The 121,896-nt window shown below is 32.6% G+C and overlaps 3 protein-coding genes, 1 long non-coding RNA gene and 1 other non-coding gene across 5 annotated transcripts; 2 read left to right on the plus strand and 3 right to left on the minus strand.

The window, feature by feature from the left end:
• The first annotated feature begins 74,326 nt into the window (after nt 1–74,326).
• LOC105055056 (probable magnesium transporter NIPA6) lies at nt 74,327–85,846 on the plus strand. Its single transcript, XM_010936755.4, has 9 exons — nt 74,327–74,862; nt 77,511–77,567; nt 77,681–77,771; nt 77,862–78,022; nt 78,130–78,257; nt 78,396–78,533; nt 83,183–83,275; nt 83,354–83,471; nt 85,160–85,846. Exons 1-9 carry the CDS (start codon nt 74,727–74,729, stop codon nt 85,267–85,269), a joined length of 1,032 nt encoding a protein of 343 aa, XP_010935057.1. The 5' UTR covers nt 74,327–74,726; the 3' UTR covers nt 85,270–85,846.
• Nucleotides 85,847–95,181: 9,335 nt separating this feature from the next.
• Nucleotides 95,182–96,519, minus strand: LOC105055055 (uncharacterized). The gene is made up of 2 exons (XR_833660.4): nt 96,201–96,519; nt 95,182–95,311 (listed from the first exon to the last, which is right to left on the minus strand). It is a non-coding gene; the product is annotated as an uncharacterized lncRNA (long non-coding RNA).
• LOC114914719 (small nucleolar RNA snoR111) lies at nt 95,573–95,697 on the minus strand. Its single transcript, XR_003802332.1, has one exon. It is a non-coding gene; the product is annotated as a small nucleolar RNA snoR111 (small nucleolar RNA).
• A 7,736-nt stretch (nt 96,520–104,255) lies between the features above and the next one.
• On the plus strand, nt 104,256–105,943 carry LOC105055053 (uncharacterized). The gene is made up of 4 exons (XM_010936753.4): nt 104,256–104,823; nt 104,946–105,008; nt 105,110–105,184; nt 105,325–105,943. Exons 1-4 carry the CDS (start codon nt 104,428–104,430, stop codon nt 105,724–105,726), a joined length of 936 nt encoding a protein of 311 aa, XP_010935055.1. The 5' UTR covers nt 104,256–104,427; the 3' UTR covers nt 105,727–105,943.
• Nucleotides 105,944–107,450: 1,507 nt separating this feature from the next.
• Nucleotides 107,451–119,575, minus strand: LOC105055052 (translocon-associated protein subunit alpha). The gene is made up of 8 exons (XM_010936752.2): nt 119,388–119,575; nt 115,734–115,895; nt 115,511–115,561; nt 113,537–113,625; nt 109,994–110,071; nt 109,604–109,807; nt 108,035–108,106; nt 107,451–107,791 (listed from the first exon to the last, which is right to left on the minus strand). Exons 1-8 carry the CDS (start codon nt 119,449–119,451, stop codon nt 107,741–107,743), a joined length of 771 nt encoding a protein of 256 aa, XP_010935054.1. The 5' UTR covers nt 119,452–119,575; the 3' UTR covers nt 107,451–107,740.
• Between the last annotated feature and the right edge of the window lie 2,321 nt (nt 119,576–121,896).

The following is a 121,896-nucleotide window of genomic DNA, read 5'->3' on the forward strand; positions in this document are numbered from 1 at the left end:
CGTCCAATACAAGATCCGACATAGAATCAATCTACATAATAAAAAAAAATTTAGTAATATATCATAAAATATAAACAAAAATATAACACAAACAAGATAAACTAATTTTCAATCTTAATTATTAGAAGTAAGACATTGATAAAATTAATTTTCGTAGTCTTACCAAAAGACGCACAGCCGAACTCTCGCCTCGTATCAGAAAACTGTATACCGAGGCTGTCCAATGACTTGCACTGTAATGCTAAAAAATCAAGCCATGTAGTCCTCGGTATATGAATGGCCTCTCAAAATGAGATCATCATGAACAATGTGATCTGACGTGCATCCCATTTATCGATGTACTTTGCATGTCGATACGTCAGTCAATACGAGCTCTCTCTCGTCGATCAATGAATGAAGTCTCTGACTGGTATCAAACTGCTTTGGGATGCTCTGAATCTGACCAAACTGCGCAGGACACGATCGAAAAGATGCCACTCTACCACATCAAAACAAATAAGTGGCACCCTAGCAGTCCATATGTTATATCCAACTGTACATATTGCGGTAATATAGCCAATATCTCATGTGTATATGACTCCCACAAAAGAGGAAGCGGGAGAGAAGAGGGGGAGAGAGGAAGAGGAAAAGAGAAGAGGGAGCTCACCACCGTCGGAGCTCGCCGTCGTGTCGCCGTGCCATCGAAGACGAGAAGGACGATGTGGAGAAGGAAGACAACGGAGAAGAGGGAGTTTTTTTTTGGGGGGGTCTTAAGCAACAAAAATACCAAAGGAATAGCATTTTTGAAAACACCATTCCAAATGACATTTTCAAAAATACTTTTTTATTTCAAATTTTATTATTTTTTTTATTTTTAGTATTTTTTAATTTTTTTAGTTATTTTTATGAGATTTTTTAATAAAAAATTAATTTAAAATGGGGATAGTAATTTGAAATGATAATTTTTATTTGAATTAAAGTTAAAATTTTTATTTTTTTAAAATTTAAATTTATAATTTTTAGTTTTTTCTCATTTTTTACTTTTTTATGCTATTTTTTATCATTTTATTTTAATTTAAATTTAAATTTTTATTTTTTTATAATTTAAAATTTTAATTTTAATTTTTTCCCATTTTTACCCTTTTTCTGCTTTTATGGCATTTTTTTAGGTATTTTTTCCTTTATTTGAAATATTTTTTAAAAAAATTAATTTGAAATGGGGAAAGTAATTTAAAATGATGTTTTTTATTTGAACTAAAATTAAAATTTTTATTTTTTTTAATTTAAAATTTAATTTTATTTTTTTTCTATTTCTTTCATTTTTTCCTTTTTATGGTATTTTTTCTCATTTTTTATGGTATTTTTTATTTTTTTATTTTTTAAGATATTTTTTGGATATTTTTTTAAAAAATTAATTTTAAAAGGGGATTGTAATTTGAAATGATGATTTTTATTTAAATTAAATAAATTAAAATTTTATTTCTTAAAATTTAGAATTATAATTTTTTATTTTTTTATTTTTTTATGTTATTTTTTATTTTTTTAAACCAATTTTTTTTTTTTTAGATATTTTTTTGAAAAATAATTTAAAATGAGGATACTAATTTGAAATGATGATTTTTATTTGATGTCAATTTTTTTTCATATGAATCCTGTTCACATGTCAACATTGTTCAACTCCCATCCCTTTTGTAGTGGCTCTTCCATGTCCAAAACAATACGGGTGTGGAAGAATCTTATCTTTGAGCATGCGCCAATTGCCGGTGTTACATGCCTTCAAGCCATAGAAGCAGCTATTCGAAAAAAATAGCCGTCATGATGGTGCGGATGGAAACTAAAGTGTTAGACCCAACATTTGAAATGGTTGAGCATGGAATGGAAATGAGTGACCAGTTGATACAGGATATACAAATAAACTATCAAAAGGTGAAGGGGTATTTTTTACTATTATATGTTCTTGGTTGCTTGTAAATAGTAGTTATGAAAAGTCAGTTGCGTGGTATCACCATGCATAAAAGGTTGTACACAAATGGAGTATTTATTGTTATAACATATACTTTTTGTTCCTATTGGTTAGGATTTTCTACTTCTATCAGTTAAAATGGTTATTTCTTTTATTTGTGGTTGTTTGGATGCTCTCCAATTTGTCCTTGAAGGGGAGAAGCCAGTCTAGCGCACATAGACTTTCATGTAGGAGCTAAGTGGAGGCTATTTGTATTAATATTAGTTGTTGCACCTAGTCGATTCACGCTAGTAATAAGACTCCGATTGCTTAATTTATTTAATAAGACATTGAGTACATGTAGGAAGAGTGTAAAGAAGAAATTAAGAGAGAGCAAATCCTCTTACCTACCATGTCTTCAACAATTGCTCTTATTTCCAGCTTTTCCATTAATGAAAACAACAAATTCATTGGAAAAATGATATAGAGCTTCAATCGACTCTATCCATTTCATCAGAAAGCCTCTTGTCTTTATAATGAAGAGGAGGAAGTCCCAATTCAAGTTGTCTAGTGTTTTTTGAAGTCTAGCTTGCACACGTTAATTCTATTTCTCTTACAATAATGCGGGATTTCAGGAGCACAAAGAAGATTATCAGCAATCATTCTCCCTTGGATGAAACCAATTGGAGCCTTATCAACCATATTATCCAAAAATGGAGCAAGTCTTATTGTAAGAGACTCAAAGACGGTTTTATCTAAACTAGAATTATGCTTATTGTCTAATAGTCGATTCTCAAACATATTACAAAATAATGACTGCCAAGTCATTTAATCCACTCGTATTAATTAAGATGCCTGGAAGAAACGGAACAAAATAAAATGTTACCAGCTATTAATTAGATATTAGAAACTCTTATGAAAATGATACAATAAGCAACGGCCAATAGCAATTAAAGAAAACAAAACCCCCTTGGGACAACCATAATGCTGCATAAAAAAAAACATGTTGGACCAGTATAAATTTGAACCCATGGTGCATACTCTCAAATTAGATCCTAAGAAGTTCGACATGGCTTCATCTTCCTCTTCCACTATCCATAAACTTTTAATGGCCGTCATAGTTCTTTTTATATTCTTCGCTTATGGTACATATCTTCTTCTATTTTAGTAGAGAAAATAGGAAAAACATATAGACATGAAGGCCTCGAAACACATTGTTCTTTTATATTTAACATGCATGTAGCACACCTTAGATGTGCTTAAATTCTAGCTAAATATTTATGCGTGAAGGCTAAATGTGTATTCTAATTCAAAAATTATTTTGTTGTTGCAGCAAAAGCAGCCTATGATTGTATTGGAATATGTGAAGATTTTCCATTCTGCAACACGACATGCCATCACCTTGGATTCAAATTAGGAGGAGAATGTGTGCCACCAATTAGAGAAATCTGTTGCTGTAATAGAGATCCTTCTTTCTATTGAAAAAAGCATGCAACACCTGTATTTTCCTCTTAATTTCTTGCCTAATGGTGTGCTATAAACAATAATTAATGTATTACAAAATATCATGAGGACATATATGAAACATCTTTATAGATTTCAAAATAAGAAAAAAATTGAAAAAAATTATAATTATAATTTTTTAATTTAAAAAAATAAAAATTTTAATTCTGAGACACATAAGACTCTGTGTATCCATGTCCACAAAGCATAATATCCGATCACTTGAAATTTTATAATTCTAAAATAAAAAATAAAAAAAATAAAAATTATAATTTAAATTTTATAAAATAAAAATTTTAAATTTAATTAAAATAAATTTTAATTAAAAAAAATGAAAATAAAAATTTTAATTTTAATTCAAATAAATTTTAAAAAAAAAAAAAAAAAAACAATCCGTATCATCCCGTAATGACTTATAGCAGCCCAAACCGCATCGCATCGAGCGGTTGGTGCTTACCGACCTATACCGGACCGTACGTGACTGTTCGTGCCCGTACCAGATCGAGATGTACCAGTCCGATTCATCATCATTTATCGAAAAAATCAGCTTGAACTTTGATGGTTTCCCACAAACTTGTCTGATTTAACTTATTTTTAGATATTTTAAAAAATATATAATTAAATTATTCGATATATTATTATTATTTATGTTATAATTTTTGTAGCCCTTTTAGCATAACTTTTTCTCTCTTAATGTTCTGAGACACATGAGAGTATGTGTATCCATGTCCACAAAGCATAATATCCAATAATTTAAAATTAAATAATATAAAATAAAATCAATAATTAATAATAAAATAGAATAAAAATATCAAGTGTATAAAAAATAGTATAATAAAAGTTTTAAAAATATTAAGTACAAATCTAAAAAATACTAAGTCCCACAAAATATCGTGGTGCCCGTGGTCGCTTGGACCTTCTCAGGAAGGTCCTCAACGGCTGCTTCTGCTTCTGTATCTGCTGTGATAGCTCCTCCCCTATATCAGTGGAGACTTGCTGGTCATGCTGCTCAGGAATAACTGATGCTGTCGGATCATCTACGGACTGAGCGACCCCTTCAACCCTCTCATCTGGATACACGGATGGGCCTGAAAAGAAAGTATCATCTCATGTGGCCAACTGGTACCCAGTGATGTCATCTGTGGGATGTAAGAAGAAGAAAGTGCTGCCATCTGTAGATCAAAAGGTGGTGGCATCTGTGCAGCGTCTAGTGATGACATCTGCGGAATAGCGGTGATGGCATATGTGGAACATATGGTGACGGCATATATCTCATCTGGTGCATCGGCTGCTCCGTACCAAGACGCACAGCTATATAGATCAACATCAATCGCCACCAATATTTCGGAACTTATTCTCTCTATCTCACGCAGTATCTGAATCCGTTCGTCCTCATCAGTCGAGTAAAGCACGACGAGCGTCCAATACAAGATCCGACATAGAATCAATCTACATAATAAAAATAAAATTAGTAATATATCATAAAATATAAAACAAAAATATAACACAAACAAGATAAACTAATTTTCAATCTTAATTATAGAAGTAAAGACATTGATATAAAATATAATTTTCGTAGTCTTACCAAAAGACGCACAGCCGAACTCTCGCCTTCGTATCAGAAAACTGTATACCGAGGCTGTCCAATGACTTGCACTGTAATGCTAAAAAATCAAGCCATGTAGTCCTCGGTATATGAATGGCCTCTCAAAATGAGATCATCATGAACAATGTGATCTTGACGTGCATCCCATTTATCGATGTACTTTGCATGTCGATACGTCAGTCAATACGAGCTCTCTCTCGTCGATCAATAGGATGAAGTCTCTGACTGGTATCAAACTGCTTTGGGATGCTCTGAATCTGACCAAACTGCCGCAGGACACGATCGAAAAGATGCCACTCTACCACATCAAAAAAAATAAGTGGCACCCTAGCAGTCCATATGTTATATCCAACTGTACATATCTGCGGTAATATAGCCAATATCTCATGTGTATATGACTCCCACAAAAGAGGAAGCGGGAGAGAAGAGGGGAGAGAGGAAGAGGAAAGAGAGAAGAGGGAGCTCACCACCGTCGGAGCTCGCCGTCGTGTCGCCGTGCCATCGAAGACGACGAGAGGACGATGTGGAGAAGGAAGACAACGGAGAAGAGGGAGTTTTTTTTTGGGGGGGGTCTTAAGCAACAAAAATACCAAAAGGAATAGCATTTTTTAAAACACCATTCCAAATGACATTTTCAAAAAACTTTTTTATTTCAAATTTTATTTTTTTTTATTTTTTATAGTATTTTTAATTTTTTAGTTATTTTTATGAGATTTTTTAATAAAAAAATTAATTAATTTAAAATGGGGATAGTAATTTGAAATGATAATTTTTATTTGAATTAAAGTTAAAATTTTTATTTTTTTAAAATTTAAATTTATAATTTTTAGTTTTTTCTCATTTTTTTCTTTTTTATGCTATTTTTATCATTTTATTTTTTTTGAATTTAAATTAAATTTAAATTTTTTTATAATTTAAAATTTTAATTTTAATTTTTTCCCATTTTTACCCTTTTTCTGCTTTTATGGCATTTTTTTAGGTATTTTTTTCCTTTATTTGAAATATTTTTTAAAAAAATTAATTTGAAATGGGGAAAGTAATTTAAAATGATGTTTTTTTTTGAACTAAAATTAAAATTTTTATTTTTTTTAAATTTAAAATTATAATTTTTATTTTTTTCTATTTCTTTTTTTTTCCTTTTTATGGTATTTTTTTCATTTTTTATGGTATTTTTTATTTTTTTATTTTTTAAGATATTTTTTTGGGATATTTTTTTAAAAAAATTAATTTTAAAAGGGGATTGTAATTGAAATGATGATTTTTATTTAAATTAAAATTTTTTATTTTCTTAAAATTTAGAATTATAATTTTTTATTTTTTTTATTTTTTCTTTTTTATGGTATTTTTATTTTTTTAAACCAATTTTTTTTCTTTTTTTAGATATTTTTTTAGAAAAATAATTTAAAATGAGGATACTAATTTGAAATGATGATTTTTATTTGATGTCAATTTTTTTTATATGAATCCTGTTCACATGTCAACATTGTTCAACTCCCATCCCTTTTGTAGTGGCTCTTCCATGTCCAAAACAATACGGGTGTGGAAGAATCTTATCTTTGAGCATGCGCCAATTGCCGGTGTTACATGCCTTCAAGCCATAGAAGCAGCTATTCGAAAAAAAAGCCGTCATGATGGTGCGGATGGAAACTAAAGTGTTAGACCCAACATTTGAAATGGTTGAGCATGGAATGGAAATGAGTGACCAGTTGATACAGGATATACAAATAAACTATCAAAAGGTGAAGGGTATTTTTTACTATTATATGTCTTGGTTGCTTGTAAAATAGTAGTTATGAAAAGTCAGTGCGTGGTATCACCATGCATAAAAGGTTGTACACAAATGGAGTATTTATTGTTATAACATATACTTTTTGTTCCTATTGGTTAGGATTTTCTACTTCTATCAGTTAAAATGGTTATTTCTTTTATTTGTGGTTGTTTGGATGCTCTCCAATTTGTCCTTGAAGGGGAGAAGCCAGTCTAGCGCACATAGACTTTCATGTAGGAGCTAAGTGGAGGCTATTTGTATTAATATTAGTTGTTGCACCTAGTCGATTCACGCTAGTAATAAGACTCCGATTGCTTAATTTATTTAATAAGACATTGAGTACATGTAGGAAGAGTGTAAAGAAGAAATTAAGAGAGAGCAAATCCTCTTACCTACCATGTCTTCAACAATTGCTCTTATTTCCAGCTTTTCCATTAATGAAAACAACAAATTCATTGGAAAAATGATATAGAGCTTCAATCGACTCTATCCATTTCATCAGAAAGCCTCGTCTTTATAAATGAAGAGGAGGAAGTCCCAATTCAAGTTGTCTAGTATTTTTTTGAAGTCTAGCTTGCACACGTTAATTCTATTTCTCTTACAATAATGCGGGATTTCAGGAGCACAAAGAAATTATCAGCAATCATTCTCCCTTGATGAAACCAATTGGAGCCTTATCAACCATATTATCCAAAAATGGAGCAAGTCTTATTGTAAGAGACTCAAAGACGGTTTTATCTAAACTAGAATTATGCTTATTGTCTAATAGTCGATTCTCAATATTACAAAATAATGACTGCCAAGTCATTAATCCACTCGTATTAATTAAGATGCCTGGAAGAAACGGAACAAAATAAAATGTTACCAGCTATTAATTAGATATTAGAAACTCTTATGAAAATGATACAATAAGCAACGGCCAATAGCAATTAAAGAAAACAAAACCCCCTTGGGACAACCATAATGCTGCAATAAAAAAAACATGTTGGACCAGTATAAATTTGAACCCATGGTGCATACTCTCAACATTAGATCCTAAGAAGTTCGACATGGCTTCATCTTCCTCTTCCACTATCCATAAACTTTAATGGCCGTCTAGTTCTTTTTATGTTCGCTTATGGTACATATCTCTTTCTATTTAGTAGAGAAATAGGAAAAACATATAGACATGAAGGCCTCGAAACACATTGTTCTTTTATATTTAACATGCATGTAGCACACCTTAGATGTGCTTAAATTCTAGCTAAATATTTATGCGTGAAGGCTAAATGTGTATTCTAATTCAAAAATTATTTTGTTGTTGCAGCAAAAGCAGCCTATGATTGTATTGGAATATGTGAAGATTTTCCATTCTGCAACACGACATGCCATCACCTTGGATTCAAATTAGGAGGAGAATGTGTGCCACCAATTAGAGAAATCTGTTGCTGTAATAGAGATCCTTCTTTCTATTGAAAAAAGCATGCAACACCTGTATTTTCCTCTTAATTTCTTGCCTAATGGTGTGCTATAAACAATAATTAATGTATTACAAAATATCATGAGGACATATATGAAACATCTTTATAGATTTCAAAATAAGAAAAAAATTAAAAAAATTATAATTATAATTTTTTAATTTAAAAAAATAAAAATTTTAATTCTGAGACACATAAGACTCTGTGTATCATGTCACAAGCATAATATCCGATCACTTAAATTTTATAATTCTAAAATAAAAGATAAAAAAATAAAAAAATTTAAATTTTAAATTTTTATAAATAAAATTTTTAAATAATTAAATAATTTTAATTAAAAATAAATAAAAATTTAATTTAATTTATAATTTTAAAATATCTAAAAATAAGTTAAATCAGACAAGTTTGTGGGAAACCATCAAAGTTCAAGCTGATTTTTCGATAAATGAGATGAATCGGACCGTACTGGTACATCTCGATCTGGTACGGCACGAACAGTCACGTACGGTCCGGTATAGGTCGGTAAGCACCAACCGCTCGATGCGATACGGTTTGGGCTGCTATAAGTCATTACGGGGATGATACGGATTGATTTTTTATTTTTTTTTTTTTAAAATTTATTTGAATTAAAATTAAAATTTTTATTTCATTTTTTTTAATTAAAATTTATTTTAATTAAATTTAAAATTTTTATTTTATAAAATAAAATTTAAATTATAATTTTTATTTTTTTATTTTTTTATTTTAGAATTATAAAATTTCAAGTGATCGGATATTATGCTTTGTGGACATGGATACACAGAGTCTTATGTGTCTCAGAATTAAAATTTTTATTTTTTTAAATTAAAAAATTATAATTATAATTTTTTTAATTTTTTTCTTATTTTGAAATCTATAAAGATGTTTCATATATGTCCTCATGATATTTTGTAATACATTAATTATTGTTTATAGCACACCATTAGGCAAGAAATTAAGAGGAAAATACAGGTGTTGCATGCTTTTTTCAATAGAAAGAAGGATCTCTATTACAGCAACAGATTTCTCTAATTGGTGGCACACATTCTCCTCCTAATTTGAATCCAAGGTGATGGCATGTCGTGTTGCAGAATGGAAAATCTTCACATATTCCAATACAATCATAGGCTGCTTTTGCTGCAACAACAAAATAATTTTTGAATTAGAATACACATTTAGCCTTCACGCATAAATATTTAGCTAGAATTTAAGCACATCTAAGGTGTGCTACATGCATGTTAAATATAAAAGAACAATGTGTTTCGAGGCCTTCATGTCTATATGTTTTTCCTATTTTCTCTACTAAAATAGAAGAAGATATGTACCATAAGCGAAGAATATAAAAAGAACTATGACGGCCATTAAAAGTTTATGGATAGTGGAAGAGGAAGATGAAGCCATGTCGAACTTCTTAGGATCTAATTTGAGAGTATGCACCATGGGTTCAAATTTATACTGGTCCAACATTGGTTTTTTTTTTATGCAGCATTATGGTTGTCCCAAGGGGGTTTTTGTTTTCTTTAATTGCTATTGGCCGTTGCTTATTGTATCATTTTCATAAGAGTTTCTAATATCTAATTAATAGCTGGTAACATTTTATTTTGTTCCGTTTCTTCCAGGCATCTTAATTAATACGAGTGGATTAAATGACTTGGCAGTCATTATTTTGTAATATGTTTGAGAATCGACTATTAGACAATAAGCATAATTCTAGTTTAGATAAAACCGTCTTTGAGTCTCTTACAATAAGACTTGCTCCATTTTTGGATAATATGGTTGATAAGGCTCCAATTGGTTTCATCCAAGGAGAATGATTGCTGATAATCTTCTTTGTGCTCCTGAAATCCCGCATTATTGTAAGAGAAATAGAATTAACGTGTGCAAGCTAGACTTCAAAAAAACACTAGACAACTTGAATTGGGACTTCCTCCTCTTCATTATAAAGACAAGAGGCTTTCTGATGAAATGGATAGAGTCGATTGAAGCTCTATATCATTTTTCCAATGAATTTGTTGTTTTCATTAATGGAAAAGCTGGAAATAAGAGCAATTGTGTGAAGACATGGTAGGTAAGAGGATTTGCTCTCTCTTTAATTTCTTCTTTACACTCTTCCTACATGTACTCAATGTCTTATTAAATAAATTAAGCAATCGGAGTCTTATTACTAGCGTGAATCGACTAGGTGCAACAACTAATATTAATACAAATAGCCTCCACTTAGCTCCTACATGAAAGTCTATGTGCGCTAGACTGGCTTCTCCCCTTCAAGGACAAATTGGAGAGCATCCAAACAACCACAAATAAAAGAAATAACCATTTTAACTGATAGAATAGAAAATCCTAACCAATAGGAACAAAAAGTATATGTTATAACAATAAATACTCCATTTGTGTACAACCTTTTATGCATGTGATACCACGCACTGACTTTTCATAACTACTATTTTACAAGCAACCAAGAACATATAATAGTAAAAAATACCCCTTCACCTTTTGATAGTTTATTTGTATATCCTGTATCAACTGGTCACTCATTTCCATTCCATGCTCAACCATTTCAAATGTTGGGTCTAACACTTTAGTTTCCATCCGCACCATCATGACGGCTATTTTTTCGAATAGCTGCTTCTATGGCTGAAGGCATGTAACACCGGCAATTGGCGCATGCTCAAAGATAAGATTCTTCCACACCCGTATTGTTTTGGACATGGAAGAGCCACTACAAAAGGGATGGGAGTTGAACAATGTTGACATGTGAACAGGATTCATATGAAAAAAAATTGACATCAAATAAAAATCATCATTTCAAATTAGTATCCTCATTTTAAATTATTTTTCTAAAAAAATATCTAAAAAAAAGAAAAAAATTGGTTTAAAAAAATAAAAAATACCATAAAAAAAGAAAAAAATAAAAAAAATAAAAAATTATAATTCTAAATTTTAAGAAAATAAAAATTTTAATTTTAATTTAAATTTAAATAAAAATCATCATTTCAAATTACAATCCCCTTTTAAAATTAATTTTTTTAAAAAATATCCCAAAAAAATATCTTAAAAAATTAAAAAAATAAAAAAATACCATAAAAAATGAGAAAAAAATACCATAAAAAGAAAAAAAATGAAAGAAATAGAAAAAATAAAAATTATAATTTTAAATTTAAAAAAAATAAAAATTTTAATTTTAGTTCAAATAAAAAACATCATTTTAAATTACTTTCCCCATTTCAAATTAATTTTTTTAAAAAATATTTCAAATAAAGGAAAAAAATACCTAAAAAATGCCATAAAAGCAGAAAAAGGGTAAAAATGGGAAAAAATTAAAATTAAAATTTTAAATTATAAAAAAATAAAAATTTAAATTTAAATTCAAAAAAATAAAATGATAAAAAATAGCATAAAAAAGTAAAAAAATGAGAAAAAACTAAAAATTATAAATTTAAATTTTAAAAAAATAAAAATTTTAACTTTAATTCAAATAAAAATTATCATTTCAAATTACTATCCCCATTTTAAATTAATTTTTTTATTAAAAAATCTCATAAAAATAACTAAAAAAATTAAAAATACTATAAAAAAATAAAAAAATAATAAAATTTGAAATAAAAAAGTATTTTTGAAAATGTCATTTGGAATGGTGTTTTCAAAAATGCTATTCCTTTTGGTATTTTTGTTGCTTAAGACCCCCCCAAAAAAAAACTCCCTCTTCTCCGTTGTCTTCCTTCTCCACATCGTCCTTCTCGTCTTCGATGGCACGGCGACACGACGGCGAGCTCCGACGGTGGTGAGCTCCCTCTTCTCTCTTTCCTCTTCCTCTCTCCCCCTCTTCTCTCCCGCTTCCTCTTTTGTGGGAGTCATATACACATGAGATATTGGCTATATTACCGCAGATATGTACAGTTGGATATAACATATGGACTGCTAGGGTGCCACTTATTTGTTTTGATGTGGTAGAGTGGCATCTTTTCGATCGTGTCCTGCGGCAGTTTGGTCAGATTCAGAGCATCCCAAAGCAGTTTGATACCAGTCAGAGACTTCATCCTATTGATCGACGAGAGAGAGCTCGTATTGACTGACGTATCGACATGCAAAGTACATCGATAAATGGGATGCACGTCAAGATCACATTGTTCATGATGATCTCATTTTGAGAGGCCATTCATATACCGAGGACTACATGGCTTGATTTTTTAGCATTACAGTGCAAGTCATTGGACAGCCTCGGTATACAGTTTTCTGATACGAAGGCGAGAGTTCGGCTGTGCGTCTTTTGGTAAGACTACGAAAATTATATTTTATATCAATGTCTTTACTTCTAATAATTAAGATTGAAAATTAGTTTATCTTGTTTGTGTTATATTTTTGTTTTATATTTATGATATATTACTAATTTTATTTTTATTATGTAGATTGATTCTATGTCGGATCTTGTATTGGACGCTCGTCGTGCTTTATCTACGACTGATGAGGACGAACGGATTCAGATACTGCGTGAGATAGAGAGAATAAGTTCCGAAATATTGGTGGCGATTGATGTTGATCTATATAGCTGTGCGTCTTGGTACGGAGCAGCCGATGCACCAGATATGAGATATATGCCTCACCATATGTTCCACATATGCCATCACCGCTATTCCGCAGATGTCATCACTAGACGCTGCACAGATGCCACCACCTTTTGATCTACAGATGGCAGCACTTTCTTCTTCTTACATCCCACAGATGACATCACTGGGTACCAGTTGGCCACATGAGATGATACTTTCTTTTCAGGCCCATCCGTGTATCCAGATGAGAGGGTTGAAGGGGTCGCTCAGTCCGTAGATGATCCGACAGCATCAGTTATTCCTGAGCAGCATGACCAGCAAGTCTCCACTGATATAGGGGAGGAGCTATCACAGCAGATACAGAAGCAGAAGCAGCCGTTGAGGACCTTCCTGAGAAGGTCCAAGCGACCACGGGCACCACGATATTTTTGTGGGACTTAGTATTTTTTAGATTTGTACTTAATATTTTTAAAACTTTTTATTATACTATTTTTTATACACTTGATATTTTTATTCTATTTTATATTATTAATTATTGATTTTATTTTATATTATTTAATTTAAATTATTGGATATTATGCTTTGTGGACATGGATACACATACTCTCATGTGTCTCAGAACATTAAGAGAGAAAAAGTTATGCTAAAAGGGCTACAAAAATTATAACATAAATAATAATAATATATCGAATAATTTAATTATATTTTTTAAAATATCTAAAAATAAGTTAAATCAGACAAGTTTGTGGGAAACCATCAAAGTTCAAGCTGATTTTTCGATAAATGAGATGAATCGGACCGTACTGGTACATCTCGATCTGGTACGGGCACGAACAGTCACGTACGGTCCGGTATAGGTCGGTAAGCACCAACCGCTCGATGCGATACGGTTTGGGCTGCTATAAGTCATTACGGGGATGATACGGATTGATTTTTTATTTTTTTTCTTTTTTTAAAATTTATTTGAATTAAAATTAAAATTTTTATTTCATTTCTTTTTTTAATTAAAATTTATTTTAATTTAATTTAAAATTTTATTTTATAAAATTTAAATTATAATTTTATTTTTTTATTTTTTTATTTTAGAATTATAAAATTTCAAGTGATCGGATATTATGCTTTGTGGACATGGATACACAGAGTCTTATGTGTCTCAGAATTAAAATTTTTATTTTTTAAATTAAAAAATTATAATTATAATTTTTTCAATTTTTTTCTTATTTTGAAATCTATAAAGATGTTTCATATATGTCCTCATGATATTTTGTAATACATTAATTATTGTTTATAGCACACCATTAGGCAAGAAATTAAGAGGAAAATACAGGTGTTGCATGCTTTTTTCAATAGAAAGAAGGATCTCTATTACAGCAACAGATTTCTCTAATTGGTGGCACACATTCTCCTCCTAATTTGAATCCAAGGTGATGGCATGTCGTGTTGCAGAATGGAAAATCTTCACATATTCCAATACAATCATAGGCTGCTTTTGCTGCAACAACAAAATAATTTTTGAATTAGAATACACATTTAGCCTTCACGCATAAATATTTAGCTAGAATTTAAGCACATCTAAGGTGTGCTACATGCATGTTAAATATAAAAGAACAATGTGTTTCGAGGCCTTCATGTCTATATGTTTTTCCTATTTTCTCTACTAAAATAGAAGAAGATATGTACCATAAGCGAAGAATATAAAAAGAACTATGACGGCCATTAAAAGTTTATGGATAGTGGAAGAGGAAGATGAAGCCATGTCGAACTTCTTAGGATCTAATTTGAGAGTATGCACCATGGGTTCAAATTATACTGGTCCAACATGTTTTTTTTTATGCAGCATTATGGTTGTCCCAAGGGGTTTTGTTTTCTTTAATTGCTATTGGCCGTTGCTTATTGTATCATTTTCATAAGAGTTTCTAATATCTAATTAATAGCTGGTAACATTTTATTTTGTTCCGTTTCTTCCAGGCATCTTAATTAATACGAGTGGATTAAATGACTTGGCAGTCATTATTTTGTAATATGTTTGAGAATCGACTATTAGACAATAAGCATAATTCTAGTTTAGATAAAACCGTCTTTGAGTCTCTTACAATAAGACTTGCTCCATTTTTGGATAATATGGTTGATAAGGCTCCAATTGGTTTCATCCAAGGGAGAATGATTGCTGATAATCTTCTTTGTGCTCCTGAAATCCCGCATTATTGTAAGAGAAATAGAATTAACGTGTGCAAGCTAGACTTCAAAAAACACTAGACAACTTGAATTGGGACTTCCTCCTCTTCATTATAAAGACAAGAGGCTTTCTGATGAAATGGATAGAGTCGATTGAAGCTCTATATCATTTTTCCAATGAATTTGTTTTTTCATTAATGGAAAAGCTGGAAATAAGAGCAATTGTTGAAGACATGGTAGGTAAGAGGATTTGCTCTCTCTTAATTTCTTCTTTACACTCTTCCTACATGTACTCAATGTCTTATTAAATAAATTAAGCAATCGGAGTCTTATTACTAGCGTGAATCGACTAGGTGCAACAACTAATATTAATACAAATAGCCTCCACTTAGCTCCTACATGAAAGTCTATGTGCGCTAGACTGGCTTCTCCCCTTCAAGGACAAATTGGAGAGCATCCAAACAACCACAAATAAAAGAAATAACCATTTTAACTGATAGAAGTAGAAAATCCTAACCAATAGAACAAAAAGTATATGTTATAACAATAAATACTCCATTTGTGTACAACCTTTTATGCATGGTGATACCACGCACTGACTTTTCATAACTACTATTTTACAAGCAACCAAGAACATATAATAGTAAAAAATACCCCTTCACCTTTTGATAGTTTATTTGTATATCCTGTATCAACTGGTCACTCATTTCCATTCCATGCTCAACCATTTCAAATGTTGGGTCTAACACTTTAGTTTCCATCCGCACCATCATGACGGCTATTTTTTTCGAATAGCTGCTTCTATGGCTTGAAGGCATGTAACACCGGCAATTGGCGCATGCTCAAAGATAAGATTCTTCCACACCCGTATTGTTTTGGACATGGAAGAGCCACTACAAAAGGGATGGGAGTTGAACAATGTTGACATGTGAACAGATTCATATGAAAAAAAATTGACATCAAATAAAAATCATCATTTCAAATTAGTATCCTCATTTTAAATTATTTTTCTAAAAAATATCTAAAAAAAAAAAAATTGGTTTAAAAAATAAAAATACCATAAAAAAAAAAAAAAAAAAAATAAAAAATTATAATTCTAAATTTAAGAAAATAAAAATTTTAATTTTAATTTAATTTAAATAAAAATCATCATTTCAAATTACAATCCCCTTTTAAAATTAATTTTTTTAAAAAATATCCCAAAAAAATATCTTAAAAAATTAAAAAATAAAAAATACCATAAAAAATGAGAAAAAAAATACCATAAAAAGGAAAAAAATGAAAGAAATAGAAAAAAATAAAATTATAATTTTAAATTTAAAAAAAATAAAAATTTTAATTTTAGTTCAAATAAAAAACATCATTTTAAATTACTTTCCCCATTTCAAATTAATTTTTTTAAAAAATATTTCAAATAAAGGAAAAAATACCTAAAAAAATGCCATAAAAGCAGAAAAAGGTAAAAATGGAAAAAAATTAAAATTAAATTTTAATTATAAAAAAATAAAAATTTAAATTTAAATTCAAAAAAATAAAATGATAAAAAATAGCATAAAAAAGTAAAAAATGAGAAAAAACTAAAAATTATAAATTTAAATTTTAAAAAAATAAAAATTTAACTTTAATTCAAATAAAAATTATCATTTCAAATTACTATCCCCATTTTAAATTAATTTTTTATTAAAAAATCTCATAAAAATAACTAAAAAAATTAAAAATACTATAAAAAAATAAAAAAAATAATAAAATTTGAAATAAAAAAGTATTTTTGAAAATGTCATTTGGAATGGTGTTTTCAAAAATGCTATTCCTTTTGGTATTTTTGTTGCTTAAGACCCCCCCCCAAAAAAAAACTCCCTCTTCTCCGTTGTCTTCCTTCTCCACATCGTCCTTCTCGTCTTCGATGGCACGGCGACACGACGGCGAGCTCCGACGGTGGTGAGCTCCTCTTCTCTCTTTCCTCTTCCTCTCTCCCCCTCTTCTCCCGCTTCCTCTTTTGGGGAGTCATATACACATGAGATATTGGCTATATTACCGCAAATATGTACAGTTGGATATAACATATGGACTGCTAGGGTGCCACTTATTTGTTTTGATGTGGTAGAGTGGCATCTTTCGATCGTGTCCTGCGGCAGTTTGGTCAGATTCAGAGCATCCCAAAGCAGTTTGATACCAGTCAGAGACTTCATCCTATTGATCGACGAGAGAGAGCTCGTATGACTGACGTATCGACATGCAAGTACATCGATAAATGGGATGCACGTCAGATCACATTGTTCATGATGATCTCATTTTGAAGAGGCCATTCATATACGAGGACTACATGGCTTGATTTTTTAGCATTACAGTGCAAGTCATTGGACAGCCCGGTATACAGTTTTCTGATACGAAGGCGAGAGTTCGGCTGTGCGTCTTTTGGTAAGACTACGAAAATTATATTTTATATCAATGTCTTTACTTCTAATAATTAAGATTGAAAATTAGTTTATCTTGTTTGTGTTATATTTTTGTTTTATATTTTATGATATATTACTAATTTTATTTTTATTATGAGATTGATTCTATGTCGGATCTTGTATTGGACGCTCGTCGTGCTTTATCTACGACTGATGAGGACGAACGATTCAGATACTGCGTGAGATAGAGAGAATAAGTTTCGAAATATTGGTGGCGATTGATGTTGATCTATATAGCTGTGCGTCTTGGTACGGAGCAGCCGATGCACCAGATATGAGATATATCCGTCACCATATGTTCCACATATGCCATCACCGCTATTCCGCAGATGTCATCACTAGACGCTGCACAGATGCCACCACCTTTTGATCTACAGATGGCAGCACTTTCTTCTTCTTACATCCCACAGATGACATCACTGGGTACCAGTTGGCCAATGAGATGATACTTTCTTTTCAGGCCCATCCGTGTATCCAGATGAGAGGGTTGAAGGGGTCGCTCAGTCCGTAGATGATCCGACAGCATCAGTTATTCCTGACAGCATGACCAGCAAGTCTCCACTGATATAGGGGAGGAGCTATCACAGCAGATACAGAAGCAGAAGCAGCCGTTGAGGACCTTCCTGAGAAGGTCCAAGCGACCACGGGCACCACGATATTTTTGTGGGACTTAGTATTTTTTAGATTTGTACTTAATATTTTTAAAACTTTATTATACTATTTTTTATACACTTGATATTTTTATTCTATTTTATATTATTAATTATTGATTTTATTTTATATTATTTAATTTTAAATTATTGGATATTATGCTTTGTGGACATGGATACACATACTCTCATGTGTCTCAGAACATTAAGAGAGAAAAAAGTTATGCTAAAAGGGCTACAAAAATTATAACATAAATAATAATAATATATCGAATAATTTAATTATATTTTTTAAAATATCTAAAAATAAGTTAAATCAGACAAGTTTGTGGGAAACCATCAAAGTTCAAGCTGATTTTTCGATAAATGAGATGAATCGGACCGTACTGGTACATCTCGATCTGGTACGGGCACGAACAGTCACGTACGGTCCGGTATAGGTCGGTAAGCACAACCGCTCGATGCGATACGGTTTGGGCTGCTATAAGTCATTACGGGGATGATACGATTGATTTTTTATTTTTTTTCTTTTTTAAAATTTATTTGAATTAAAATTAAAATTTTTATTTATTTTTTTAATTAAAATTTATTTTAATTAAATTTAAAATTTTTATTTATATAAATTTAAATTATAATTTTATTTTTTTATTTTTTTATTTTAGAATTATAAATTTCAAGTGATCGGATATTATGCTTTGTGGACATGATACACAGAGTCTTATGTGTCTCAGAATTAAAATTTTTATTTTTTTAAATTAAAAAATTATAATTATAATTTTTTTTAATTTTTTTCTTATTTTGAAATCTATAAAGATGTTTCATATATGTCCTCATGATATTTTGTAATACATTAATTATTGTTTATAGCACACCATTAGGCAAGAAATTAAAAGGAAAATACAGGTGTGGCATGCTTTTTTCAATAGAAAGAAGGATCTCTATTACAGCAACAGATTTCTCTAATTGGTGGCACACATTCTCCTCCTAATTTGAATCCAAGGTGATGGCATGTCGTGTGCAGATGGAAAATCTTCACATATTCCAATACAATCATAGGCTGCTTTTGCTGCAACAACAAAATAATTTTTGAATTAGAATACACATTTAGCCTTCACGCATAAATATTTAGCTAGAATTTAAGCACATCTAAGGTGTGCTACATGCATGTTAAATATAAAAGAACAATGTGTTTCGAGGCCTTCATGTCTATATGTTTTTCCTATTTTCTCTACTAAAATAGAAGAAGATATGTACCATAAGCGAAGAATATAAAAAGAACTATGACGGCCATTAAAAGTTTATGGATAGTGGAAGAGGAAGATGAAGCCATGTCGAACTTCTTAGGATCTAATTTGAGAGTATGCACCATGGGTTCAAATTTATACTGGTCCAACATGTTTTTTTTTATGCGCATTATGGTTGTCCCAAGGGGGTTTTGTTTTCTTTAATTGCTATTGGCCGTTGCTTATTGTATCATTTTCATAAGAGTTTCTAATATCTAATTAATAGCTGGTAACATTTTATTTTGTTCCGTTTCTTCCAGGCATCTTAATTAATACGAGTGGATTAAATGACTTGGCAGTCATTATTTTGTAATATGTTTGAGAATCGACTATTAGACAATAAGCATAATTCTAGTTTAGATAAAACGTCTTTGAGTCTCTTACAATAAGACTTGCTCCATTTTTGGATAATATGGTTGATAAGGCTCCAATTGGTTTCATCCAAGGGAGAATGATTGCTGATAATCTTCTTTGTGCTCCTGAAATCCCGCATTATTGTAAGAGAAATAGAATTAACGTGTGCAAGCTAGACTTCAAAAAAACACTAGACAACTTGAATTGGGACTTCCTCCTCTTCATTATAAAGACAGAGGCTTTCTGATGAAATGGATAGAGTCGATTGAAGCTCTATATCATTTTTCCAATGAATTTGTTGTTTTCATAATGGAAAAGCTGGAAATAAGAGCAATTGTTGAAGACATGGTAGGTAAGAGGATTTGCTCTCTCTTAATTTCTTCTTTACACTCTTCCTACATGTACTCAATGTCTTATTAAATAAATTAAGCAATCGGAGTCTTATTACTAGCGTGAATCGACTAGGTGCAACAACTAATATTAATACAAATAGCCTCCACTTAGCTCCTACATGAAAGTCTATGTGCGCTAGACTGGCTTCTCCCCTTCAAGGACAAATTGGAGGAGCATCCAAACAACCACAAATAAAAGAAATAACCATTTTAACTGATAGAAGTTAGAAAATCCTAACCAATAGGAACAAAAGTATATGTTATAACAATAAATACTCCATTTGTGTACAACCTTTTATGCATGGTGATACCACGCACTGACTTTTCATAACTACTATTTACAAGCAACCAAGAACATATAATAGTAAAAAATACCCCTTCACCTTTTGATAGTTTATTTGTATATCCTGTATCAACTGGTCACTCATTTCCATTCCATGCTCAACCATTTCAAATGTTGGGTCTAACACTTTAGTTTCCATCCGCACCATCATGACGGCTATTTTTTTCGAATAGCTGCTTCTATGGCTTGAAGGCATGTAACACCGGCAATTGGCGCATGCTCAAAGATAAGATTCTTCCACACCCGTATTGTTTTGGACATGGAAGAGCCACTACAAAAGGGATGGGAGTTGAACAATGTTGACATGTGAACAGGATTCATATGAAAAAAAATTGACATCAAATAAAAATCATCATTTCAAATTAGTATCCTCATTTTAAATTATTTTTCTAAAAAAATATCTAAAAAAAAGAAAAAAATTGGTCTAAAAAAATAAAAAATAACATAAAAAAATAAAAAAATAAAAAAATTATAATTCTAAATTTTAAGAAAATAAAAATTTTAATTTTAATTTTAGTTTAAATAAAAATCATCATTTCAAATTACAATCCCTTTTTAAATTAATTTTTTTAAAAAAATATCCAAAAAAATATCTTAAAAAATTAAAAAAATAAAAAAATACCATAAAAAATGAGAAAAAATAACATAAAAAGAAGAAAATGAAAATAAAAAATTTTAATTTTAGTTCAAATAAAAAATATCATTTTAAATTACTTTCCCCATTTCAAATTAATTTTTTTAAAAAATTTTCAAATAAAGAAAAAAATACCTAAAAAAATGCCATAAAAGCAGAAAAAGGGTAAAAATGGGAAAAAATTAAAATTAAAATTTTAAATTATAAAAAAATAAAAATTTAAATTTAAATTCAAAAAAATAAAATGATAAAAAATAGCATAAAAAAGTGAAAAAATGAGAAAAAACTAAAATTATAAATTTAAATTTTAAAAAAATAAAAATTTTAACTTTAATTCAAATAAAAATTATCATTTCAAATTACTATCCCCATTTTAAATTAATTCTTTTATTAAAAAATCTATAAAAATAACTAAAAAAATTAAAAATACTATAAAAAAATAAAAAAATAATAAAATTTGAAATAAAAAAGTATTTTTGAAAATGTCATTTGGAATGGTGTTTTCAAAAATGCTATTCCTTTTGGTATTTTTGTTGCTTAAGACCCCCCCCAAAAAAAAACTCCCTCTTCTCCGTTGTCTTCCTTCTCCACATCGTCCTTCTCGTCTCCGATGGCACGGCGACACGACGGCGAGCTCCGACGGTGGTGAGCTTCCCTCTTCTCTCTTTCCTCTTCCTCTCTCCCCTCTTCTCTCCCGCTTCCTCTTTTGTGGGAGTCATATACACATGAGATATTGGCTATATTACCGCAGATATGTACAGTTGGATATAACATATGGACTGCTAGGGTGCCACTTATTTATTTTGATGTGGAAGAGTGGCATCTTTTCGATCGTGTCCTGCGGAGTTTGGTCAGATTCAGAGCATCCCAAAGCAGTTTGATACCAGTCAGAGACTTCATCCTATTGATCGACGAGAGAGAGCTCGTATTGACTGACGTATTGACATGCAGGGTACATCGATAAATGGGATGCACGTCGAGATCACATTGTTCATGATGATCTCATTTTGAGAGGCCATTCATATACGAGGACTACATGGCTTAATTTTTAGCATTACAGTGCAAGTCATTGGACAGCCTCGGTATACAGTTTTCTGATACGAGGCGAGAGTTCGACTGTGCGTCTTTTGGTAAGACTACGAAAATTATATTTATATCAATGTCTTTACTTCTAATAATTAAGATTGAAAATTAGTTTATCTTGTTTGTGTTATATTTTTGTTTTATATTTTATGATATATTACTAATTTTATTTTTATTATGTAGATTGATTCTATGTCGGATCTTGTATTGGACGCTCGTCGTGCTTTATCTACGACTGATGAGGACGAACGGATTCAGATACTGCGTGAGATAGAGAGAATAAGTTCGAAATATTGGTGGCGATTGATGTTGATCTATATAGCTGTGCGTCTTGGTACGGAGCAGTCGATGCACCAGATATGAGATATATGCCGTCACCATATGTTCCACATATGCCATCACCGCTATTCCGCAGATGTCATCACTAGACGCTGCACAGATGCCACCACCTTTTGATCTACAGATGGCAGCACTTTCTTCTTCTTACATCCCACAGATGACATCACTGGGTACCAGTTGGCCACATGAGATGATACTTTCTTTTCAGGCCCATCGTGTATCCAGATGAGAGGGTTGAAGGGGTCGCTCAGTCCGTAGATGATCCGACAGCATCAGTTATTCCTGAGCAGCATGACCAGCAAGTCTCCACTGATATAGAGGAGGAGCTATCACAGCAGATACAGAAGCAGAAGCAGCCGTTGAGGACCTTCCTGAGAAGGTCCAAGCGACCACGGGCACCACGATATTTTTGTGGGACTTAGTATTTTTTAGATTTATACTTAATATTTTTAAAACTTTTATTATACTATTTTTTATACACTTGATATTTTTATTCTATTTTATATTATTAATTATTGATTTTATTTTATATTATTTAATTTTAAATTATTGGATATTATGCTTTGTGGACATGGATACACATACTCTCATGTGTCTCAGAACATTAAGAGAGAAAAAGTTATGCTAAAAGGGCTCCAAAAATTATAACATAAATAATAATAATATATCAAATAATTTAATTATATTTTTAAAATATCTAAAAATAAGTTAAATCAGACAAGTTTGTGGGAACCATCAAAGTTCAAGCTGATTTTTGATAAATGAGATGAATCGGACCGGACTGGTACATTTCGATCTGGTACGGGCACGAACAGTCACGTACGGTCCGTATAGGTCGGTAAGCACCAACCGCTCGATGCGATGCGGTTTGGGCTGCTATAAGTCATTACGGGGATGATCCAGATTGATTTTTTATTTTTTTTCTTTTTTTAAAATTTATTTGAATTAAAATTAAAATTTTTATTATTTTTTTAATTAAAATTTATTTTAATTAAATTTAAAATTTTTATTTTATAAAATTTAAATTATAATTTTTATTTTTTTTATTTTTTATTTTAGAATTGTAAAATTTCAAGTGATCGGATATTATGCTTTGTGGACATGGATACACAGAGTCTTATGTGTCTCAGAATTAAAATTTTTATTTTTTTAAATTAAAAAATTATAATTATAATTTTTTTCAATTTTTTTCTTATTTTGAAATCTATAAAGTGTTTCATATATGTCCTCATGATATTTTGTAATACATTAATTATTGTTTATAGCACACCATTAGGCAAGAAATTAAAGGAAAATACAGGTGTGGCATGCTTTTTTCAATAGAAAGAAGGATCTCTATTACAGCAACAGATTTCTCTAATTGGTGGCACACATTCTCCTCCTAATTTGAATCCAAGGTGATGGCATGTCGTGTTGCACATGGAAAATCTTCACATATTCCAATACAATCATAGGCTGCTTTTGCTGCAACAACAAAATAATTTTTGAATTAGAATACACATTTAGCCTTCACGCATAAATATTTAGCTAGAATTTAAGCACATCTAAGGTGTGCTACATGCATGTTAAATATAAAAGAACAATGTGTTTCGAGGCCTTCATGTCTATATGTTTTTCTATTTTCTCTACTAAAATAGAAGAAGATATGTACCATAAGCGAAGAATATAAAAAGAACTATGACGGCCATTAAAAGTTTATGGATAGTGGAAGAGGAAGATGAAGCCATGTCGAACTTCTTAGGATCTAATTTGAGAGTATGCACCATGGGTTCAAATTTATACTGGTCCAACATGTTTTTTTTATGCAGCATTATGGTTGTCCCAAGGGGGTTTTGTTTTCTTTAATTGCTATTGGCCGTTGCTTATTGTATCATTTTCATAAGAGTTTCTAATATCTAATTAATAGCTGGTAACATTTTATTTTGTTCCGTTTCTTCCAGGCATCTTAATTAATACGAGTGGATTAAATGACTTGGCAGTCATTATTTTGTAATATGTTTGAGAATCGACTATTAGACAATAAGCATAATTCTAGTTTAGATAAAACCGTCTTTGAGTCTCTTACAATAAGACTTGCTCCATTTTTGGATAATATGGTTGATAAGGCTCCAATTGGTTTCATCCAAGGGAGAATGATTGCTGATAATCTTCTTTGTGCTCCTGAAATCCCGCATTATTGTAAGAGAAATAGAATTAACGTGTGCAAGCTAGACTTCAAAAAAACACTAGACAACTTGAATTGGGACTTCCTCCTCTTCATTATAAAGACAAGAGGCTTTCTGATGAAATGGATAGAGTCGATTGAAGCTCTATATCATTTTTCCAATGAATTTGTTGTTTTCATTAATGGAAAAGCTGGAAATAAGAGCAATTGTTGAAGACATGGTAGGTAAGAGGATTTGCTCTCTCTTAATTTCTTCTTTACACTCTTCCTACATGTACTCAATGTCTTATTAAATAAATTAAGCAATCGGAGTCTTATTACTAGCGTGAATCGACTAGGTGCAACAACTAATATTAATACAAATAGCCTCCACTTAGCTCCTACATGAAAGTCTATGTGCGCTAGACTGGCTTCTCCCCTTCAAGGACAAATTGGAGAGCATCCAAACAACCACAAATAAAAGAAATAACCATTTTAACTGATAGAAGTAGAAAATCCTAACCAATAGGAACAAAAAGTATATGTTATAACAATAAATACTCCATTTGTGTACAACCTTTTATGCATGGTGATACCACGCACTGACTTTTCATAACTACTATTTTACAAGCAACCAAGAACATATAATAGTAAAAAATACCCCTTCACCTTTTGATAGTTTATTTGTATATCCTGTATCAACTGGTCACTCATTTCCATTCCATGCTCAACCATTTCAAATGTTGGGTCTAACACTTTAGTTTCCATCCGCACCATCATGACGGCTATTTTTTTCGAATAGCTGCTTCTATGGCTTGAAGGCATGTAACACCGGCAATTGGCGCATGCTCAAAGATAAGATTCTTCCACACCCGTATTGTTTTGGACATGGAAGAGCCACTACAAAAGGGATGGGAGTTGAACAATGTTGACATGTGAACAGGATTCATATGAAAAAAATTGACATCAAATAAAAATCATCATTTCAAATTAGTATCCTCATTTTAAATTATTTTTCTAAAAAAATATCTAAAAAAAAGAAAAAATTGGTTTAAAAAAATAAAAAATAACATAAAAAAATAAAAAAATAAAAAATTATAATTCTAAATTTTAAGAAATAAAAATTTTAATTTTAATTTTAATTTAAATAAAAATCATCATTTCAAATTACAATCCCCTTTTAAAATTAATTTTTTTAAAAAAATATCCAAAAAAATATCTTAAAAAATTAAAAAAATAAAAAATACCATAAAAAATGAGAAAAAAATACATAAAAAGGAAAAAATGAAAGAAATGAAAAAAAATAAAAATTATAATTTTAAATTTAAAAAAAATAAAAATTTTAATTTTAGTTCAAATAAAAAACATCATTTTAAATTACTTTCCCCATTTCAAATTAATTTTTTTAAAAAATATTTCAAATAAAGGAAAAAATACCTAAAAAAATGCCATAAAAGCAGAAAAAGGGTAAAAATGGGAAAAAATTAAAATTAAAATTTTAAATTATAAAAAAATAAAAATTTAAATTTAAATTCAAAAAAATAAAATGATAAAAATAGCATAAAAAAGTGAAAAAATGAGAAAAAACTAAAAATTATAAATTTAAATTTTAAAAAAATAAAAATTTTAACTTTAATTCAAATAAAAATTATCATTTCAAATTACTATCCCCATTTTAAATTAATTTTTTATTAAAAAATCTCATAAAAATAACTAAAAAAATTAAAAATACTATAAAAAATAAAAAAAATAATAAAATTTGAAATAAAAAAGTATTTTTGAAAATTCATTTGGAATGGTGTTTTCAAAAATGCTATTCCTTTTGGTATTTTTGTTGCTTAAGACCCCCCCCAAAAAAAAACTCCCTCTTCTCCGTTGTCTTCCTTCTCCACATCGTCCTTCTCGTCTCCGATGGCACGGCGACACGACGGCGAGCTCCGACGGTGGTGAGCTTCCTCTTCTCTCTTTCCTCTTCCTCTCTCCCCCTCTTCTCTCCCGCTTCCTCTTTTGTGGGAGTCATATACACATGAGATATTGGCTATATTACCGCAGATATGTAAGTTGGATATAACATATGGACTGCTAGGGTGCCACTTATTTGTTTTGATGTGGTAGAGTGGCATCTTTTCGATCGTGTCCTGCGGCAGTTTGGTCAGATTCAGAGCATCCCAAAGCAGTTTGATACCAGTCAGAGACTTCATCCTATTGATCGACGAGAGAGAGCTCGTATTGACTGACGTATCGACATGCAGAGTACATCGATAAATGGGATGCACGTCGAGATCACATTGTTCATGATGATCTCATTTTGAGAGGCCATTCATATACCGAGGACTACATGGCTTGATTTTTTAGCATTACAGTGCAAGTCATTGGACAGCCTCGGTATACAGTTTTCTGATACGAAGGCGAGAGTTCGGCTGTGCGTCTTTTGGTAAGACTACGAAAATTATATTTTATATCAATGTCTTTACTTCTAATAATTAAGATTGAAAATTAGTTTATCTTGTTTGTGTTATATTTTTGTTTTATATTTTATGATATATTACTAATTTTATTTTTATTATGTAGATTGATTCTATGTCGGATCTTGTATTGGACGCTCGTCGTGCTTTATCTACGACTGATGAGGACGAACGGATTCAGATACTGCGTGAGATAGAGAGAATAAGTTCCGAAATATTGGTGGCGATTGATGTTGATCTATATAGCTGTGCGTCTTGGTACGGAGCAGCCGATGCACCAGATATGAGATATATGCCGTCACCATATGTTCCACATATGCCATCACCGCTATTCCGCAGATGTCATCACTAGACGCTGCACAGATGCCACCACCTTTTGATCTACAGATGGCAGCACTTTCTTCTTCTTACATCCCACAGATGACATCACTGGGTACCAGTTGGCCACATGAGATGATACTTTCTTTTCAGGCCCATCCGTGTATCCAGATGAGAGGGTTGAAGGGGTCGCTCAGTCCGTAGATGATCCGACAGCATCAGTTATTCCTGAGCAGCATGACCAGCAAGTCTCCACTGATATAGGGGAGGAGCTATCACAGCAGATACAGAAGCAGAAGCAGCCGTTGAGGACCTTCCTGAGAAGGTCCAAGCGACCACGGGCACCACGATATTTTTGTGGGACTTAGTATTTTTTAGATTTGTACTTAATATTTTTAAAACTTTTATTATACTATTTTTTATACACTTGATATTTTTATTCTATTTTATATTATTAATTATTGATTTTATTTTATATTATTTAATTTTAAATTATTGGATATTATGCTTTGTGGACATGGATACACATACTCTCATGTGTCTCAGAACATTAAGAGAGAAAAAGTTATGCTAAAAGGGCTACAAAAATTATAACATAAATAATAATAATATATCGAATAATTTAATTATATTTTTTAAAATATCTAAAAATAAGTTAAATCAGACAAGTTTGTGGGAAACCATCAAAGTTCAAGCTGATTTTTCGATAAATGAGATGAATCGGACCGTACTGGTACATCTCGATCTGGTACGGGCACGAACAGTCACGTACGGTCCGGTATAGGTCGGTAAGCACCAACCGCTCGATGCGATACGGTTTGGGCTGCTATAAGTCATTACGGGGATGATACGGATTGATTTTTTATTTTTTTTTCTTTTTTTAAATTTATTTGAATTAAAATTAAAATTTTTATTTCATTTCTTTTTTAATTAAAATTTATTTTAATTAATTTAAAATTTTTATTTTATAAAATTTAAATTATAATTTTTATTTTTTTTATTTTTTTATTTTAGAATTATAAAATTTCAAGTGATCGGATATTATGCTTTGTGGACATGGATACACAGAGTCTTATGTGTCTCAGAATTAAAATTTTTATTTTTTTAAATTAAAAAATTATAATTATAATTTTTTTCAATTTTTTTCTTATTTTGAAATCTATAAAGATGTTTCATATATGTCCTCATGATATTTTGTAATACATTAATTATTGTTTATAGCACACCATTAGGCAAGAAATTAAGAGGAAAATACAGGTGTGGCATGCTTTTTTCAATAGAAAGAAGGATCTCTATTACAGCAACAGATTTCTCTAATTGGTGGCACACATTCTCCTCCTAATTTGAATCCAAGGTGATGGCATGTCGTGTTGCAGAATGGAAAATCTTCACATATTCCAATACAATCATAGGCTGCTTTTGCTGCAACAACAAAATAATTTTTGAATTAGAATACACATTTAGCCTTCACGCATAAATATTTAGCTAGAATTTAAGCACATCTAAGGTGTGCTACATGCATGTTAAATATAAAAGAACAATGTGTTTCGAGGCCTTCATGTCTATATGTTTTTCCTATTTTCTCTACTAAAATAGAAGAAGATATGTACCATAAGCGAAGAATATAAAAAGAACTATGACGGCCATTAAAAGTTTATGGATAGTGGAAGAGGAAGATGAAGCCATGTCGAACTTCTTAGGATCTAATTTGAGAGTATGCACCATGGGTTCAAATTTATACTGGTCCAACATGTTTTTTTTTATGCAGCATTATGGTTGTCCCAAGGGGGTTTTGTTTTCTTTAATTGCTATTGGCCGTTGCTTATTGTATCATTTTCATAAGAGTTTCTAATATCTAATTAATAGCTGGTAACATTTTATTTTGTTCCGTTTCTTCCAGGCATCTTAATTAATACGAGTGGATTAAATGACTTGGCAGTCATTATTTTGTAATATGTTTGAGAATCGACTATTAGACAATAAGCATAATTCTAGTTTAGATAAAACCGTCTTTGAGTCTCTTACAATAAGACTTGCTCCATTTTTGGATAATATGGTTGATAAGGCTCCAATTGGTTTCATCCAAGGGAGAATGATTGCTGATAATCTTCTTTGTGCTCCTGAAATCCCGCATTATTGTAAGAGAAATAGAATTAACGTGTGCAAGCTAGACTTCAAAAAACACTAGACAACTTGAATTGGGACTTCCTCCTCTTCATTATAAAGACAAGAGGCTTTCTGATGAAATGGATAGAGTCGATTGAAGCTCTATATCATTTTTCCAATGAATTTGTTGTTTTCATTAATGGAAAAGCTGGAAATAAGAGCAATTGTTGAAGACATGGTAGGTAAGAGGATTTGCTCTCTCTTAATTTCTTCTTTACACTCTTCCTACATGTACTCAATGTCTTATTAAATAAATTAAGCAATCGGAGTCTTATTACTAGCGTGAATCGACTAGGTGCAACAACTAATATTAATACAAATAGCCTCCACTTAGCTCCTACATGAAAGTCTATGTGCGCTAGACTGGCTTCTCCCCTTCAAGGACAAATTGGAGAGCATCCAAACAACCACAAATAAAAGAAATAACCATTTTAACTGATAGAAGTAGAAAATCCTAACCAATAGGAACAAAAAGTATATGTTATAACAATAAATACTCCATTTGTGTACAACCTTTTATGCATGGTGATACCACGCACTGACTTTTCATAACTACTATTTTACAAGCAACCAAGAACATATAATAGTAAAAAATACCCCTTCACCTTTTGATAGTTTATTTGTATATCCTGTATCAACTGGTCACTCATTTCCATTCCATGCTCAACCATTTCAAATGTTGGGTCTAACACTTTAGTTTCCATCCGCACCATCATGACGGCTATTTTTTTCGAATAGCTGCTTCTATGGCTTGAAGGCATGTAACACCGGCAATTGGCGCATGCTCAAAGATAAGATTCTTCCACACCCGTATTGTTTTGGACATGGAAGAGCCACTACAAAAGGGATGGGAGTTGAACAATGTTGACATGTGAACAGGATTCATATGAAAAAAAATTGACATCAAATAAAAATCATCATTTCAAATTAGTATCCTCATTTTAAATTATTTTTCTAAAAAATATCTAAAAAAAAGAAAAAAATTGGTTTAAAAAAATAAAAAATACCATAAAAAAGAAAAAAATAAAAAAATAAAAAATTATAATTCTAAATTTTAAGAAAATAAAAATTTTAATTTTAATTTAAATTTAAATAAAAATCATCATTTCAAATTACAATCCCCTTTTAAAATTAATTTTTTTAAAAAAATATCCCAAAAAAATATCTTAAAAAATAAAAAAATAAAAAATACCATAAAAAATGAGAAAAAAATACCATAAAAAGGAAAAAAAATGAAAGAAATAGAAAAAAATAAAAATTATAATTTTAAATTTAAAAAAAATAAAAATTTTAATTTTAGTTCAAATAAAAAACATCATTTTAAATTACTTTCCCCATTTCAAATTAATTTTTTTAAAAAATATTTCAAATAAAGGAAAAAAATACCTAAAAAAATGCCATAAAAGCAGAAAAAGGGTAAAAATGGGAAAAAATTAAAATTAAAATTTTAAATTATAAAAAAATAAAAATTTAAATTTAAATTCAAAAAAATAAAATGATAAAAATAGCATAAAAAAGTAAAAAAATGAGAAAAAACTAAAAATTATAAATTTAAATTTTAAAAAAATAAAAATTTTAACTTTAATTCAAATAAAAATTATCATTTCAAATTACTATCCCCATTTTAAATTAATTTTTTTATTAAAAATCTCATAAAAATAACTAAAAAAATTAAAAATACTATAAAAAATAAAAAAAATAATAAAATTTGAAATAAAAAAGTATTTTTGAAAATGTCATTTGGAATGGTGTTTTCAAAAATGCTATTCCTTTTGGTATTTTTGTTGCTTAAGACCCCCCCCAAAAAAAAACTCCCTCTTCTCCGTTGTCTTCCTTCTCCACATCGTCCTTCTCGTCTTCGATGGCACGGCGACACGACGGCGAGCTCCGACGGTGGTGAGCTCCCTCTTCTCTCTTTCCTCTTCCTCTCTCCCCCTCTTCTCTCCCGCTTCCTCTTTTGTGGGAGTCATATACACATGAGATATTGGCTATATTACCGCAGATATGTACAGTTGGATATAACATATGGACTGCTAGGGTGCCACTTATTTGTTTTGATGTGGTAGAGTGGCATCTTTTCGATCGTGTCCTGCGGCAGTTTGGTCAGATTCAGAGCATCCCAAAGCAGTTTGATACCAGTCAGAGACTTCATCCTATTGATCGACGAGAGAGAGCTCGTATTGACTGACGTATCGACATGCAAAGTACATCGATAAATGGGATGCACGTCAAGATCACATTGTTCATGATGATCTCATTTTGAGAGGCCATTCATATACCGAGGACTACATGGCTTGATTTTTTAGCATTACAGTGCAAGTCATTGGACAGCCTCGGTATACAGTTTTCTGATACGAAGGCGAGAGTTCGGCTGTGCGTCTTTTGGTAAGACTACGAAAATTATATTTTATATCAATGTCTTTACTTCTAATAATTAAGATTGAAAATTAGTTTATCTTGTTTGTGTTATATTTTTGTTTTATATTTATGATATATTACTAATTTTATTTTTATTATGTAGATTGATTCTATGTCGGATCTTGTATTGGACGCTCGTCGTGCTTTATCTACGACTGATGAGGACGAACGGATTCAGATACTGCGTGAGATAGAGAGAATAAGTTCCGAAATATTGGTGGCGATTGATGTTGATCTATATAGCTGTGCGTCTTGGTACGGAGCAGCCGATGCACCAGATATGAGATATATGCCGTCACCATATGTTCCACATATGCCATCACCGCTATTCCGCAGATGTCATCACTAGACGCTGCACAGATGCCACCACCTTTTGATCTACAGATGGCAGCACTTTCTTCTTCTTACATCCCACAGATGACATCACTGGGTACCAGTTGGCCACATGAGATGATACTTTCTTTTCAGGCCCATCCGTGTATCCAGATGAGAGGGTTGAAGGGGTCGCTCAGTCCGTAGATGATCCGACAGCATCAGTTATTCCTGAGCAGCATGACCAGCAAGTCTCCACTGATATAGGGGAGGAGCTATCACAGCAGATACAGAAGCAGAAGCAGCCGTTGAGGACCTTCCTGAGAAGGTCCAAGCGACCACGGGCACCACGATATTTTTGTGGGACTTAGTATTTTTTAGATTTGTACTTAATATTTTTAAAACTTTTATTATACTATTTTTTATACACTTGATATTTTTATTCTATTTTATATTATTAATTATTGATTTTATTTTATATTATTTAATTTTAAATTATTGGATATTATGCTTTGTGGACATGGATACACATACTCTCATGTGTCTCAGAACATTAAGAGAGAAAAAGTTATGCTAAAAGGGCTACAAAAATTATAACATAAATAATAATAATATATCGAATAATTTAATTATATTTTTTAAAATATCTAAAAATAAGTTAAATCAGACAAGTTTGTGGGAAACCATCAAAGTTCAAGCTGATTTTTCGATAAATGAGATGAATCGGACCGTACTGGTACATCTCGATCTGGTACGGGCACGAACAGTCACGTACGGTCCGGTATAGGTCGGTAAGCACCAACCGCTCGATGCGATACGGTTTGGGCTGCTATAAGTCATTACGGGGATGATACGGATTGATTTTTTATTTTTTTTCTTTTTTTAAAATTTATTTGAATTAAAATTAAAATTTTTATTTCATTTTTTTTTAATTAAAATTTATTTTAATTAAATTTAAAATTTTTATTTTATAAAATTTAAATTATAATTTTTATTTTTTTTATTTTTTTATTTTAGAATTATAAAATTTCAAGTGATCGGATATTATGCTTTGTGGACATGGATACACAGAGTCTTATGTGTCTCAGAATTAAAATTTTTATTTTTTTAAATTAAAAATTATAATTATAATTTTTTTAATTTTTTTCTTATTTTGAAATCTATAAAGATGTTTCATATATGTCCTCATGATATTTTGTAATACATTAATTATTGTTTATAGCACACCATTAGGCAAGAAATTAAGAGGAAAATACAGGTGTGCATGCTTTTTTCAATAGAAAGAAGGATCTCTATTACAGCAACAGATTTCTCTAATTGGTGGCACACATTCTCCTCCTAATTTGAATCCAAGGTGATGGCATGTCGTGTTGCAGAATGGAAAATCTTCACATATTCCAATACAATCATAGGCTGCTTTTGCTGCAACAACAAAATAATTTTTGAATTAGAATACACATTTAGCCTTCACGCATAAATATTTAGCTAGAATTTAAGCACATCTAAGGTGTGCTACATGCATGTTAAATATAAAAGAACAATGTGTTTCGAGGCCTTCATGTCTATATGTTTTTCCTATTTTCTCTACTAAAATAGAAGAAGATATGTACCATAAGCGAAGAATATAAAAAGAACTATGACGGCCATTAAAAGTTTATGGATAGTGGAAGAGGAAGATGAAGCCATGTCGAACTTCTTAGGATCTAATTTGAGAGTATGCACCATGGGTTCAAATTTATACTGGTCCAACATGTTTTTTTTTATGCAGCATTATGGTTGTCCCAAGGGGGTTTTGTTTTCTTTAATTGCTATTGGCCGTTGCTTATTGTATCATTTTCATAAGAGTTTCTAATATCTAATTAATAGCTGGTAACATTTTATTTTGTTCCGTTTCTTCCAGGCATCTTAATTAATACGAGTGGATTAAATGACTTGGCAGTCATTATTTTGTAATATGTTTGAGAATCGACTATTAGACAATAAGCATAATTCTAGTTTAGATAAAACCGTCTTTGAGTCTCTTACAATAAGACTTGCTCCATTTTTGGATAATATGGTTGATAAGGCTCCAATTGGTTTCATCCAAGGGAGAATGATTGCTGATAATCTTCTTTGTGCTCCTGAAATCCCGCATTATTGTAAGAGAAATAGAATTAACGTGTGCAAGCTAGACTTCAAAAAACACTAGACAACTTGAATTGGGACTTCCTCCTCTTCATTATAAAGACAAGAGGCTTTCTGATGAAATGGATAGAGTCGATTGAAGCTCTATATCATTTTTCCAATGAATTTGTTGTTTTCATTAATGGAAAAGCTGGAAATAAGAGCAATTGTTGAAGACATGGTAGGTAAGAGGATTTGCTCTCTCTTAATTTCTTCTTTACACTCTTCCTACATGTACTCAATGTCTTATTAAATAAATTAAGCAATCGGAGTCTTATTACTAGCGTGAATCGACTAGGTGCAACAACTAATATTAATACAAATAGCCTCCACTTAGCTCCTACATGAAAGTCTATGTGCGCTAGACTGGCTTCTCCCCTTCAAGGACAAATTGGAGAGCATCCAAACAACCACAAATAAAAGAAATAACCATTTTAACTGATAGAAGTAGAAAATCCTAACCAATAGGAACAAAAAGTATATGTTATAACAATAAATACTCCATTTGTGTACAACCTTTTATGCATGGTGATACCACGCACTGACTTTTCATAACTACTATTTTACAAGCAACCAAGAACATATAATAGTAAAAAATACCCCTTCACCTTTTGATAGTTTATTTGTATATCCTGTATCAACTGGTCACTCATTTCCATTCCATGCTCAACCATTTCAAATGTTGGGTCTAACACTTTAGTTTCCATCCGCACCATCATGACGGCTATTTTTTTCGAATAGCTGCTTCTATGGCTTGAAGGCATGTAACACCGGCAATTGGCGCATGCTCAAAGATAAGATTCTTCCACACCCGTATTGTTTTGGACATGGAAGAGCCACTACAAAAGGGATGGGAGTTGAACAATGTTGACATGTGAACAGGATTCATATGAAAAAAAATTGACATCAAATAAAAATCATCATTTCAAATTAGTATCCTCATTTTAAATTATTTTTCTAAAAAAATATCTAAAAAAAAGAAAAAAATTGGTTTAAAAAAATAAAAAATACCATAAAAAAAGAAAAAAATAAAAAAATAAAAAATTATAATTCTAAATTTTAAGAAAATAAAAATTTTAATTTTAATTTAAATTTAAATAAAAATCATCATTTCAAATTACAATCCCCTTTTAAAATTAATTTTTTTAAAAAAATATCCCAAAAAAATATCTTAAAAAATTAAAAAAATAAAAAATACCATAAAAAATGAGAAAAAAATACCATAAAAAGGAAAAAAATGAAAGAAATAGAAAAAAATAAAAATTATAATTTTAAATTTAAAAAAAATAAAAATTTTAATTTTAGTTCAAATAAAAAACATCATTTTAAATTACTTTCCCCATTTCAAATTAATTTTTTTAAAAAATATTTCAAATAAAGGAAAAAAATACCTAAAAAAATGCCATAAAAGCAGAAAAAGGGTAAAAATGGGAAAAAATTAAAATTAAAATTTTAAATTATAAAAAAATAAAAATTTAAATTTAAATTCAAAAAAATAAAATGATAAAAAATAGCATAAAAAAGTAAAAAAATGAGAAAAAACTAAAAATTATAAATTTAAATTTTAAAAAAATAAAAATTTTAACTTTAATTCAAATAAAAATTATCATTTCAAATTACTATCCCCATTTTAAATTAATTTTTTTATTAAAAAATCTCATAAAAATAACTAAAAAAATTAAAAATACTATAAAAAATAAAAAAAATAATAAAATTTGAAATAAAAAAGTATTTTTGAAAATGTCATTTGGAATGGTGTTTTCAAAAATGCTATTCCTTTTGGTATTTTTGTTGCTTAAGACCCCCCCCAAAAAAAAACTCCCTCTTCTCCGTTGTCTTCCTTCTCCACATCGTCCTTCTCGTCTTCGATGGCACGGCGACACGACGGCGAGCTCCGACGGTGGTGAGCTCCCTCTTCTCTCTTTCCTCTTCCTCTCTCCCCCTCTTCTCTCCCGCTTCCTCTTTTGTGGGAGTCATATACACATGAGATATTGGCTATATTACCGCAAATATGTACAGTTGGATATAACATATGGACTGCTAGGGTGCCACTTATTTGTTTTGATGTGGTAGAGTGGCATCTTTTCGATCGTGTCCTGCGGCAGTTTGGTCAGATTCAGAGCATCCCAAAGCAGTTTGATACCAGTCAGAGACTTCATCCTATTGATCGACGAGAGAGAGCTCGTATTGACTGACGTATCGACATGCAAAGTACATCGATAAATGGGATGCACGTCAAGATCACATTGTTCATGATGATCTCATTTTGAGAGGCCATTCATATACCGAGGACTACATGGCTTGATTTTTTAGCATTACAGTGCAAGTCATTGGACAGCCTCGGTATACAGTTTTCTGATACGAAGGCGAGAGTTCGGCTGTGCGTCTTTTGGTAAGACTACGAAAATTATATTTTATATCAATGTCTTTACTTCTAATAATTAAGATTGAAAATTAGTTTATCTTGTTTGTGTTATATTTTTGTTTTATATTTTATGATATATTACTAATTTTATTTTTATTATGTAGATTGATTCTATGTCGGATCTTGTATTGGACGCTCGTCGTGCTTTATCTACGACTGATGAGGACGAACGGATTCAGATACTGCGTGAGATAGAGAGAATAAGTTCCGAAATATTGGTGGCGATTGATGTTGATCTATATAGCTGTGCGTCTTGGTACGGAGCAGCCGATGCACCAGATATGAGATATATGCCGTCACCATATGTTCCACATATGCCATCACCGCTATTCCGCAGATGTCATCACTAGACGCTGCACAGATGCCACCACCTTTTGATCTACAGATGGCAGCACTTTCTTCTTCTTACATCCCACAGATGACATCACTGGGTACCAGTTGGCCACATGAGATGATACTTTCTTTTCAGGCCCATCCGTGTATCCAGATGAGAGGGTTGAAGGGGTCGCTCAGTCCGTAGATGATCCGACAGCATCAGTTATTCCTGAGCAGCATGACCAGCAAGTCTCCACTGATATAGGGGAGGAGCTATCACAGCAGATACAGAAGCAGAAGCAGCCGTTGAGGACCTTCCTGAGAAGGTCCAAGCGACCACGGGCACCACGATATTTTTGTGGGACTTAGTATTTTTTAGATTTGTACTTAATATTTTTAAAACTTTTATTATACTATTTTTTATACACTTGATATTTTTATTCTATTTTATATTATTAATTATTGATTTTATTTTATATTATTTAATTTTAAATTATTGGATATTATGCTTTGTGGACATGGATACACATACTCTCATGTGTCTCAGAACATTAAGAGAGAAAAAGTTATGCTAAAAGGGCTACAAAAATTATAACATAAATAATAATAATATATCGAATAATTTAATTATATTTTTTAAAATATCTAAAAATAAGTTAAATCAGACAAGTTTGTGGGAAACCATCAAAGTTCAAGCTGATTTTTCGATAAATGAGATGAATCGGACCGTACTGGTACATCTCGATCTGGTACGAGCACGAACAGTCACGTACGGTCCGGTATAGGTCGGTAAGCACCAACCGCTCGATGCGATACGGTTTGGGCTGCTATAAGTCATTACGGGGATGATACGGATTGATTTTTTATTTTTTTTTTTTTTTAAAATTTATTTGAATTAAAATTAAAATTTTTATTTCATTTTTTTAATTAAAATTTATTTTAATTAAATTTAAAATTTTTATTTTATAAAATTTAAATTATAATTTTTATTTTTTTATTTTTTATTTTAGAATTATAAAATTTCAAGTGATCGGATATTATGCTTTGTGGACATGGATACACAGAGTCTTATGTGTCTCAGAATTAAAATTTTTATTTTTTTAAATTAAAAAATTATAATTATAATTTTTTTAATTTTTTTTTATTTTGAAATCTATAAAGATGTTTCATATATGTCCTCATGATATTTTGTAATACATTAATTATTGTTTATAGCACACCATTAGGCAAGAAATTAAGAGGAAAATACAGGTGTTGCATGCTTTTTTCAATAGAAAGAAGGATCTCTATTACAGCAACAGATTTCTCTAATTGGTGGCACACATTCTCCTCCTAATTTGAATCCAAGGTGATGGCATGTCGTGTTGCAGAATGGAAAATCTTCACATATTCCAATACAATCATAGGCTGCTTTTGCTGCAACAACAAAATAATTTTTGAATTAGAATACACATTTAGCCTTCACGCATAAATATTTAGCTCAAATTTAAGCACATCTAAGGTGTGCTACATGCATGTTAAATATAAAAGAACAATGTGTTTCGAGGCCTTCATGTCTATATGTTTTTCCTATTTTCTCTACTAAAATAGAAGAAGATATGTACCATAAGCGAAGAATATAAAAAGAACTATGACGGCCATTAAAAGTTTATGGATAGTGGAAGAGGAAGATGAAGCCATGTCGAACTTCTTAGGATCTAATTTGAGAGTATGCACCATGGGTTCAAATTTATACTGGTCCAACATGTTTTTTTTTATGCAGCATTATGGTTGTCCCAAGGGGGTTTTGTTTTCTTTAATTGCTATTGGCCGTTGCTTATTGTATCATTTTCATAAGAGTTTCTAATATCTAATTAATAGCTGGTAACATTTTATTTTGTTCCGTTTCTTCCAGGCATCTTAATTAATACGAGTGGATTAAATGACTTGGCAGTCATTATTTTGTAATATGTTTGAGAATCGACTATTAGACAATAAGCATAATTCTAGTTTAGATAAAACCGTCTTTGAGTCTCTTACAATAAGACTTGCTCCATTTTTGGATAATATGGTTGATAAGGCTCCAATTGGTTTCATCCAAGGGAGAATGATTGCTGATAATCTTCTTTGTGCTCCTGAAATCCCGCATTATTGTAAGAGAAATAGAATTAACGTGTGCAAGCTAGACTTCAAAAAAACACTAGACAACTTGAATTGGGACTTCCTCCTCTTCATTATAAAGACAAGAGGCTTTCTGATGAAATGGATAGAGTCGATTGAAGCTCTATATCATTTTTCCAATGAATTTGTTGTTTTCATTAATGGAAAAGCTGGAAATAAGAGCAATTGTTGAAGACATGGTAGGTAAGAGGATTTGCTCTCTCTTAATTTCTTCTTTACACTCTTCCTACATGTACTCAATGTCTTATTAAATAAATTAAGCAATCGGAGTCTTATTACTAGCGTGAATCGACTAGGTGCAACAACTAATATTAATACAAATAGCCTCCACTTAGCTCCTACATGAAAGTCTATGTGCGCTAGACTGGCTTCTCCCCTTCAAGGACAAATTGGAGAGCATCCAAACAACCACAAATAAAAGAAATAACCATTTTAACTGATAGAAGTAGAAAATCCTAACCAATAGGAACAAAAAGTATATGTTATAACAATAAATACTCCATTTGTGTACAACCTTTTATGCATGGTGATACCACGCACTGACTTTTCATAACTACTATTTTACAAGCAACCAAGAACATATAATAGTAAAAAATACCCCTTCACCTTTTGATAGTTTATTTGTATATCCTGTATCAACTGGTCACTCATTTCCATTCCATGCTCAACCATTTCAAATGTTGGGTCTAACACTTTAGTTTCCATCCGCACCATCATGACGGCTATTTTTTTCGAATAGCTGCTTCTATGGCTTGAAGGCATGTAACACCGGCAATTGGCGCATGCTCAAAGATAAGATTCTTCCACACCCGTATTGTTTTGGACATGGAAGAGCCACTACAAAAGGGATGGGAGTTGAACAATGTTGACATGTGAACAGGATTCATATGAAAAAAAATTGACATCAAATAAAAATCATCATTTCAAATTAGTATCCTCATTTTAAATTATTTTTCTAAAAAAATATCTAAAAAAAAGAAAAAAATTGGTTTAAAAAAATAAAAAATACCATAAAAAAAGAAAAAAATAAAAAAAATAAAAAATTATAATTCTAAATTTTAAGAAAATAAAAATTTTAATTTTAATTTAAATTTAAATAAAAATCATCATTTCAAATTACAATCCCCTTTTAAAATTAATTTTTTTAAAAAATATCCCAAAAAAATATCTTAAAAAATTAAAAAAATAAAAAATACCATAAAAAATGAGAAAAAAATACCATAAAAAGAAAAAAAATGAAAGAAATAGAAAAAAATAAAAATTATAATTTTAAATTTAAAAAAAATAAAAATTTTAATTTTAGTTCAAATAAAAAACATCATTTTAAATTACTTTCCCCATTTCAAATTAATTTTTTTAAAAAATATTTCAAATAAAGGAAAAAAATACCTAAAAAATGCCATAAAAGCAGAAAAAGGGTAAAAATGGGAAAAAATTAAAATTAAAATTTTAAATTATAAAAAAATAAAAATTTAAATTTAAATTCAAAAAAATAAAATGATAAAAAATAGCATAAAAAAGTAAAAAAATGAGAAAAAACTAAAAATTATAAATTTAAATTTTAAAAAAATAAAAATTTTAACTTTAATTCAAATAAAAATTATCATTTCAAATTACTATCCCCATTTTAAATTAATTTTTTTATTAAAAAATCTCATAAAAATAACTAAAAAAATTAAAAATACTATAAAAAATAAAAAAAATAATAAAATTTGAAATAAAAAAGTATTTTTGAAAATGTCATTTGGAATGGTGTTTTCAAAAATGCTATTCCTTTTGGTATTTTTGTTGCTTAAGACCCCCCCAAAAAAAAACTCCCTCTTCTCCGTTGTCTTCCTTCTCCACATCGTCCTTCTCGTCTTCGATGGCACGGCGACACGACGGCGAGCTCCGACGGTGGTGAGCTCCCTCTTCTCTCTTTCCTCTTCCTCTCTCCCCCTCTTCTCTCCCGCTTCCTCTTTTGTGGGAGTCATATACACATGAGATATTGGCTATATTACCGCAGATATGTACAGTTGGATATAACATATGGACTGCTAGGGTGCCACTTATTTGTTTTGATGTGGTAGAGTGGCATCTTTTCGATCGTGTCCTGCGGCAGTTTGGTCAGATTCAGAGCATCCCAAAGCAGTTTGATACCAGTCAGAGACTTCATCCTATTGATCGACGAGAGAGAGCTCGTATTGACTGACGTATCGACATGCAAAGTACATCGATAAATGGGATGCACGTCAAGATCACATTGTTCATGATGATCTCATTTTGAGAGGCCATTCATATACCGAGGACTACATGGCTTGATTTTTTAGCATTACAGTGCAAGTCATTGGACAGCCTCGGTATACAGTTTTCTGATACGAAGGCGAGAGTTCGGCTGTGCGTCTTTTGGTAAGACTACGAAAATTATATTTTATATCAATGTCTTTACTTCTAATAATTAAGATTGAAAATTAGTTTATCTTGTTTGTGTTATATTTTTATTTTATATTTTATGATATATTACTAATTTTATTTTTATTATGTAGATTGATTCTATGTCGGATCTTGTATTGGACGCTCGTCGTGCTTTATCTACGACTGATGAGGACGAACGGATTCAGATACTGCGTGAGATAGAGAGAATAAGTTCCGAAATATTGGTGGCGATTGATGTTGATCTATATAGCTGTGCGTCTTGGTACGGAGCAGCCGATGCACCAGATATGAGATATATGCCGTCACCATATGTTCCACATATGCCATCACCGCTATTCCGCAGATGTCATCACTAGACGCTGCACAGATGCCACCACCTTTTGATCTACAGATGGCAGCACTTTCTTCTTCTTACATCCCACAGATGACATCACTGGGTACCAGTTGGCCACATGAGATGATACTTTCTTTTCAGGCCCATCCGTGTATCCAGATGAGAGGGTTGAAGGGGTCGCTCAGTCCGTAGATGATCCGACAGCATCAGTTATTCCTGAGCAGCATGACCAGCAAGTCTCCACTGATATAGGGGAGGAGCTATCACAGCAGATACAGAAGCAGAAGCAGCCGTTGAGGACCTTCCTGAGAAGGTCCAAGCGACCACGGGCACCACGATATTTTTGTGGGACTTAGTATTTTTTAGATTTGTACTTAATATTTTTAAAACTTTTATTATACTATTTTTTATACACTTGATATTTTTATTCTATTTTATATTATTAATTATTGATTTTATTTTATATTATTTAATTTTAAATTATTGGATATTATGCTTTGTGGACATGGATACACATACTCTCATGTGTCTCAGAACATTAAGAGAGAAAAAGTTATGCTAAAAGGGCTACAAAAATTATAACATAAATAATAATAATATATCGAATAATTTAATTATATTTTTTAAAATATCTAAAAATAAGTTAAATCAGACAAGTTTGTGGGAAACCATCAAAGTTCAAGCTGATTTTTCGATAAATGAGATGAATCGGACCGTACTGGTACATCTCGATCTGGTACGGGCACGAACAGTCACGTACGGTCCGGTATAGGTCGGTAAGCACCAACCGCTCGATGCGATACGGTTTGGGCTGCTATAAGTCATTACGGGGATGATACGGATTGATTTTTTATTTTTTTTTCTTTTTTTTAAATTTATTTGAATTAAAATTAAAATTTTTATTTCATTTCTTTTTTTAATTAAAATTTATTTTAATTTAATTTAAAATTTTTATTTTATAAAATTTAAATTATAATTTTTATTTTTTTTATTTTTTTATTTTAGAATTATAAAATTTCAAGTGATCGGATATTATGCTTTGTGGACATGGATACACAGAGTCTTATGTGTCTCAGAATTAAAATTTTTATTTTTTTAAATTAAAAAATTATAATTATAATTTTTTTCAATTTTTTTCTTATTTTGAAATCTATAAAGATGTTTCATATATGTCCTCATGATATTTTGTAATACATTAATTATTGTTTATAGCACACCATTAGGCAAGAAATTAAGAGGAAAATACAGGTGTTGCATGCTTTTTTCAATAGAAAGAAGGATCTCTATTACAGCAACAGATTTCTCTAATTGGTGGCACACATTCTCCTCCTAATTTGAATCCAAGGTGATGGCATGTCGTGTTGCAGAATGGAAAATCTTCACATATTCCAATACAATCATAGGCTGCTTTTGCTGCAACAACAAAATAATTTTTGAATTAGAATACACATTTAGCCTTCACGCATAAATATTTAGCTAGAATTTAAGCACATCTAAGGTGTGCTACATGCATGTTAAATATAAAAGAACAATGTGTTTCGAGGCCTTCATGTCTATATGTTTTTCCTATTTTCTCTACTAAAATAGAAGAAGATATGTACCATAAGCGAAGAATATAAAAAGAACTATGACGGCCATTAAAAGTTTATGGATAGTGGAAGAGGAAGATGAAGCCATGTCGAACTTCTTAGGATCTAATTTGAGAGTATGCACCATGGGTTCAAATTTATACTGGTCCAACATGTTTTTTTTTATGCAGCATTATGGTTGTCCCAAGGGGGTTTTGTTTTCTTTAATTGCTATTGGCCGTTGCTTATTGTATCATTTTCATAAGAGTTTCTAATATCTAATTAATAGCTGGTAACATTTTATTTTGTTCCGTTTCTTCCAGGCATCTTAATTAATACGAGTGGATTAAATGACTTGGCAGTCATTATTTTGTAATATGTTTGAGAATCGACTATTAGACAATAAGCATAATTCTAGTTTAGATAAAACCGTCTTTGAGTCTCTTACAATAAGACTTGCTCCATTTTTGGATAATATGGTTGATAAGGCTCCAATTGGTTTCATCCAAGGGAGAATGATTGCTGATAATCTTCTTTGTGCTCCTGAAATCCCGCATTATTGTAAGAGAAATAGAATTAACGTGTGCAAGCTAGACTTCAAAAAAACACTAGACAACTTGAATTGGGACTTCCTCCTCTTCATTATAAAGACAAGAGGCTTTCTGATGAAATGGATAGAGTCGATTGAAGCTCTATATCATTTTTCCAATGAATTTGTTGTTTTCATTAATGGAAAAGCTGGAAATAAGAGCAATTGTTGAAGACATGGTAGGTAAGAGGATTTGCTCTCTCTTAATTTCTTCTTTACACTCTTCCTACATGTACTCAATGTCTTATTAAATAAATTAAGCAATCGGAGTCTTATTACTAGCGTGAATCGACTAGGTGCAACAACTAATATTAATACAAATAGCCTCCACTTAGCTCCTACATGAAAGTCTATGTGCGCTAGACTGGCTTCTCCCCTTCAAGGACAAATTGGAGAGCATCCAAACAACCACAAATAAAAGAAATAACCATTTTAACTGATAGAAGTAGAAAATCCTAACCAATAGGAACAAAAAGTATATGTTATAACAATAAATACTCCATTTGTGTACAACCTTTTATGCATGGTGATACCACGCACTGACTTTTCATAACTATATTTTACAAGCAACCAAGAACATATAATAGTAAAAAATACCCCTTCACCTTTTGATAGTTTATTTGTATATCCTGTATCAACTGGTCACTCATTTCCATTCCATGCTCAACCATTTCAAATGTTGGGTCTAACACTTTAGTTTCCATCCGCACCATCATGACGGCTATTTTTTTCGAATAGCTGCTTCTATGGCTTGAAGGCATGTAACACCGGCAATTGGCGCATGCTCAAAGATAAGATTCTTCCACACCCGTATTGTTTTGGACATGGAAGAGCCACTACAAAAGGGATGGGAGTTGAACAATGTTGACATGTGAACAGGATTCATATGAAAAAAAATTGACATCAAATAAAAATCATCATTTCAAATTAGTATCCTCATTTTAAATTATTTTTCTAAAAAAATATCTAAAAAAAAAAAAATTGATTTAAAAAAATAAAAAATAACATAAAAAAATAAAAAAATAAAAAATTATAATTCTAAATTTTAATAAAATAAAAATTTTAATTTTAATTTAATTTAAATAAAAATCATCATTTCAAATTACAATCCCCTTTTAAAATTAATTTTTTTAAAAAAATATCCAAAAAAAATATCTTAAAAAATTAAAAAAATAAAAAATACCATAAAAAATGAGAAAAAAATACCATAAAAAGGAAAAAAATGAAAGAAATAGAAAAAAATAAAAATTATAATTTTAAATTTAAAAAAAATAAAAATTTTAATTTTAGTTCAAATAAAAAACATCATTTTAAATTACTTTCCCCATTTCAAATTAATTTTTTTAAAAAATATTTCAAATAAAGGAAAAAATACCTAAAAAAATGCCATAAAAGCAGAAAAAGGGTAAAAATGGGAAAAAATTAAAATTAAAATTTTAAATTATAAAAAAATAAAAATTTAAATTTAAATTCAAAAAAATAAAATGATAAAAAATAGCATAAAAAAGTAAAAAAATGAGAAAAAACTAAAAATTATAAATTTAAATTTTAAAAAAATAAAAATTTTAACTTTAATTCAAATAAAAATTATCATTTCAAATTACTATCCCCATTTTAAATTAATTTTTTTATTAAAAAATCTCATAAAAATAACTAAAAAAATTAAAAATACTATAAAAAAATAAAAAAAATAATAAAATTTGAAATAAAAAAGTATTTTTGAAAATGTCATTTGGAATGGTGTTTTCAAAAATGCTATTCCTTTTGGTATTTTTGTTGCTTAAGACCCCCCCAAAAAAAAACTCCCTCTTCTCCGTTGTCTTCCTTCTCCACATCGTCCTTCTCGTCTTCGATGGCACGGCGACACGACGGCGAGCTCCGACGGTGGTGAGCTCCCTCTTCTCTCTTTCCTCTTCCTCTCTCCCCCTCTTCTCTCCCGCTTCCTCTTTTGTGGGAGTCATATACACATGAGATATTGGCTATATTACCGCAGATATGTACAGTTGGATATAACATATGGACTGCTAGGGTGCCACTTATTTGTTTTGATGTGGTAGAGTGGCATCTTTTCGATCGTGTCCTGCGGCAGTTTGGTCAGATTCAGAGCATCCCAAAGCAGTTTGATACCAGTCAGAGACTTCATCCTATTGATCGACGAGAGAGAGCTCGTATTGACTGACGTATCGACATGCAAAGTACATCGATAAATGGGATGCACGTCAAGATCACATTGTTCATGATGATCTCATTTTGAGAGGCCATTCATATACCGAGGACTACATGGCTTGATTTTTTAGCATTACAGTGCAAGTCATTGGACAGCCTCGGTATACAGTTTTCTGATACGAAGGCGAGAGTTCGGCTGTGCGTCTTTTGGTAAGACTACGAAAATTATATTTTATATCAATGTCTTTACTTCTAATAATTAAGATTGAAAATTAGTTTATCTTGTTTGTGTTATATTTTTGTTTTATATTTTATGATATATTACTAATTTTATTTTTATTATGCAGATTGATTCTATGTCGGATCTTGTATTGGACGCTCGTCGTGCTTTATCTACGACTAATGAGGAGAACGAATTCAGATACTGCGTGAGATAGAGAGAATAAGTTCGAAATATTGGTGGCGATTGATGTTGATCTATATAGCTGTGCGTCTTGGTACGGAGCAGCCGATGCACCAGATATGAGATATATACCGTCACCATATGTTCCACATATGCCATCACCGCTATTCCGCAGATTTCATCACTAGACGCTGCACAGATGCCACCACCTTTTGATCTACAGATGGCAGCACTTTCTTCTTCTTACATCCCACAGATGACATCACTGGGTACCAGTTGGCCATATGAGATGATACTTTCTTTTCAGGCCCATCCGTGTATCCAGATGAGAGGGTTGAAGGGGTCGCTCAGTCCGTAGATGATCCGACAGCATCAGTTATTCCTGAACAGCATGACCAGCAAGTCTCCACTGATATAGGGGAGGAGCTATCACAGCAGATACAGAAGCAGAAGCAGCCGTTGAGGACCTTCCTGAGAAGGTCCAAGCGACCACGGGCACCACGATATTTTTGTGGGACTTAGTATTTTTTAGATTTGTACTTAATATTTTTAAAACTTTTATTATACTATTTTTTATACACTTGATATTTTTATTCTATTTTATATTATTAATTTTGATTTTATTTTATATTATTTAATTTTAAATTATTGGATATTATGCTTTGTGGACATGGATACACATACTCTCATGTCTCTCAGAACATTAAGAGAGAAAAAGTTATGCTAAAAGGGCTACAAAAATTATAACATAAATAATAATAATATATCGAATAATTTAATTATATTTTTTAAAATATCTAAAAATAAGTTAAATCAGACAAGTTTGTGGGAAACCATCAAAGTTCTAGCTGATTTTTCGATAAATGAGATGAATCGGACCGTACTGGTACATCTCGATCTGGTACGGGCACGAACAGTCACGTACGGTCCGGTATAGGTCGGTAAGCACCAACCGCTCGATGCGATACGGTTTGGGCTGCTATAAGTCATTACGGGGATGATACGGATTGATTTTTTATTTTTTTTCTTTTTTAAAATTTATTTGAATTAAAATTAAAATTTTTATTTCATTTTTTTTTAATTAAAATTTATTTTAATTAAATTTAAAATTTTATTTTATAAAATTTAAATTATAATTTTTATTTTTTTTATTTTTTATTTTAGAATTATAAAATTTCAAGTGATCGGATATTATGCTTTGTGGACATAGATACACAGAGTCTTATGTGTCTCAGAATTAAAATTTTTATTTTTTTAAATTAAAAAATTATAATTATAATTTTTTTCAATTTTTTTATTATTTTGAAATCTATAAAGATGTTTCATATATGTCCTCATGATATTTTGTAATACATTAATTATTGTTTATAGCACACCATTAGGCAAGAAATTAAGAGGAAAATACAGGTGTGGCATGCTTTTTTCAATAGAAAGAAGGATCTCTATTACAGCAACAGATTTCTCTAATTGGTGGCACACATTCTCCTCCTAATTTGAATCCAAGGTGATGGCATGTCGTGTTGCAGAATGGAAAATCTTCACATATTCCAATACAATCATAGGCTGCTTTTGCTGCAACAACAAAATAATTTTTGAATTAGAATACACATTTAGCCTTCACGCATAAATATTTAGCTAGAATTTAAGCACATCTAAGGTGTGCTACATGCATGTTAAATATAAAAGAACAATGTGTTTCGAGGCCTTCATGTCTATATGTTTTTCCTATTTTCTCTACTAAAATAGAAGAAGATATGTACCATAAGCGAAGAATATAAAAAGAACTATGACGGCCATTAAAAGTTTATGGATAGTGGAAGAGGAAGATGAAGCCATGTCGAACTTCTTAGGATCTAATTTGAGAGTATGCACCATGGGTTCAAATTTATACTGGTCCAACATGTTTTTTTTTATGCAGCATTATGGTTGTCCCAAGGGGGTTTTGTTTTCTTTAATTGCTATTGGCCGTTGCTTATTGTATCATTTTCATAAGAGTTTCTAATATCTAATTAATAGCTGGTAACATTTTATTTTGTTCCGTTTCTTCCAGGCATCTTAATTAATACGAGTGGATTAAATGACTTGGCAGTCATTATTTTGTAATATGTTTGAGAATCGACTATTAGATAATAAGCATAATTCTAGTTTAGATAAAACCGTCTTTGAGTCTCTTACAATAAGACTTGCTCCATTTTTGGATAATATGGTTGATAAGGCTCCAATTGGTTTCATCCAAGGGAGAATGATTGCTGATAATCTTCTTTGTGCTCCTGAAATCCCGCATTATTGTAAGAGAAATAGAATTAACGTGTGCAAGCTAGACTTCAAAAAAACACTAGACAACTTGAATTGGGACTTCCTCCTCTTCATTATAAAGACAAGAGGCTTTCTGATGAAATGGATAGAGTCGATTGAAGCTCTATATCATTTTTCCAATGAATTTGTTGTTTTCATTAATGAAAAAGCTGGAAATAAGAGCAATTGTTGAAGACATGGTAGGTAAGAGGATTTGCTCTCTCTTAATTTCTTCTTTACACTCTTCCTACATGTACTCTATGTCTTATTAAATAAATTAAGCAATCGGAGTCTTATTACTAGCGTGAATCGACTAGGTGCAACAACTAATATTAATACAAATAGCCTCCACTTAGCTCCTACATGAAAGTCTATGTGCGCTAGACTGGCTTCTCCCCTTCAAGGACAAATTGGAGAGCATCCAAACAACCACAAATAAAAGAAATAACCATTTTAACTGATAGAAGTAGAAAATCCTAACCAATAGGAACAAAAAGTATATGTTATAACAATAAATACTCCATTTGTGTACAACCTTTTATGCATGGTGATACCACGCACTGACTTTTCATAACTATTATTTTACAAGCAACCAAGAACATATAATAGTAAAAAATACCCCTTCACCTTTTGATAGTTTATTTGTATATCCTGTATCAACTGGTCACTCATTTCCATTCCATGCTCAACCATTTCAAATGTTGGGTCTAACACTTTAGTTTCCATCAGCACCATCATGATGGCTATTTTTTTCGAATAGCTGCTTCTATGGCTTGAAGGCATGTAACACCGGCAATTGGCGCATGCTCAAAGATAAGATTCTTCCACACCCGTATTGTTTTGGACATGGAAGAGCCACTACAAAAGCGATGGGAGTTGAACAATGTTGACATGTGAACAAGATTCATATGAAAAAAAATTGACATCAAATAAAAATCATCATTTCAAATTAGTATCCTCATTTTAAATTATTTTTCTAAAAAAATATCTAAAAAAAAGAAAAAAATTGGTTTAAAAAAATAAAAAATACCATAAAAAAAGAAAAAAATAAAAAATAAAAAATTATAATTCTAAATTTTAAGAAAATAAAAATTTTAATTTTAATTTAATTTAAATAAAAATCATCTTTTGAAATTACAATCCCCTTTTAAAATTAATTTTTTTTAAAAAAATATCCCAAAAAAATATCTTAAAAAATTAAAAAAGTAAAAAATACAATAAAAAATGAGAAAAAAATACCATAAAAAGGAAAAAAATGAAAGAAATAGAAAAAAATAAAAATTTTAATTTTAAATTTAAAAAAAATAAAAATTTTAATTTTAGTTCAAATAAAAAATATCATTTTAAATTACTTTCCCCATTTCAAATTAATTTTTTTAAAAAATATTTCAAATAAAGGAAAAAAATACCTAAAAAAATGCCATAAAAGCAAAAAAGGGTAAAAATGGGAAAAATTAAAATTAAAATTTTAAATTATAAAAAAATAAAAATTTAAATTTAAATTCAAAAAAATAAAATGATAAAAAATTGCATAAAAAAGTGAAAAAATGAGAAAATACTAAAAATTATAAATTTAAATTTTAAAAAATTAAAAATTTTAACTTTAATTCAAATAAAAATTATCATTTCAAATTACTATCCCCATTTTAAATTAATTTTTTTATTAAAAAATCTCATAAAAATAACTAAAAAAATTAAAAATACTATTAAAAATAAAAAATAATAATAAAATTTGAAATAAAAAAGTATTTTTGAAAATGTCATTTGGAATGGTGTTTTCAAAAATGCTATTCCTTTTGGTATTTTTGTTGCTTAAGACCCCCCCCAAAAAAAACTCCCTCTTCTCCATTGTCTTCCTTCTCCACATCGTCCTTCTCGTCTCCGATGTCACGGCGACACGACGGCGATCTCCGACGGTGGTGAGCTCCCTCTTCTCTCTTTCCTCTTCCTCTCTCTCCCTCTTCTCTCCCTCTTCCTCTTTTGTGGGAGTCATATACACATGAGATATTGGCTATATTACCGCAGATATGTACAGTTGGATATAACATATGGACTGCTAGGGTGCCACTTATTTGTTTTGATGTGGTAGAGTGGCATCTTTTCGATCATGTCCTGCGGCAGTTTGGTCAGATTCAGAGCATCCCAAAGCAGTTTGATACCGGTCAGAGACTTCATCCTATTGATCGACGAGAGAGAGCTCGTATTGACTGACGTATCGACATGCAGAGTACATCGATAAATGGGATGCACGTCGAGATCACATTATTCATGATGATCTCATTTTGAGAGGCCATTCATATACCGAGGACTACATGGCTTGATTTTTTAGCATTACAGTGCAAGTCATTGGACAGCCTCGGTATACAGTTTTCTGATACGAAGGCGAGAGTTCGGCTGTGCGTCTTTTGGTAAGACTATGAAAATTATATTTTATATCAATGTCTTTACTTCTAATAATTAAGATTAAAATTAGTTTATCTTGTTTGTGTTATATTTTTGTTTTATATTTTATGATATGTTACTAATTTTATTTTTATTATATAGATTGATTCTATGTCGGATCTTGTATTGGACGCTCGTCGTGCTTTATCTACGACTGATGAGGACGAACGGATTCAGATACTACGTGAGATAGAGAGAATAAGTTCCGAAATATTGGTGGCGATTGATGTTGATCTATATAGCTGTGCGTCTTGGTACGGAGCAGCCGATGCACCAGATATGAGATATATGCCGTCACCATATGTTCCACATATGCCATCACCGCTATTCCGCAGATGTCATCACTAGACGCTGCACAGATGCCACCACCTTTTGATCTACAGATGGCAGCACTTTCTTCTTCTTACATCCCACAGATGACATCACTTGGTACCAGTTGGCCACATGAGATGATACTTTCTTTTCAGGCCCATCCGTGTATCCAGATGAGAGGGTTGAAGGGGTCGCTCAGTCCGTAGATGATCCGACAGCATCAGTTATTCCTGAGCAGCATGACCAGCAAGTCTCCACTGATATAGGGGAGGAGCTATCACAGCAGATACAGAAGCAGAAGCAGCCGTTGAGGACCTTCCTGAGAAGGTCCAAGCGACCACGGGCACCACGATATTTTTGTGGGACTTAGTATTTTTTAGATTTGTACTTAATATTTTTAAAACTTTTATTATACTATTTTTTATACACTTGATATTTTTATTTTATTTTATATTATTAATTATTGATTTTATTTTATATTATTTAATTTTAAATTATTGGATATTATGCTTTGTGGACATGGATACACATACTCTCATGTGTCTCAGAACATTAAGAGAGAAAAAGTTATGCTAAAAGGGCTACAAAAATTATAACATAAATAATAATAATATATCGAATAATTTAATTATATTTTTTAAAATATCTAAAAATAAGTTAAATCAGACAAGTCTGTGGGGGAACCATCAAAGTTCAAGCTGATTTTTCGATAAATGAGATGAATCGGACCGCACTGGTACATCTCGATCTGGTACGAGCACGAACAGTCACGTACGGTCCGGTATAGGTCGGTAAGCACCGACCGCTCGATGCGATGCGGTTTGGGCTGCTATAAGTCATTATGGGGATGATACGGATTGATTTTTTATTTTTTTATTTTTTTAAAATTTATTTGAATTAAAATTAAAATTTTTATTTCATTTTTTAATTAAAATTTATTTTAATTAAATTTAAAATTTTTATTTTATAAAATTTAAAATTTAAAATTATAATTTTTATTTTTTTATCTTTTTATTTTAGAATTATAAAATTTCAAGTGATCGCATATTATGCTTTGTGGACATAGATACACAGAGTCTTATGTGTCTCAGAATTAAAATTTTTATTTTTTTAAATTAAAAAATTATAATTATAATTTTTTAAATTTTTTTTTATTTTGAAATCTATAAAGATGTTTCATATATGTCCTCATGATATTTTGTAATACATTAATTATTGTTTATAGCACACCATTAGGCAAGAAATTAAGAGGAAAATACAGGTGTTGCATGCTTTTTTCAATAGAAAGAAGGATCTCTATTACAGCAACAGATTTCTCTAATTGGTGGCACACATTCTCCTCCTAATTTGAATCCAAGGTGATGGCATGTCGTGTTGCAGAATGGAAAATCTTCACATATTCCAATACAATCATAGGCTGCTTTTGCTGCAACAACAAAATAATTTTTGAATTAGAATACACATTTAGCCTTCACGCATAAATATTTAGCTCAAATTTAAGCACATCTAAGGTGTGCTACATGCATGTTAAATATAAAAGAACAATGTGTTTCGAGGCCTTCATGTCTATATGTTTTTCCTATTTTCTCTACTAAAATAGAAGAAGATATGTACCATAAGCGAAGAATATAAAAAGAACTATGACGGCCATTAAAAGTTTATGGATAGTGGAAGAGGAAGATGAAGCCATGTCGAACTTCTTAGGATCTAATTTGAGAGTATGCACCATGGGTTCAAATTTATACTGGTCCAACATGTTTTTTTTTATGCAGCATTATGGTTGTCCCAAGGGGGTTTTGTTTTCTTTAATTGCTATTGGCCGTTGCTTATTGTATCATTTTCATAAGAGTTTCTAATATCTAATTAATAGCTGGTAACATTTTATTTTGTTCCATTTCTTCCAGGCATCTTAATTAATACGAGTGGATTAAATGACTTGGCAGTCATTATTTTGTAATATGTTTGAGAATCGACTATTAGACAATAAGCATAATTCTAGTTTAGATAAAACCGTCTTTGAGTCTCTTACAATAAGACTTGCTCCATTTTTGGATAATATGGTTGATAAGGCTCCAATTGGTTTCATCCAAGGGAGAATGATTGCTGATAATCTTCTTTGTGCTCCTGAAATCCCGCATTATTGTAAGAGAAATAGAATTAACGTGTGCAAGCTAGACTTCAAAAAAACACTAGACAACTTGAATTGGGACTTCCTCCTCTTCATTATAAAGACAAGAGGCTTTCTGATGAAATGGATAGAGTCGATTGAAGCTCTATATCATTTTTCCAATGAATTTGTTGTTTTCATTAATGGAAAAGCTGGAAATAAGAGCAATTGTTGAAGACATGGTAGGTAAGAGGATTTGCTCTCTCTTAATTTCTTCTTTACACTCTTCCTACATGTACTCAATGTCTTATTAAATAAATTAAGCAATCGGAGTCTTATTACTAGCGTGAATCGACTAGGTGCAACAACTAATATTAATACAAATAGCCTCCACTTAGCTCCTACATGAAAGTCTATGTGCGCTAGACTGGCTTCTCCCCTTCAAGGACAAATTGGAGAGCATCCAAACAACCACAAATAAAAGAAATAACCATTTTACCTGATAGAAGTAGAAAATCCTAACCAATAGGAACAAAAAGTATATGTTATAACAATAAATACTTCATTTGTGTACAACCTTTTATGCATGGTGATACCACGCACTGACTTTTCATAACTACTATTTTACAAGCAACCAAGAACATATAATAGTAAAAAATACCCCTTCACCTTTTGATAGTTTATTTGTATATCCTCTATCAACTGGTCACTCATTTCTATTCCATGCTCAACCATTTCAAATGTTGGGTCTAACACCTTAGTTTCCATCAGCACCATCATGACGGCTATTTTTTTCGAATAGCTGCTTCTATGGCTTGAAGGCATGTAACACTGGCAATTGGCACATGCTCAAAGATAAGATTCTTCCACACCCGTATTGTTTTAGACATGGAAGAGCCACTACAAAAGGGATGGGAGTTGAATAATGTTGACATGTGAACTGGATTCATATGAAAAAGTATGAAATCAAACTTTTACAGGTGCCGGAACTGTTTATGCTATAGAATTGCACATGTAATAAGATATTCTTGTCCCGTATTTCGAAGAGGAGTCACATTTGGAATCAAATCTTGAGCGCATTTCGGTGAATAGTTGGGGTCACATGAACCACCAGAATCTTGAACTCGAAAAAATGTATCTCAGGGAGTAGGCAAACTTAAGGTGGTGTTGAACGCTTGAGCGTCGCGATAACAATAGTAGGAATTTTCATTAAAAAAAAAACAAAGTAATATTTGCTTGAAACGGGTGTATAATCACCAATATTATATCCTCATGCAAGTTTGGAGGTTGTCCAATCGAACTGGATGAGGGCATTTTTTTTTTCCAGCATACAAAGAAAATAGATTATTCCCATTACTTTGCTGGATATACATGTGCTTTCTAACATGCACGCGCACCTACATACATACATACGTACAAGCATATATATATATATATATATGTGTGTGTGTGTGTGTGTGTGTGTGTGTGTGTTGGGGTATGACTCATTTTTCGTTAATTGAGATACTTTGACTTCAACATCGAGATAACCTAAATAACGTCATAAGTCCAATCCACGGAAAAATAATAAAAACCAACGATCCTAGATGATAGCCGATCTCATCACTAATTGAACATTGATTTGGCCAATACTGATGCCAACTCAATGGAAGCCAACCCGAAGATTGAACAACACTGTCCTAAGGATTATAATCTCTTATGCATTCAACTAATCTCGGATCCAAATCTAAAGTGCATTCCAGTGCCATGTCGACATCGAGCCCACGGCCATCTTAATGGTAGAGTTAGGTCATCATAATCTCTCAATAATTTTCGGACTGTGGACAACTGACACCCATAACTAATGACCATAATTTGTAGGGGGCTTTGCTATGGTGCTCCTAAGGATATTTTGATCTTTTTATTTTTTTATATTTCCAATCATTGGATTAAATATGGATTACTTAGATTTCAGTTCGGTGGAGTATCCATATGCATGGCTGGTATGGTAAATATTTCAAAGATTAGGATTATTTTATGCTATAATTAAATTAATTTTTTTAAAATAATCTTTTCTTTATCCGTAGGCCATCGGAGGTGGGTGAATGCGGAGGAGCCATGAGAATCGGAGGTTGGAGGGCAGCGGCGATGGCACAGAGAAGCCACAGAGGGTTGGGAGGGCACGGATGCTGAAGGGGGGGCACGAAATCGAGAGCGAAGGATGCACAGGCTGCTGGGGGTGGGAGTTTGGGGGGGCACAGAACGGCGATGGATGCTAGAGGGGGGGCATGGAACCAAGACTGGATGAGGCATGGGCCGTTGAAGGTGGGCGATTGGGTGGAGAATGGCGACGGATGCTGAAAGAGGGGCATGGAACCGAGAGCAGAGGAGGTTAGTAGCATGAGACGCTGAGGGGGTTGGTGGTGCAGAGGAGGCGTAGGCCGTGGGGGGTGCACACAGAGGAGCAGAGAAGACTCAACGGGTCGAGTGGTGGCATGGAGGAGGTGCGGGGGGCCAGGTGGGGGGGAGTGTGGAGGAGCCACAGGTGGCATCGGGGGCTGGAGAGGTGGGGGCTTGGGCACGGTGAGCCATGGGCAGAGGAAGAAAAAAAATATATTTTTTAAAAAATAATAAAATATATCAAAAAATTAATGTATAGTACCTCAAATGCCCTTTATAATAAAATATTATGAAAGAGCATAGTAGCAAAACCCAATTTGCAGGTTATTTGGTAGACTTTCTATCCTAATAGCCTATCCTATTAAGGCCAACAACTAACAATATTAAGGCCTAACAATCTATCGGATTTAAGCATAACAATTTACAGCTCCTTTTATATAAATAGAGATAATTAGAAAAACTTAAAGTAAGAAAACACACCCATAGAGAACAGTATCTGTTGGGTTTTGGTGGCGTAGCGAAAGGATTAAGTATTTAAAATTTTCATTAAAAATATCCGATGCACCGAAAATTTTAATTTTCAGAAGCTCTTGACTATATCAATCAAAGTATAATAAAATAAATTTGGATCAGAAGAATACCTATAATGCTGATTTAATTTCTATGATGCATCCAAGTGTCTACCCTCCAACGATGATCCACACGAAAATTGAATCAAGAACAGCGCTCTTTCTTCACCTTGCTTCAAGAGTTCTAGCCCCTAGACTCAACCAGCCACCAATCAATTAGATCTTCCTCCAAACCTGAGTCTGAACCTTTTTGAACCATCCACTGGATTTGACCATCTTTTTTTAGACCTCTTAAATCCTTAGAGCTATTAGGATTAGCTTTATCTTAAAAGAACAAGCCTTGTCCAAAAACCTAGAGTTGTAAGAGAGGGATAGAGGGAGTGGATAGGGGATGTAAGAATTTAATAATCACCCCATCTGTTGTCCCCTATTTATAGCACCAGATGGGGCACTAATAGAGAAGGAATGCCTCATCTGGAAAGGTATATCAAGTCCTCGTATTACTTATCTGAGAGTCCCTAAACAGAAGGACTCTTCAGAGGGTGATACATCGATTCCTGCTTTCTCATGCGTGCACACCCAGAACGAGATGCTTTTCGCATCACTTCACAAATCAGATTAGCTGAAATTTTGCCACATAAATCTTTGTTCAAATAGAAAGGCCATCATCAAATGACACATTATTTGGATAAGAGTTCATATGTGAGAAGGATTCTTCACCGAAGAGATGTGCGAACACCTTCTCCTTATCGCGCGCGCGGACACCCAGAAAAGGGTGTGAAAAATAACCTTTCTTAATCTGATAATTTTTATATTTTTACCATGTGATCAACACTTAAAACTGATTCTTATCACAAAAATTATCAGATAAAAAGTCACTTAAGACTCCTTAAACAGGAGGAGTCTTCTCATCCCTTCGTGCATCCAGAAAAACCTGTCATGCACATAGTAATGTTTCGAGCAATTTTTTTCACGCTCAATCTGGTAGATTTTTCATACTTCAAAAAGTATTCTAAGTGGGTCATCATCTGATCTACTTTTCATAAAAATAGAGGCCCAAAACAGAAGGATTCTCAGTCCTTCTCGATGCCACAAATAAAGTGCACATGCATTCTGCATATTAGCGCCAAGAGTCCTTCTTAAGTTGGACTCTTAGTTATTTGGCATGTACACCAGATATGGTGCCTTTTTTTGGCTGCTTCTAAGTGGCTTGACCCAACCCAAATGCCCACCAAATTAGGCTAGCAAATGAGCAAGGCATGAGACCAAATTGATCTTTAAAAGAGCTAGGGATTCCACACATGCTAGCATGCTTACTGGAACCCTAATTGAATCTAAAATTTCAATCAACCTTTTTAAAAAGGATCCTTGGCCAATTTTTATACGTGTGTGACCCATTGGGTTCCACATCTAGCTAGTAGTAGTTCTAGGTGCAAGTTGACTTAATTTGACTGAAATTTAATCTAACCAATTTAGGTCCAATCGAGCTAACCCGATTTCAGTAATTAGAACTCTTTCTAATTGACGTTCGAATTAAACTCTTTAATTCGATCAAAGATCTACAAGTCAAGATTGACGTCTAGCAACGTATCATGACTCTCTAAAAGATATAAAAATTTGATAAAAATATCAAATATGTCCTTCAGTGGTAAGTTATTATGCAATACAATCCTTCGATCATCCTAGCACTCTGACTATATTCATGAGTATGGAATCATGTCAAACTCAAACACATATTCATATCGATTCTCAATTAACCAATAATGGCTTCAATGAAGAAATATTAGAAACTCTTTCTAATCTCCTTCTTACTTTTGGCCAAAAGTTTTTTTCTGAGTCATCTACGAATGAGAATACACAGGATGCGATCTCCTCTTACTAGAAGCAATCGATTCCATGTTGACCTAGTCACAACCTTTGTTCACACTCCTACCATATCCAGAATACTCCGTACATGTCTTAAAGTCATGCTTGAGTATGAACCAAAATATAAATTTATATGCACAAGATTTCATGATGATCTTAGGTCTAAGGATCACTTGCGTAACTCTCACTTAGAGAACTATCTTTGACTTACAAGTAAGACTTCTGTAAGATATTTTCTTTCATCAAGTCAATTCAGTGGACTCATTTCTCAAATGAGCATCCACATCCTTGTATTAGTATCCCACACAAGTGGCTAGTGAGTTCTGCCATCCTCTCCATCGAGCATACATAGGATATGCCAGTCTATCCGGAACATAGATCCCTGACTTAATGTTCCTACGATCAAGAATATTTAAGATTAGGGTTTTAGAATTTTAGGTCTCACCAGCATGACCCATTCATATCTTCCAAAATCATTGCTCTAATCTTTGAGGTTCATCATAATCTTAGTCATAATAAGAAGCAGCTAATATGATGAATCAATGTCTTATTTTATTATCAAATAATAAATATCATTACATGAGTTAAAAAATTACAAAAAAAAGTTCCATCATAACACACTTGCAATTGACTTATAGGGCACTCATCTTTCAGTATCCACACTCTCCCTATTTTTCTCTCTTTTTTCTTCTTTGTTCTTATGTTCTGGCTGAGTTAAACATCGAAGAGTCCCCCACTAGAGCATCTCTAGCACAAATGGACTTCCATCTAGATTTCCTCAAAAGGAAGTGTCCCATCAATCAAACCTAAGTTTCACATCGATAGATGATTGATATAAATTCATTCTTCCATCCATTATTGATATAAATTCCACAGCTGTCACCATTGATAATAACCGTGGAGACATAATCTACATATCAACATCATCATTCCTACACATTCTCTCTCCTTCATCTGGCTAGGCAGAGACCTTTACCAAAATAATTTAAAAAAATTATTTATAAAAATAATATAAATTTTAACTTATTTATCAAACTAATACAAATCTTATAAAACATCGTTCCAAATGGCATTTCATAGTGTCCACTTCACCACCCCTTTTTCACGTGGACGATGAACAAAAAAAAAAATAGCCATTTGAAATGACATTTTTGAAAATACCATTTGAAATGGTGTTTTCAAAAATACCAATTCAAATAGCGAGTTTAATTATTTATTTCTCAAAAAAAAATAAAAAGAAAAAAAATAAAAATTATAATTTTAAATTTTTTAAAAAATAAAAATTTTGATTTTGATTCAAATAAAAATTATTATTTTAATTTAGTATCCCCATTTTAAATTATTTTTTAAAAAAATATCTGAAAAAAATTGGTGTAAAAAAAATAAAAAATACCATAAAAAAGGGAAAAGAATTGAAAAAAAATAAAAATTGTAATTCTTAATTTTAAGAAAATGAAAATTTTAATTTTAATTCAAATAAAATCATCATTTCAAATTACAACACCCTTTTAAAATTAATTGTTTTAAAAAATATCCCAAAAAATATCTTAAAAAATAAAAAAATAAAAAATACCATAAAAAAGAAAAAAATAAAAATTATAATTTTGAATTAAAAAAATAAAAAATTTTAATTTTAATTCAAATAAAAAATATCATTTCAAATTACTTTCCCAATTTCAAATTATTTTTTTTAAAAAAATATCCCAAAAAAATATCTTAAAAAATTAAAAATGCCATAAAAAATAAAAAAATAGAAAAAAAAATAAAAATTATAAATTTAAATTTAAAAAAATAAAAATTTTAATTTTAATTCAAATAAAAAACATTATTTCAAATTACTTTCCTCATTTCAAATTAATCTTTTTAAAAAAATATCTCAAAAAAAATATCTTAAAAAATAAAAAAATAAAAAATACCATAAAAAAGGGAAAAAATGATAAAAAATGGAAAAAAATAAAAATTATAATTTTAAATTTTAAAAAAATAAAAATTTTAATTTTAATTCAAATAAAAATATCATTTTAAATTACTTTTCCCATTTCAAATTAATTTTTTTTAAAAATATTCCAAACAAAAGAAAAAAATATCTAAAACATAATACCATAAAAATAGAAAAAAAAGTATAAAAATGAGAAAAAAATTATAATTATAATTTTAAATTATGAAAAAAATAAAACTTTATTTTGAATTTAAAAAAATAAAAAATACCATTAAAAAGTGAAAAAATGGGAAAAAATGGAAAAAAAATAAAAAATTTAAATTTAAATTTTTTTAAAAAATAAAATTTTTTACTTTAATTCAAATAAAAATTATCATTTCAAATTACTATTCTCATTTTAAATTAAATTTTTTATTAAAAAATCCAATAAAAATAACTCAAAAAATTAAAAATATCATAAAAAATAATAAATAAAAAAAATAAAATTTGAAATGAAAAAGCATTTTTGAAAATATAATTTCTTTTGGCATTTTTGTTGCTTAAGACCCAAAAAAAAACTCCCTCTTCTCTGGCATCTTCCTTCTCCTCTCCGGCGGCACGGTGACACGACGGCGAGCTCTGACGACGATGAGCTCCCTCTTCTCTCTTTCCTCTTCCTCTCTCTCTCCTCTTCTCTCCCTCTTTTTCATTTTGGAGAGCTATATACACATAAGATATTGGTTATATTACCACAGATATGTACAGTTGGACATAACATATTGACTGCTAGGGTGCCACTTATTTGTTTTGATATGGTAGAGTGGCATCTTTCCGATCGTGTACTGCGGCAGTTTGGTCAGATTCAGAGTATCCCAGAGCAGTTTGATACCAGCCAGAAATTTTATCGTATTGATCGACGAGGAAGAGCTCATATTGACTGGCGTATCAGACATGCAGAGTACATCGATATTTGGGATGCACGTCGAGATCACATTGTTCATGGTGATCCCATTTTGAGAGGCCGTTCATATACCAAGGACTACATGGCTTGATTTTTTAGCAATACAGTGCGAGTCATTGGACAACCTCGGTATGCAGTTTTCGGATACGAGGATGAGAGTTCTACTGTGCGTCTTTTGATAAGACTACGAAAATTATATTTTATATCAATATCTTTACTTCTAATAATTAAGATTAAAAATTAGTTTATGTTGTTTGTGTTATATTTTTATTTTATATTTTACAGTATATTACTAATTTTATTTTTATTATGTAGACTGATTCTATATCAGGTCTTGTGTTGGACGCTCGTCGTGCTTTATCTATAACCGATGAGGACGAACGGATTTGAATACTGCGTGAGATATAGAGAACAAGTTTCGAAATATTGGTGGCAATTGATGTTGATCCATATAGCTGTGCGCCTTGGTATGGAGCAGCCGATGCACTAGATATGAGATATACGCCGTCACCATATGTTCTACATATGCCATCACCGCATATTCCACAGATATCATCACTAGACGCTGCACCGATGCCACCACCTTTTGATCCACAGATGGCAGCCTTCTTCTTCCTACATCTCCCAGATGACATCATCGGGTACCAGTTGGCCACATGAGTATGATGCTTTCTTTTCAGGCCCATCTGTGTATTCAGATGAGAGGATTGAGGAGGTCGCTCAGTCCGTAGATGATCCGACAGCATCAGTTATTCCTGAGCAGCATGACCAGCAGACCTCCACTGATATATGGGAGGAGCCATCACAGCAGATACAGGAGTAGGAGCAGCCGTTGAGGACCTTCCTGAGAAGGTTCAAGCGATCACGAGCACCATGACGTCCTTGTGGGACTTAGTATTTTTTAGATTTGTACTTAATATTTTTGAAAATTTATTGTACTATTTTTTGTATACTTAAAATTTTTATTCTATTTTATATTATTAATATTAATTTTATTTTATATTATTTAATTTCAAGTGATCGGATATTATGCTTTGTGGATATGGATACACATACTCTCATGTGTCTCAGAACATTAGGGGAGAAAAAGTTATGCTAAAAGGACTATAGAAATTAAAATATAAATAATAATAATACTTCAAATAATTTAATTATATTTTTTAAAATATCTAAAAATAAGCTAAATCAGACAAGTCAGTGGGAAACCATCAAAGTTCAAGCCAATTTTTTGATAAATGAGATGAATCAGACCGCATTGATATATCTCGATCTGGTATGGACACAAACAGCTACATACGGTGCGGTATAGGTCGGTAAGCACCAACCGCTCGGTGCGATGCGGTTTGGGCTACTATAAGTTGGTACGGGGATGATATGGATTGTTTTTTTATTTTTTTAAATTTATTTAAATTAAAATTAGAATTTTTATTTTATTTCCTATTTTTTAATTAAAATTTATTTTAATTAAATTTAAAATTTTTATTTTTTAAAAATTTAGAATTATAATTATAATTTTTTTTATTTTTTATTTTAAATTATAAAATTTTAAGTGATTGGATATTATGCTTTGTGGATATTGATACACAGAGTCTCATGTGTCTCATCTGTCTCAGAATTAAAATTTTTATTTTTTTAAATTAAAAATTATAATTATATTTTTTTAATTTTTTTTATAAATTTTTTTATTTTTTTAAATTTTTTGAGGTACTTTTTCTCTTTTTTGGGATATTTTATTAACAAAATTAATTTGAAATGGAGAAAGTAATTTAAAATGATATTTTTTATTTGAATTAAAATTAAAATTTTTATTTTTTAATTCAAAATCATAATTTTTATTTTTTTATCATTTTTTTTATTTTTTTTTCCTTTTTTGTGCCTTTTTTAATTTTTTAAGTTATTTTTATCAAGATATTTTTTTAAAAAATTAATTTGAAATGGAGAAAGTAATTTGAAATGATGTTTTTATTTGAATTAAAATTAAAATTTTTATTTTTTTAAATTCAAAATTATAATTTTATTTTTTTCTCATTTTTTCATTTTTTATAGTATTTTTAATTTTTTTAATATTTTAAGATTTTTTGGGATATTTTTTTAAAAAATTAATTTGAAATGAGGAAAGTAATTTGAAATGATGTTTTTTATTTAAATTAAAATTAAAATTTTTATTTTTTTTTAAATTCAAAATTATAATTTTTATTTTTTTCTCATTTTTCTTTTTTATGGTATTTTTTATTTTTTAAAATTTTAAGGTATTTTTTGGGATATTTTTTTTAAAAAAAAAATAATTTTAAAAGGAAATTATAATTTGAAATGATGATTTTTATTTGAATTAAAATTAAAATTTTTATTTTCTTAAAATTTAGAATTATAATTTTTATTTTTTCAATTCTTTTCCCTTTTTTCTTTTTTTTTATGGTGTTTTTTATTTTTATTTACACCAATTTTTTTTTTAGATTTTTTTAAAAAAATAATTTGAAATGGAGATACTAATTTGAAATGATAATTTTTATTTAAATTAAAATTAAAATTTTATTTTTTTAAAAAAATTTAAAATTAAAATTTTTATTTTTTCTTATTATTTTTTTATTTTTTCTCTTTTTTTGAGAAATAAATACTTAAACTCGTCCTTTGAAATGGCATTTTCCATTAAAAACCCCATTTCAGATGGCCATTTTAATTTTTTTTTGTTCGTCATCCACGTGGAAAAGGAGTGGTGACATGGACACTATGAAACGTCATTTAGAACGGTATTTTATAGAATTTGTATTAGTTTGGTAAATAAGTTAAAAATTATATTATTTTTATAAATAATTTTTTTAAAAAATTATTTTGGTAAAGGACTCTGTCTAGCCAGATGAAGGAGAGAGAATGTATAGGAATGATGATGTTGATATGTTGAAATGTAGATTATGTCTCCATGGTTATTATCAATGGTGACAGATGTGAAATTTATATCAATAATGGTTGGGAGAACGAATTTGAACCTTATGTGGCTAGACCTTGGAGAAATTAGATTCTGATAAAAGAACGGACAAAAATGTCGATTTGTAGGCAATGGTCTTGATGGGTTCTCTGGTCATCCACATGACTACAGAAAGTGTTGAAGCCTATATGGTGCAGAAGGGTTCCAAGCTATGGCATAGAAGATTGGTTACCATAGGGTCATGGTACTTTGATCTTGATCGTGAGATTAAACAAAATTGGTATGTAAAAGACTTCTCTGGACCAAATACCTAGTTCCCTTCTTTGCTTAGATGGTAAGTTCACACTCTTCTACCACATGGAGGGGTGAAGAGACAAAGACTTTATTTATGCTTCCTCCCATTAAAGCAAGTGGAAATGGATTGGATTATGTGGTAAATAGCATAGTAATAAGTTGGATATTTGGAAGCAGGATAAGTGATTTTAAGTTTGAAAAAATAAAAAGCTCTTCCAAAGTTTGGACAACTAGAAATAAAAATAAAAAAAATTAAAAATATGATTTTTTTTATAAAAATATTTTAAATTTATTTATTAGAAAATAAATATAAGAGAAAAAAAAATAATGAATGATAGTGAAAAAATTTTGTTGCTTGCAATGATATATGTTATTATTAATTTGCAACACGTAAATTGTCTTATAAATGTGTTGTGAAAAATTCATGAAAGGATCATAAAATTCATGTATAATTAAAGAATAGATATGGATTAAGCAATGGTTCAAAAATTGCTCACTCAAGAGAAAAATTGAAAATAATTTAGAAATTTTCTGTAACTATTTGGAAAATATCGCAGCTACAGTAACTAAATGCTATATTTTCTTTCATAGCCACATACAAAGTTGTAGAGATAAGTGAAATGCAAACCATGTATTTGGAAACTAAAAGCATGAGTCTGGTCAAGCGCCTCATATGTGAATAGGCTGTGAAATTTAAGAGCCAAAACCAAACAAATTAATATTTTTCACTATCAGAAATCAGTCTTTTACCAAGAGATATCACCAAGGAATCTGTTCCTCAGAAAATCATTGAAGAATTAGAAAAGAATTTCAAGAAATATTAAGTTGCATTCAAAATCTAATTTTACAGAAGAATCTTTAGGCAATTTGTGAGGAATTTACAGTCCTCGATAAATCCTTTGGAAATCCCTTAGTAATCTGCAAGGGATCAATGAATGATTACCTGATTTTTTCTTAGAAATCCCTTAGTAATGTTAAAATCTAGTATCAAGCAGATGTCCCTTCATTCTCTCCCCCCTTCTTTCTTTATTTTTTATTTTTCTAAAATAATAAATTTATCATTATCAAAATATCATATTATTCATTAAAATTATGAAATAATTTGTATCAAGAAAAGATAATATATCTTTGCGTGTTTTTGGAACAGTAGGAGAGCGATAACAGCATTGACTATTTCCTACACAAATTTACTGTAAGTTGGCATGACTTACATGGTTTAGGGAATATTGGCTGCCCTTTAGCTAGTCTAAGGTTATTTATTTATTTATTTATTGAACTAAGAAATCATCCTATTTATAGATAACTAGAATCACAAGGACATACATCTATTAATGTATGGTAGAACTGATAAGAGGTCAATTTGCCTGACAAGTTGAGATGAAAAATTGGTTGTCCATAAATTACAATACCTACTAATACTAGTTTTTGTTCTATTATTTTTTTGTTCTTTCATGTGACATCTATCTTAATAAATATACTGGACTAAGCAACAGTTAAGTTGCATGTTCAAAAATATTTCAAAAATGATATTGGCAAATCAATTTTGGCCAACTTGTTATTATAAGAAATACATCATTTCTGTTATCTTGGTTTTTGTCATATTTGAAGCTTATTATTTTGTAAATCGGCTCGCAGTGGGTCATCCGAAGAGATGAAGGCTTGTTACTTGGATGTATTTTAGCTATGATTTTAAAAAATTGGATGTCTAAAAATTTATATTCACCTTGGCCTCCTAACATAACAATGATAAATCAGACTCCTTTTAACGTATGTACTATCTGTTTTCATATTTTGCTGTTCAAAATTAATTGCATATGTTTCTGGTCGTATGTGTATACTCAAGCATCCGAATGAAATATTTGAGTACATATCTTCTCTCTCTATCCCTCTCCCTCTCTCTCTTTCTCTCTCCGAATGAAATATCCGAGTATATACCTTCTCTTTCTCTCTCTCCACAAGAAATATTGGGGCAAGACTGTAGTGACATGCATAATGGTAATTTTGCAAGTACAATAATAGTTTTCTTTTCTTATTTTTTCTTCTTATTTTTATAGACTTATATCTTAGATTGTTTTCAATAGTTTTGATCTTTTGCATTATAAATCCAAACTATTAGCCTGTGTCATCAAATAAAAGACTATATAATTATATACTTATATTTCTTAAATCAAGATAAATGAAATACTATTCTTTCTAATTATATATCCAAACTGGATACGAAATCGATGAAGCCAAATCTCATCACACCATTTGGCCTTTGATATTCCTATTAGTTATCGACATACAATCACAAAATACATACCTTCTTAAAGATAAAATCATATAATATGCTTGCATTTCTTAAATTAATATAAATGAAAAACTATCTTCTCTAATTATATGTCCAAACTGGATACAATATCAATGAAACCAAATCTCATCGTACCTTTTAGCCATTGATAAATTTTCTTAGTAAAATAATAATAAAAGTTAAAAATAATTATAATATGTCAATTATTTTGAAATCTATAAAGATGTTTCATATATGTCCTCATGATATTTTGTAATACATTAATTATTGTTTATAGCTCACCATTAAGCAAGAAATTAAGAGGAAAATACAGGTGTGGCATGCTTTTTTCAATAGAAAGAAGGATCTCTATTACAGCAACAGATTTCTCTAATTGGTGGCACACATTCTCCTCCTAATTTGAATCCAAGGTTATGGCATGTCGTGTTGCACCATGGAAAATCTTCACATATTCCGATACAATCATAGGCTGCTTTTGCTGCAACAACAAAATAATTTTTGAATTAGAATACACATTTAGCCTTCATGCATAAATATTTAGCAAGAATTTAAGCACAACTAAGGTGTGCTACATGCATGTTAAATATAAAAGAACAATGTGTTTCGAGGCCTTCATGTCTATATGTTTTTCCTATTTTCTCTACTAAAATAAAAAAAGATATGTACCATAAGCAAAGAATATAGAAAGAACTATGACGGCCATTAAAAGTTTATAGATAGTGAAAGAGGAAGATGAAGCCATGTCGAACTTCTTAGGATCTAATTTGAGAGTATGCACCATGGGTTCAAATTTATACTGGTCCAACATGTTTTTTTTTATGCAGCAATTATGGTTGTCCCAAGGGGGTTTTATTTCCTTTAATTGCTATTGGCCGTTGCTTATTATATCATTTTCATAAGAGTTTCTAATATCTAATTAATAGCTGGTAACATTTTATTTTGTTCCATTTCTTCCGGGCATCTTAATTAATACGAGTGGATTAAATGACTTGACAGTTATTATTTTGTTAATATGTTTGAGAATCGACTATTAGACAATAAACATAATTCTAGTTTAGATAAAACCATCTTTGAGTCTCTTACAATAAGACTTGCTCCATTTTTGGATAATATGGTTGATAAGGCTCCAATTGATTTCATCCAAGGGAGAATAATTGCTGATAATCTTCTTTGTGCTCCTGAAATCCCGCATTATTGTAAGAGAAATAGAATTAACGTGTGCAAGCTAAACTTCAAAAAAACACTAGACAACTTGAATTGGACTTCCTCCTCTTCATTATAAAGACAAGAGGCTTTCTGATGAAATGGATAGAGTCGATTGAAGCTCTATATCATTTTTCCAATGAATTTGTTGTTTTCATTAATGGAAAAGCTGGAAATAAGAGCAATTGTTGAAGATATGGTAGGTAAGAGGATTTGCTCTCTCTTAATTTCTTCTTTACACTCTTCCTACATGTACTCTATGTCTTATTAAATAAATTAAGCAATCGGAGTCTTATTACTAGCGTGAATCGACTACGTGCAACAACTAATATTAATACAAATAGCCTCCACTTAGCTCCTACATGAAAGTCTATGTGCGCTAGACTGGCTTCTCCCCTTCAAGGACAAATTGGAGAGCATCCAAACAACCACAAATAAAAGAAATAACCATTTTAACTGATAGAAGTAGAAAATCCTAACCAATAGGAACAAAAAGTATATGTTACAATAATAAATACTCCATTTGTGTGCAACCTTTTATGCATGGTGATACCACGCACTGACTTTTCATAACTACTATTTTACAAGCAACCAAGAACATATAATAGTAAAAAATACCCCTTCACCTTTTGATAGTTTATTTGTATATCCTCTATCAACTGGTCACTCATTTCCATTCCATGCTCAACCATTTCAAATGTTGGGTCTAACACTTTAGTTTCCATCAGCACCATCATGATGGCTATTTTTTTCGAATAGCTGCTTCTATGGCTTGAAGGCATGTAACACTGGCAATTGGCACATGCTCAAAGATAAGATCCTTCCACACCCGCATTGTTTTGGACATGGAAGAGCCACTACAAAAGGGATGGGAGTTGAATAATGTTGACATGTGAACTGGATTCATATGAAAAAAAGTTGACATCAAACTTTTATGGGTATTTCACCAAAAGAAAATACTTTTACAGGTGCTACTACCAAAAAAAAAAAAAAAAAAGATTACAGGTGCTGGAACTGTTTATGCTATAGAATTGCACATGCAATTATAAGATATTCTTCTCCAGTATTTCGAAGAGGAGTCACATTTGGAATCAAATCTTGAGTGCATTTCGGTGAATAGGTGGGGTCACATGAACCACCAGAATCTTGAACTCGAAAAAATGTATCTTAGGGAAAAGGCAAACTTAAGATGGTGTTGAACGCTTGAGAGTCGCGATAACAATAGTAGGAATTTTCATTAAAGAAAAACAAAGTAATATTTGCTTGAAATGGGTGTATAATCACCAATGTTATATCCTTATGCAAGATTGGACTTTGTCCAATCGAACTGGAGGAGGGCTTTTTTTTTTTCCCAGCGTACGTACAAAGAAAATCCATTATTCCCGTTACTTTGCTGGATATATATGTGCTCTCTCTCACACACACATACATATGTACATACATACAAGCACATATACATGTGTTGGGGTATGAGTCATTTTTCGTCAACCGAGATACTTCAACTTTTACATCAAGATAACCTAAATCACGACATAACTCCAACCCGCAGAAAGATAATACAGGCCAACAATCCTAGATGATAGCCGACCTCATCACCAATTGAACATTGATTTGGCCAATACCAACGCCGGCTCAACGAAAACCAACCCGAACATTGAACAACACTATCCTAAGGATTATAATCTCTTATGCATTCAACTAACCTCGGATCCAAGCCTAGAGTGCATTCTGGTGTCATATTGACATCAAGCCCCTAGCCATCTTAATTGTAGAGTTAGATCATCATAATCTCTCAATAATATTCGAAATGTGGACAATTGGTACCCAGGACTAATGACCATAATTTGCAGGGGACTTTGCTACGGTGCTCCAAAGGACATTTTGATCTTTTTATTTTTTATTTATTTTTGACTATTGGATTAAATATGGATTACTTAGATTTCAGTTCGGTGGAGTATCCATAGGTATAACTGGTGTTATAAATATTTCAAAGATTAAGACTATTTTATGTTATAATTAAATTAATTTTTTTTCTAACAATCTTCTCTTTATCCGTCGGCCATCGGAGGGGGGTGAATGCGGAGGAGCCGCGAGCGTTGAAGGTTGGGGGGTGGTGGCGATGGCACGAAGAAGCCATAGAGGGTTGGGGGGCGGCATAGAGAAGGGGGTGGGGGGAGGGGGTTGGTGGGGGCACAGAGCGGCAACAAATGCTGGAGGGGGGTGGGGCCGTAGAATCGAGAGTAAAGGAGGTGCTGGCCATGAGGGGGCTCGCTCAGAGGAGCGGAGGAGGCTCAAGAGGGGGCGCGCAGAGCAGCAGCGGACACTAGAGGGGGGGCACGGAATCAAGAGCGAAGGATGCATGGGCCATCAAGGGTGGGGGGTTGGGTGCAGAGCGACGGCGGATGCCAAAAGGGGGGGCATGGAACCGAGAGCAGAGGAGGTTGGTGGCACCAGTTGTCGGGAGGGCTGGTGGTGCGAAGGAGGCGCAAGCCGTTGGGGGGTGCGCACAGAGGAGCAGAGGAGACTCGGGGGGCCGGGTGGGGGGTGGGAGTGTGGAGGAGCCACAGGTGGCATCAGGGGCTAGAGAGGTGGGGGGTTGGGCGTAGTGAAGCCATGGGCCGAGAAAGAAGAAGGGAAAAAAAATAATATATTATTTTTTAAAAAAATAATAAAATATATCAAAAAAATTAATGTATAATATCTTAATTCTTTTTATAATAAAATATTATAAAGGAGCACTGTAGCAAAACCTAATTTGCAGGTTATTTGATAGATTTTTTATCCTAATAGCCTATTCTTTTAAGGCCAACAACTTACAATATTAAGGCCTAACAATCTATCGGATTTGAGCAAAATAATTTACAGCTCCGTCTATATAAAAAGAGATAATTGAAGAAACTTAAAGTAAGAAAGCGCATCCGTAGAGAATAGTATCCACACTCTCCCTATTTTTCTCTCTTTTTTCTTCCTTATTATCAATTTCTGGCTGAGTTAAATATTGGAGAGCCCCCCACTAGAGTACCTCCGACACAAACGGACTTCCATTCTAGATTTTCTTAAGAGAAAGTGTCCCATCAATCAAATCTAAGTTTCACATCGATAGATGACTGATGTCAATTCGGAGACTTACAGTGTGTGTATGCGTGCGCATATTCTCTCATTCATGGTTTTGTTCAATAAAAATCTAGGGCTAACAATTTTTGATACGATTCATCGACATTGACACGACATGACACATATTTAGATGGGTTCGGATTTGGCATAAACGGATTTTGATCATAAATGGGTGGATCTGTGTAACCCGTTTCGACTTGTTTAAGTAAAAAGGTTAAAATAGGTTAATGGATTATATGATACGTTTAAATATATTTAATATATTTATTTTAAGATTGATGGCAAATTAGGAGTATTTGTAAATAACATTAATTTTTTAAAGTTGTTTAACTTTGTTTTAGAGCCGTGGATTAGCATAGCAGGTAACTAAATTATTTTTATATTATTTTTATTTTTTGATCAATTTTTTATTATTTTAGTTAAATTTTATAAATAACTCAAACAATTAAAAAATTTATTAGATGGGTTGTGTACCTGCTTGACCCGCTAACATGATTATTAATCGTGTTAGATGAATCGTATCATGTCAATTCGTATATATTCATATTGTATTCGTGTTTCAGAGATCAATCCATTTAATTAAACAAGTTATATTCGGATTGAGCTAATCTTTGTTATACTCTCGGACCGATATGATGATCCATCAAATTGTCAGCCCTATATGGGACCATCAAATCCTTGACGTGTGTTTGTTTAGACCGCAGGTTACAGAGTTATATCTTGGTGGACGCCCCAGGGAGAGAACCCGAGGGTCCTCCAAACTGACTGGGGTGATAAATGAGCATCCACGAAGCTTCGCTTTGAAGAAAAACTCCCTGCACCGCCCATGTTTCCGGCTCTAATGACTTCAATCTCCATAGCTTCAGTGTGAACAATACTAGCTTTCATAAGCATGTCAACATCCAAGGAAGAACCCAAGTTTTCTTCTTTGTTCCCCAGGCGGAGGGGAGAGGCATATTTTTCAGAGTCCAAGCATTCCCGGCTACGCAGGGGGCCGAGGATGGGGTGCCTTCAAACACAAAAGGATCCCTGGCCTTGCATATATGCCCAAGGACCGTGGCAAACAAAGAAGTTCTCCCCATTTTACATCAGAGAAGATCTCCCAAAAAACCAGCTCTAGCCAATGCTAAAAGGAAAAAAAATCCCTTGTTATTCGTTTACGCAATTAAATGAATTGAGCTCATTTTAACTTCAAACCTCACAGTGGTACAAGCTAAGCAACCAAACCAAACAAATCGCAAAGTATTTTTGGTTTGATTTGAATTGATTTGTTTCAAATTTTATTCGATTTTGATTTAAAAATTTTAAAAATTAAAAAAATGATTCTGACTCCTATTTAAATTTTGGAAAATCAGATTTAAATTAAACCAAGTACATGTATACATAGATAAATAATAAACTATAAAATATCTTATTTTCTTAAAAAAGATTGTAGCCCTCCCTCATTGGCTCTTTTAGTCTGTCCATAAAGTATTCATTTAGTCCATTTCATAGATCCCCGAATCATCTCGAATCAGATGATTCAGGATATTCTGAGCCATTTCGGTAGTAAACCAAGAAAGTTCGATAGAGCAAAATAGCACACTGGAGGGGGAAGAGCGTAGGAGAGGAAGAGAAAGAAAGGAGGGGAAAAAAGATAGGAGATGATACCGTTAAAAGCTGGCAATGGTCTGCTGAGGCCGTCGGAGGGCCACAGAGGCTTTCGCGATTCGACATCGCCTAATAGAATATTTAATTGAGCGAGAGAAAAAGAGAGAGAGGAGCGATGATATCGGAGAGAGGCACAACCGGCGGAGAGATTGTCGAAGGATGCTAGATGGTTGCCATGGCCACCAAGCGGTAGAAAATGTACGGATAGAGCCGCGGCTGCAGAATAGTGGCAAACCTATTGCCGGCTTCACTATTTAAAATTTTTTTAAAAAAAATTTAAGAAATAGTGAAGCCGGCAATAGGTGTGCCGGCTTCACTGTAACGGGGTTTCAAAAAAAAACCTTGAAACAAGGACGATCGCCCCTGTTTCCCACTCACGATGCTAGAGGCTGTGATAGCGTCATCTGAGATAACCAGTTGGAGGCCCTCCGACAGCTTTCCCTCTCCTTTTCTTTTCTTTCCCTCCCCTCCCCTCTCTTTCTTTTCCTCCTTCTGGTTTCTTTCTTCTCTTCTGTGTTGGTTCGCACCAGTCTGAGTTAGTATACATCCATAGGGATTCGTATCACTGATATGGACTTTAGTATCAAATCCGTGAATCTTGATACATTCTATAAACTATTCATTTAATATAATTAAAATTTAAAATAAATGACAATTCTTTTAGCGTATTCAATAGACTGCCCATTTGACAAAATTTTCGTGCGCAAATCTGATAGATCAAATTATGTGAAATATATATTTTTTGGATCGATTTGAATCCATTTCTTTATATTGTCAATTCAATTCCAATTTTAATTTTAAAAAATTGATACAAGCTGATTTAATTTGAAGATTGATCTTAAACTGATCCCAGACCAAATCACCCACTCCCTATTCACATAGCAAAATTGTAAACCCGATGGTGCACCCGCTGCACTCAGCGGGCCCTACGCGTTCCCTGCGTCCTACGCCCTGGTCCCCAGCGGGGGTCGTTCCAGCCCCCGCTGTTAAAAGGCCGTTCCCTTTTTGCCATTTGCCATCACCATCTCTCCTCTTCTTCGGAGCCCCGCAGTGATACCCAAAAGCGTGGCACGGGCCCGTCCCGTAAAGTGTAACTGGGTACAACATTTGGGTTGCGATTTGCGAAGCAGATTTCTTCTTTTCTTTTTTAACCGTTACGCGGACGCAACCAGAACGAAACCGGGCTTCCGACACCCAGTCACGTTAAACGGCACCATCCCCCGTCCGCCCTCGCTTTCGCCCACCCTTTTTACCCTTCTCTCTCCATCTCTCTGGCGCATGGATTAGGAGACGACAAAGGAGAAGTCTTTTTCTCTGGCTGGGATTCAAAATTTTGGAGGCGGGAGGAAGATTTCGATTTGGAGCTCGCCCCTGTTTGATTTCGATCTTGCGTGGAATCTCTCGCCTTTTCTATTCTGAATTCCTACCTCTCTGTATCTAGAAAAGGCGAAGAGAGGAACATTAAGAGAAAGATAGGGAGAATTTAGAAGTGGGATAGAAGGGAGGAGGGAAGGGGAATGGAAGGGATGATGCGCGTATCGGACAACACGAAAGGTCTGACCTTGGCCGTGGTTTCGAGCGCATTCATCGGAGCCAGCTTCATTTTGAAGAAGAAGGGTCTCAAGCGCGCCGGGAAATGCGGCACTCCTGCTGGTCAGAAACCCTAGATCTTGTCATCCTTTTTTTTTTTCGATTCGAGGATCGATGAATATATGCAATGAGAAAAAAAAAAAAATCTAATCTTGATGCTTTTAATGCCCAATGAGTATGGAATTACCGATTTCATTCATGTTTGTGATCGCTTATTGTTCCTCATAATTAATGCTGCTCTTACGAAAAATACACGAGGATCGCATTATCATCTAAAATTCATACATTGATAGCCCTATGCTTTTTTTTTTTTTTTGGGAAAAAAAATCCAGACTGGCAGATTGTTGAGATTTTAGGCTAATTTTACAAAAAGGTATGGCTCTGCAGATTAGAAGTCCTTGGGAAACAGTTTCCAAGTCCATATAGCTAATGCTTATGATCAATACAATCCAGCAATGTTTGAAATATCTGTTTTAGCCACTCTCTTTCATGTAATACCCAATTCTAAGAAAGTAATTGTAATTTTTACCGAGTGGCTAGTGATTTAGATATGAAAATCTTGATATTTCAATGTATTAACTTTATCATTTTTAAACACATAAATGCAGTACATGTTGATGTCTCCTACATTTAATTAATGCCTCTTACTCAAACATCTTCTGACCTAGTAATTGGAGCTAGAAGATCTAAGAATCAAAAAACAGATACAAAGTCAAGTGCCTAAATATATCAATCAACTGCTATCTGCATGTTTTCATGAATCTGTCATCCTCTGCTCCCTTCTCTTTCCCTCATATATCATTTTTAACAATATAACAAACTTTTTATAATTGTCTCTAGCATTATAGTGCGGACTCTCTTGTTGCAGTATTGAACTATCGATTCATTGACTCCATATTTCCAACCCCGGCTCTCCCTGAATCACCAAGAAAATGGCACCTCCACATCTCCAATCTTCATAACTCTATAGCGACTCCAATCTCCAACAAGCACGCAACTTGTTTTAATCTTCTCTCTCTCAAGGAGAGAATGAAGAAAAATTAAGGAATAGATTTCTTTTTTTTTTTTTTTTTGTTGCTGATTAGATGGGGATCAAGATAGATAATAAATCAACATTTCCTCTTGCATGCATCAGATGTGCTAGACTCTTATATGCAAAATGTTGCTTAATCACGTTGGTTTGCTGAATAAGTGTCTTCAAGTACCAACAACGACCAACTATTCATAAAAAGCAACCTCGTATGCTTTCTCTTGATTTCCATGCTTTCAAGCAATCTCATTGCAAAAGACGAACCTTTTTTGTTCTCTGTCTTGAGGCTCTGTGTTCTGCAATGTCTTTGGGGCAAGATCTTTAATTTCTTTTCTTTTTTGAATTATGCCATGCCTCATAATCCATCTTCTGCCTTAGTGACAAGCCAAAACCATTTTCGTAAGTATCTTTTTACTTTTCTTTATAGGATTTTAGACCACTTTATGGCCCATTGATATTACCGCCCCCTTTTCTCTCTTCTGCAAAATTTAAAGGAAAAGGCAAATATAGCTGAAGAAGAAACGTTAAGAAAGTTAATCCAATCAACATACAAAAGTGAAGAAAGAGAGAGGACATAATGATAAAGAAGGTGTTTAACAAACAAACACCATACAGAACGTGCAAGCATGTCTCCATAGAATTTAGGTATCTTCCGTACTTGAATTATACATATAGAGTTGGCGAGCTGGATCTTTGGTTGGCACAATAGGTGGAATAAGAAAAGAAGAACAATAGAAAAAAGATGCACAATGTTATGAGTGCAATGCCCTTGGACTGCGTTTTATCTTCCAATTCTTATGTGCCACAATCCTAAAAAGGAACTTGTCCATGACATAAAATATTCACATTAAAATGAAATATTCAAGCTGCCATATGTTACAGGCACTTTTGGAAACTCAACTTCTAAAAGAAACCAAAAGTTTATTCTTTTTTTTTTCTCATCATGAAACCAGTTATGGATCATGATCTCTAAAAAGAAAAGTTTTTCTACTGATTAGACCTAGTTTTTATATCTTGGGATTGATTAGTTTCTTATTATTGGAACTTTGTACATTCTTTTATGACTACCAAATTCTTGCCCTATTTATGAATCATTTTTTTAGTTGAAACTTCGCTGGCTGAATGGCAAGGCTGATTCTTAACTAGTTATAATTTGTATCATCCTAAACTATTCCTCACTTTTCAAGTTGGAAACTTCAATCCTTATTTTCTTTCTTGTGGCTCAAATTCTCTCATGAGATTGAGATTGGTGTGGAGATGCAGTTGTCATACGTCTTTTAACAAGATTCATACTTCTGCTTGGAGTTAGAGAAAAACCACCACACCTTTGTTACCACATCATTTTTTCCATCTTAATGGTTAGGTGTTGGAGGAGCATGTAGGCGAATTTTATCTAGGAAAGCATCATTTATTGGTGGAAAAATACCAAATTAATTTTCTCTTTTCATTTGTTTTCTTTTATTCGGTTTTTTTGGCTTAGAGGGCTTTGAATCACCATGAACTTTGAGAAATAAAAAATTATGCAATGCATTGGCATACTTCCTTCTAGTAACTTACAGATTTTCAAACAGGGGGGTTGATCTTTCAATCTTCTATGCTATTCCTCTATCAGGACTTCATTGTTTTGCTGCACATTTTCAACTTTGTTTCTGATTGTTTTCTTATTTCTTTTTTACTGTAGGTTTTGGAGGGTATGCATACCTATTAGAGCCTTTATGGTGGGCCGGAATGGTAACAAGTAAGCTATTTGTAGATATTGAGTCATAATTTACCATACTCATAGCCTTTTAGTTATTAGTGTAGCAGAGGGGCAAAATATCTTTGTCTGAACTCAAGTTTCTTTACAACCAGTGACGGTAGGCGAGGTGGCAAATTTTGTTGCTTATGTTTTTGCCCCTGCAGTTCTTGTAACTCCTCTTGGTGCATTGAGTATTATTGTCAGGTAACACTAAGAAAACATTTTTCTGTGCTTGGTAATATATAATTGGATCCTATTGATTTTGTGAATCTATATTTTTGATGGACCAAACAGTGCAGTTTTGGCACACTTTATGCTGGAGGAAAGATTACAGAAACTAGGTGTTTTGGGGTGTATATCCTGCATCGTTGGTTCAGTTGTTATAGTAATTCATGCACCTCAGGAGCATTCCCCAAGTTCCGTAGAAGAAATTTGGAATCTGGCTACTCAACCTGGTATCACAGACAATAGTCCTCATTTTTCTATGCAATACTGTTTGTCAAACGCCTAGGCAGGTCTATGATGTAATTAATTTCTCCTATTGCATTTGTCCTGTCTGCAGCTTTTTTAGTTTACTGTGCTGCTACATTAGCAATTGTCTTGGCATTGGTGTTACACTTTGAACCTCGTCATGGACACAACAGCATAATGGTTTACCTGGGTATCTGCTCTCTAATGGGCTCACTAACGGTAAATTGTGTTAACTTGAGCTCACAAATGTGAATCACATGAACTCGGTTATCGGGATTTTCTGTACCCATAAATGTGGTAAAATTTCTTGTCTTGTTTATTGTCAAGCTCAGTTTCTTTTGTCCTGATGGCATACAGGTTGTTAGCATCAAGGCCGTTGGAATTGCAGTAAAACTTACACTGGAGGGAATAAGTCAGATTACTTATCCGCAGACATGGCTATTTGTCACAGTTGCTGTCATTTGTGTCACCACTCAATTGAATTACTTGAACAAGGTCTGTACCATGTGCATTCTACTGGATGTTACTATTTGATATTTGATGTCTCTGTTAGTTGAAGCCATGGTCTCAGCCTGTGAGCCTTTTTCTTGATAATGGCTTCTGGTCTTTATTTCATGATACTTTAATCATTTCCATCCCACAATACTCCAGATTGCCATAGAATATCAAAGTTTTTACAAAATTTACATTATCTATCAATTCTATATGGGGTTCCTGTGCTGTTCCTGTGCCAACTTCAAAGGGTTTGCTTCTAAGACTGCTTGCTGATAATCTTAACATGTATTTTCTTTTTTATGTGATTATTCTTTCTATGCTTTCAACCATAGAACCTTTTTTCAGTTATGCTTTGTCTAAGGCCTCTATAGGTGATTATCCTTCAAAAAATTTATTTTTGTTTGTCTTGTTTTGTTCAAATTTTCTATCTCCAGATAGTTGCTTGAATCCTGGTTTGCAGTATATAACAGTTTAGAGTGCAACTACTTATAATTGCTTCATGTTGTGCTAGTTGATGGTCGTTATTAATAAAATACAGTTAAGGGCAATATCTGTAGAATTTTATTTCCAGAATTAATTTGTCTTAGCATGGATGACCCTACATGATGCCATAAAATATTATTACTTCTTACATGGCTATAGTTCTAGCTTCTCAGTTCTTTTTACTAGGACCTGATTTGTGTCAGTTGTATGTGAATTTGTACTCATGGCTGAAATCAGTTTTACCTGCAAGTACCTCTCTACATGTTGTCTATATTCCCTTTTTTTTCTGTTTGAGAAAAATAACCCCATGTCCAGGGTGGGGGTTTAGCATAGATTATTTAAATAAAAGAAGGATTACAATGGAGAGCAAATAAATGTAACAGGGAAAAAATGTCCATGAGTTTACTTGTGGGGAATCTTACATAAATACAAATCTAGGCTATCAAAAGCCCATCTCAACCACTGTTAGAGAACATTTTGTGCCAACTTGAAGCGGGCTAAAAGAGCTGAAAACAACTCTTTGTTGGGTATCACAAGCTGAATTTGCCATATGATCCTTAGCTAAATTGTGTTCTTTAAATATATATGGAACCACCACAGATTTGGTAAGTCACCAATCTGAATTTCTGAACCAGTTAGCAAAGCTTCCAAGAACTTTGATCCAGAATATTAACCAATTTTTGAGCATTAGATTCCAAAATGATAGAAGAGGAGCCTCGTTGGATTCAAAATTTCAGCCCATCAAGAAGGCACTCATTTTATTAAAATCATTGGAACCAAACCCATGAAAGGAGGTAAAACCCAAAATTAATTTGCTTGTGGTCTCCCTTATAACACCACCACCAGAAGACAAACATGACCTCTAGATTCACCTTCACAATTCAGTTCCATAGAAGAGAGCAGTGGATTTGATCCATTTATGTGAGGACCTGCGTGGGACCATATTTAGTCCTACATCGGTTATTCACTGAGAAGATTTTGAATACTTATATAGGGTTAAGGAATCCAAATAATACCTTCTAGCTAGTCTTTTTGGGTGAGGTCTATGATTGCTACAAATGATATTAGAGCCGATCCAATCCATAGCCTATATCAATTAGGGAAGATTGCAGCCATTGGGGTTGACCATGGGCCGGTTGTAGTGTTTATGAATGGATGCATGGCTTTGGATTTTTAGCCTGACAAGGATGTCAGGGCTTAAATGGAGGGAGTACGTGAGGACTCATGCAGGTATGTATTTAGTTTCACATCGGTTATTCGCTGGAAAAATTTTGGATACTTATACAAGATCAAGAAACCCAAGTAAATACCTGCCAGCTAGTCTTTTTGGGTGAGGTCTTGGGTCATTACAATTTTTAGTTATAAGTGCCTTAATTTCTAGATTCGAGATTAGAGATATGAAATTCAGCAAGCACCGACCTATCAAAATTGTTTATATGGGCATCTTCAATTTTGAAAGCAATAAAATTATCTTGAACCCAAGAATTAACGGATTCTAGAACTAAAGTCAGTTGCATTTTTTTGTTTTCATATCCTTGTTAAACATGAGATGTGCAATTTCCTCTCAATAGAAATCCAATTACATTATGAGAAAAAGTTGCAAGCCGCAGGAGATCTTATTTTTTTAATAGGCCTTAACCTCGCTATATCTGGTTCTGATTTCAATTATAAAAGCAGTTGAATCATTTCTCTGATGATAGAATTGCTAGATTTGATGTAATATGCACATGCAACTGCTTTATTTTTGCTTGTTGCCTTGACTGTAACATTAATGCTGTTTTTATCTTCCACAATAATACTTATTTTTTCTTCTCTTGTAGAAAAATGGTATTTTATGAATGCACAATTGGACTGTCATATTAGAGTGGACAAAAATCTTGTTCCTGTATTTCATATTTAAACTTACATGTTGTTAAGGCCATCACTGTTGGATCCATGCAAGTAAATATAGCTTAAACCTAAGTACATATTACCTTATTGAGCTTTTATTAGTGACTTGCATTGTTCATCACTTTCAGTTCTAACCTTATGCTTGACACATGCTCAAACACTTGTATGCAGATATGCATGCATGCATGTCCATGTGTGTACACGACATGTTTAAAGTGAATCATCATAAATTCTCTAATTTGGTCTTCTTATAAATGGTCCTCAACTCATCATCAGCCCTCAACCTTTATCTGATTTTGAGACTGTTATATGGGTCATGTTTTGACACGCATCACTCGATGTTTCGTACAATTTTTAAAAACTGCCATAATGGGATGGCACAAGTAGTAAACCAGCAACAGTACACCATGTCTCAGTAGGAGATGCAGTCCTGCACCATGTGTTGGTACATGGTATTGTATCTGTGTTTCAAAAAATCGGCATGCCATCCAGTACTGTTTTTACAACCCTGGTTTCATATTTGTTTATGTTTTCAAACTTCAACTTGCTTGTGTTAATTTTCTTCTCAGTCATTGCCTACTGTCATTTGGTTTAAGTATGATATTTTACAATGCAAATTAAAAAAACATGCTTGACAATTCTTATCCCCACCTTTTCCTCTTTTCTTTCAACAAAAAACTATTCCTTTTCTTTTTGTAAAATGTAAACTAGTTCATAATTCCTTTCCAATTAGAAATAACAGTTTTACTCACATTTTTCCTGCTTCTTTTCCTTCTCTGTTAATTGTGACATATAAATTCCTCAGTCTTTTAAGATGTACATATAACAAAATCAATTCGTGATTGCTTTATTCCCATTGGTACGCTTCTTGGTCTTTCCAGGTACACTTAGATGACTTCAATCCATATTTTAGTTATTCTTGATGTTGTTGGCTAATAAGTGCGATCCCATGTTTGTTTGATCAGCATTTATTCTTAAAATTTCACCTGTGTTTACAACTTGTGCAAATTTTCACTCTTCTTTCCCGCCTTTTATCCATCCAACATTTTTTTAAGAAAAATCAGTCAAAATATGTTCTGCCCATCTGACCTTCATTCTACATGGTCTAATACCTTTCCACTATTGTCTTATCTTTGCTGTTTTATTTCTATTTCCTTGTACTACTTTGAATTCTTACTTTCTCTTGAAAACACCAGCTTTGCTTCTTTTTTTTTTTTCCCATGCATCTACTCTCTTTAATGCCCAGCATTGTTGCCTGTGTGACTAGCTGGTCCTGCTCAGCAAATCTCTCTCTCTCTCTTTGGCAGACTCTCTCTCATTAAACTCTTTTCTGGCCTTTCTAAAAATGACTGCAGAACATCACAGCAGCACTTTTTTTCCATGAATTGGCATTCTATAATTATTAAACCATCAGCACCACTCAATGCCAACAATCTTGCAGCTATTTGGTGCGTCTTACTCTTTCTTTAGTCCAGTTTTCCATAAACATGCCTGCATGAGGAAGCATGCAAGGGTTGGGTGCATTGTGTATTCAAGTAAAGTATTTTAAGAGTTATACTTGAGTTCTTACAGCACATGCTTTGTTTCTCTGACCGTATGATTAGCATATCAGAATCTCTTTTGATGCATATGTTGATTGACTCATGATTGACCAAAACTTTTGAAGTTCCAGGACTTGGAGCGCTGCTTGTGCTTAAATGATGAATTTCAAGTTTCCATGATGTAATTGAACTCTTGATCTTCATGGGTACATAAATCTACAATTATGTGGTTACGTTTTGAAATTGCGGTTTTTGCTCCCCTTTTTTGCTGAAAAAATCATCATGCATCAAAATCTATTTATAAGCGCTTGGCTCCAGCACCAACCACAAGGATGACATACAGAGAGAATCTCTCTCTTTTTCCTGGAACAAGGATTAGATATAATTATATTTTTTGATGGTTTGTAGTTAAATGCATAATCAGTTGAAAATGTGGTGTATGCTAGCAGGGTAATGCTACTGTATTTGAAAGGAGCTAATAACAAATAACATTTCTGCAATCTTTCTTTATAGGTTTCTGCATAGCTTGACATGGGCAGGAATCACCCTGCTTCAAGTTGCATACAACCAGTGATTATGTTCTTGAAATGCATGCTTGATGAAAATACTTCCATTGCTCATTAGGCGACATACCTGTTTTTTGCGATTGTTGTGTACAACTCTTTGAGCAATTGCTTATGCAGTTGTATCAGCATCTTTTATAATATAATGAATTCTGCATGTTACCTTTTCCAGGCACTCGATACCTTCAATACAGCAATTGTCTCCCCAATTTACTATGTTATGTTTACCACTCTTACAATAGTGGCAAGTGCAATAATGTTCAAGGTATGTGTTAAAGAAACATTTACATATTAAGATGCTTTGGTTGAGGTTTATTTCTTACCCATTTCTCAATTGCTACAGGATTGGTCTGGTCAAAGTGTAAGCAGTATAGCTTCTGAGCTGTGTGGATTTATAACAGTTATTTCTGGGACACTGTTATTGCATACAGCCAGAAAGCAGGAAATGACTCCCGCAGCAGGTAGGACAGAATGAATATTGCAATAGCATTCATACAAGGAACTGATTTTATGCCACAAGTTTTGAATGGCGTATCCAAATCTTTTGAAGGACTAGAACCAGGGTTTCATTGTCTCATCTGTCTCTCCTGTCCTTTTTTTTAAACTACCAAATAGATCTACCATGTCTAGGCCATTGCGAGTGTCTCTTTGGATTATCGATATCGTTTGTCAAAGTTGCACCTTGAGAAGGTCTGGACCTAATTAGGGGTGGAACCGGGCCGGGCCTACCCCTACCCGAACCTGGTCCGAAAATTATTTTCGGGCTTCGGGTTGGGTTTAGGCACGATAAATGTATAAAAATCTAGGCCTGAGCCCGGTCCGAATCCATTTGGGCCAGCCCGAGACATTGTTTGGCCCAAGCCCATGCTTGCCCACTCGCACTCCTCCGCCTTGTCCTCCACTACTGCTGCCATCGAGACCGCCTTCAAGACCATCTTCGATGCCTCCATCTCTGCCAACTCCTCCGTCCCCCCTCCCAGTCTATGACGCCTCGACCGCCGTCGCCGCCAAGTCACAGGCCACCGACTTTCGAAGCTCTAGATTCTTCTCTGCCATCCCCCTCTAGCTCTTCGATGGTGGCGGGGGGCCCGTGTCAGGGCTACTCGATTGGGGTTTCTTCCTTTGGGCCGATTGAGCGGCGGGTGCTCTCGGGCCTGCTTGATGTTGTGCCTTTCTCCGGCCCGCTCGTGAAGAAGAAGAGCCGGGGTATCTTGAGGAGGCTCCGGAAGCCATCCCTCTTCTGACGGAGCCTCTTGGAGAAAACCGCTGCCCCTAGGCGGTCCCCCTCCGAAGCTTCACCATCCGACGGAGCGAATCTGGCAACGTGCCCCATCGGAGGAAATGAAGAACGGAAGAAGAACAGGCGAATAGTTGGGCTTGCAGTCGATCTCGGGTTTGGGCTAGTCCCAGGCTGGGCCAACGATAGGCCCGAGCGTGGTCCGAAAATGAATGGGCTATATTTTTGAGCCCAAATCCGGCCTGATTTTGTTTGGGCCTAGCCCGAAGCCCGACCCGCCCGAGCCCAGTTTCAGCCTTAGACCTAATTAGTGTCTAATGTATAATTTTTAACTCTTGATTGTGAAATAGTTTTCTATAATTTATTTGCCCCAAATTAAAGACTCCTTTCTCATTCTTTGACTAACACTCATATCCACATGGCCTTTTTTATGATTTGACTTGTCTAGATGGAATATTTTCATGAAATTTACTTGTCAGTCTTCAGAAAAGTGTGCCTTAGTTAGACAGCAATCCTGTTTTCATAAATGTTACGGTTCTTTCATGGATAGTCAGATCTTTTTCATCACTTCTATACAGTTTGTCATACATCTCTCAAATTCAAGGCACTTCCCTGGCTGCCGTATCTCTGAACTTAATTATCTGCAAGAATCAACATTTTACAGCTGAAAGTTTTATATTGCCCTTGAAATACGTCAGAAAGCTTTTATATGATTAAATAATGTCAGGAAACTGTATATCTATCCTATAATAGCTAGTTAAAGTTGAAAAACAAAATTCATTGTTTGTACTTTGTAGTATTGGCTGCTGGCAGCATGATTTCAAGAAAGCTCATTTACACATTCTACAAGATATTATGATTTTTTTTCCTGCATGTTTTAACGTAATACTTTGCTTTGGCTACTGGACACAGCTTCAATATCTTGGTACATCAGTAGAGGATCTGCTGATACATTGAAGAATGTGGAGGATGATCATCTTGTATGGTTACTAAGTTCAGAATCTCCAGATTACGTCCAGTGATTTTGTATCAAAGAAGTCTACATGGACCATATTCTTGTTGGCACCTGGTGGAAGCAGAGGGGCTACCACTGTTCACTTTGGTACTTTATTCTATTCTTTCATGGAATGAAGTTGAGAGATTATCTTTTTGCAGTATAGTGTTTACATAGAAGCAGGCAGAGTTTGTAGATCAGCATCGCAGAGGGTACAATATGGCCAGCCAGTGAATAACTTTTTTGGCAATTTAGCTAAACATGTTTTCTCTGTACATGGTTGCTTGTAAATGAAACCATTGAGCTAAAATTTTGTGGTTATTGATTCAGAAATGCCTATTAATATTGCATTTTCAGCTGGTCACTCAAGCAGGCCATGTACTTATTGCATTCCAGATTTCTCGAGAAGATTTGTTCTCTCTTTCCATTAGATTGTAAGTTCCTGTTCCAGGTTTGTGGTCTTGCGAAACATCTAAGTCAGCAACTTGTAGTCTTTCTAATCAGCACTGCAATCAGTTTTCGGTTGTTTGAGCCGAGACAAAAAAAATAGCAAAGAAAAGAAAGATTACCTGATTTATAGAATGTATACCAATGAGGGTTTTTCTGCCTTTCCCATTATATTTTCAGAGAATGGGATGAAAACAGTGAATCGTATGTCTCAAGATGAATTATTGTTTACAGGTCACGAGTTGTCAGTTGCTAGTGTCACGGTTATATAGTTTGTTGTACAGATAAGCCAACTATGTGGAAATGGTGGCTACTATGATGCTGCATGACACTTGCACTTGTATTGCATGTAAGATTTTGCTTTGGAGTGATTTGATAATATTCATGTGCACGGAGGCTCTATTTGATTCTCAAATGATTTAACCATAGTATTTTGAATAGCTTTATTTAGAAGAGGTGTTTCTTCCTCTCTAATTAAGTAAAACCATCTGGCTTCTTAGGGGATGTTTGGTTGGGGGGAATGGGGGTCTAGAATCGGAATGGGTGACTTTCATTCCAATTGTTTGATTGGAAGAAGTTTTATTCCGATTCCAGGATGGAATGAAAATGGCTCAATCTATATAGAACTCAATTCATATTCTTCTCTGGGGGTGTTTGGTTCGTAATCGAAATCGGAATGGGAATCAGAATGGCTTGGAATCGGAATGGTCAAATCTTTTGAAACGTTTGGTTCGTGATCGGAATCGAAATTGGAATGAAAATTTGAATCTATAGAGGAGAGTAGGGATTGAGGATGTGTTTGGTTGGGGGGAGTGGGGGTTTGGAATCGGAATCGGAATAAGTGATTCCCATTCTAATTGTTTGGTTGTGAGGAGTCTTAATCCCATTTTGATTTCGGGGGGAAATGGAAATGGCTCAATCTATATAGAATTCAATCCCTACTCTCCTCTATGGATTCAATTTTTCATTCCAATTTCAATTCCGATTCCGATCATGAATCAAATGTTTCAGGAGATTTGGTCATTCCGATTCCGATTCTCATTCCTATTCTGATTTCGGTTGCGAACCAAACACCCCTGAGTTCTATATAGATTGAGCCATTCTTATTCCACCCTAGAATCGAAATCGGAATGGGACTCCTTCCAACCAAACGGTTGAAATGGGAGTTATTCATTCCGATTCAGATCCCCACTCTCCCTAACCAAATACCCCCTCTATGAATTCAAATTTTCATTCCAATTTCGATTCCGATTCTGGTCACGAACCAAACACTTCGAGGGATTTGACCATTCTGATTTTGATTCCAAACTATTCCGATTCTCATTCACATTCTAATTTTAGTTGTAAATCAAACACCCCCTTAAATAATTTTATCAGGTTAAAACTATATGAGCTGCAAAGATGTGCAACTCTTCTTCTTCCTCTTTTTCTTTCTCTTTTTTTTTAAAAAACTTTTTCTCCCTTCTCTCTCTCTCTCTCTCTCTTCAAATGAAATCTTGGAAATACTCCATTTTGGTGTGGTTTTATTTATGCAGTGAAAAAGTTGTTTGGATGAATAAATCTGAATGAAGTTGAAAATAAATATTAGTAAAATTCATCCATATTTATTTGGGAACAAAAAGGTAAAGTTAGATACTTGTTGGCTATTAGGAAATTACTAGCTGATGGAAGGTATCTCAGTGGGCGCAGAGCTCGACAGAATTTGGGGGGTATTTGATTCATAATCAAAATCAGAATAAAAATAAGAATCAGAATGGCTTGAAATCGGAATCGGAATGGTCAAATCCTGTGAAGCATTTAATTCGTGATCGAAATCGAAATTAAAATCAAAATTAGAATGAAAATTTAAATCCATAGAAGAGAATAAGAATTAAGTTCTATATAGATTGAGCCATTCCCATTCTATCTTGGAATCGGAATCGAAATGGGACTCCTCCCAACCAAACGGTTGGAATAGGAGTCATTCATTTCGATTTCGATTTCAGATCCCCACTCCCTTCAATCAAACACCTCCTTGATGTTAGTATCAAGGAGAAAGGCTTGACAGAGAAGATCCTGGCTAAGCAGGGGATTTTTTTTTTTGATTTTTTGTGAGACAACAAACAAAATACACTACTCAAGAAGACCTCCAACTAGAAGAATAAAAAAAAAAAAGAAAAAATTACATAGACATCTCTTAAAGTTTGACTTATTTATATTTAAACCCCAATAATTTAAAAAATTACAAATGGATCCTAAAACTTCAAATTCGTTACAAAGTGGTCCAGCTGCCAATCTCCATTACAAAACGACATGGTGTTGGAATCACTTGATAGGTTAATTTTTATAAAATCCTCTGATTTTCATTCCAATTAATATAGTAAGGAGTTCTTGCTATAGCAAAAATTAAAAAGAGAGAAAAGTGGCACTTTCAAATTGGTGCCATAGATGAATGACTTCATCTTTTAATATCTATATAGGTAGATGAATGATAAAGCTTGAAGTACTTCAAGATTCAGGCAAATGGATGAATAATAGATAATGGATTGCTTTAAGATTTGTGCAAATAGATGAATAACAAAAGAAGAAGTACTTTAAGATCTATGCAGCCATATAAATAATAGTATATAGAACACTTTGAGATTTATGGTTCAAGAATGACAAGATGGAATGCTTTAAGATCTGTGCAAAAGGATGGACAATGGAGAATAGATCACTTTGAGATTTATGCAAGCAAATGAATGATAAAGGATGGAACACTTAATATAAATGGATGCAAAATAAATGATGAAGTGCTTCAAGATTTGTGCAAGCAGACACATAATAAAGAATGAGTACATTGAGATCTATACAGATTGGATGATAGAGGATGGAGTGCTTCAAGATTTATGTAAATAAGTACATGATAGAGAATAAGATGCTTTAAGATTTGTGTAGATAGATAAATAACTGAGGATAGTATGCTTTAAGATATGTACAAGTAGATGAACAATAGAGGACAAATGCTTTAAGATGATAGATAAAGCACTTTGAGATTTGTGCACGCAAATAGGTCATAAATAGAGCACCTTGCACTTTGCGATCTATGCAAATAAATGGATGATAAAGAACAAAACTCTTTAAGATGTATACACATGGATAGATGATTGAGACAAGAGCATGGTAAGACATGCGATGGCAAATGAATGACAAAGGATGGGATGCATTAAAATCTATGCTGGTAAATAAATGATAAAGAATAGGATGCTTTAAGATTTATACAAGTAGATGAATGACAAAAAACAGCCTCTTTGAGGTGAAGGTATTTTCATCTTTTTCTTTTGATTCCGTTAATGATGTTAGTCCAAATAGATGGTTGGACCAGTTTACAACGAATTTAAAGTTTTATAATCTATTTGCAACTTCTTAAACTTTTGAGAGTCCCAAGGCAAATGAGCCAGACTTTAGAGATGTCTCAATGCTTGTCTCCGACCACAAATCCAAAATGGTTTGCCGAAAAAGGATGCGGTCCAGTTTGCCGCACTGCTAGCCTTTTTTTTAAAGATGTGTTTAACTACACTCATCTCCTGAGACGCACAAATGTTCCAAATATCAGCTGCAAGAGGATGAGTACCCATTGACCGAGCAGTATAGCTCACGATCCAACTGATAATCTCTTTTTTCTCTTTTTTTGAGACAATACAGGTCAAAGCTAAGAGAAAACAAAAAGGATAAGGCAAGATGGATTCTGAAATAACCCAGACCTGAAACATCAGCCTATAACAGCATTCCCAATTCAAAAGCAGACAATCTGCATGTTCCCAATGGAAGCCAATCAGCAACCATGTCTTAGAATCTCCTTCAAAATCAACTTTTTAGACCTCAAGACAGAAGTGGTGTAGACAAGCTCCTTAGATGAGCCAAGGGAATGGAGGTATGAATAGATAAGAACCACTTCCAGCCATCAATGCAGAATGCGGATTCTTGATGGCATAATCTACTCAATCACATGCTGCTCCACATGAAATTTTTCAAAGCTCCGTCTCTTTAATCAATAATCTGATAATATCTTATATTGCTGGAGTGGAGAAATTCTTTGTCCACTATCCTCGGTTGAGAAAAAATATATCGTTCAATCACATTGGCCTATGTAGTACAATTAATAATGAGATAAATATTTAATACCGTTCAATTTTTTTCTCAAATTTTTCTGGTCGAAAATATCATTTCCCTTCGTAGAACAAAGAATAACAGTATTATTACTTCCTCATACCTTATATGACTTCCTGTAAGTTTATATGATATCCTGAGTAATGTATATGAGTTTTTGTATCTTTATACGATATTCTGTTAGTTATTTCGACTTTTTAATGCTTTATATAATGTCCTGATGTTTTGTATGGCTTCCTGCGAATCTATATGATATTCTAAATAATGTATATGATTTCTTATATCTTTATATAATATTTCATTAGTTATTAGAACCAACAAAAAATTATACAAGGCATCAGAAAATTATAATAACCATAGAAAGTCATATATATTATTCAGAAAGTCATATATATTATTTAGAATATCTTTTATATTAATAAAAAATTATATATATTGCTCAAGATATTATATATATTCATAAAAATTCATATAAGACATCAGAAAGTACTATATTGTTCATTGTTCATGATGTCTCTCTCTCTCTCTCTCTCTCTCTCTCTCTCTCTCACACACACACACACACACACACACACATATATATATATATATATATATATATTAGGATATCATACATATTCAAAGAAAGTCATATAAAGCATAAAAAAATAATAATATTATTTTTTGCTCTATGGAGAAAAAAATAATTTCATCAGAAAAAAATTTTAAAAAAAATTAAGCAGCATTAAATGTCTATCTCATTATTAATTACACTATATGGCTCAATATGATTGGATGGTACTTTTTTTTCTCCATCTAAAATGGTGGACAAAGAATTACTTCATTGGAGTGGGATAACCCACTCCTACATATGGAATCAAAAGAACCCCAAAACTGATCAAAATTTCAGCAATTTAATTCATGATTTCACGCCTATCATAGGATCATCATCACCACTTTAAGAAAAAGCTGTTCGAATGCTTTTCCTTGGGTTGTAAATACAAGTATGATTAGCTATGAAACGCACTCATAGCTGGACTCAGATAGATTTCCACTGAAACCCTATAGTAGCTAAATTTAATCTATGAGCTAGTATGATTCAATAAAAATAAAGAATAAGCTTTGGGCAGCCGCCCTTAAGGATAGCTCTTTGGAAGAAATAAGTCAGACTAGGACTCAAAGGGCTCACTCTCTTTAACCATGAGGAAGGACATTGTTGAACGCTCACCGAGTGCTTCTAGGTTAAAGGAAAGCACTGGACTCACTCCACGGAAACTAGCCTAACGGTTTGCTATAAAGAGATGATGGTATTCTAACACGGGTCTAAACCTTTTTAGAATAATTTACAAAAAATATCTTTAATTATACTTACACCCAATAATTTCAAAACTTATACTTATCTTGCTAATATCTATATAATAATAGTAAAATGATATACGGATATTATGGATAGCATTCCGTATTGACACATAAGATTATAGGATAATCTCCTGCAACGCTACGTATCAAGTTTTTTTTATATATTTTTTAAATAAAAAATTTATATAATAATAATAAAATGATACACAGATATTACGAATGGTATTCCATATTGATACGTAAGATTATAGGATAATCTCCCGCAACATCATGTGTATTAAGAGTGGCATTCTATATTGACATATAATCTATCTGTATAATAATAATAAAGTAATACATGGGTATTAGAGGTGGCATTCCATGTTGATACATAAGATTATAAGATAATCTTCCACAATGCTATATATCAAATTTTATTTTTTATATTTTTTAAATAAAAAATATATAATAATAGGAAAGTGATATATGGATATTAGAGGTGGCATTTCGTGTTGATATGTAATCTATATTTATCTATATGATTATAGTAAAATGATATAGGATATTAGAAGTGGTATTCCGTATTGACACGTAAGATTATAGGATAATCTCACATGACGCCACGTGACAAGTTTTATTTTTTATTTTTTATATTTTTTTTAAATAAGAAGTGTATAATAATAGTAAAATAATACATGAGTATTAAGGGTGGCATTCTATATTAACATATAAAATTATAGGATAATTTCTCAATATACTGTATATAAAATTTTATTTTTTATTTTTTATATTTTTTAAATAAAAAAATGAAAGCATAAATAGTATGATAAAAAAATAAAGAATATTTTAACCTATATAATAATAGTAAAATGATACGCGAATATTAGGGATGATATTCCATGTTGATACGTAAAATTATAGGATAATCTCTCGTAATGCTGCATGTCAAATTTTATTTTTTATTTTTTATATTTTTAAAATAAAAAAATTATAATAATAGTAAAGCGATACATGGGTATTATGGGTGGCATTCCGTATTTACACATAAGATTATAAGATAATCTCTCGCAATACCACATATCAAATTTTATTTTTTATTTTTTATATTTTTAAATAAAAAATATAAATATAAATAATATGATAAAAAATAAAAAATATTTTAAATTATTATAACTAAACTTTATTCTAAAAAAGAGAAGAAAATATAAAGTGAATAGAGTCGTGATCATCGAAAGCCATATGGGTATTAAGGGTGGCATTCCATTTTGACACATAATCTGTATCTATATAATCATAGTAAAGCAATACATGGATATTAGGGATGATATTCTATGTTGGCACGTAAGATTATAAGATAATCTACCATAATAGCACATGTTAAATTTTTTTATATTTTTTATATTTTTTAAATAAGTAATCCATCTATATAATAATAGTAAAGTAATACATGGGTATTAGAGGTGGTATTCTATATTGACACATAAGATTATAGAATAATCTTTCACAACGTCATGTGTCAAGTTTTATTTTTTATTTTTTATATTTTTTAAAATAAAAATATATAATAATAGTAAAGCAATACACGAATATTAAGGGTGGCATTCTGTGTTGACAGATAATCTAAATCTATATAATAATTGTAAAGTGACACACAGATATTAGAAATACATTCCGTATTGATACATAAGATTATAGAATAATCTGCTGCAATACCACATCTACATATTAAGTTTTATTATTTTTTATATTTTTAAATAAAAAATCTATATAATAATATATTGGATGGTTTATATCATTATATGATATGATTCTTGAGAAGAGATTGATCTTGAGAAGATAACTGATAAAATAATCCATAAATGCTAACTATCAACTATATTCAAATAAATAAGAAAAAATGCAATCATATATTCTGATGAAGATTGAATGATCTGAAATAAAATATTATATACTAAAATCTTAAGATTATACTCCATAGTTCACCATACCTATTACATTCTAAACATCATAAATTATTAATTTTTAAATAACTTCATTTTTTTAGTTCATTTTGATCTAAACTATTATTTTAAATATTTAATTTATTTTTTTGTTTGCTTCAATTAAATTACAAACTAAATTATTATATTTATAGTTTACTTTATATTAAAATTTATTATTGTAGTGACTATTTTTTTGCGTTTGTAAAATCAATAGGTCTGAGCATGGCTCAGCCACTATGCTAGTTTATTTTTAATACAATACTTCAACTTATAATTTCATAGAATATTAATTAACCTGTGAATTATAAATGAGATCTATATACCATATCAGAAAAAATTCAAAATAATCAAAATATTCTTAAGTGACGTCCTGCTCAAAAAATAATTTTAAAATTTTATATAAAATTAATAATTTTACTAATTTTGCAAATTTAATTGAGTATAAATATATATGTTACTTTTTTTTTATAATTTAAGCATAGACAAAATATAAAATGAATAAAATAAAGTTATCGAATTTCCACTTTGCCACGTTTGTATCTCTTCGATCAATTCAGTGTCCAAAGAGACCCTTCCAACCCAATCCATTAGGCAATCACGGCAATCAGTAAATTTTTTGTGTACCATCCCTCGATATAGAAAAATTACATCATCTCATCTGATTAGGTCATATAGTCATTACTTTCTAACACGCATTTAATGTTTACAATACACACATTTAATACTTGTAATTTTATTTTTTTTATTTAAATTTTTAAATGATAAAAATATTTTTTTAAAAAAAATTATATCTTATGATCATATTATAATATTTAAATAAAAAAATAAAATTACAAGCATGAAATAAGATGTTATAATTTTTTTTCTAAAAGTCATAAAATAAAAAAAAATATTTTCATCAATGCCTCCTCTATTATAACATCTGATGAAAAATTATGACATCATGTATAAAAATTTTTAATTTTATTAATATCTTAATATTGACATAGAATGTCATAATTTTTTCAGATATAAAAAAATATTTTTATTATTTTAAATTTTAAATAAAAAAATAAAATTACAGATATTAAATGCACGTTGAAAAATGATTGAATAGAAATACTCTTTTTATATTATAATATTTTGAGATCAAATTATAATTTTTTATATGAAAAATGATTTGACCATAGGATACAATGAGTATAGAGAACCGTAATTTGACTATAGGATAAAAAATATATATATATATTTATTATTTAAAATTTTAAATAAAAGATGAAACGAGATATTAAAGGTTCGTTGAAAAACGATGGCTATACGGATTTTCTACATTGGGAGCGGTGTGCCAAGAATTTCTTCAGCAGCTCCTGCCTTCAAGGCCTTCACCCAACGGCTCATTTAACCGAGGTTTTCTCATGCACGCATCTGGTAGCGATTGGGCCTACTAACATTTTTAAAAACCTCTCTTTGTCGCCGTAAGGAGGGGAACGGGACAGATGGAGTGGTCCCACGTTCTCCCTTCTTTGTTAAGTAATGCTCCAGGATATCGGTTTGGTTACAGAGTCGAGTCCGTTATCTTTGTTAAGTAATGCTCCAGGATATCGGTTTGGCTACAGAGTCGAGTCCGTTAAATCTGGGAGACTGGCATCATTATCCAAATAGATAATAAAAAAATTTTGATAAGAAAATAGATTTTCCAGTTAAAACCATTTAAAAATGATAACATTCACAACTTCTCAATTCTCACAATAATTTCAATTATAATTTTCCCTTCAAAATTTAAGAGTATCTATATTTAGAATTCTATTTTTATAAATTTTTAACGATCATTCGTTCCGGTAAAATTTGAGCTCATTACTAATTTTACGCATGGATGGTAAAACATCTTAAAAATACTTTAACTAAAGCGCTTTGTACACCTACCATATGGATACCACGAACTTTGTTAACTAAATAATCTCAAATAACCATAAATATCATTTCGTCGTTTTTCTAATTATCATAAATATTAATATTATGTGTAAATTTGACAAATTATTTTCATGTTAAGGAAAAAAAAAAAAAAACTGAATTTCTACTAAATATCAAGAGTCTTGATAAATTTCCTTTTAAATTGCTCCATCAGAGGTCCACAATTGCACTTCTATTAATGCGGGGGCAACATTTGCAAGCCTCCAGACAATCGATGACAAGCTTCGAATTTGAATTTACATCTCCCTGCAAAGCAATAATTAAACTATATAGATATCATCAACACAAAATAAATGTCAGACATTATAAAAATTTGAAAAAAAAAGGAAGAGACTTAAAAAAAAATTTGTAAAATGAGCAGAGGAAGCGCATCAGTCTGGAATATTTTTTCCCCATATTTACTCTGATCGGTTCAAAGTGAAGAAAATTGGTGATGGCATCCCTTGCCCTTCCTCGCTAACTTATAATACTAAAAAAAAAAAAAAATCAAAAAAAAAAAATGGGTGAGTGTGGACGAGCAACAATCGAATCGCCAATGGGAAAAATGGCAACTGAAACGATTTCTCGCCTCATCGTTGTTCCTCTACTTCTCCATTAGAGATTTACGCCATTAACGACGCTCCCTCTATTCCAAGAATAATTAGCAGAGGCAGAAAAAGGGGAAACAAAAAAAACAAAATGGGGAAAATAAACAAAATAAACGAATTATGTAGGTATGCACATAATAATAACAAAAAAAAAAAAAACGGACCCAGTTTTCAAGATCTCAAAATTTATTATAAACAAGATTAATTATTTTTCTAGTTATTTCAACATAAGCTTATATTCTAATCAAATCTTAAGGCAAAGACATATCCGAGAAATCTCCGAATCGAATCTTAAATTCCAGATCTCCATCACAATTCCAAAATCCAAACCTAATTTCTTCTTCATGGCATGGCAATTTGGGCAGTAATCACTAGTCTAATCAAAACTAAAACGGGGAAATGCCTTTTTTTTTTTTTTGGGTAGAAAACCTGACTCTATCGCTGTTAGTACTCAAGAAACCTACAACTATAGCTCCTTCTCCCTCTCTCTTCCCTTAAAGAGAGCATAAACCCTTAAAACAGAGGTAAAAAGATAAGGCCCCGTGTACATGGACTGCCCGCCGGTGCCGTTCCTGGCGGTGAAGTCGCCGTCCTGGCACATGAACCTCCGAAAAATCCAGTGGAATATCGACCCTTTCTAGTGGAGGGGCTTGCCGGACCTCCTGACAGCCTTCTGGCCGGTGCACAGGGCTCGGAAGTTCTTCGCCGTGCGGGGGACCACGTCGGAGAAGAGCTCCATCACGATCCGGCCGGCGGGGACGCCGGTGATCGTGATGTCGAAGAAAAAAACCCCAGGCCTCTATACCATCTCTGGTCAAAGAGATTAGGGTTTCTCCGCTTCTTCCCTCATACGATTTTCTCCGCCACTCGGAGGATACAAACGGGTGGGGGTTTGCGTGGTTATATAGAGGAGATGCAAGTCCTTGGATGGATCTGGTCCGTTGGTAAAGAGACGTGTCATGATCTAAGAGGCGGTAGGGGTTGAAGTAGTGAATCCTGCAGCCAGGAGTTAGGGTTGGGGATTGGGTGTGCGATTGCCACTTGGACCTTGGTAGTTGGCAGTATATTCGTTAGGGAGAGCCAGGCGGCTGGCACGTGATCACCTGGGAAAGATAAATGTTAAATAATTTACAGCTTCTCATAATGCTAAGATTTGTATTTCTCAAGAAATAATATTAAGATAAGATGATCAATACATTATAAATGACATCTAGTAACAGAGTTTGGGTTGTAGATCTCACGTATGTAATAATAGGGTATATTATTATCTTGGTAAATTGAAATATTTATAAGACAAAAACCATCTTGATATATATTATGATAAATTTTATCTAGATAAATTAACAATTATATCTTATCTATATTTATATATAAAAGCATGAACAAAATTTGTAATATAATTAAAATTATATCCAAGGTTTAAAAAAGAAAATCCTGGCCATGCAAATTGATGAATTTGTAATATAATTAAAATTATGAAATTTGTTATTAATTCAAAAAATCAGCTTAGGGATATATGAGATCTGAATTGTAGAAGGTCTGTCCAACCATCCCATATCATTGAGATTTTGGTATTTTTGTGAGATGTTATATCCTTTGAAAAAGAGAGTAGAAGTGATATCACTTCTAGCATGTATTTTGTATGCATACTTTTACTTGTTTCAAGGATTTATCGAAGGGATAGTGAATATCTAATGTGAAATCTGGAAAGAACCTGACAACAAATTTCTAATATATAAATGTGAATGTTATCTTGTTAGTAGATTTATGTTAATTCTTGATTAATCCACAATCTGCTTCAACATACTTACATCAAAGCACACCCCTCTCGCTTCCTTTCTTTGATCATAAATTTGGAGCACCAATTGGCTTGTCACTCCAAGGCTACAAGGACACTAAAATATAATTAGTGAGGGAAATGTCGTGGGTGATCAACACTGAATGAAGGAATATAAGAGTAGAGATGAAAAAATTGCCTAAATGGTGGAACTTAATATATAAGACTATACAAGCAAGATCATCCAGAATAATTGCCACTAAGCGAGAGAGAAGATAGACATGGGTGGTCTCTAGCTAAGAGAGGTCAAAGGCAAATGAAAGAAGATTTTCTCAGAGTATCTCAATTATAATAGAGTCAATCTTTCTGGGACGAGCTCATCAATTCGATTCGGATGGCTTACGTTAAAGGAAGAAGATGTATAATGGATAATATTCTATGTGTTAATGATTGAGAACATCCTCCTTTGCAAAAAATGTAAATGGTGAGATTGGAGGTTGGATTTCAATAGACAAAGGCTCAGGCAAATCGACCCGCTCTCTCCTTTCTTATTTATTCTAGCAGTGGATTCTCTATGCAGAATGCTAAATGTGGCCGCTTCAACAAAGATCTATGAAATATTGCGAAATCCTTGGATCCGGGGAGGAACCAAAATCTTACAATACATCTATGATACCTTGGTATTTTCTGGGCCAATAAGAGCTATGGTACATTCTTGAAGGTGTTCCTCTACTATTTTTAAGTAATCTCCTGAGTTTTTGTTAATTACCAAAAGAGCTTGGTGTTCTCCATTGGGCGAAGATCCAAAATTGGGCCAAATTATGTAGTTTGGCTTAATTGCCTACTTATCCCTCTCCCCTAAAATACCTTAGCCCACCATTATCTAGTCGTAAACCCTCAAAGTCCGATAGCTACTACTACAAAAAATTGCAAGTTGATTAGCAACCCGAAACAGTAAGTATATTTGATTTGGAGGGAGGCTTGCTTTGATCAAGTTGGTTCTTACTTTACTTCCACTTTGCTTCATATAATTGTTTTTTTTGTTATTAAGAGGACCGACAAATATATGAGATTTTTTACAGATACTCCTAACTCTAATGGGCTTTCTTATAAGATAAATTGGAAGATGTAGGAGGAAGCCGACCTTGTTTGGGTTATTAAAAATATTGCTCAATTCAACAATGCTCTCTTTGCAAAATGAGGATAGAGGTTCCTTTCGAGAGATTTGGGCATTTAGAGAAAGCAAATTTAGCTTGCCTACCAACAAAAAAATTGAAGCCGTCAATATGTTGAAAGCCTGTGAGCGGGTGTTTAAATCTTCGGAGAGATGTTGTGTCAGTTGCGACTACTCTTTCAGCCTTTCGAAACAGAATCCAGTTCAAAACTGGAAATTGCCAAAGCACTCTTGTTTGGAAAGATAGCTAGGTATGTGATGCGCCCCTTCATTTTTTTGATAAAAATGAATCATTCATATAAATTATGTGAATATATCCAGAAAGACCAGCAAGCAAAATATCCTCGAAGGCTGAGGGGTGAGACTCAAATCCAACTAAAGAGTATCTCCAGAATGCTCTGTTACAAATGTAGCCACCCAACTTGTTGCCATGTTCGCCTTCCAAAAAATATGCCGGATAGTCAGTACTGTACACCTAGTCAACATAGTTGCGATATCTTGAAAAAGGAGATGAGCACCATCTCCCCTCATGCACCTTCGGATCCAAGTCACCACTGTTGCAGAATCACCCTCGATGACCAGATAATCGACTCGTAGATAATCCCAACCCAAGTTGCACGGAGCTCAGTACCTGAAACCATAGGCTCGAAGAGATAGCTGCCCCCGGCTGCAACAAGTTCGGATTCAAGGCCATGGATCCCAAAACCAGCTTCTCCGCTCTTGCCTTTGACACTGTTATCAAAATTAACCTTGAGGTACATCAGAGAAGGGGCTCCCAAAAAATAAAAATCCATCAGAGCACTGCATGAACAAGGTGAGAGCTCCAGATAACTATTTTTCTGATTCTTTGGATGGGATGGAACAACAGAATTTACCACATCATGATCTTGATCATAACCATGGAGCCCTGCCCCAAGTATTTCGTTCTATTACACTGCCTTTGATTAATTGATGTACGACAGAAAAGCTTTTTAGAAATTTCATTTTGATCTCAAGTGCTGCATGGTGCAGGCATAAAATCAGTATCTTCTTCAGGGCTGGAGAGTTTGATCTCTGGAGAAGATGTTAGACTCCCACCATGGTTATATTGGATGGAAGGCATGCTATCATCATATGATATTGATGCTGTGTTTGTTTTTAACTGAAAATATTTTTTTACACTCTCTTATAAAGGCAATGGCTAAGCATTATCATTTTCTAAAATTGGTCTCTTTTTGTAAGTGTGTGTGTGTGTGTGTGTGTCATCTGTCTATATTGTGATTATCTAATGGAGAATATCTTCTCATTTTAGAAGAAAATCTCAAAACTCAGTTCAGTCACATCTCTCACATTTATTTTTGAGTAATGGTTTGATCTATAATACCTATCTTTGGTAGATGCTACAGGTTTATATCTTAATTTGGGTGAGTCTCTGGATAGCTGATACATAGAAATTTACCTCTGTTTGCCAGGATGCAGACTTATTTAAACTGAACTATTGTAACTGCGAAAGGTTCTTTAGTTATTTTCTTTAGCCATTTTTTCACAGTAGATTATTGAGGCTTTTTTGTTTTGGTCGACCTAAGGAATAGTCACTTCTTATGCCACCTTATTTATTGGTTCATCAGTATGGATTGAGTTTTGTAATTTGAAACGTACTACTGTTGGCAAACCCTATTCGATGAAGGCAGGATTAGAAATATTTTCCTAAATATTAACAAAAATGCCAACTTTGATTGGGATATAGGTAGCCGTTAGAATTTACCAAATACAAAACAGAAAAAATTAGAAATTGCTGATCATTGATGAAACAAAATAATGCTATAATGGAAATTAAAGTTTATATACTATCCCTTCTATAAGTATGCACATAATTCCTCCTTAGCTTCCTTGTTTCCCAACTAGCCAAAAATTTTATCCCCCCCGGGACAGAGAATGCCCCTCTTCTGACCTCTAAGTCATGTAGTTTCTAAAGTAAAGCTGTTCATGGGCTGGGCTTGAAAATAGGCTCATTTAATAAACAGATCAGGCTTAGATATTAGAGTCCCCACAAGCTTGGCCTCAATAATTTTTTATTATTTTCCTGTGTTATTTATTTATATGTGGTATTTTTTTAGATCTAATTGATAATTATTGTTGATATGTGAACTTATTAAGATTATATAGATGTTGTAGAATATTAGCAAAATATTGTCTTTGGAGCCATTACAATAGCTGAGCTGCTGGAACTGTTTTCCATATGTAATTTTTACAACCCTTTTAGATTCATTGTACTGGCCCATAAAAGGATAGAAACCTTTGGGGTATTGAGTATTTTCCTTTAGGGCATTCTTTTACGGATAAAAAATTTATCTAAAAAATTATATTTTTTTAGATAAATATTTTTTAGATAATATTTAGATAGAAAAATAATTTATCCATATTCTTTTATGCATTGAAAAATGACTTGGGAATCTGTTACCAATGATCTTTTGTATTACTATTTTTCTGAATAAGTTGCTATGGTCTATTTATATTTTTCATAATACTCTTTATTATATAAATATTATTATATATTATATCATATCATATTATATTATATTAATATATAAAAATATATTATATTATTATATTATTATATATTATTATAATATTATAATATATTATATAACTATTATATTTTATGATTATATATATATCATTATAATATATTATCATATATTATAATAGTATATTATATTATTATATTATTATTTATAATATTATAGTATAAAATATTAATATATTATATTATTTTATTATTATATATTATAATAATATAATATATATTATATTATATTATTATATAAGATAATATAGTATAGTATATTATAAATATTAATATATAATATATTATATTATCATATTGCTATATATTATTATATTATTATAATATATTATAGTATATTATAATATACTATATTATTATAGTATTATATAAATATATAATATAATATATTTTATTATTATATATTATTTCATTTTATTATAACATATTATATTATATTGTCATTCATTAATATAATATAATATAATATTATATTATATTAATATCTTATATTAATATAATATAATATATATTATATAATATTATTATATATAATAATATAGTATAATATATTATAAATATTAATATATAATATATTATATTATATTATATTATATATGTATTATATATATTTTATATTATATTATATTATATTATTATATGATTAAGAGTATATTAGGAAAGAATTAAATGGGTTACTTTTTCGATTGATGAAAAAATAATTTAGCCATCTTTTAAGTGCATAAGATTTTTTCTCATTTCATGAATAAATGCTGTTCATGAGAAAGTAACTTATCCATTTTGAAAATCGTGAAAATATAAGTAAATTGGTCAATAAAAAAATTGATTAATTTTTTCATAATATTTATCTATAAAAAAATGGGCCTTAGAATTCTAAGGGGTTTTGAGTGTTTTCCTTTGGCTTGATTGTTCTATAGATTAGCTGCCAGATTATTTCTCAACATTTTTGCTCTGAGTTATTATAGACTACATCTCATGTCCACGGATATCTGAGTGCAAACCCAGTCAATTATCAATTACTGAAGACTTAATGCTGCTGTTGTTGGTCCAAAGCTTGGAAGGAAAACTAGGATGTCACACTTCGTGTGGTAGTTGCATACAAAGGGGAGGCCAAATTATGGGAATGTTTCCTCAATATATGGTCCAAAACCCAAATCATCAAACTTTTTTTATATGCTTTTCTAGCTTTTAGTGCAGCATCTGTTTAGCTTTCTTTGGACAACCATGCAGTTCTATTGGCATTTTCTCACTGCATGCCAAATACATGCTGCCAAGGGACACAATTTTGTTGTTGCTGCTTCATTTTCCAATTCCCACTCAGTTCCCAAAGCAACAACCTATCTTGACAATGTAAAGTTCTCAGATAATTATGTTTATAGTTACTATCATTCTAATAACATATTTATATTGGTATACATTCATCATTCAGTAACATTATCCACACCCATCTAAGGATTGAATCCTTGAAGCAATGTTAAGATTTAACTTGAGAAGCTTTAGAGGGGCCTTGGTAACTCAAACATTAGTGATTTGGTAGCCATTTGCGATCCTATCCGAAGAATTTTGCTTGATTTTCAAGTTCTCATTACTTTAAACTTTAAAACATAAATTTCTACGTCTAACGTTATATTAAGCCTTCCATATTTATTTCACACTATTTTATAGGTGTATAAAACTGTTTGCTTGCATGTAACGGGAGCATTGCAACATACTCTTATTTTATACGTGGAACCAGTCAATGTGAATTAGAAGTATATAAATATATGTCAGAATATTACTTACATAAAATCAAAATTAAAATATATATATATATAAAGAAGAATGGACATACTGCAGGGAATATATTTTCTTGGAAGATAGAGGGAGCAAGATAGGATGGGATGTTTTAACATCCAGTCTCTCTTCCTGGATGGTGGGGCCACAAGCTGGAGGCTTGCAATGAAATAACTTTTCTCTTTGGCCCTTATCTTAATTTCTTATTTGTTTAAATAACAAATATTATAAAGCTGAAGGATACTTTTGCATAAAGTTTTTTTTTTTTTGATAGAATAGGTCTTCACATAAAAAATGACAAAATGAAATAAGAGGCAATAATCCAAGGTGCCCTTTTCAAAGCAGCAAGCTTAGCTTGAAGCGAACCTTTAACTAATTCTTTATTTGCTTTGACTCAGTAGGCTCTTTCCATTGAAGCTTACTAGATTCCTTCCAGAAGAGACCTCGGTGAATGCTCTTTCCTCACGTGTATCAATTCCCTCAAATTCAAATGAAAGAAAGACACATTAATTAATGTATTAAACTATTCAATATTAGTTAAAAATAGCTGCTGTGGCACGTAGAACAAGAGGTTTTTTTTTTTTTTTTTGGGTAGAATAGTACTGTTTTACATGAAAGCTAGCAAATCAAAATAAGAGGTGGTATTCTTAAGTTTGATCTTTTTAAATATAACATAGATTTGTTTTTTGGTTTTACATCTTTTTCACAAAATTAAAACTCTATTTCTTGTACGAATGCCTTCAAATTTGGAATATACATGTCCATGTTAGCTTGATTGGTTTTCTACTATTTTATTCTTGATTTGGATTCACACAACATTTAATATACTAACTCCTTACTTTATCTTTTTCCTTTGAATTTTAACTTATATTTTTACTCCCTTTTAATGTTTGGTACTTTTCCCCACTCTGTGTTTTTTCCTACCCTTTTAACCCACCATCACTTAAAAAAAAAATCTATCCCCAAATAAATAATTTAAAACGAATTCACCGTCGGATCGCACAATGCACAGCTCTTTTCCATCTGGAAGCATAAAAGACGATCGATGGATGATCCAACGGCGGGTAAGGATACAACCTTGACTCCTTATCTCCAACCGTCTCGTGACAAGTAGCGGTCCTGTGGAACACTAAAACCTACGCACAACATCAAGAGTCAGCTATTCATCGTACGGCTCTAGTTGTCGTCATGCTGCCACGTAAACACTTGCTCCCAGCCCCCACTGCGCATAAACCCTAGAGAGAGAGAGAGCGAGAGGAGGGTGGGGGCAAAGAGGAAAAAAAAAAAAACAAGCCTACTGACACGTGGCATCGCTACAGTACCCCGCCGTGGATTTCCCCATATAAGACCGCCCTCCTCCCAATCTTGCGCCTTGTGTCCCTCTCCCAGCGGTTCCTATAGCTCCTCCAATCTCCGCTCCGTCTCCCACGCCACCACATCGACCACCAACAACTACTATCCCCTCCTCCGCCGCCGGAGAAAGAGATGAAGCCGCCGGTGGATGAGGCGCCGACGAAGGAGGAGCTGGAGGTGGCGAGGATACTCTGCGACTTCCCTAAGCTCGTCCTCGAGGCCGAGTCCCGCCGCCTACCGGACTTCCTCCGCTGGCGCGTCCGCCGCCGCCGATCCGCCCTCGACGACGGCAGCTCCCTTCTTGACCCTCCTCCTCCTCCTCCGCCACCACCACCACCCTCGATTTCCCCTCCTCCCGATGGGAACGGCGAGAGGAAAGACGGGGACGCCGGCGGCGGGGCCACCTCGAGCCCCGCAACGCCGTTATCTTTCCCGGCGAGTGGCAGCGACGAGCACGACGGCCGGCCCCCGCGGCCGCCCTGCTCTCTCCCCGCCAAGAAGTTCAAGAGGACCAATCGACACATGGAGGTAAGTCCACCGCCGGCTTCCTTCGATCTCTCCTCTCTTTCTTGCTCTCCAGATTTTTCGTACTCTTTGATGGATCTTGGGAAGTCGTAATTAATGGATTGGATCTTGGTGGGGTGATGCAGTGGGTCAAGGAACAGAATCAGTTGATAGCGTCCTTATCCTACCGAAAAGCTCACCTCCAACGCGTTAGTTCTCCCCCATCTTTTTTCCCTTTTTTTTCCTTCTTCATCATTATCTCTTCTTTTTCTTCTTTTCGCTAATTTGTTTTCCCCCGAAAAAAATGCAGTCAATAGCGGAGTACCAAGCCCTGTACCAGAAATTAAAACAAAAAAATTCTTGGCTGCAAGACCTTCAATCCAAGGTATTTATAAAGTTATAATTGATGAATATTATTAATATTTATGTGAATTAATTAATGATTTTTAATTAAAAAAGGAAATAACTGTGGGAGTTTTATTATCTGAAAGTTTTTTTTTTTTTTTTTGGGTGTCTTTGGATCAGGCGGTACGGGAATCGATGGCGGAGGAAGGCCAGAGCCAGAGGCAGCGACAGCGGCAAGACGGCAGCTCCGGGCTGGCCCCGCTGGGTCCCACCACCCTCCAATCGTCAGCCACGCGTTACGTGGTGGATCCTCGCAGCCAACATACCGAGATCCAGCCACGGCCGGCGGACCGGCTCGCCGGTGCCGGGACTCCGTCGTTGTCAGTGGTGGCGTTGGATCTGAACGCGAGTCCTCAGAAGGAGGAGGATGAGTGGGAGCGGAGCAGTGCGTACAAGGCGGCGATTGCTGCGCAGGCGAGGAAGAGACGGCTGGAGATACAGCGCGAGAAGAACAACAACTGTTCTTCTTCTCCTCCATCTGCTTTGTTTTCTATGGCTCATAAGATGCCACGGTTAAGATGATGGCCTCTTTTTTTTTATCATTATTCTTTAAGGATTAATTATTTTGTTCTTTTAATTTGTGGTTCTTTTGCTGCCGTTTTGATAGGAAGAAGGGAGGAAGTTGTGACGTAAGGGGATGGGGGTTTGGATGAGGAAATAGTCACGAAGTTTTGTATTAGTGTAGCAGGTTTGACCATATATGTATATATAAATAATTTGTTTGCTGAGAAATGGGAAATATGGATTACTGTTTTGATTTCAATTCATCAGATTTGAAACAATGTTTATTTCCAATTGGAGAAAAGGGTTAGATTTAATTAGTGAAATAGTTGACTAGATTGTTATAAAAAAAAAAAAAAAAGTTTTGGAGAGCTGCTACAATACATTAGGGATGTTCACTCTTGGCGGTCCAATCATGTAAATATTGGCTTAGAAACTTTCATGTCTCGGGCGTGCGAGTGGGACTCGGATGATAGAGACGCACTCGTCGTAGTTCACATCGTTGTTCTGGGGACCTTTTTTTACTTTTAGCGTTTCTGTTGAGACAACTAATAATTCGAGACTGATAGAATAACCGGGGAAATTGATATGATTTAGTTCCCTCAAAAACAACCGACCTGATCTAACAATAATTAGCTTATTGCATATGATTTAGATCACAACTGATTGTGATTTATCAACACCCTCTTTTACAAGAGCACCCATTAGATACTGTTTGCCTTCACGAAAATTGCATGGATATCCAATCTTTTTCAAATTTATTTTATTTACATTATCATGAAAGTTTATAATCAATAATTAAGTTTTATTTTTAAAACTACGATTACCTATTTTATAATACTTTTTTGTTTATTATATGATTAACTAAGTAATATTATATTTGCTAAATAATAAGCAAAGAACAATTATTTCATAATTTTCTATTATTCTATATTTGGTGTTTTACGATCTCTATATATTACGTACAAAGATAACCAAATTATTGAGTCAAACTTCGAACACACCTTAGAATTTCCCGATATCTCAATCATTTGAAAACAATAGTCCAAAGAAATTTCTTGGCTAAGATAAACCTACATCACCAACCATAAACATATCGGCATTAAAAAAACCTAGAGCAGGACCAACATCCATTTTACAAAGTTCATATCCAATGGAGCACCGGCCATGGAAACGCAGACTGGAGATACAGGTGCAACAACTGTACTTCCCGATTGAGACAAGATCCAGCATCACGAGCACCATCCGTTAAGCTGATTTAATTGTAATTTTCTTCTAAAGGAAATTCTTATCCAATTAATCATGTCGCATAACACCAAACTTTGTGGATAAACTTATCATAAGGAATTCCAGATCCAGTAACCTTGACTCAACATCTCACGCAAAAGGCTTTCAGCAATTAACAATAGTGAGCTCCTGATACCAAATAGCCAAGTGAATTAGCTGCAAATAAGATGCCGCAGGCTATTATCCCTCTTCCTGGTTAAAGCATGCTTTCTTTCATCGCTTCTACTACTTTCTCCATGAATTATATCTGGAAGACAACATTTCACTAACTTGCCTCTTAAATTTTTGCTGCTGACCTAAATAACAAGAAATTATATGATAATTTCTGTAACTGCCAAACTTGGCAATTAGGAGTATACATGATATTCTGTATCTGGACAGAATTTTCACATTGATCACAGCCAAGAATGTAAGAGGACATATATAACATGTCTCAAACAGATCAAATCAACATCATATGCAGTGTCAAAAAAGTATTATTAGTTCATTTTTACCATTAAGAATGCATATTTATAAATAATAGTTTTAAACAAAATTGAATTTTCCCAAATATTTTTTCTTGTAGTACACAACTTTCAGTTGAATAAAGACACTACATGCCGACATTAAAGCTTCACGAATGCAAAGCTTACATCCAAGTTTCTCACCTACAGCCTGAAAAACTACCGTGGTGTCAGAATCTCCCTCATCCTCCTGCTCTAGAAAGCTGGATTATAAAAATACACACCACCCTGAAGCACGTGCAAATCTACTTCTTCTTCTTTGACTTGTTTGAGAGTGATTGAGCATATGCAGTTCCCTGAACATAGACAAAAAGGCAAATGTTTCATTTCTCTATGAATATACCGGATCAACCGATCAGACTTCCAGCCAAAGAGTCAGGACCAAAAGTCAGCAAACATGCGTCACTAATACCAGTACTTTTTGTCAGCAAAGTAGCATGTCTTGAAATTTGCAAGAACAGAACAACGACTAAAACTTACACAGAAGATAGTAGTGAAAAGAAAATATACATTTAATATAGCAGCAACAAATAACTCACCTGCAACCACTCATCCATGTTTGCATCAGTTGCTTGAGTACCTACTTCCACCTTAGTTGCTCTCTTGGTTTTCTAAGAAGAATAACCATGCATAAGAACAAATTAATCACATGCAACTACATTAAGTGTGCAAGACCTCAATATTCAGAAGTAGATACCTAAAATTCATTATTAAATTTATACAGAAAAAAGGTATGTGTTGTCATGCCCCGAACCTAAAGCGTAATGGATGCCGCATGCTTACAAAGCCGAGTATACAAACATACAAGGCTACTAATCAAATCATAAAATTTCAAAGCAATAATAAAAGTTCTTCAATCCTCGAAAATTAGAATTAAGAGTAATTCCGATATTAGAGTTTTGAAATTAAAAAGCTAGTAATAATTTATTTATTTCTTATGCTAATGGTTGATCAAGGACAAGTTGGAATTACATGGACTAATTGGACATACCAGGCATGGACTAGTAGATGTTGCAACCAAGTTTGTCATCCATAGAAATAAGAATCTTTAAATATAATCACCTGTATGTATGTATGTATGTTCATTTATGCATTGCGTGGTTTTGATTTCATATGGCTGACTATTGCTGACTATTGGTATGATAAATTATGTTCTCCATATTATATGCATGTATCAAATATTGATGGCTTGTTCAGATGTTTTAGAATATGATACAGGCTGCTTGAAAACTTGAAAGGAATATAATGTCATATTACATCTACTTGGCATTGCTAAGATTTAATAAATTGATGGTTAATAAAAGGTTGTTTGGATCCACAAGTGTATTTATAGTTTATTAGGTAATGAACAAGAGTGTCATCAAGAATTGTTTCCTACAAGCATATTTAGATTTGCTCTCAAACACAAGTAGCACAGGTCTAAGTAGTACCAAAATTATGGATTCACAAGCCTACTACCGGAATTTTTATGACTTTTACTACATCTATGGTAGCACCCATCAACTCAGACGAGGTTAACACCAAATAGCAACAATAGTAATATGAAAAACACCAGAATCGATAAAAAGGTACTAATGCTGACAAACATATAGCAGACCCACCAAATGTTACAGTGCAATAATGTCTCAGAACATACATCAGACAAACAATGTCCTGGCACTTTTTCAGCACAAAATTCCCTCCAAGAATCAGGTGACAAAAGGCACCATCTTCTAAAAGATACTAATCCACTACAGTAAGCTATCTATGTCAGCATGAACTACTAATAGTAAGCTATGTATGTGTTTAAGCATGCATGCAAACATCATAAGGAATGATACATATTAACAATTTATTCCAACCACCAAAATAACAAATAGTTCACAAGGCCGGAAAAGAATTTATGGGGCATATGCTTGAGCAGTGAGCAAACCATTTGACAGAGATTTTGTTGACTTATAGTACTAATACATATCAAGTATATCAAACAGCATTGTGAATTTGTCTATCCGAAATCATTGTCAATCAACTTTAGAGCAGCACAGAATATCTGATTTCTTCATTCAGAAATCTTGAGATCACAACCAAGTTTTTATAGCATATGAAGGAACTCGCTAGAAGAAACTTACCTTCGAGAATTGTTGTATTTGACCATATGCCCACAATCCAAAAAGGCCAATGAGGGCAACTCCAAGAGTAACAAGGAAAACAGACTCTATACTGAGGAAACCTCCAGCCTCCACAACTTCGATGGTACCATTATAAAAGACACTCTGATATGGTTGTTGATCAATCTCATAAACTATGGTGCCCACTAAATCAAATGAGCCAGGCTGCAGTGCAAATATATTAGAAGACTCTCAAAACTACATCACAAGCTCTTAATATATGAACATATATGCATGTGAATCTGATATAGACATGCTCATCAAAAAAGACTAGTTGTTATCCAACAGAAGATGTTCTCAGTGGACACGAGATCATGACAAAAAAAGGAACTGCTATATACTGGCAACTACCTGCAAGAATTTGCTGACAGCAAAGTTATAAGGGAATGTTGCTTGAGCAGAAACTGGCACTGATGCATTGAAGAACTCCTGCAATAGGCAATGGATAGAATTCTTGATATTAATAATGTACTTAACAATTAAGTCATAGCATCTAAGGAAAATCAAAACTCAGAACAAATGAGTTGTCGATACACTTTGCACAAAACAGATACATGCAAAACATATACGAATATCATACATGAATTTATTCTCAGAATGCAATAAGCAGCTATATAATAAATAAATAAATAAGATCTTAGTATTTCAGGAGACCTAATCCCATGCAATTCTGGTAAAGGAATGCCTATTGTTAACCATAGCATACTATTTATTACATGTGACAATGAGATAACCTGATATCTCCATATGGCTGTACTGGACCAGACAGGCATGAAGACAATAATAATACACTCACTCACCAGCTATAGGCCTGTTTGGATTTTCCCATAGGATTGGGCTGAAAATCCTGCAGGATTTGTGGATTGGTCTGGTACAACAAGCAGGATCACAGGACTACATGCTGGGCTAGGCCTATATTCATAAAATTTCAAGGAATAGCTTTGGAGTGGGTTGGCCTGAATCTCATAGAAAGAAAAAAAAAAAAGGACCTCAGCAGATTGTTTTTCTTATCCCTGCAGGAATGGGCTAGGCCAGGCCTTATGATTAGTAATCCTAGAAATTCTGTTTCCAATCCTAAGGATCCAATAGGATTATCCAAACAGGCCTTATAAATCTGGGAAATCCTGGTCAACTACGTGAGTATGGGGCAACATCATAATCTTGTAGCTTTTATCCAACATAAAAGGCAATGCTATGGTTGGATTTATCAGCAAGGACTTCAAGGATGAAAAGGATAGGTCCAGTATGGACAAATAACTTACAATGGTAAATTGTTTTTCCAACAATGAATATTATTCTAAGATTGGACTCCAATTGTAGCTCCACTAAAACTTTAGGATCAGTAAATTCAGCAATGCGACAGGCACTCTGTAAGAACGATATAAAGTTATAAGTGGCAGTGAGCAATAAGAACTTCAATCCTCATGGGCAATTAAAATGGCATTTAATGCTTATTAGTTATCTAAAGTGGGAGCAGGTGCAGGAGAAGATTTGGCTGCAGGTGGGCTAAGCAGGCAGAGAGAGAGAAGTAGGTTTCCTAGGAGATTTCAAAGCTGGTTCAGCCTCTGAGAATGGTCGAAGATAGCACAAATACAGTGATTGGATCACTGAGGAAAAGTCAAAGATTGCAAGATCACATACAATATTACTCTAAATCCATATAAAGTTTGTTAGGTGCACTTATGATTTTAGATCAATAAAGAAAGTACATTTGTTAATTATATGAACATGTCGAGACCTTATAATGAAGGGCTTTCAACAACACGGAAGTAGTAGCAAAATACCAACAGCAGAGCAAAACATAAATATTTGATGCCACTTGAATCAAATAACTACATTAATAGAGACAAGCATTATAAAGATAGATGTGCCAAGTCAGTTGACAAGCTGACCAAAGTGAGAGGTGAGTTGTCCTTCACAGGTGTCCTTCCCATGAAAGACATCAAGGACTCGTTTGGTTCGCAAAAAGTGGAGGGAAGCGGCAATTCCTGAGAAATGGAGGAGGATCCCCTTGTTTGGTTAGAATTTTAAGGGAAGAGAGAATGTAAAAAATTTTTCTCATAGGAAGACACTTTCCACATTTCATGGAAAGTGGAAACCCATGAAATAGGTGGGATTTGGAGCTTCCAATGGGATGAAAATTGACGACCTTTCTTTCTTTCTGAAAATATCCTTCTAATATTATCCTTATAAATATTAGTATAAAATTATATTAATACTATGCTAATATTTATATTAATATAATATTTATAATATATTAATATTATTTTAATATTTATACTAATGTGATATTTTTATTGATATTAATAAATTAATATTTATATTAATATTATATTAATATCTACATTAATAAATTTATTATAGTAAAATATTATATTATCTTAATATTATATTGTATTGATATAAATATTATATTAATATTTATATAGAATTTCGGAGCAAAAAGATATGATTTTATATCTATTAAGGATATAATAGATATTTTACATAGTTTTTTCAAAAAAGTAGTTACTCAACCAAATATAAACTACTATAGAATAAGCCACTTTTCTATGATCAACCAAACATACCAAAACCATATTCTTAGATATCATATTTTCAGGAAGTAACTTCTTGGAAAGAACTTTCTAAAAAAAAAAATTCTTCCTACAAACCAAACAAGTCCCAAAGGTTACCACCACATCATGGTGCTATGAAAAAAGGAATGATTTAAATAAATGCTAGAAAAGACCATTGCATCCACATCTTGCAACTTTGTGCATCCTTGTGGTCCTCAACCAAATTATCCAAACAACAGTTCTAGAACACATGATGTAGTTTATAACATTTAATGAAGGTCATACAACTTGACATACGATTTAGATCGCTGTCTGATGCCACAGGAATATTTTAATTGTATCAAAGATTTTTAGAGATGATCTAATCTGATAGCTTTTATTCTTTAAAACAGCAAAAACACGGAAAGACAATTGGAGGGTGAAGAGTGGATAATAGATTTTATTAAAGGGAGACGAACAGAGAATAGAGAGAGACAGAGAAGAAAAGATAGAAGAGCTCAGTGCTCGATAGAGAGGAAAAGAACTTCAATTTATCAATATTCATCACAAAATTTGGTTTTACACCTCCTTTAATCCCCTCCTTTAAAGCTAAAGACACCATAAAGATTTATTAATTATGACTCCTTAATTAACTAGCAAACTTGTGGGCTTTTTTCTTATACTTTCTCAGCAACAAAGAGCAAAAATGAATTTTCCAAACTAGAAAACAGTAAAACCCCACATAAAAGACCAGCAAAATCTATTCAAATCACAATTTCAATGAGTTTCAACCTTCTTGATCCAACCACCTAGACCAAAAATCTAACTACAAACATTAGCCCCAAAATTAAGTAGAAAAGCACTGCAAAACAATCTTCTTCCATGATATTTAAATATAAGATTCCTGAGACTAAATAAGAAAGCAAATTAACACAGAATGAAATCCAAAAACTCAACAAAGAATGAATCCAAGAAATTAAGAGAGAATGAATCCAACAGAAATTTTAGGAAAAAAAAAAACACTTACTTCAAGATTAAACTGCTTAACCGTAGCTGTATCCTAATTGATAAGAGAACTCAATACTTTCCGAACCATTTCTTTTAATTCCTTAAGTGATTTGCTTTTCTAAAATCATGATAGCATGATGGAAAGGGACAATGAGAGTCCAAGTGGCAAAGTATTATTTTGCATAAGCCTTAGTTGCAAATGATAATGCAAAATTGTGGAAGATATAAGCCAGACATAGAAAAAAAAATGTACACATTTGATGATCAAAACTGAACTAAATTTGACAAAAACATGCTAATTCCACAGAAATAGCAAGAAAACAAGTATATAGAACTTGATGCACCTCACCTGTGTGGTAAGATTTTGGACAAACATCTGATGATCAAAAGGAAGATGAAGGCTGCCATGCATGGCTATGACATTTAAAGTCGATTCGCCTGTATTTGTCAAGATGATAATGGCTCATTAGAATAATGGAAGAAAAGGTTCAATAAAGAAGAACATAGGATCAAATAAAGACCACTATAAGACAATGGTTCAATAAAGGATGATAACACAATAACCATGAAATATGATAAATATTAGCAAATCTTCAATGAGCAACCAGAGTTTAAACATGCATGGTAGATTAAACTCCTAAAAGCTTGTTTGGATATTCCTACAGGATTGGACTAAAAATCTTACAAGAATCGGACATATTTACCCATCTAGCTCTACCTTCCAAAAGCCTGCCCAAATCCCACACCTAAATCCCAGGCTTTGGGCCGCAAGAAGAAAAAAGACCCTTGGAGGTCTTTTCTTCTTTCCATAGGATTTGAGCTGGGAGGTGTTTGGTTGATAGAGCTATGCTTAAATAGGCGACCCGATCCACGAATCCAGCAGGAAATTCAGCCCCATTTTGCTGGGTTACCCAAACAAGCCCTAAATAAAAGACTTTAAAAATTAGTGACACATGTCTTATTAGAATGGCCAAAAGGCAACAACAGCCATTCAGATAGAAAATTTGAAAGACTGTGCCTAGCTAAAATAATTTTGGTTGGCAAAGTACATATAAACATATTGAACTCTTTCTCCCAAATTCTCCCATTCATTTTGTCAATAGGTTGATTTTCCTACCCAGAAAGTATGTGTAGGGCAATTTAAGAAGCATATAATGTCATACATACTTACAGGAATTGTTTAATATAATAGGAGCTTGACAAACACAAACAGTGAAAGTAGAGAGTATAAATAAGGTTCACTAAAGAGTGCAATTTCATGAATTCTTGCAAGCACCATTTAGCACACTAGGAGCTTAAGAGACATGAACACTGAATAGAGTATGACTATCATCATATATAGCTCAAAAGAAAATAAAAGTACCACGTGCCAATAGTGGAAGTGCTAGCTTTCAAAAAGCCTCGCTGGTGCATCTTTAGAAATATCTTTAGAAAGCAAGCCAGAACACAGTCATGAATGCATGCAACCAAACAATTAGGGCCAAAGTGGACAATAAGTATCATAAATCGATAAAGAGGGCATAGGCATCTTATGGCATAGGTAGAGGTGTCAACTTCTACAAAACTTGCTTATATCCCAATGGAAACACACATGAACATCTGGATCATTAGCCCAAGCAAATAGTTAGCCATAAATACCAGAACTAAGCTAAGTAAAAAGAAGTCAAAACATACAAAAGAAATAGTGATTAGGTTAACTAAATCCCAAGATGCGCCTATTATTTTCCCCATATAAAGCATCCCAATTACGGAACATGTTTCACTAAGCCATTATCATCATTCCATCAGCCATTGCCTATGTATGTTTGATAAGGGAACCACTGTGAAAAACAACCTAATTACAAATCCACAAAGAAATTCCATTTGTGCTTTCTCATTCACACTATCCGACGATAACAAGATACTTTATTTTTAGAAACCATTTCTTTTCAAAAATAAATTTAACATGTTAATACACCAATCCTCAACTTTTGAATTACTTTCACGACGACACGTATGGTTTTCGATAAACAAAAACATCATGAATGTCAGACTTTATGATAAAATTAAGAAAAGGATACACAAAAGACAGATCACATCATAGAAACTAGAAAATGAGATAGAAGTAGTCAAAAGTAGGATGCTTACCCATAAAAAGAAAAAGAAATAAGAACCTTTCTGTTTGACAGTAACTAAAGATAATATGACTACATAATTAACAATATATAACAGATCATGTGTTTAACACTGATAAAGGAAGATAAATTAAATGAATTAAGAAGATAGCAGGAAAGTATGAATTGCAATAGTTCAATAGCAAACTCAAAAGGCAATATAAAGTTACCCTCATTATGCACACCAACCAGAATTTCAGTCACTTCCCCAGCTGGAACCACTGCAGTCAGAAAAAGAAATGAAAAGTGCTTGTTACGAAAAGCAGAGAGGCATCATAAACAATGACAACAACAACAGTAGTGATAGTAGTAGTAATGGTATAGTAACAACAACAGTAATGACAATGCATTCAATGTTAACCATTTTTAATATTTTGTGAAAAAAATACTCACATTTAGCAGCATTTTTTGGAAAAACACATATTGTGTCAACTCCAGGAGCTGGACTAAAGGTTCCATCACCAAGAACTTGGGTCTCATCACCAACAATGCCAAGATCATCCGCTTCGACAACTTCTGTTGCATCAACATCTGCTTCTGATTGACATCTCACAACTGCCAAAATGAAAATCAAAAGGTTATGACGAACCAAAAAGACCTAAAAAAGATATGCTGCTGCTGCAATTTCTATGAGACTCATACTTGACAAATTGATGCTGTTGGAAGAGTAGAAGGCAATCAGTGAAAAGAAGTACAAGAAGCAGTGAACCTATACAGTCAAGCACAGAAGAATTCTAAGTGGAAGTGGAGCAGAGAGTTTCATTTGAAAAACAGCTTTCAGAATTAATCTGAGATAAATTTCACATTTAAATTTCAGCAGAAAGAAGGGAACTCCTCAACCTCTAACGTTAATCCCACGATCAAAATGACTGAAGTATCAGCTCTAGCTCTCAGAGCTCATAGATGAAAGAAGGAGAAGAATGAGAAAATGAAATATATTATTTGAGTTCTCAGTCCTCTGATGGCGCAAAGCTTGCACCTACAAAGAAGTAAGTCACACCCTCTTTTGCGACTTCAATCACTTAGGATTTCAACCAAGCATTTTACTTGCGACTCTAATTTAAAAATTTCTTCATAAAACAACATTCTAGAATATTTTCTGAAGCAAAATAGTGAGATCACAAACTTTATATGGTGACATCACTTAAATAAAAGGGAAGAGTAGAAGTGTGTGGTTGATCACTTAGAAGAGAACGTGTACAAAACAACCACTGCCCCAAAAGGATAGACACAGAGACTCACAGTAACAAGTGGGTTCCATAAATCACGAAGAAAGAATTCTTTTCCTCTTTAAATCTGTAAGACCATCCACATACGCACGGGGCATGTGTAAGCCTCACTCTCAGTGATGTCTTTTAAACGAAGACCAAATCTATGGCATTATTACTTTTCTAAAAGAACTGACGGGGCCATATGTCTACAGTTAGGGGTGATAGTTGACCAAATAACATCATCCAAATCTATTTTTATATTCAAATCTATCCAAATATGGATAAAAATTTGAGCATCCAATTAATATCCATATCTGTAGCCATATCCATAGAAAAGTAGATATAGATGTGGATAGACAACAATCTGATCCATATCCGAATATCTAATTCTATCTATGATCTTATTTAATTTTAGATAACATGTATGAACTTTTAAAGAAAATAAATCATCATGTTGATATGCTAGTAACTTGATTTACTTCCACTTGGTAATATCTTTGATTCTATGATCATAAAGTTTAATTATCTAACTTATATCCACATTGATTTCCATACTTTCAGTATCTGATTTGTATCAATATCCATTTAAAACAAACATGGATAGGATTTCTTGCCCCTGACTAACATCCATCTCCATATTGTATTCATCAAACAAAAGAAAAATGGATATGGATATGGATATTTTGAAATTCGATCTGTATCCAATCCAGTTTCGGCCCTATCTATAGTTCTAGCAGATCACCAACCACCTTAGTCACAAAGTATTTTTTTGTTCTTTAACCACCATAAATTTCTTAAGTAAACCCATGAAATAATTTTAAACCAAGGAGGGCTGTCCCACTGCAATTTGTAGGAAATGGAACAAACTATACAAAACAGTGAAAAAAAAAGGGGAAGGGACTACCTAACCATTCTGACGAAATAAAAGATACTAACTCAAGGAAACATCAGAAAAAAAAAATACTTCCACTTAAAATTGGGGGAGAAGTGAAAAGAAGATACTAAAAGGAGCAATGAAAATGTAAGTTAAAAAAATGAAAAGGAACAATAACGCTCTTGCAATTGGAAAGAGGACTTAAAAAGAACAGAAAGATGAAGTACCACAGTGTCAATGAGTAAAACAACAATACTACCACCAATGCGAACAAAGTAAAAAATCAAAATATAACTACTACCAGTTATAGATTTGTCCTAGTTTTATACATCCGGACAAAATCCAGGTGGCATTATTAAAAATGGGCTGAATTTTTAACATTCCTTTCTCATTTTGGTTTCATCCAAATTCTCAAACAACATATGTTAAAATCGGCATTTTCTCATATTTCACAAGCTAAAAAAAAATCAACCCTCAAATATGCAAGCATCTTCTCGGATTTTGTTCTAATAAATTGCCACCCTGAAACACGAAAAGAACCATATATGACAAAAGCGAAATATTAGTAGAAGACATCTAAGATATCAAGTTTTCAAGTTCCTCTATTCTGTCTTCATAATCAATGAACACCTCGAACTGAATTAACAACACATACTGAAATAGTAGTGTTGGGGAATACCCACCGACCGACCGACCGACCGACAGCCGGACCGACCGACCGACCGACAGCCGGAGGGACCGACCGACCGACAGCCGGAGCGACCGACCGACGAACGCCATCACCGGCCGATTCACGGCCCTTAACCGACTGATGATGTGTCGGGCGGGCATACTTTTCCCGACCGACTGAACCTGGAAGTCTGATGGCCGACTCACGTAAGGCTCGCTGACCAACAAAGGAGCCCGAATCTCCACCCGACGCCACTCAGCTGGCCATCGACTTAGGGTCGGTCGACTCCTCCGATCGCCGTACAGCCGCCAGAGCGTGTCAGTCCTGACAGCAACATGCGGCACTGCCACCTAGGGGCATTATCCTGCCTAGGGCATTGTCAACCCTAGTGACTTGACAGCCCCACGGTGATATGACACTTTTACGGCGACTCTGACAGTCTACAGTGAGTTGACAACTCCTCAATTGTCTGCGCCATTAATGACGGCGCCATACCACGCTCCGCTATATATATCGGAGAAGGCAACAGTGCTAGAGGTCATTTTTCGACTTCAAAACCACAGGCTTGCTCCTCTCTCTCACGCTCTCTCGATTGAGCTCTCTGTCTTCATTTCACTGTTGCCCAACCACCTCTCTGACTTGACCATCGGAGGGTCCCCCGTCGGAGCCGCTTCCGGTCAGTGTGGACTTTCCTTTTTGCAGGCGCTCGTTCTCCGGCAATCAGGCGACGAGGGGATTGGCCGCAACAAGTAGCTTTAGATCAACGCACTATAGCAATCAATTACTTATTAGAAATCAAATTGTAACCAGAAGCTCCCTTGCATACTAGTCTTTTTTATGCAACAAATTATCAAATTACCCACATAAAAAGGTCGCCTTTTTCTCCTCTTTGCAATCCTCTCTTTATACTCGTCTTCCTAATACGACCTTATTCTAATTCAAACACAGATATCATGATATCATGATAACCAACAGATATCAAGAGGAATCAAATAACGTTATACGAATGTAATAATATTCTAAATAGATCAGATCTAATACTTCAATTGATAGAACCAATCAGCCAAAGGATTCTTCCGGAAAAAATATACCTATATAAGCTTTTAGTAGAACGATCATAAAATTTACCGAATGGAAAATAGATCGTGTTGAAATAGAACCAAATAGCCCGAAAGATCGAGATGGATCGAGGTCAGAAGCAAGAAGCAGGAAGCCGGGATTGATTCGGAGTCAAAGATCGGGGGATACAGAGAGAGAGAGAGAGAGAGAGAGAGAGAGAGAGAGGGGTATACCTTGGATGATCGGAGAAGCGAGAAGGAGAAGCGCGACCAGGAAGGAAAAAACCCTAATCCCCATGGCTCGGAGCTGGGAGACGATGGCAGGGGTGGACAAAGAGCTGAAGTAAAATTTGCAAGCTGTTTTGGCACCGGTGGGCCGGCCCGGGAAACAACGAAGAGAAATACTTTGTGCACCGCGGTGAGGACTCGAACCCGGAAATGCTTCACTACATTTAATATAGTGCCGTATGGATCCAACGGTGTGAACGGTTGATGGGGCCATGATGTTGACTTACCGGACGAATCAGACGGTGCCGTTTGTCTTATTGATTGATAAGGTTAAATGATAAGCAAGTGTACGGTTTCCGAGGGATTCACTAAATAAATAAACTAAAATTGGAAGCGCTTTACCTAATTAATTTATAAAAAAAATTATTTATAAAAATAATTTAATTTTTAATTTATTTATCAAATTGATGTAAGCAGGATAAAATGTCATTCAAAATGATATTTTATGATGACCACGCCATCCACTTTTTTTCTCTATTTTTTACGTAGATGATGCAAAAAAAAAAATCATCAAATTAAATGGTGTTTTTTAAAATGCTAATTGGAATGGTGTTTTCAAAAATACCGTTCCAAATGGCATTTTAAAAAACGTCATTTGATTTGATAATTTTAATTTTTTTCTTTCAAAAAAAAATAAAAATTATAATTTAAAATTTCTAAAAAAATAAAAATTATAATTTTGATTAAAATAAAAATCATCATTTCGAATTAGTATCCCTATTTCAAATTATTTTTTTAAAAAAATATCTAAAAAAAATTAATGTAAAAAAAAATATATCATAAAAAAATTAAAAAATAATAAAAATTATAATTTTAAATTTAAAAAAATAAAAATTTTAATTTTAATTCAAATAAAAATCATCATTTCAAATTACAATCTCCTTTTCAAATTAATTTTTTTTAAAAAAATATCATAAAAAATGATAAAAAATAAAAATTATACTTTTGAATAAATTTTAAAAAATAAAAATTTTAATTTTAATTCAAATAAAAAAATATCATTTTAAATTATTTTTTCTATTTAAAATTAATTTTTTTAAAAAAATATCTCAAAAAATCTTAAAAAATTAAAAAAATAAATAAGACCATAAAAAAATGAGAAAAAATTGAGAAAAAAATAAAAATTATAATTTTGAATGAATTTTAAAAAATAAAAATTCTAATTTTAATTCAAATAAAAAATATCATTTTAAAATATTTTCTCCATTTAAAATTAATTTTTTTAAAAAAAATATCTCAAAAAAATTTTAAAATTTAAAAAAAATAAAAAATATCATAAAAATAAAAAAATGAAAAAGAAATGAGAAAAAATAAAAATTATAATTTTGAATTTAAAAAAATAAAAATTCTAATTTTAATTAAAATAAAAAATATCATTTCAAATTAATTTTCCCATTTCAAATTAATTTTTTTAAAAAAATATATCAAAAAAAATAAAAAAAAAGTGCCATAAAAAAGTAAAAAATTTAAAAAATGAGAAAAAAATAAAAATTATAATTTTAAATTTAAAAGAAATAAAATTTTTAATTTTAATTAAAATAAAAAATATTATTTTAAATTATTTTTTTTATTTTAAATTAATTTTTTTAAAAATATTCCAAACAAAGAAAATGAGAAAAAAATAAAAATTATAATTTTAAATTTTGAAAAATAAAAATTCAAATTTTAATTCAAATAAAAAAAATATAATTTCAAATTATTTTCTCCATTTAAAATTAATTTTTTTAAAAAAATATCCCAAAAAAATCTTAAAAAATTAAAAAAATAAAAAATATCATAAAAAATAAAAATTATAAAAATAAAATTATAAATTTAAATTTAAAAAAATAATAATTTTAATTTTAATTTAAATAATAAATATCATTTCAAATTACTTTCCTCATTTCAAATTAATTAATTTTTTTTTCATACTGCACCGTACATAGCTGTTCGTGTCTATACTAGATTGAGATGTACCAGTACGATCCGATTCATCTCATATATCGGCTTGAACTTTGATGGTTTTCCACCGACTTGTCTGATTTAACTTATTTTTAGATATTTTAAGAAATATAATTAAATTATCTGATATATTATTATTATTTATGTTATAATTTCTATAGCTCTTTTAGCATAACTTTTTCTCTCCTAATGTTCTTAGACACATTAGAGTATGTGTATCTATATCCACAAAGCATAATATCCGATCACTTAAAATTAAATAATATAAAATAAAATTCATAATTAATAATATTAAATAGAATAAAAATGTCAAGTGTACAAAAAATAGTACAATAAAAGTTTCAAAAATACTAAGTACAAACTAAAAAAAGACTAAGTCCCACAAGGATATCGTGGTGTCCGTGGTTGCTTCGACCTTCTCAGGAAGGTTCTCAACGGCTGCTCCTGCTCCTGCTGTGATGGCTCCTCCTCCATATCAGTGGAGGTCTGCTAGTCATGCTGCTCAGGAATAACT

The sequence above is a fragment of the Elaeis guineensis genome, chromosome 12, assembly GCF_000442705.2.
Source record: "Elaeis guineensis isolate ETL-2024a chromosome 12, EG11, whole genome shotgun sequence".
Lineage (NCBI taxonomy): Eukaryota > Viridiplantae > Streptophyta > Magnoliopsida > Arecales > Arecaceae > Elaeis > Elaeis guineensis.

Bases quoted from the DNA above. Each gene is read 5' to 3' on its own strand.
- LOC105055056 (XM_010936755.4), top strand. From the start codon at position 74,727: ATGGAAGGGATGATGCGCGTATCGGACAACACGAAAGGTCTGACCTTG. The intron at 77,568-77,680 runs GTAAGCTATTTG...CTTTACAACCAG, and splicing joins GTGGGCCGGAATGGTAACAA to TGACGGTAGGCGAGGTGGCA. The intron at 78,534-83,182 runs GTCTGTACCATG...TACCTTTTCCAG, and splicing joins AATTGAATTACTTGAACAAG to GCACTCGATACCTTCAATAC.
- LOC105055053 (XM_010936753.4), top strand. From the start codon at position 104,428: ATGAAGCCGCCGGTGGATGAGGCGCCGACGAAGGAGGAGCTGGAGGTG. The intron at 105,009-105,109 runs GTTAGTTCTCCC...AAAAAAATGCAG, and splicing joins GAAAAGCTCACCTCCAACGC to TCAATAGCGGAGTACCAAGC. The intron at 105,185-105,324 runs GTATTTATAAAG...TCTTTGGATCAG, and splicing joins TGCAAGACCTTCAATCCAAG to GCGGTACGGGAATCGATGGC.
- LOC105055052 (XM_010936752.2), bottom strand. From the start codon at position 119,451: ATGGGGATTAGGGTTTTTTCCTTCCTGGTCGCGCTTCTCCTTCTCGCT. The intron at 110,072-113,536 runs GTGAGGTGCATC...TGCCTATTGCAG, and splicing joins TCCAAAATCTTACCACACAG to GAGTTCTTCAATGCATCAGT. The intron at 109,808-109,993 runs GTAGTTGCCAGT...TTTGCACTGCAG, and splicing joins CTGTCAGCAAATTCTTGCAG to CCTGGCTCATTTGATTTAGT.